This window comes from Rhinatrema bivittatum, chromosome 14, assembly GCF_901001135.1.
Source record: "Rhinatrema bivittatum chromosome 14, aRhiBiv1.1, whole genome shotgun sequence".
In the NCBI taxonomy this organism is placed as follows: domain Eukaryota; kingdom Metazoa; phylum Chordata; class Amphibia; order Gymnophiona; family Rhinatrematidae; genus Rhinatrema; species Rhinatrema bivittatum.
This window is the reverse complement of record NC_042628.1, coordinates 68,995,558-69,139,736: the sequence shown is the minus strand read 5'-3', so window position 1 is coordinate 69,139,736 and position 144,179 is coordinate 68,995,558. Positions and strand designations below refer to the sequence as shown.

The window sequence follows — 144,179 nt, the reverse complement described above, 5'->3', positions numbered from 1 at the left end:
TGGAGGCCGCAGTCCCCGGTCTTTCTTGCGGCTGGAGCCACTCCTCAGTCTGCCCTCTGTGGCTTGAGAGCTGCCGACAATCCTGGGCCTGTTCCTTAGTCCCGCCCTGCTCTTTGGTGTTAGCAGCAGCATGGTCCTTCACAACTTCCTGCTTCCTGTTCCTCAGGCGCGGGCCGCGTCTCTTCACTATATTTAAAGGGCTCATGGCTGGATATGCCTTTTTTTCAGTCCTGCCTTGCCTTGCATTGGAGTTACTTGGTCCTGGAAGTCTCGTCTTCCAGTGCTCCGTCAGGTCTTCGTTCTTCATTGGAGCTCCATGTCTCATCTTCTTCCTGTGTTCGTGGCTTCCTGATGTTCCATGCCTTCATGTCTTGAGGTTCCTAGTCCAGGCTTCCTGATGTTTTCTCCCTGATGTTCCAGGCTTCCTGATGTTTCACTTCCTGATGTTCTGAGGTTCCGCTCCTCCTTCGCTCATTCTGAGTCCTCCTGACCCTCCAGCTCCTTTGGTTCTCCAGATGACTCCTTGTTGGTAAATCCGTCTCATAGATTCCTGTTCTCGTCATTGGAGTTTTCGTCTAAGCTGCATTCCCTTCCTGTGCTTGTCCTGCTCTCCACGTGGTCCATGACCAGCCTTTCCAGGTTGTGTAGGGCGCGCAGTGGGACAGGTTGGCCCACGACCAGTCCCGTGGGTGGACTGTGTAGGGTGTCCTGAGAGACAGTGCCAATGTCCGAACCTTCCCAGCTATTCGTCTCATCCAAGAGCTTCCAAGTTCCTTGTCTCGTCGAGAGTCTTCCAAGATCCTCATCCGCTTCCAGGTTCTTCTTGTCTTGTCTTGAGTCTTCTGTGTCACAAGGCCTCCGTCTGCCCTCATCATCAGTCCGGCCTGCTGCTTCTAGCGGCAGGTCCAAAAGGGCTGGGAACGGTCGGAGGACTGTTCAAATACCAACATAGTGTTGTTGGCTTCCAGAAGCATGCAGGTCTGGCAGAGGGTCAGACTTAGTCTTCGCCCATGCTGGGACACACCTTGCCAACCCTCGGTGCTGTCTTGGATTCATCTGGGGTCATGCTGAGGCCCAAGGGCACACATTCCCCTCAAGTTGGGATCACTCTCCTAGTGGTTCCCTTCCATAACAATCAAGATGTGCCTGTTTGTCTGTTTCTGTACAAATATAAGTTAGACAGAAACAATGCAATAACTTAAACCCATAAGCAGGAGTCATGGATGAGCCAAGGCAAATCCATAGGTCAGAAGGACCCCCACCCTTGGGAAGCAGTCGGAGATGGAGAAAAACACTCTGGCACACAGCTTGATATACAGACGTGGCAGTTCTCCCCCAGAAGAAATGGGGAGAGGGAAGAAGACCTGCAATGCAGCAAAAGACTCTCCACCACCATGCGATTATGCATGGGCTTGTACATATTTATCAGATGGAAATTATAAGACAGGGGGGCCAAAGAAGAAGAAGGAGGCTAAGAAAAAAACCCTGGGAGCAAAATCCCGAGTGAGTCCCGAAAAAGCGAAGGCCCCCTGGGAAAGTGAACCCTGAGAGGAATCCTGAGAAAAAACCCTGAAACCAAAGCAGGGACCCCTGAAAGAAAAGAAAGCGGAACCTGAAGCAGACCAGCAGCCCTGCTATCGAGGAGGGAGAAGACCAGGTGTGGCCTTGAGACCAGGGCAGGAGACCAGAGAGAGGAGACACCCGTCTCAGATGCGGAGAGTGACACAGAGTCTGGAACAGTGAGGGGTAAGAGCAAACCCCGATAGCCCGGCAAGTATCAGAGCCAGAAGCCTACCCACTCTGCCAGTTCCAAGTCCAGAAAGCAAGCTTATCCCCTCCCCACATACTCCAGACCTCCATCCAGCATATACTTCAGAGGTGAACAGAGAGATATTGTCTGAAGCTGGGACCAAGGCTAAGTATGTTAGCCATAAATATTAATATATTAAGCAGGCTAAGGTTTATGGCATGTGTGAAATCACCCATGATACAGAACTTTCTTTAGGGAAAACTGGTGCTTAGTGGCCAGAATGTAAGAGACAGGAATTGTTGTTATTTTCTAAATGCTGAACCCTGCTGAATCTGATAAATAAAATCTGTTTCTGAGGAGAATACATGTTGTCTTTTCCTGACTTAGGATTGTGAAGTAAGGTGGGAGGGCAGCTAGCAGCATCCTGTAGCAGACAGGTTCCTGTACCCCTAAACTTACTTATATCATCATCAAGTGCCATGGGGTCTTTTCTGCCACTGGCCCTTTAAATTGAGGGAGGTCAAGCGTGTGTGCTTAGGCAGAGATGCATCAGCTGGGGCCGGCGGTGTCAGGCCACATGAGGAGTTGGCAGCATCTTGCCGCATCGGAGCATGACAGGCCATCGTGTGGAACCCGGGCAGCATGTCAGGAGCAGGCAGTAGGAGCTTGGCCAGGAAAGTGAGTGCAAAGGTCCATGAGAGTAGCCTGTGGACCACCAAATGTAACAGGCAGGAACCAGGCAGGTGATATCAGCAGCAGAAGTGGAAAGCTGCTGTTCCTTTAATTACAGGGAAGCAGTCCCTCTGCAAACCTGAGCTATGGGGAGCCTGAAAGTCCCTTTTAATGGATTTTATAGAAGAGGAAAGGAAGAAGGAAGTGGTAACAGATTGCCCCAGCATTGAATTTCATTTTCTTTCAATGTTTTAATTATAGCAAACAGTCATGTGGTTTTGACTAAGTGGCAGAGATCAGTTTATGCATCTGTTATTTGTACTCATTAAAAAATTAGGAGATTGGCATAGGGATACAGAGCCTATCACCTGCAGAACTGGAGAGCTCAGGAGATGGGTACAGAGATATAGAACCTATCATGTCTAGGAATGCAAGGATTAGGGAATAAGTACAGCGATAGAGAGCCTGTCACTTCTAGGACTGGAGGGCTCAAGGAATGTTAAATGTTTCTCACGCAAAGGCCAGGGGTTTTATTTAAGCATTAACAGAGCAGGAAGCTAGCATTTCCAATCTTCTAGGCAGCAATTGATAGCTGGCTGGAGGAGCCTGAGGACTCCAGGGGCAGGTGCCCAGGAGGGAAGGGTTAGGAAAGCCTTTATAGTTGGTGATTCAATTATTAGGAAGGTTGATAGCTGGGTGGCTGGTAAGCATGAGGATCGCCTGTTAACTTGCCTGGCTGGTATGAAGGTGGTGGATCTCACGCATCATATAGATAGGATTTTAGATAATGCTGGGGAGCATCTGGCTGTCTTGTTACAGGTAACAATGACATAAGAAAGTACAGGAGGGAGATTCTGGAAACCATATTTAGAGGGTAGCATTCCCGTTCCACGTGCAGGACCCCAGAAGCAGGCAGAGCTCCAGAGTCTCAATGTGTGGAAGATTTGTTAGGAATTAGACTTCATTTTGGGGAAGGGGTGGCCTTTCACGAAAGGACAAGCTCCACCTTAACCAGAGTGGAACCAGGCCGCTGGCACTAACCTTTAAAAAGGAGATAAGAGCAGCTTTTAAACTAGACGATGGGGGAAAGCCGACAGTCGCTCAGAAGCAGATGGTTCTGAATGATGCATCTTTGAAGGATACTAAAGAGAACAGGGAAAATAGGGTATCCCAGTAGAGAGGTTGCAATAAATGCCAAAATGGAACAGGTGTCTTTAAGCAAAGTGCAGAAGGATTCCAAATTACTCCGCCAACTGATGAGCAGGTTGTTAATACAAGCAGAAAACATACTTTGAAATGTCTGTATACAAATTTATGTATTTATTTATTTATTTGAAAGCTTTTATATTCCGCATACTCCATAGTTCATAGCGGAGTACAAACTGACAGACAGATCAGCAATCATATAAAAACATTAAAAAGTATAGACAGGAGGAAGTAAAAAACGATAAAAGCAATAAAAGCAATAAAATAAATGAAATAATAAAAGTTAAATATAATAGTAAAAATATAAGAAAGAATAAAGTAGAAATATGAACATTACAATGTTTACCTATCTTTAAACACAATTTTAAATAGGTAAGTTTTAAGTGCCTTTTTGAACGTCTTGCTGCAAGCTATTAAGCGTATATTTGCTGGGATCACATTCCAAATAGTGGGACCTGCAACTGAGAAGGCCCTTGCGCGGGTAATGCCAAGCCTGGCTACTTCAATAGAGGGAATTTGTAATAGGTTTTTGTCTTCAGATCTGAAAACATAAGTTGGTTTATAAAGGCAAAGGATAGCATCAGTCCATGGTGAAGATGTGTTTTGCAGAGTTTTGTATTTTGTGGATATTATTTTGTAATAAATTCTTTGTTGTACTGGAAGTGTGAAGGAGTAAGGCTTCCACACCAGCCCAGCAGACCACCAGAGGAAAACAGGAGAAGCTGTCAACCCTGGGTAGTATCAGGCAGCACTAGTTTAAAACAGAACTTAAAGGGATCCCAGGGCCCAGGCAAAGGGGGTGTATCTGTGGGGGAGGAACCAGCTAATTGGATAGGTCCTCCCCAGCCAGGAGGGACACCTTGGAACATCCAGTGGCAAGGAAGGGGGCGGGTCCCACCAGGAGGAGTCAGGACGAGAGCCAGAAGGGCCCACCCAGGGAGGGGAGGAGACGCCGGGGCACCGGAAGATGAAGAGGAGGAGACGGAGTTCAGTCCAGCAGGAGAGAGCCAGGAGGAGGAAGTTAGTGAGGAGGTAATGGAAACTGAGTGAGCCAAGGGAGTTATAAAGTGGAAAAGAAAAGAAACTGCGTTCAGGGGGAGAGGTATCTGCGGAAGGTTGTGGGAGAGCTGACCCCAGGTAAAGAATTCGCTTGGAGGTAGTCAAGCCCTACCACAGGTGGGAGGTGTTTAAACCTCCTCAGCTTAGGATTTTGTGTTCGTGGCTGTGCAAACCTGTGTGCTGAGCAGGGCTATAATCCAAAAGGAAAAAATTGTTTCATGCCTTGGAAGGATTGTAATTAACCATAAGGGTTTTGTGTTTGTTGCTTTGCAAACCTGTGTGCTGAGCAGGGCTATAGTCTAAAGAGAAGAGAAAAAAAACCCCGCACACACACAACGCAAGCAAAGGCTTCATTCCTCGTGGAGGAAGGCCTACCAGGAAGCAGGTCCTGAAAGAAAATTTACCTTATTTGTAGGAAGGGAGAAACCCTGTCAACTGCTCCAAGGAGAAGGATTGGGCATTCCCTGTCTTATCCGGGCTGCTTGTGGATAAAGAGGGTTTTTTTTAACCTCACACAGAGGCGCGTGGACTTTCATACACCTTTCCCTTCAAGTTTTATCAACGAGCGCACTGAAATCCTGCAGGGTGAGACAAGAGGCGGAAGCCCCAGCCGTGTTCCAACGGATCGGGGGTGTTGGGCGGCAGAGGACGTTCACAGGAAGCCAATATAGGGCTTCTACTATTGGTATAATATATTCACACATCTTCGTTCCTATAAGTAAGCATTCTGCCACATTCTGTACTATCTGTAGCGGTCTGAGAGTAGTATTAGGTAAACCAATCAAAACGGCATTACAGTAGCCTAATCCAGTTAACACCAAAGCGTGGAGGACTGTTCTAAAATCTTGGGGGTTCTAGTAAGGGTTTTAAATTTTTTAGCATATATAATTTGAAAATGAGTTTTTGACTAAATTACTGTGGTGTTTCAGTGTTAATGAGTTATCAATTATGACACCCAAGTTACGAGCTTGTTGTTTAATAGTTATTTCTTGACCTATGAAATTGTTGCATCCGTCGGTCGCAGATGGCTGCGACTGCTCTGGCTTACCTCTTTTCTACCCTTTTCCTCCTCCTTGGGCAAGATGGCTGCCTCCGGTGCTGAGTGCCGAAACTCTCGGCGTCTCCAACTCAGCATGGACGTCCCAGACCGTCATGCTCCGTCCCGTGGCCTCCTTTGGCGCTCGCACGCACGTTGCCTACGCTTAAGTTTACGTCATGGCAGGAACCTCGGGGGTGTCCCCACCGCATGACGTCAATACCTCCAGGTATTTAAGCCTCCACTACGCTATCTACGTTGAGTTAACAAGGACTTCGGTTTAGCTACTCTGACCGCTCTAAGCTGCTCACTTAGATGCCTCGCTACCCTCCGGGGAATCTCGCTCCTAACAAAGCTTTAGGCACCCGCTCCTTGGGGGCCTCTCGCTTCCACCAACCCTTCAGGGTTTCTACTAACTAGACAACCGCTCCTCGGAGGTCTCTCTCTATTTATTTCAGGATCTCCTGTGCTATCAGGTACTCGCTCCTCGAGGGCCTATCAGTCCAGTGTATCCTGCACCATGGACCTTCAGTCCCACCATCTTCTCCATTGCCAGGAAGATGCCCGCACTACGTTCCTGTGAGTACCTCTATGATCCGGTTCTCCAACTCCACCCACCAGGCTTGGCGTTTTCCGCACTGCGGGTTCCTATCTACCTTGAACATCTGGGTGAGACTTCTACATCTGAGACTGTCTGAGCATATTGGCACCTTGCCGGACTTCAGTGCCTTTCCTTCCTGCCTCATACCATCTACAGCAGTACAATAAAGCTTTCCACCTACAAGTGTCTGCTCTCTGAGTTTAGCCTATCGCTGTGGTTCCCCATGGGGCCTCTCCCTATGGGAGGAGTCATCTCCACTGCGACTAAGGGTCCACACGATGCCACAAACACAACAGAAATAAAAAGGTTTGGGGAAAGCTGTGTTATTTTTCTGAGCAGAGAGAACTATTATTTCCGTTCTATTTACATTTAGTTGCAGTTTGTTAAGAGAAAGCCAAATATAAATTGCGTTCAAGTACATTTCTAATAATTTCAGAGGAAATGACCATGATTCTTTATACACGAATAAAATCTGAATATCATCTGCGTAGATCTTATAGTTAACACAAAGGCCAGCAAGCAATTTGCATAAAGGGACCAAGTAGTAGGGGTGTGAATCGTGTGATCGATCGTCTTGACGATCGATTTTGGCTAAGGGGGGGGGGGTAAATCTGATCGTCGTGTTTTTTTGTTTTTTTTTAAATCGTTAAAAATCGTAAATCGGGGGAGGGCGGGAAAACCGGCACACCAAATCAACCCTAAAACCCACCCCGAACCTTTAAAACAAATCCCCCACCCTCCCGAACCCCCCCAAAATGTTTTAAATTACCTGGGGTCCAGTGGGGGGGTCCCGGCGCGATCTCCCGCTCTCTGGCCACTGCTGCGTTAAGAGAAATGGCGCCGGTGGCCCTTTGCCCTTATCATGTGACAGGGCAAAGGTAGCGCCGGCGCCATTTTGGTTCCTGGCTCCCGACGTCACGCGTGCAGGAGATCGCTCCCGGACCCCCGCTGGACCCCCAGGGACTTTTGGCCAGCTTGGGGGGGGCCTCCTGACCCCCACAAGACTTGCCAAACGTCCAGCGGGGGTCTGGGAGCGACCTCCTGCACGCAGGCCATATTGCCAATATTCAAAATGGCGCCGGCGCTACCTTTGCCCTGTCACATGATAAGGGCAAAGGGCCACCGGCGCCATTTCTCTTAACGCAGCCGTGGCCAGAGAGCGGGAGATCGCGCCGGGACCCCCCCACTGGACCCCAGGTAATTTAAAACATTTTGGGGGCGGTTCGGGAGGGTGGGGGATTTGTTTTAAAGGGTCGGGGTGGGTTTCAGGGTTGCTTTGGTGTGCCGGTTTTCCCGCGCCCTATTTAACGATACAATACAAATGCCCCTGACGATAAATCGGGGGCATTTGTATTGTATCGTGCACTCTAACGATTTTGGACGATTTTAAAATTATCTGACGATAATTTTAATCGTTCAAAAACGATTCACATCCCTACCAAGTAGACATTAAAAAGAGACACAAATAGGGCAGTGCCCTGGGGTACTCCAGTAAAATTATACCAATTTGAATGAGAGCTACCTACTCTGATCTGAAAGGTTGAACTATTTTAAAACAGTGCCTTGGATTCCTAATGCAGATAAATGGTGCAATAATAATTGTCAAATGCTGCAGAAATGTCGAGTAGTACTAGGACATAAGTAATCCCTTGATCAAATCCACAGATGATGGTATCAGTGGTAGAGATTAATAATGTTTCAATACTTACATTTTTTCTAAAGCCAAACTGATGTTGGTCAATTAACAGATGATAGTCAAAAAAATCTGATAATTGCTTTAACACAACTGATTCAATTAGTTTGTTAATGAAAGAAAGGGAGGATAATGGATATTGGTCTGTAATTTAGGAGATTAGAAAGGTCTGAAATCTGTTATGCCCGTTGGTTGCAGACTGCTGCGACCGCATGTACTTGCTTCCTGCACCGCTCTCTTGCCCTACCCGGGTCTGTTCGTGGCTCGGGCCAACCTTCACCGCCGCGTTCCTCGGGACTCCTCGTGGCAGCTCAGACGCCGCCGCCACCCACATCGACTTTGGGCCTTCTTAGGTGCGCGCATGTGCCACCAGGCCCTCCTTTGAAGCCTCTTCAGCGAGAACCTCAGGGGCATCTCTGTTTGATGGCATCGGACCTGTGTATTTAAGGTCCACCTAGCCCTCAGCAACAAGTTCCGTATGTCTCTTCATGTTCCGTACGTCTCTTCGTGTTCCAGTGACTTTGCTATTGGACATGTGGACTTGGACTCCGTCTGGTACAGTGTGCGCATCAGGGACTCGCTCTCCTTGCCTACCCCGCTCCTCGGGCTGGCTCCACGCCTCCTGAGTCCTACCCTGCAAGGTCTCCCGCTCCTCGGGTCTACTCCTGAAACACCTCTACAATCTGTGAGTTCTACAACAGGGCTTCCCCGCTCCTCTGGGTTCTTCCTGCGTCCAATACAGACTGTCTGCGCCCCCCCGCACCTCGGGGCTGTGCCCACATTTTACTAAAGTGACTGTCAGAGCCTCCCCGCTCCTCGGGGTAGCGTCCATACACTATTCTAAGACTGCCAGCACTCCTACGCTCGTTGGGGCTGCATACGTCACCAGTAGAGGCTTGGCTGGAGCTTCCCTGTACAGCGGATTGGCCTATGGCATTACATCACCATACTCTATGATGTGCAGCTTCCCCCCTCGCGGTTGCCTATGGCCAGAAGATGAGCTAGGGAAGGGCCAAAAACCCAACTAGTGCCTCTTCAAAATGTCAAAGATAAGGGACCAAGACACAGATGCAGCATCTCCCGCAGGAGAAGGGGCCCCATTGTGGTGTGGGCGGCTGGCTCAGTTACTTAACTTGGCTGCCACATGCGAACACCAGAGCTCATCCACTGCTCCGGCTGCTCACAGCACTCAGAGTGAGTCTATGTTCCCCCTGTCAAACTCAGCCCAGGGATAAGGCAGAAGCTTGAAGAGCTCAGACTGGGAAGATGAGGAGCTGCTGCTGGGTGCCCTGCAGGCTGCCCATTAATTCCCGCACTCCAGGGCTCATGCTGTGACTAGGAGAAGAGGCATGCAGGATTACATATGCGCTCAGAAAGGAATTCCTACAAGTTTGAAAGCCATCGCCCAGTGTCTCTTGTGCTGTAGGGCACTGAAAGCAGAGCCCGGGTGTTGGCCTGGATCGGAGCATCAGGCAGAGGTGGCTTTTCTGCGGCACTGCTGATCAGATCTGAAGGCACACTGCTTGGGAAACACTGTGGGAGGGATGGGTAACTAAGTCTGTATCCCAGTTACCCCTGTATATTCAGTTTATTAATTATAAATTCAGGAGAGAGGCGAAGGCTGTGCCTCAAATCTTTTTGGTTCCTAATATCGCCCCTGCTGGGCCCTCTTTTCTTCTCTCTATATATTCATTCCCTTGCTGCTCTGATTTCCTCTCATGGCTACTCTCCCAACCAAACCCTAAGTCCCTACTCTCCCTGCCCCTAATTCCTAAGTCCTCACTCCCCCTTCAGTCCCCCATTTTTCTACTATTACTCCCTCATTCCCGGCACCTCAATTCTCCACTAGCCACCCTTTCCTCCCCTCCAAAATCCTGGGAGGTGGGGGTTAAAAACAGCATTAGGTCTTGCTGACATGATGTCATTATGCCTTTAAAACTAGCAACGGTCGGGTGGTGCAGGGACTGGGGATGAGCGTGGAAAGAGGTCCCCGCCAGCAGGGCACCCTGGGTCAGCGACATCTGTAGCATGACCCCAGTTCACTGGGAGGCTGAATCCTGGGTGCTATGTAGACCCGAGGGTCTATCTCAAAGGAAAAACACCCAGCTGCTGGGGTTCCTCCGGTGGCGAGGAGGTCTACACCTCCAGGGCCCCTGGTGCAGAAATGGGACCACACACTCAGCCCAGTGCTCAAAAGTGTGGGTCTCTCTGTGGGAGCTCACAGGGACTGATCTGTTTGGAAGGACGACGCACTCCACCAATATTGGTTTTCAAATGAAAAAAACCTTTTACTGTAACTTAAACAGAATGATCCAGGAGAGTACAGCAAAAATCATGAATAACACAATAAAATTCATCAAAAGGAGAGCAGTGGTTTCTCTATCCATGGTGCATCTTCTAGCCATTCTCTTTCCTCCAACCGACCCAGCCTCCATTATCCCCTCCCCCATAGAGCAGGGGTGTGCAAACGGGAGACAGGCACGAACGAGCTTCCAGGGGGCCGCCAGCATCAGTGACTGACTGTTATAGTTAGTGAGGTTTAGATGGACCCTTGGACACTGTGGCAGCTGACCACGCCCATGGGGGGAAGTCCCATGAGGGACCACAGGTCAGGCTCAGCTCTTGGACACACAAACACAGATAGTTCTTTATTTAGTCAGTTTGAGAAGCCACCAGAGGTGGCAGTAGTGAATAGAAGATGTAGCCCGGCTGGGCTAGTATTCCCCAGGGTGCTGGAACAGCGGTTCCTCCAGTAGCATTGCTGTAGTGGAGAGAACTGAGAAAGTGAGCACAAGAGAACATTCACAGAGTCCCAAATATGGAGAAGCCCCGAGATAGGGAGAGCTGGCCCTTGAGGAGCGAGTACCAGATCCCTGGAAGCAGAGAGACTCCTTGGCAAAGTACTCACACAGCGGTTCCACGTTGGAGATGGCACTGGAGCTGGAACGGGGGCAGGCCCTCGAGGAGCAAGTACCTGGTTCCAGGGAGACAGCTCTGAGGAGTAGATGATAATAGTACTCACTGATGGTGTCTGTAGCGAATTCTTCTAAGTAGAAGAGGAGATAGATGCAGGCAGCAGGTCAGGGAACATGGGCCTTCGAGGAGCGAGTACCGGTTAACTGATAGCGACCTGAAAGTTTTGAAATATTTTATTGGTACTTGTGAAATTTTTTAAAATGTATATAACGCCGTGCCCTCATTCTTATTTCCTCATTGGCGTGTTCCTCAGGGGCGTTCCCCTGTGATGACGTCACGCTGCCCGGTTATTTAAGCCTACAGTTTATTGCTAGCCATTGAGTTAGCAAGGGTGATTCTTACGGATGGGATTCGCTCTCCGTACCCAGCTACTCAGCCTTTCCAATACCATAATAAATATCAAAACAAAATGAGAATGATATGCATGGTGGTAGGAAAGTAAGGGGAAGAGTTCACAAGCTCAACATTTCATAAATCAAGGCTGTTTAGCATAGAACCTGCATTACTTTCTATGTTATTGACTAGACAGTGGGGATGAGGTTGGGAGTTTCCTTTGTTCTAACAAATGTTTTAACTGTTCGGGTATAAAGAAACTTTTCTTTATATCCTATGCTGCTTCTTACTTCGGATTGACTACACAAACTTCGACTCTGCTTCGCCTGACCACGCCACTGACTCTCTCCAAGCCCGGACCTCTGCTTCACCCGACTACACCATTGACTCTCTCCAGACCCAGGCCTCTTCTTTGCCTGACTACGCTATTGCCTATCTCCAGACCCAGACCTCTGCTTTGCCTAACTACGCTATTGCCTATCTCCAGACCCAGACCTCTGCTTGCCTATCTCCAGACCCAGACCTCTGCTTCACTTGACTACGCAATTGCCTATTTCCAGACCCAGACCTCTGCTTCGTCTGACTATGCATACTACGTTTAACTTTCTCCGTGATCAGACCTCAGCCTTGCTTGCCACTGCCTCTGGATTGCCGCCAGCCCTGACTCAAGCCTGTTTCCCGACGCCTCTTCAGCTTACTTCCTGGACTTGGTCTATTCAGGCTTCGGCCTGCTCTTGCTCGGGCGCCCCCTGTCTGCCTTCGTTCCTTTGGTGCCCGAGTCTCTGGGACACTACCTTGTCCAGTGTAAGACTGTACCATCTCTCATCTGCTGTCTCTGGGCTGAACCCGACTTCTCCATCGACTACCTACAGAGGCCCACCTAAGTCCAGCGGGCCCCGGCACCCAAAGGCTCAACCCATGGGGAACGAGGGCTGGTATTGGTGAAGCTCCAGTTGGCCTCTGTCCATCAGCCCACTCTGCCTGCCGACAGTGGGGACCCATAGGTCTCCTACCTTCAGGTTGCGTCAACCCCACCTCGGCCCAAGGGTCCACCTCCGACGCATCAGAACCAAGCCAGCTCACACACCACACCATCTTCCTTCTCCTACAGGAGCTGGTGCATCATGATGGGTGGAGCTTTCATTGATTTCTTAGTTCTTTTGGCCATACAAGTCTTTTTCCTGTCCATACTGCCTGCACTGTGGAGGCTGGTGTGCCACACAACATTTTTGTTAATGTAGGTATGCCCTGGGCATGAAAAGATTGGGAAACACTGACCTAGCACAAAGAGCTCCTGGCTCCTAGAAAACAAGTCTTATCTCTGGAGGCTAGAGGGGAAGACCTGGAGGATCTGAGGTAGACCGACATATATAGAGGACACCTTCAGGGACATAGTAGCCAAGTCCCATAGCCAGTCTGGTAGCCCCTGTGCTGCCTTGGAGAAGGAAGGTCACCTGGATGGAGATCATCATGTTGGTGTAGCAGGAAGTGATCCTGTAGCTAGGATCTGCTCTCAAGATGTTGCATCATCACATTGAGGAAAAGTCTCCAAGGACTTCTGCCCAGGAAGAAAGGGTCAGGATGGCAGTCATAACTGGTGATTTGATCATTAGGAATGTGGATGGCTGGTGGATGTGAGGATCGCTTGGTAACTTGCCTGTCTGGTATGAATGTGATGGACTTCACACATCATCTAGATAGGATTTTAGACAGTGCTGAAGAGGATCCAGTTGGCATGGTACTTGTGGGAATCAACAACATAAGAAGGAGTGGGAGGGAGGTATCTGGAAGCCAAATTTAGGCTTTCAGATAGAAAGTTGAGATCCAAAACATCCAGGGTAACATTTTCTGAAATGCCCCCTGTTCCACACATGGGACCCCAGAAGCAGGCAGAGCTCCAGAGTCTCCAGAGAAGATGAGTTTACTATTGTTAGGAACTGAGCAATGTTTTGGGGAGGGGGGCCTGTTCTGAAAGGATGGCACCTCCTTAATCAGGATGGAATCAGGCTGCTGGCGCTAACCTTTAGAAAGGAGATAGAACATAAGAATTGTCATACTGAGTCGACTGAGGGTCCATCAGGTCAGTATCTTGTTTCCAACAGTGGCTAATCCAGGTTACGAGTACCTGGCAAGATTTCAAATAGTAAAGAGATCCCATGGTACTATTGCCTAATGATAGTCTATTCCCTAACAGGCTAATTTTGAAACAAACGAGAAAGCACCCATACATGCACATATTGGTGCACAAACAAAAGTATGATGGAATTTTAAATCGTGCATGCATTTGCACATGTATGTTATAAAATATATCAACTGCACCTATGTATGCTCCTAATTTTAAGAGGTTATTCGACCACAACTAGCACGCGTGCCTTCCATAGGTCTTTTACATGCATTTTAAGTGGATTTTAAAACATGCTCACGTGACGGACAACCCAAGTTTTCCAATTAGTCCACCAGATTGCACAGTTAAGGAGGTCTTCCAGGCCCCTCTGGTTCTTCATCCTGCACACTCCCCAGTTGACCCAGATCCCTCACCCTGTCCTGTAAACCCTAAAACTTGAAATCTACAGAATTGCTCCTCATCTGGAGCAGCAGTAGAGATAACGGATATCAAGTCAACGTGCCCTGCGGTCTCAAGTTTTAAAATACAGAGTTTTGCACGTAACTGTTGGTCTTGCCCCAGAATACCCATGCTCTGCCCATGCCCTCATGCCCTCATGCCCTCTTATATTTTATGCGTGCACTGGTATATATATGCACATATATTGCGGCTTTTTTAAATCGGCATTGCTTGTACACAGCCCACATACATGCATACGTAGACATTTTTGCATGATCAACAATTTAAAAATCTACCTCTAAAATTACTTACTTAAAAACAGTTTATAGACTTCTCCTCCAGGAAATTGTCCAAATCTTTTTTAAACCCAGCTATGCTAACTGCCTTACCACATCCTCTGACAATGAATTCCAGAGCTTAATTGTGCATTGAATGAAAAAGAATTTTCTCTGATTTGTTTTGAATGTGCTATTTACAAACTTTCTGGAGTGTCTCCTAGTCTTTGTATTTTTTGAAAAAGTAAATAACCGATTTACATTTTCCTGTTCTGTTCCACCCATGATTTTATAGACTTCTATCGTATCTCCCCTCAGCCGTCTCTTCTCCAAGCGGAACTGCCCCAACCTCTTGGTTTTCCTCATAGGGGAGCCATTCCATCCCCTTTATAATTTTGGTTGCCCTTCTCTGTACCTTTGCCTGTTTTTCTTAGGTTTTCTTTTTCATTATTAGTCATCAGCTCTTTTTCTATTTAGGTTCCCCCTGCTATTATACGTCAAATGTGATTATACTAATCTACTAATTATATTTGACTTATATTTTATTATTTTCTTTGTTTCTCATTGTAATAATTGGCTTTTCTTATCTCAAGTAGCTGTTATTTTTTAAAATATATAAATAAGAGCAAAAAATAAAAGAAGCCTCTTTGTTAATTGCCTGTGGACTGGTGGCTTATGTGAACCGGCTGGTGGAGGGGGGAGGGGGAGTTTAACCAAAAGTCCACTCGTGTCAACAGAGATGATAATTGGGGTGCGAAACACATCTGGCAGATTTCTCAATAGCAGTTAGTGTAGCTGGGTTTAAGAAAGGTGGAAAGAAGGCAAAATGATTACCGGCATGGTTAAAAGATCAAGTGAAAGAGGTTATTTTAGCCAAAAGATTTTAATTCAAAAATTGGAAGAAGGATCTAACAGAAGAAGTTAAGATAAAGCATAAGCACTGGCAAGTTAAATGTAAGACATTGATAAGACAGGCGAAGGGAGAATTTGAAAAGAAGTTGGCCGTAGAGGCAAAAACTCACAGTAAAAATGTTTTAAAATATATCCAAAGCAGAAAGCCTGTGAGGGAGTCATTTGGACTGTTAGATGATAAAGGAGTTAAAGGGGCACTTAGAGAAGATAAGGCCATCGTGGAAAAATTAAATAATTTTTTTGCTTTGGTGTTTACTGAGGAGGATGTTGGGGAGATACCGGAGAAAGTTTTCATGGGTAACACTGGTAAACAAATTTCTTGGAACATTTTGTTTCCTCCACAACCTTTGGTGTAACAAGTAGATTTTAACAAGCTGAACACAAATATGCATTTATTATGTCTGTATCACGTACCGTTTGCCAGAAAAGTGTGATATACATTAAGCATTGTTACATGTCTGTAGTGGCATAAGCTATAATGGCAATGCTGGCACCAGGAAACAGTCAATTATATGATCTTTCTGTTCCCTCTGTATCATTGGAATGGCAAACAGCAAGGATGGTCGCACGCCTTTCAGCCAAGCTCACAGACTACTGGTTCAAGATGCGCAACATATATGAGGAGCCCATGCTCTGTACTGGTCACCAATTTTGCACCCGAAGTATAACTCGAATGCCTTCTTAATGAGTGCAGTCATACTCTTTTTCTGTGCTTTCAGAGTAAACTCATCACAGATGTAACAAAACGTGTCACAGCTATTACGACATTGGCACGACATTTCATAAAGTATATGAGATTAAATCCACAAGCTTTAAACGCAACAGTTTTAGTGATACGGTTCGCTCATTCACACAGACGTTGCATAGGAGACTACTCATTGCTGCTGCTTATATAAGGCTGCGTCGTCATGGAAACAAGTTGGAAATGAGCTGGCGCTTTCCCGAGCAAGTTCTGGCATGATCAGGCAGAGTTTCTTGGTGTATTTTTAAAAAAGTTAGTCTCTGTTACATGTTACGTTGCTTATGGCCATCAAAAATATGACATGCATTTTAAAAATCATAAAAACGACTGTCCAGCAAGAAAATGTATGTACGTGAGATTATGTTTTAAAATTTCACAATTATTGGCCATTTCTCAAAAACCTTATGTGATGTACAAATCTAGAATTAATATCTGTGATCAGCACCAAAAAAACTATTTGGAACACCAAAAAGCCTGAAGGAAATAAAACCTTTGTTTACCAGTGTAATGATTCAGATGAACTGAACCAAATCATGGTGAACCTAGAAGATGTGGTAGGCCTGATTGACAAACTGAAGAGTAGTAAATCACCTGGACCATATTGTTTACACCCCAGGGTTCTGAAGGAACACAAAAATGAAATTTCAGATCTATTAGTTAAAATTTGTAACCTATCATTAAAATCATCCATTGCACCTGAAGACTGGACCCCACTCCTCCCTACTTGTCCAATTACAAGTTCGCCCTACACAAATGCCATATTGCTATACTTAAAACTAAAAAAGACTTCTATGCAATCAAAATATATGATTTACAATTCAATGCGAAAGCCCTCTTCTCCTATGTATCTGAGCTCACCAAAGCTCCCACTCCCTCCCCAACAACCGCAAACACACAAGCAAAATGCGATAAACTTGCCCACTACTTCAGGGAAAAAGTTGATAAACTCATACAACGCTTTCCCCCCAGAGCCCATCCATCCACACCCCTTACCACTACCTCACAAACTCCCTTTAACACTTTTGAACTGACCACATCCTCTGAAATTGAAACAACACTCAAAAAAATGAAACCAGCCCAACACCACTCTGACACTATACCTACCAAAGCTCTATTATCTATCCCCAGCACCATAGCAAAACATTTCACTGACATCATAAACTGCTCTCTGTCCTCAGGAATTATACCTGACTCCCTTAAGTAAGCCACCATCAAACCCCTACTTAAGAAGCCTAATCTCGACCCCAATGACCTCGCCAATTTCCGACCCATTTCCAACCTTCCACTTTTATCCAAAGTACTTGAAAAAGTAGTAAACTCTCAGCTCTCTGATCACCTTGAGACACACAACATCCTCTTCCCTTCTCAATTTGGCTTCCTTAAACTCTACAATACAGAAACCCTCCTACTCTCTCTCACCAACACCATTCTGCAAGGCTTCAACAAAGGTCACTCATACTTACTGGCATTACTTGATATCTCTGCAGCTTTTGACACAGTAAACCACAGCATACTCCTAACACGCCTCCAGGAAATTGGTATCTCTGACACCACCCTCCTATGGTTCAAGCCGTACCTTACCAACAGGCTCTACAAAGTGAAAATTGAAGACTACGAATCTAAACCCATCCTCCTCCACAGAGGCGTACCCCAAGGATCCTCTTTTTCCTCGACCCTCTTCAATATATACCTTCTTCCCCTCTGCCAACTCCTCTCTAACCTTGACCTCCCCCACTATCTCTATGCAGATGATGTACAGATACACATCCCCATCACAGATTCACTAGCCTTTACACTTCAAGGATGGGAAATTGCTCTTGCATCGATAAATAGCCTCCTCACCATCCTTAACCTAACCCTCAATTCCTCCAAAACTGAACTCCTCATGGTCTCACCAACTCACCACAACATTAGTACCCCCTCCCCCAATCACTCCTTCTCACAGCAGGCACGAGACCTAGGTGTAATAATCGATAATCGCCTCAACCTCCAAATATTCATTGGCTCAACTATGAAAGATTGTTACTTTAAACTTAACACCTTAAAAAAGCTCAGACCTCTACTCCACCTTTGCGACTTCCGGACAGTACTGCAAGCCACTATTCTTTCCAAAATAGACTATTGTAATTCCCTCCTACTTGGTCTACCCAAAGCCTCCATTAAACCCCTACAACTCCTTCAAATCACAACAGCCAGAATACTTACCAACACACTCAAATTCGACCACATCACCCCCATTCTCAAAGACCTACATTGGCTCCCCATCCACCACTGTATAACATACAAAGCACTCACCATCATACATAAAACACTCTACAACCAGAACATGCCCTGGATGACCGTATATACTTCCACACATCTAATAGACCCACCAGATCATCATCTAAAGGTACCCTCCACACCCTGTCTCCAAAACAACTGCACTTCCTCTCCACCAAAGACCGTGCCATATCCATCGCTGGTCCTTATGCCTGGAACTCCATGCCACCCGAACTCAGACTTGAGCAATGTGGACAGAAATTTAAAAAAAAAATTTCAAAACATGGCTATTCAAGAATGCCTACCCTTAAACCTTTGCATCTTTTCCCGTGCATCCCTTCCCCCGACCATCACCACCTACTACCTCTTGCCCACTCTTTCTCCCGCCCACCTACCTCAGCTAAGTTGCACAAATCTATTGAACGCCCTGTTCCCCCAGGCAGTCGCCGCAGATATTCGCTACGTAAGACACTGACGATTTACTTGTAAATAGTTTTCTTATGATACATTATGCTATATTCTCTGTTTAATTTTATTATGTCTTATTTATGCCTCTTTGCTTTGCTTTTACGCATATTACTTCATCTTCTCCCAGTTTTTCTGATCCTTGTTTATTGTAACTGCTTTCACCACTTAGTCTCTCCCTTGTTTGATGTAAACCGGCATGATGTCCCTGACAAATGTCGGTAAAGAAAAGCCTTAAATAAATAAATAAATAAATAGCTAATGTAACCCCAAAATTCAAAAAGGGCTCCAGGGGCGATCCAGGAAACTACAGACCAGTTAGCCTGGCTTCAGTGCCAGAAAAAAACAGTGGAAAGTGTTCTAAAGTTCAAAATCACAGAACATATAGAAAGACATGATTTAATGGAACAAAGTCAGCAAGGCTTTACCCAAGGCAAGTCTTGCCTCACAAATCTGCTTCACTTTTTGAAGGGGTTAATAAACATGTAGATAAAGGTGAACCGTTGGATGTAGTATATTTGGATTTCAGAAGGCATTTGACAAAGTTCCTCATGAGAAGCTTCTAAGAAAAGTAAAAAGTCATGGGATAGGTAACAATGTCCTTTCATGGATTACAAACTGGTTAAAAGACAGGAAACAGAGTAGGATTAAATGGACAATTTTCTCAGTGGAAAAGGATAAACAGTGGAGTACCTCAAGGATCTGTACTAGGACTCATGCTTTCCAATATATTTATAAATGATCTGGAAAGGAATACGACGAATGAGGTAATCAAATTTATCACGTAGAGACCACAATACTCCAACTCTTCAATATCTCCACTGGTTACCAATTTCATATCGAATCAAATACAAAATACCATAATTCACAATCTACTCTACAATCCATCATCAATATGGCTCTGCACTATCCTAAGGATCTATAAACCTACTCGCCAACTTCGATCATTGGACAAATGCATCCTTGAGGTTCTGACAATAAAAACTGCAAGACGTGACATAATCCACAAACGAGCTTTTTTAATCTCCAGCCCAACTCTTTGGAATTCCCTGCAAGAAGAGATCAGACTTATATCAAACACTAAAGAATTTAAAAAATATTTCAAAACTCATCTCTGTTCTGCCGCTTACAATATTGCTTAACTTTTTAACCACCCCGGTCCCCCTCTACTAATTTATTAATGAAATGCTTTATGTCCAAATAGTTGTTCTTTAATATCATATTATTTTATATTTTATCTGTATCTACTTTTGTCATATTGTTTTTAGTTTAATTCATTATGTGTGTATCATTGTGAACCGCCTAAATGGATTGTTACTAATTTTATTAGCGGTATATAAAAACTTTTAAATAAATAAAATAAATAAAAAATGATACAAAATTATTCGGAGTAGTTAACTCACAAGCGGATTGTGATAAATTGCAGGAGGACCTTGTAAGACTGGAAGATTGGGCATCCAAATGGCAGATGAAATTTAATGTGGATAAGTGCAAGGTGATGCATTAGGGAAAAATAATTGAAGAAAGGGGGAATCAATCAGCAGACTCAATCAAAAATAATGCTTACCCAAAAGCTAATCATATTTTGAAAAGTATTATGTTATTATTAGTATAACTATTTATTAAAACTGCAATGTCAATATTTCAACACTTAGTCTGGACACGCTGAGCGGATTTGTCAAGTTGTCAAGTTATTATAACATTTTAAGCATGGTCAACTGCAAAACGGAATTTCAACACTTAGGGGGTTATTTTCCAAGGACTTATCGCACACGATACGGCCGTATCGTGCACGATAAGCTCGGTTTGCGAATGCAAATTTTAAATTTAGTATTCAGGGGGCGGAGTTGGGGCGGGACAAAGTAAAGTAGGGAGGACTTACAGCAAACCGTGAAACGGCTGCGCTGTTAGCGCGGCCCCTAACGCGGCCAATAACTACACCTCTTTCAATTGTGATAGAATGTATCGCTGCGTGTAGCGCGCACCGCGATATTATCGCGGTGAGCGAAAATGAATAAAACCAATCCCCACACACCTACAAAGCTATTGCTACCCAATAAAAAGGCTTGTTCTTCGTAGGTCTATGTTCCCAACACCATCTACTCATTCCCAGTGTATGGGGCAGGCTCACTCCATGGCTGAGCAGGCCCAATGCAAACACCAGGACTTTGGTCGACGTCGCTGCAGGTACAGGCAGCGGATCTATCTTCCATGAACCTCATTGCTGGGTATGCCAGAGGATGTTGTGATCACCAGGTATCGCCTCAGCTCTCGTGCCATCCTGCAAATATATGAAGACATACGAGGTGCCCTTGAGCCTCGAACCCGAAAGAGCCGTGCTGTCCCCGGCCTCACCAAACTTTTGGCCGCCCTGCACTTCATAGCAAGTGGCTCCTTCCAATCCACAGTAGCTGTTGAAGGTGGGCTGTCACAGAGCACCTTTTCACGGTGTCTGGACCAGGTCATTGAAGCAATTATAGCCCATATGCCTCGATACATAGCTTTTCCGCGCAACAGACAGGACCTGATGGACCTCAAGCATGGTTTCTATGCCATTGCCCGCTTTCCGAATGTCATTGGAGCTATTGACTGCACTCATGTGGCCATCATTCCACCCTGTCAGATGGAGGCAGCCTACCGCAACAGAAAGCAGTTCCACTCCCTCAACGTGCAAGTGGTGTGTGATGCTGGAATGCGGATCCTCTCAGTGATGTCCAGCTTTCCGGGATCAGCGCACAATTCCTTCATACTCAGGCAATCATCTCTGTTTCGCAAATTCGAAGCTGGCATGTATGGTGATGGTTGGCTTGTAGGTAAGAAATACGTTTCCATACATCGACCATGTTTGCAATGTTTATCTCTGTAATGCCACACAAATGTGATGTATACGTATGTCCGGATGGAATGATATGTCCCCATCACAACAGGCCTCAGTGGCTCATAGTGTAACCTTAAGTGATGGAATGGCTCATGCACCCAACCAGTTGCCATGGGCTGCCAAGCACAAGGTACACAGCAGCCCCAGTATGGCCTGTATGTGGCATGGCTTGCTCACTTCACTTCGCTAGTGGACAGCCTATACATATTAGGTATTAGAGATGTGAATCGTGTCCTCGATCATCTTAACGATCGATTTCGGCTGGGAGGGGGAGGGAATCGTATTGTTGCCGTTTGGGTGTGTAAAGTATCGTGAAAATCGTTAAAATCGTGAGCCGGCACACTAAAACCCCCTAAAACCCACCCCCGACCCTTTAAATTAAATCCCCCACCCTCCCGAACCCCCCCCCAAATGCTTTAAATTACCCTGGGGTCCAGCGGCGGTCCGTAGCTAAATCGGGGGAGGGGGAGGGCAGGAAAACCGGCACACTAAAACCCCCTAAAACCCACCCCGACCCTTTAAATTAAATCCCCCCCCCAAATGCCTTAAATTACCCTGGGGTAGAGCGGCAGTCCAAAACGGCCTCCTGCTATTGAATCGTGTCGTCTTCAGCCGGCGCCATTTGCAAAATGGCCGCTGCAAAATGGCGGCGGCCATAGACCAACACGATTTGACTGCTGGAGGTCGTTCCGGACCCCCGCTGGACTTTTGGCAAGTCTTGTGGGGGTCAGGAGGCCCCCCCAAGCTGGCCAAAAGTTCCTGGGGGTCCAGCGGGGTCCGTGAGCGATTTCCTGCCGCGAATCGTTTTCCGTACGGATAATGGCGCCGGCAGGAGATCGACTGCAGGAGGTCGTTCAGCGAGGGTTCCTGACCCCCGCTGAACGACCTCCTGCAGTCGATCTCCTGCCGGCGCTATTTTCCGTACGGAAAACGATTCGCGGCAGGAAATCGCTCACGGACCCCCGCTGGACCCCCAGGAACTTTTGGCCAGTTTGGGGGGGCCTCCTGACCCCCACAAGACTTGCCAAAAGTCCAGCGGGGGTCCGGAACGACCTCCAGCAGTCGAATCGTGTTGGTCTATGGCCGCCGCCATTTTGCGGCGGCCATTTTGCAAAATGGCGCCGGCTGAAGACGACGCGATTCAATAGCAGGAGGCCGTTTCGGACCGCCGCTCTACCCCAGGGTAATTTAAGGCATTTGGGGGGGGGGGGTTCGGGAGGGTGGGGGATTTAATTTAAAGGGTCGGGGGTGGGTTTTAGGGGGTTTTATTGTGCCGGTTTTCCTGCCCTCCCCCTTCCCCCGATTTAGCTACGGACCGCCGCTGGACCCCAGGGTAATTTAAGGCATTTGGGGGGGGGGGTTCGGGAGGGTGGGGGATTTAATTTAAAGGGTCAGGGGTGGGTTTTAGGGGGTTTTAATGTGCCGGTTTTCCTGCCCTCCCCCTTCCCCCGATTTACGATTTTTTGACGATAAATCGGGGGAATTGGTATTGTATCGTGGCCCTAACGGTTTTTGACGATTTAAAATATATCGGACGATATTTTAAATCGTCAAAAAACGATTCACATCCCTATTAGGTATAGCCATGGTTAATGGCATTGTCAAAGGTGATTCTACAACTGTGATGTAAGGGCAACTCACTTCCACAGGTGTTCCTGAGGTCCAGACATTCATGATACTTCTCATGATCACTTCTAGTCAGTTGTGCACATTCAGGGGCAGGCAGATTACACCATGTCTGTTATTGGGAATGCATACCTACATAAAAGGTCAGGTTGAGTAGATATGTCCGTACACAATGACTAGAGTGCATGATGCATATGATCCCAACACAGGGATATAATCTTTAAGGACCGTGATGTTACGGACCTACCACATACACACCGCTGACATAAATGGCACTGTTTAGGGGCCCTCCACATGTTATACGTCCTAATAGCAGCACACCTGCTGTGGCACAAAGCAAGCATGGATCCCCACAAATAGGGTGTTAGGAAACAAGAATGGCCTGCCTCGTCCCATCCGGTTCTACTGCATGTATTGAGCACATACACACATGTGACTCAAGCATCATTATTTGTAAAGGCTTGCCTATTTCATTGCTACAGGAGACTCAGGGTATGGATGCAGGCCCTGGCTTATGACGCCAATCCTCCAGCCTGCCATGGTGCAACATATGGCCTATAATGAGGCCTTACATGCTACACGCTCAGTCATCGAACGTACCTTCGGCCTTCTGAAGAGCCGCTTCCGATGTTTGGACAAGACTAAGGGAGCGTTACTGTATGCTCCCCCCAAGGTTGCTAGGATAATCCTGCTTTGCTGTGTTTTCCATAATGTGGCTCTTCAGCATGGAATACCTATGGCTATAGATCCAGATCTCAGACCTAATCCCCCATGTGTGCATGCACGACTGTATGAGAACACAGTCAGTGGCAGCCAGCTTCGCCAACACCTTATACAGACACACTTTTAAGGAAGGCATGGGACAGAACCATGCCCCAGCAGGGCAGTTCGGCCACTGATGGCTTAGGACATAGTTTAATGTGCAGACCTCCTTTTCAGTCTGCTACTTGCCTGACTTGCTAAGTCTGTCCACCCAACAACTGTTTGGGGGTGGTGCTCTACATCTGAGGGTATAGCCCATAACAGGGTGCCTAAGGGCTGGCTCGAGGCACTGCTGAGGTGCTCTATGTGTGTTACTTAGTCAGTGGCATTGGATTAAGCACTTGTTACATACTGACGTGCCACCAAGGATGAGAGTACTGTACACACTTGTCCTCATGAGACACAACACACTCACAGGCCTCACCAGATATGCTAACACCTTACAACAATTGTACCTGTAATACCCTTACCTCTGTCAGTCCCTAATGCCATCACTGTGACATGCATATAGGTGCTTCATTTACGGCCATTAGGACCAATGTACCCTACATACATCACTCCTTCCTTATTTGCGAGCCCTCAATATTATTGTCATGTGCGTCTTGCAGCAACACTAACGACCCTTCAGTCTGCAAGTGGTATCAGTGAGGGCCTAGGCAGCAGAGCCTCAGTACACAGCAGGGAACACATACCAGCCATACAACATCCTGATGCCACATGAATGGGTGCGTGAGAAAAAAAAACATATGGCGCTGCACAGATGTATCTGAAGATCCCTTATCACTGTAGCATCCCATATCCACACACCTCTGGGGTCATTGCAGCTGGCCGGAAGGAGAGCCATCTATGTTGTTGCATGCACATGGTTGTGCCGGCTGTATGCCGCTAAAAGGAATCGTTGTGAAGGAAAGGAGATGCATGTACAGTTAGCTCTCCCACACTGCTAAGGCAGTATGTAGCCCACTGTGCTGTCATGGGGACAATAATACTGTATATCAGCCTCCATAACCACATGTAGTACAGACATGAAACATCGGCCACAGTTTGTACAGTGCCTGCTCCCATGAGTCGGTGGTTGTGTTCCACACACACCCCTCACTGGCCTCCCTCTAACTGAATATGTATGTACATGTGTTCAGGCCTACATATCCATGCATTACCACTTGACAATACTCGCTGCTCACAACATGTATTTGGCTGTGACTATGAAACCAGTGATGTGGAGGTCAATGGGCAGCCTGGCATAGCTGTCACAACAGGGCAGTTGGGGCTTCAAAGGCTGCAGCCACCATTTATCTTGTGTATGAATGTCAATCCTGAGGTGCACATGTGCACATTGTGATATGGTACATGTATATGGTATGTGAATATTAGTACAGTATGTTACGCCTTGGCCATCATGTCCCCACTAACAGTACGAACTGTTTAGTGACAGTACAACTACTGATGGAACAGCAGCAGAGCTCAGCCTTGGTGTCTACGTAACACCTTGCATCCAATGCTTACCAGATACCTGTTTCATGCCAGATATGGGACACATTATCTGATGGAGTTAGTGAACAACATAGTGCGCATGTGAAGCAAGGAAATAGCCACCTGGCCATGCATGCTCATGGTAAGAGCACACACACATAGGCCGTCTGACTGTTCATGATTTAGATGTCCCCTGTTGGGACACCCAGCCACCATTTCATGGAGGCCTTAAACGCTCCTGTCATCACATGTCACCTGTAGAAACTAGCAGCAGTGCTGTCTGCACGGAGCTGCCACAGGGGAGTACACACCCACATGTAACTTTTTCCACACAAAAGGTGATGGCCTGACTGTTGGCAGCCACCTCGCAGAAAGGCTTTCACCAGCAGCACAACTGATCGGCCAAATTGCCAAGGGGAGGATGCATGCATGTGTACAGTGCTGTATTGTGTGATAGATGAGCATTACTGAGGAGTGAGCCCTCTCAAGTGGACTGACAGGTGGATGTGACAGTGATGCAGTCCCCATCAATGTAGTGTCAGGTGCCCTTCAAATGTCTATAAGGGGCAGAAAGTAGCAGCCTGCAATCTAGACAAACATGGAGATCTGTGTACTGTCAGGACTGTAACAGAGTGCCTCTTCACCCAGGCCCTCGGCCTGTGCAACCGCACACAAATGGATCAGAGTGCCACAAGGCACAGATCTGGGTGTGGCTGGTGCCACGTTATCCACTGCAGATGGTTCAATAGCACAGAAAGCATGCTGTGTACTGTGGAAGCACCTCCAACCAGGCATTTGTACCCCTACAGCACACTTCTGGTGAGCCGACACACAGTCATTCACGCTCCTCCAAATGGAGTCCATTATAACCGTGTTGGCTCTACCAACGCCATCATCATAGCTGCCTTACTGCAGAGTATGATGACAAACTAATGTCCACGGGTAATCCACCAATAATGACAGATGATCACACAGCCTTCCAGCACTGGTCCTGACGTCCAAATAAAGGACTTCCATACTCAAATGTGAATGTGTCCCTGGAGCATAAGCCTTTTGCTGATCCCGCATTACCCATGTGTTGTCCATATGGAGGTGGCAGAACACAAGAGGAGGCTGCACAGGGTGGAATGTATGGATGAAGGGGGCCAGCTATACGGCTATGCAGGTGAAGAGGTACACTGGTGTACAGCCCACTCCCATTTCCTAAAATGTCTAGTATTCCTGTGTGGCAACAAACAAGGGGTGGTATAGGATGAATAGGTGATCAATGAGCGGGAACAATGAATGTGTGCTAGGTGTCTGGATAGAGGGTACCTGCCTCTCAGCACACAACATATGGACAACATATTCCAGAGCTCTTTGGAACACCTGCACGTGGATGGATGTCAGTGACAAACCACTAGCTGAGACACATAACTGTACAGCAACAGCTGCTTCCACGCTTGCTACTTGCAGTGATGAGGACCACAGGGGTTCAGACAGGGTGCCAAACTAATGTCTTGCACTATCACAATATTGGAACCATTTGTGGGTGATAAGGTATGTAGGATGTACAGCACTGTCACCCTCATACTGTACAGCACAATGGTACGCTGGCCTGGAAGGTGAACAGTTGGGATGATGTTAGGTCTGCACTCTGACCAGACCCCTATTTCCACCCAGTCCGCCCACAATATATCGAAGGCCATCCCACTCAGCTTCTGTAAATGCCACAGGTCGGTGTGTGTCTCTGCCATTATGAAAATGATGTTGCTGGCCACAGCACCAGCCAATACCAAGATGGCATATCGGGGTACAGGTGGTGCCTAGCCTCTGCGTAACACACCCTTCCTCTGCACCAACCGCTCTCAGGTTTGCCCCTCAACCATGATATCATGCCGATTTACACATAGAGCCTTCATGTACTGTACCGTATAAGGGTGCACCCTTCAGGCAGCAGGCCACATGCCTGCACCCGGAGATGTCCTCCACAAGGGGATATCAGGAGAGCCAAACTAGCCATGAGCCCCTGGCATTCTAGGCTACAGTGTGGTAATACCTGCTACTTGGCCAAGCACATGTGCATCCTTAGCAATTGTGCTCCATGCAGCGCCACAGTTATGTGGTCCAGGAGCTCCATTAGCTGGATGCGCAGACGTTAAACAGGCTGAACGCTACATGCTGTATTCTCGGACATGGCAACCTGTCCTTCATGAGGTGGAATGTGCCAGGGAAGCAAGCTGTGCCTAAGGGTGCTGACAAACAGCATTGCAGTGTTCAGTGTTGCACCTGTCCTGTGAACCACTATATACACAGGCCACACAGTGGGCTGGACATCTAGGCAACACCTTACAGCATGTATGGCAAGAGGTAGAAGGCTCTGAGATTCCCGATGTCCACTTACAGTGGCAGACCATCTGTCAAGGACTGTGTCCTCCACAGCCACACAAACCTACACATAAAGGAGTACAGAAGTGTGGGACACATGATGATACATATAGCTTCACAAGTTGGGACTATAGCAATGAGTGACAGCCTTTATTTATTTATTTATTTATTTATTTATTTATTTATTTATTTATTTATTTGGCGTTTCTTATATACCGATAGCCATTTGCACATCGTATCAGTTTACATACAAACTGATAACTTATGGGCATAGCCCTTACAATGAACAATAGCAAGATGTGAAAAAATATATACAAGAGATATATATGTAAATAGAATATATATGTAAAAATATACAAGAGATATATATGTAAATAATAACAGGGAGTATATAAAAGGGTATCTTAGCTATAAAACATTAATTATATCTTAAAGCGAAGAATTATTATACAGGGAGTCATGTGGACAAGACCCCTTTAGCTCGCTGCCCAACTATGTATTCCACAGGAGCTGCCGGACAGTGGTTATCCCAGTCAGTGCTAACTGAGCTGTGTGCAGCAATAGAGGGAATATGGGCCAGAATGATATAGCCCGACCCTGGCCGAGTTTCGCCATTTATAACGGCTGCCTCAGGGGCTTATATGTACAATCATGGACTCTTGGTGTTGGAACAAGTCATGTACTTGATTATTAATTGTGTTTGTGTCTGTTTGATCCGCAACAATATTAGATCTTATCGCTTGTACAGTCAATCATATTCTTGTAAATGCGATGTATCTAATAGCTCCCGGATTCAACAATTACATTGCTAGCGGAAATGGTTAATACTCCTCACAGTCCACTTCTGGATACGGGTCTCCACGACTTGTTCCAACACCAAGAGTCCATGATTGTACATATAAGCCCCTGAGGCAGCCGTTATAAACGGCGAAACTCGGCCAAAGTCGGGCTATATCATTCTTTTACGTCCCCACTTTAATAAAGGATTTGAAAAAGACCAAAGGCATCTATTTTTCTTGTATTTCCTAATGGCTTTCATAGATTGCCTACCTTTGTGTTTTTTGGGACCCACTGATATATCAGTATGCACAGGGTACATGCTTAGCATGTGCAGATGAGAATGGCTGCACACTATTGTATGCCAATAGCACCTGGAAATTTAGCATATGCATGATCCACCACTATAATGGATGTCCTGCATGGCACCAGAAGTTGGCAATCTGCCTGTCAGTCACCCAGAGTTGGTGGAAGGCATCTTCTGTTTACCAGCACATGTGAGAGACCAATATAGGAAGCAAACTCGGTTTGTACCCTAGCATCGGTTTGGCTCACATGCGTGGCGTTTGTCAGGCTGAGATAGCTATAATACTGAACACTGCTAAGAAATACGTGTTTTGAGTCATCACCACCAACAGTGGCTGAAATGAGCACTGCAATTTGAATAGACAGCTGCCCACCCCTTCCCCTTTCCTCACAGATCATAAGAGCATGCATACATCTCTCTACCTTAAATGTAGATGAATAGCCACCGTTAATTTTTATGGTCGCTTCTGGGTTACTGTAGAGTTGTATCCACCAGATAAAATTAGGGCCTAATTGATGTTGTTCTAATACCCAGAACAAAAAGGCCCAGTGAACCCAGTCGAATGCTTTTTCGGCATCGACTGTCATAAGAATGGAGGGTATTTGAGAAGTCCTCACAACCCAGATTAGGTTAAGCACCCTTCACACATTGTCTGATGCCATGCGACCTGGCATGAAGCCTGATTGGTCTGCATGGATCAATTTTGGCAGAAAAACTCCCAGACGGTAGCTAAAATCTTGGCTAGCAATTTAAGGTCTATATTAAGGAGGGAGATGGGAAGGTATGAGCAGCACTGGGTGGCATCCTTCCCTGGTTTCGGTAAAACAGAAATACCTGCCAGATTTGTGTGCAGGGCTAAAGAGGCTTCTTACAACAAAGCATTGAAAGCTTTAGTGAGAAGGAGCGCCACTTCATTAGTGAAAACCTATCAACATTTTCCCATAAAGCCATCAAGGCCCGGGGCTTTGCTTGGCTTTAGCTCTTTAATAGCTAGCATCACTTCTGCAGTCGCTATTGTTTTATTTAAAAATGCCTTCTGTTTTTCATCTGGGATGGGTAAAGTCATAGTGTATAGATAATTGTCAATCTCTGCTAAGGGGATTGATGTATCTGTCATATACAAGTCAGTGTAAAATTGTACATATTCGTTCTTTGATCTGATTGGATTTGTATAAAAAGTCTCCCATAGCATTCTTAACTTTAAGAATTTGGGCTGCCACCTGTTGTTTTTTTAAGGATTGTGCTAAGAGTTTCCCAGCTTTATTCCTGCCCTCAAAATGATGCTGCTTTACTAAATCCAATTGATACGAAATTTCTGACACATTTAAACTTTGTAGTTCTTGGTGAATAGTTTATAACTTTTGCAGATCAGCTAGTTGCTTGGAATGTTTGTTTAATTTCCAGCTTACTGATTCATATTTCGAGTTCACATCATTGCTGACTATTAATTTTTTATGTTCCACCAATGTTATCTAACTTGTTCAACTATTAAACTCTCTGTAGAAACCCTGATGTTACTTTGTCCTCATATTATTATTACTGTAAACCGTTATGATGGCGAAACCAAATGATGGTATACAAAACATGTTAAATAAATAAAATAAAAAAATAAAATGTGCAATCGCGTCCCCTTACCACCGCTTTGAGACCTTCCCAAAGTGATGCAGCTGAAACTTCACCATTATCATTCATCTTTATATATTCCTTGATTACTAACTGTAATTGATTTTTGTATGTTTTATCTTGGAATAAAGAGTCATTGCAACGCCAAAAGCGCTTTCCTGTGTCATCTGATGGTAGATTAAGATCACAAGTTATGGGTGCATGATCCTACAATAATGTAAGTTCTATAGAAACCTTTGAGATCTTGGGAACCAAGAATTTGTCTATGAGGAACATATCAATTCTAGAGTGTAGGTTATGGGGTAGAGATGTGAATCATGTGCCCGATCGTCTTAATGATCGGGTTCAGCTAGAGGGGGGAAAAAATCTGATCGTGGGTGATGTGGGTGATGTGAATCGGAATTGGTTCCGATTCACATCGTTTTGTTTTTTTTAGTGAGGCCCGACCCTTTAAAATTAACCCTTTACCTTCCCCCACCCTCCCGAATCCCCCCAAAGCTTTTTACGAGTACCTGGTGGTCCAGTGGGGGCGCGGGGACCGATCTTCCGCTCTCGGTCCATCGGCGCCATTTTGGCTGCCACTCAAAAATGGCGCCGATGGCCCGATAAAAAAAACCCCCACCCGACCCTTTAAAAACAACCCCTTAGCTTCCCCCACCCTCCCGAGCCCCCCAAAACATTTTAAAATTACCTGGTGGTCTAGTGGTGGTCCCGGGAGCGATCTCCCATTCTCGGGCCATCGGCTGCCACTCATAAAGATGGCGCCGATGGCCCTTTGCCCTTACCATGTGACAGGGTATCTGTGCCATTGGCCGGCTCCTGTCACATGGTAGGAGCACTGGATGGCCGGCGGCCATCTTTAAAGATGGCGGCGGCCATCTTTAAAGATGGCGCCAGCCAGCTAGTGCTCCTACCATGTGACAGGGGCCAGCCAATGGCAAGGATACCCTGTCATATGGTAAGGGCAAAGGGCCATCGGCGCCATCTTTATGAGTGGCAGCCGACGGCCTGAGAACGGGAGATCGCTTCCAGGACCACCACTAGACCACCAGGTAATTTTAAAATGTTTTGGGGGGATCGGGAGGGTGGGAGAAGCTAAGGGGTAATTTTTAAAGGGTCGGGTGGTTTGTTTTTTTTATCGGGCCATTGACGCCATTTTTAAGTGGCAGCCAAAATGGCGTCGATGGATCGAGAGCGGGAGATCGGTCCCCGTGCCCCCACTGGACCACCACGTAAAACCCCATGCCCCCACTGGACCACCACGTAAAAAGCTTTGGGGGGGTTTGGGAGGGTGGGGGAAGGTAAGGGATTAGTTTTATAGGGTCGGGGTGGGTTTAGGGGTTTTTTTGGTGTGCCGGTTTTCCCTGCCCTCCCCCCTCCCCCGATTTACGATTTTTCACGATAAATCGGGGGAATTTCTATTGTATCGCGACTCAACGATTTTTGACAATTTAAAATATATCTGACGATTGTTTTAAATCGTCAAAAAACGATTCACATCCCTATTATGGGGAGGAGAGTAAAATGGTATTAAAACGTCTCCAGATATCTACTACTCCTACATGATTTATTAATTCTTTTAATCCCTTGTGCTGGGCTTGGGTTAACCGAGCTCCTTCCCATAGATGTGTCCATAAGAAGATTCAAAGCTAAATTAAAATCTCCCCCCCTCCCCTCCATTATAAGATAGTATCCGCTTATTGTATCTAACCTAGTACTGAGTCCCTGATAAAATGCTGTTTGATTAGTGTTGGGGCCATATACATTCACTAAGATATATTTTCCCTGGGGTGTGCTCATTTGTACTACTAAGTATAGCCCCCCTTCTTCCTGATGAAGTATCTGGAAATCAGCGCATACTTTGTGAGAGATCATAATTCCTACTCCCCCCTCCCATATTTATTATTAAGAGAATTGGGGGGCAAGAAAAACTTGTGGGTAGTGACAATTGCCCCATAATTATCTCCCATCCCGGCTCCTCAAATGCATATCTTGTACGAATAATATATTGGCTTGGAGATGTCCTGCTTCTTTAAAGAGCAGGACATCTGCTCCCTTTCACTTATAGGGGGAATTCAGCCCCTTGATGTTGATGGAAGCTAATCTAAGTGTGGCCATATGTAATGTTGGGTAATCAATAGCTTATAAACAGAAACTTGAATACAAGAGTTCCCCTTTTGTTGGGCCTCCAGCGCCTGTGTAATATATTGTCCCACTCTCCAGTAATAATCCTCCTTTCTCCTTCCATGAAAGGTAAAGTTACTAAGATTATAGATTTGAATGATCAAAGACCCCCTCATATGTTGAGTCACCCCCCCCCCCCCCTTCCACTTCATCTATGTCCGGCAACTATTTTGCTGGATTAAAGCGAGTGGTGGAAATGACGCCACTCGTAGGCTTTCACTTCACCCCTACCCCATATTAATTTATATCTAACGTTTAGATATGATATATTTTAAGACCCATGAACAAATTAACAATCAACATTATCCTCTGTTGAGGTATCATAATTACCAGATATGAACCATATTTAACCAGTTTTAGACCTGCTTGAAAATCAAGACCAAGATCAAAATTAAAGAACTGCAGCTTACTGCTCATCCAAATAAGGTCAAAGTTGGAGTGTCCCACTTTTAATCGAAGTAGGTTATTACTATATGAATTGTATATGTTCATTCACTACAGTTACCAGCCGGAAAAAACTTCCCTTCCTCAGGATTCAGATAGTTTGGAAGACGAGGAGCCTCCAGATTGTCTCCACAGTCGTCTTCTTCCACCATCTACCCTTTGCCATCGTGGTGTATCTTTAGGTGGTTCATGCATTGCAATTTAGGAGTCTGATGGTGTAGATATTATCTCGGCAGCTTTGAGAATCTGTGTGGCTTCAGGATAAGCCTTGACCTTTGAGGTGAATCCCTTGATTGTGAAAGCCAATCCAAAAGGGAACAGCCATTTGTATTTTATGCCTTCCTGTCGCAAAGCTTCTTTGATCGAATGAAGACTTCTTCTTTTTTGTAGTGTCACCTGGGAAAGGTCCGAAAACACTGCAATTTTGTTATTCTGCCACTATATCAAGTTTTCTTTTCTTGCTATCTGAAAAATGTGTTCTTTCATTGGAAAGCTTCGATAGCAGGCAACAATATCTCTTGGCTGGTTGTTGCGCTTCAGGCCCAGAGTTCTATGGGCTCTTTCTATTTGTATGTCCTCCAGATTGATGTTTTCATTATTTTTCAATAGTAAAAATGTACTGAACTGCTGAATCACTGTTACTGCATCATGGTACTCTTCTTGTTCAGGGATCCCCCGAAATTGCAGGTTGTACCTCCGAGATTTATTCTCCAAATCTTCTACTTTGTCCTGAAGAGCCATCTGCTCTAGCTCCAAATCTGAGAATTGTTTTGTAAATTTATCATTGGAGACAAGCTTGTTATGAACCCTCCTGTAGCGGTGCTACAGGAGGCTCCTTACCTCTTCCTGGAGGCCGCTCCAAGCCAGGGTCTCGCCTGCGAACTCTCCAGGATTTGCTCCAGGGCCTGGGAGGCCTCGATGTCTGTGGGGCCTGCCTGAGGCTGCTTGTGTTTGCATGGACTTTCTGGTTTGAGCCACGCCCTTCCCTAGGGGCCGGCCCGCAGCACTTCTCTGTAGTTATAGGGCCAGCTAGGCGTGGGCCTGCCAAACTCCTCCCAGGGAGTCACCGGTCTGCAGCCCTATAAAAGGACTTCAGCTTCAGTCTGTCTTGGCCTTGCATCGTGGTGACTTCTCTCTGGAGGCTCCTGCCTGCCAAAGCCTTGTAAGGTTGTCTGTTCTTCGTGGAGCTCCTCGTCTCATCTGCTTTTATACTACATCTTCGTGTCTTGATGTCTTGCCTGAGGTCCCTGACCATGTCCTGATGTTCCGCCATGATCTTCCTTATCCTGATGTGTCTGCCTGCCAGGATGTTCTTCCCTGCATCTTCGTCTGCAGTGCTCTGGAGCCTTCCGGTACCTGTAAGGCCAGGGGTCCCTTGGATGAGGTTGAGCCCGAGTGGACCAGCCTACAGGTGGACTGTGTGTCCTGTGCTCCTGAGCCCCCGTTCCCGCCAGCCTTAGAGGAAGCTTCGGATGACACCGGCTTCGTCATTGGAGTTCCTCTTTGCTTAGACCTACCTTGCGTTTGTCCCGCTCTCCTCGTAGTCCGTGACCAGCCTGCAAGAGCTGTGTAGGGCGCGCAGTGGGACAGGGTGGTCCGCGACCAGCCCATTGGTTCCGCCCGTGAAGGTGGGCTGTGTAGGCCGCCCTGAGAGACAGTGCCAATGTTCCCCTGCCTTATGTCTTGCCCAGTTTGGATGTCAAGTTCCTCGTCATGTCCGTGATGCCGTCTGCATCAGCCCAAGTGTCTTCGTCAGTGATGCCGTCTGCATCCGTCATAGTCCTGTCTATGTGTCAAGGCCTCCGTCTGCCCTCAACCTCAGGCCAGGCCTGCTGCTCCAATGCCGATCAAGCGGCAGGTCCGAAAGGGCTCGGAACAGTCGGAGGACCGTTCCCCTACCAACATCCCATGTTGTTGGCTCTGGGAGCTTGCAGGCCTAGCAGAGGGTAAGACTGTGTTCAGCCATGTGGAGCCACCGTCAACCCTCAGCTCGGCCCTGAAGGTCTGGGCCCGGGCTGAGGCCCAAGGGCACACTAAACACCCCCGTTCTCAACAAAGCTGTTCTTCGAGCTGGTTTTCCAGATCATCCACTCGGTGGCCTATTTCTCCAACTTCCCGTCTCAATTCAGCCACAATTTGAGAGAATTTGTCTTTAATTCTGCCGATTTTGGTGTTGAAGTCTTCAAACCATTTGATGAAGTCTGCGTTTGTTATCGAATCATAAGTCTTTAAAGTCAGGTCTTCATTCTGCTTTTCCCTCTCCTTTTCACTCGCAACAGTATTTTGTTCCGCCACGGGTTGGACAGCCATTTTATCCAAATCTCTGCTGCCGTCCTCTGGTGTTGCAGCCTATGAGAATTGGCTTAAATCCACATGTCATTTTTTAGATGACATCGGAGTTAGTATTTGCAAGTCCGGCACATTTTATTTAAGAGATTTGGTGAATTTAATGGTCCTAGCGTCTCAGGAGGGGCCATGATGAAGCAGGAGCTCCGTGATTAGGCTGCCATCAAGGTTGGTGACATTACTTCCCCCCCCCCCGCCCCCCACCAAATACCATATCTTTATCCTGCTCAGTGCAGAATGATACTATTAGTTGCCCCATTAGAAATTATATCCAAGGATCTTCCAAAAAGGTTGAAACCCCTGGGCTACTCATAGAACAAGATTGATTATCTTAGCCAGAACTTTTCTGCCTAGGTAAATAAAATATGTTTGAAATGACTGGTAAACTATCTTCAGAAAAGGCTAGATTTTCTTTCAAATATTTTCTAAACATTTCATTTGCAGACAATAACTCTGTATACGGGAAATTAACAAAATGCTGATTCTTAAACCTAGCAGTATTTTCTAAAGCCTCTAAATTATTATGCAATATTAAACTATCATTAATATATGCAGATTCAGCATTTGACAATAGAGAAACCTGTGCAGATAAAGCAGAATTAGATTTTTCAAGGTCCTGCAGCCTCTTCTCTTGTAACTGTAAAGACGATCTGGACTTGGCCAAAGCAGAATTGAATTATGAAATGGATTGGGACACGTTGTTATCCAATTTTCCCAAGTCTTTAAGTGGCACATCAGAAGGTTCAAAAGAAGCTGGCTCCTTGTCTAATATATTATTTCCAAATTTTGAGTGAATATCAGAAACAGTATTAGGAACAGAAGGAACATTGACAGATTTAGATATTGTATCATTTTTAAAGCATTATTACCTGCTTGATGACCAGAACCTGCTAAGGCAACACCAACTTGTGGAAAAACCAATTGCTCAGCGAAGATCGTACAGGCTGAGGGTTGAGGAGGAAGTCTGAAAGTTTCTGGACTCAAGGAAGCTCCCGAAGGGGGGCTTCCAGTGCAGTCACTCAGGTACAACTCACCCACTCGCTGAAAATGGTTGTCCATCGGGCCTCACTCTGCTGGAGCTGGAGAAGAAGAGTGGATTTTAGATTTCCTTTTCCTTCCCATCTGAACAAAGCCATGAACCCCTTTGGAGCGAGTAGCTTTGGCAGCGTGCCGATGGCTCGCACCGTAGGCCAGAAGAATGTATTTGAAGGTCGGGCATTGCCCAATGACATCGGCGTTCCAAATGGGGATTACCAGCCAGGCCCTCGATCTTGCCAGGTACCTCTCTCTCAAAGACTCCCCCGGGATCAAACATTCTGCTTACTCTTCTACTCCAAAGTTCCTCCCCCTCACCCCATTTCCTTCAGGACCAGAGGGGAGAGATCATATTAGGGAGCATAATGACTTGCTCTTGACTGTCCCTGTCTCAGCCTCATCCTCACCTCTCTCCACCTGTTCCCTGGGAGGAGGATGAGCATTAATTAATTGTGGGAGGGGGTGGGGAGTGCTGAAACTGAAGGCTATGGAATCAGCTATGCAAGCACTCTGTCATTTCCTACAGATGACTGGAGTACGGGGATTAGCGTGTCCAAAATGAGCATCTGATAGAGTGTTGCCCGGTGCATTAGCCTGCGCGCACTATATTGCATAGCTAAATAGCGCTTATCACATGCAAATTTCATGTAGATGAGGCTATTAGCTATTACCCCCGCCATGCCAAAAATTGCTGCGCAGCCAAGAAGCCCATTTTAATGCAGACATTTAACGCCTGCCCGGGAGCTGGCATTATAGCATGCCACACTCAAGGGCTCACCGAAAAAAAAATCCTGCATTCTGTGATTCCTCTTAGTATCGTCGCAATACTAAGTAGGAGGAGCCACAGAAAATAGAATTATGCCTCACTCAAAGGCTCAACAAAAAAAAAAAATCCTGCTTTCTGTGATTCCTCTTAGTATCGTTGCAATACTAAGTAGGAGGAGCCACAGAAAATAGAATTATGCCGCACTCAAAGGCTCAACAAAAAAAAAAAAATCCTGCTTTCTGTAGTTCTTCATAAGGGGAACCACAGAAAGCACGCAGCATCCCCAAGACGGGCCCAGTTGGAACCCCTGGAAGCAGTAAATGAAGGAGTGAATAAATCAATATTAAGTATCGGGCACTTAATATTAATTTATTCATGTCTTCACTTACTGCTGATTGGTCCATTCACAGTCACATGTCAGTGAAAGTCTTCTGAAAGGGGATTGGTCCTGTCCTGAAAGGGGATTGATTCTTTCAATATCAAGTGTCAATGAAAAAGACCAATCAGGAACAGCCCTACTGGGGGTGGGAAGGGAGCTCTGGCCAGGCTATTGTGGGTGCACAGCCACATGGCCTGGGCACCGAATGCCCAGCGCGAGGGACACACAAATCACCCATGGCACGTCCCTTTTAGCACAGCATCTCATTTCCCTGTGGATGTGAGTGCATTCAAAAAGCGTGCACCCTGTTTGGACGCATGTTTTTTGCGTAATGATATTGTATCGGCCTGTTTGGCCTCTTGCCTTTACTGTGAAGAATGAAAAGGACTGTCAAAGCTCAATCTCTGTTTGGTGACATCAGATATCTGGTCATAGCCCTCCCCCTTCTATCTAATGCAGGTTTCTGGGGCGGGGTATCTGGCTGGAATCTGCATAGCCTTTGAATGCAAGCCCGACATAACAGAAAGAAAAACTGATTAACAGGCTGAGAAATCTGGAGCAGGGGAATTAGCTGCCTGTGAAATTGAGGTCAAGAGTTGCGAGAGAAAGAAAAGCCAGAGATGTTGGAATTAGACAAGGACTAGAGCAGTGGGAAAGGAGCAGTAAGATGATGACATGGATCCATTTGAGGCATTGCACGAGCAAGGCTGGGGAATGGAGCCCGCAGCTGGCTAATGCAGCCTGCTTTGCACTTGTTTTGTGAATAAACTGGCGGACACTGGCACCAAATTCCCAAGAAGGTTCTCTTTGTAAAAATGCTCATGAATAAAAAACCCTTGATAAAATTAGGTCCTCTGGCTCTGCTGAAGTCCTTTGCCTCCCCGATTGCCAGAGGGTGAAGCCAGAGAGGAATCTCGGTTTGTAACAAGCGCTGGCTGGAGAAGAAGCCAGGGGACAGCCAGACCTCCGCACCAAGAAGGCTGGAGAGAGACAAGCAGGCCACCTGACTCGATTGCTACAGAGCTGCATCCAGAACAGGAGGGTCCAGAAACCCACAAGACTTGCCAGGCTGTGAATTTTTCAATCATTTTTTCACTTAAGGGATTGAAGTTAGATCTCCTTGTGTCTTTCAATGTGGCCCTTAAATTACTCAGCTGTTGAATCCATTGTGGAAAACACTGGGGACTTCCTGAGAGAAATCTAACACCCTCTTCTACATACGCAGTACCTTCCCTTACACCAGCACTCCACACGGACATAAACAGTGCCACAGAAATACTCACTACACCCCCCCCCCCCACGCACTCCCAGTCCTCTCTCCCATACACTTACACATCTGCCCCTTCCAACTCTGCCTTTACATAACTAGATATGGGGCCAGCAACCTTTCATGGCCAACTTCCAAAACAGTGGCACGACATCTCTATTAGTGTGCCTTGCCGAAATCCTGTGTCTTCCAGGGAGAGGATCCCCCTCGCTGCCATCCAGTCATCTTGGTCCAGTTCAGCTCAGATCAGCCCAATTGCTTCCAGGTGTCATAGTGTTTTATGTGCCTGGGAATGGGAATGGGGCATCAGGCAGAGTGGTGACGGCATGCCAGCAGCAGCAGCAGCAGCAGTGACTCCGGCGCATTCAATGGCAGTTCCCGAGCCCTGGTCTATAACATTCTTTCATCCGTTCTATCAGGCCCATGCAATATGGATGCGTTAAGAATGTGCTTCCAAACTGGCTGCGTGTTGTTTTTTTTTTTTAATGCACGCACAATCACCTCTCCTGGGCGCCCGGGGCAATAAGCAAATGAGCTGCCGTGCTAAAAAGGACGCACTAGGGATACATTGTGCGTCCCTAGCATGTCCATGGCATCCGGCGCCCAGGAGACGTGGCTGTCTGCAGGTTAGTAAAACAGACGCTGAATTTACGAGCGTCCGTTTTTTTCCCGCAGCAGCTATTTTACCGGCACAATATGCACACACAATATACACGGCCTGAAGCATGCGTATTGTGGGGGTATATTCTGCACCCTGACATTTTTTTTTTTTAATGTCAACACATTTTTTGCAGGATGCTGCTTTCTGGGGGGTTCTTCCTACTTAGTTTTGCAATGATACTAAGGAGGAGGAGCCACAGAAAAGCAGGGGATTTTGTTTTTAAGCTAAGCCCTTAACGTGTGGGAAGACTTTACGCCTGCTCCAGGGCAGGCATAAAATTGTACGGGTTAATAAAAAGTATGCCTTGGGCACACGGGGATTTTTTTGCATTGTGGGGTAATAGCCTCATCTACATGGCATTTACATGTGATGAGCGCTATTCGCTACACCTTTGTTTGGACGCGCCTTTTCCACACGCTGATCCCCTTATTGCATCGGGGTTTATGGACCCGCGCGTCCAAACATGCGTCCCGCTGCTCATTAAGCTGTGCGCTAAGCTGCGTGCACTTCCTGACCAGAGTCCCAGCAATGTCACCCCCACGCTTCCTCTATAAACTGAACCAACCTAGTTAATCCCAAGAGAGAACAAAGCACCCGCTTGTGTACTGTACTGGGGTTGGGGAGGGCGTTCTTTCTATTTTGTGGTCACCAACACCACAGGGGCCTATTTACTAACGGTTTCTTCCATTTTGTGTCCACGGGGAAAATGCCTGGCATAGACCGGGGCGCCCAGTGAGCCTGGGACTGTTCTGAAGTCAGTCTCTTGTGAAATTGCACTCGATATTAAACTGCTGGCACCCGGGAGGGCTGAATGAAAAAGAGGAAGTGATGCTGTTCCTTCAAGGCCGAGCTGTCGATCTGACAACTTTCAGTGCCAGGGACGCTTAACCAGCCACAACCCAAGGCATTCAAAAGGGCCAAGCAAAGGCACTGGAAAGCACAAGGTAAGGATCTGCTCTTCACCTTCTTCTTAACAGCGCTGCCTTAGAAAGAACCAAACTGCATGGAAGTGGAACATTATCTCACGTTTTTTCCATTTTCTCCCTGTCAACCAAATATTCTAATGTGATCAAAGTGTGTTTTGTGGCTTGCAGCTTTGTTCTCTAAGATAGTGGTTAAGAAAATATAGTCCTGGAGTATATTTGGCTCACTCTGATCTGTCTGAATTGGCTGCTGTGAGGTAAGGGTTAAGCGTGCCGAGCGGTGCCTGCCGGCTGGTGTGGGAAGTAAAAGCCATGGATTATTGCACAGTGGGGCATCTTGGCAAAGCTCATCCCCTTGTGCTGGTTACTCACTACTGCTAGGCACTGCCGCAGCTTTCAGCCCCTTCCCTAATTCAGAAGAGCCTCCACGGCTGGACTCAGCAGGATGCCCCCTTCCCCAGCCCAGACCCACTATATTTTTTTGCTTCTCTCATCTCATCCTGATTGAAACAGGGGTCTGCATGGACTCTCTCTCTCTTGCTCTTCCCTTGCCGATCTTCTTTCTTTTCCCCCAATCTCCTTAAGTGATTGACTGCAAGTTGTACATCTTAAAATACAATGATTTCCCTACACAATATTCACTCCACTTCCTCATTCAGCCTGCTCTTATCTTTCTCCCAACATTCATCCCCTCTCATACCACCTCTCCCCCAAGAGTTCAGCCCCCTACTCACCTTTGCCCCTGCATTTACCCCTCCTCTCCGTCCCCAAGATTCATTTCCTCTCCAAACATTCACTCTTCTCACCTGCCTATCGGCATCACCCCTGTCCCAAGCATTCACCCCCTATCACCCTTCCAGCATGCATCACCTTGTCAGCATCCCCGGAAATCTCTCCCAGCTCACAGGACTTGGAATTAGCAGCTTGGAATCTCTCTACCCCTTGGGTTCGTGCCAGGTACTTGTGACTTGGATTGGCCACTGTGGGACACAGAATACTGGGCTTGATGGGCCCTTGTTCTGGCCCAGTATGGCAATTCTTATGTCTTGAACTGAGGGGTGGCTCGCTGGAGTCCCAGGAGCAAAGAAAGCATTTGCTGCTCAGCTCTAGGGAGGGACAACAGGAAGAGGGACTGGAGTGGGCTCTCCTCTGGTCTACCGTGCCCACATGCCTCATCTCCCATTTAATTCCATTTGTACATTTGGAGACTGCTTTATCTGCAAAAAAAATGTGCCTCAAAGCTGTTTACAGCAAAGCAGGAAAAACGACTTGTGCAATGTAGATTAGAAAGGAGTGAGCTTTTGTAATGGCAACCAATGACAAGAATGGCTCCCAAGCAGTCCCTAGAGGGTAAAGGTGCCCCGCCCCGGCTACGGAAAGCCTTTTCAGACCAGCCCACGATGACCTCCGTGGGAAAGGGGAGTGGGGGTACAGACAAGTTATAGCTGGAAGCCTGCAAGGCAACAGTGAAGGTCAAGAAGCAGGACCTCTCAGCATGGAGAAGGAGGATGTGAGCGAATCATCCACCTCCACTGCTGCTGTCCATGCAGGAGGCCAGGGGTAGGGGGAGATTTGGGGCACTGTCAGGTGAAGGCTGGGTGCCTGGACATTTCAGCTCTGTCTCCGTGGAGTCTGGCTGAAACCTAGAGAGTTCCCGGTCTGAGGTGCTTCCAGTTGGCTCCAGGTGCTCAGGGACCGGCTGAGCCGGTCCTGGTTTTGCTCTGTTGTAGTCCTGCTTTTCTTATAGTGGCTGGAAGTCCCAGAGATGCACGGGATTAAACCAGGCCTGGCTCAGCTGGTCCCTGAGGACCTGGAGCTATTGGGTAGCCCTACGGTGAGCCCTCATGTCACATCCCTCCAACCTCGCCAGAACTGCGGGGAAACCCATCTTCTTCATATTGTTATTGTTCCATGTTCTATGTAAAAAAACCCAGGTCTAACTTCCCAGACCAGGGCAACCTCTTTCGTTACTTGTAAACCGGACTGATTTGTATTGCATACAGGAATTCCGGTATATAAAAATTTAAAATAAATAATAAATAAATAATAAGAGCCATTGTTGAGAAATTAAGAATTGATTTACATAAAATTATTTCTGTCCAGCACAATCCGAGGTTCTTGGCAGGTGACAATAAAAACATTCTTTATAAATAAAACATAACATATCCAACACAACAGTTCGTGGTAAAACAATATGAAATCATCCAAAAGTAATTATATAATAAAAATCTCCTATAATAAAAAAATATTCCTGAGACTACAAACCTGTTGCTCATGTTCTTAACATAAAAGCCCTGCCAACACCACTGTTTGATCTGTACAAATGCCTCCTTAAAATAAAAGCCTTTAACTTGTTTTCTGAATGCTGTATAGCATTTTTATTGCCCTAATCTCATCAGGTAAATTGTTCCAACATATTGGTCCTGCCAGACCAAAGATTCTCTCTCTGATTTCATTCAACCACATCTGCCAAAAGGATGCTGGTACATCTATTAAACTACGTCCTGCAGATCTTAGAGTCCTCTCTAGTCTGTATGTTTTCAATAGTGCGGTGACACATGCCGGAGTTTCTTTACTTAAAGCACTAAGGATACAACTTAAAATAGAATTCTCCAGTAAATAGTAGTGAATATCACATGGGTGAGATGTGGTCTGATATCCTCAAAGCAGTCAAGAGTCTTGCTGCAGAGATTTGGACAGCTTGAAGACTTTTTAGCAAGTATTGGGGAAGTTCCACATGTAGGGCATTACAGTAATCTGATTTGGATAATACTAGAGCCTGCACGACTGTCCTAAAATCATTCTCTGATAGATATGGTTTTACATTTAGTAAGAAATGCATTTAATGCTTCCTGTGTATATTTGCTCTCTTAAAGATAGATCAGATTCCAGCAACACGCCCGATTCTGTATTGTTGATGAGATGTTAAAAAACCAAAGCCACAAACTTGGGAAGGTTGGATGACTAGCAATTGGACAGCAGCTTAGTATTACTAAGAATGTTTTTGCAATATTCAGAGCTAATTTATTATTTTCAGTCAGTCTTGGATGGAGCCTAAGCATCCTCTAAGGCAGTGGTTACAGAGGATGCAATGCTGGTGGTACACAGGTGTGCATTACCCAAAATCCACACACATCTTTGAAAGGCAGCCAGAGTCTTAAAAATACCAGCATTTAGCTCTGGGAACGTTCTTTGCCTTCAGTTTGATATGTGGAACAGAAACTCGTGCACTCAGTTTTTTTTTTTTGTTTTATTAAGCCAGTGTGCAGTACCAGATAGAGGAACCTAGGTTTCGATTTCCAGTTCAGCAAAACTCAAAAGCTCTAAGGGGAGGGGAGCCCAGTCCCCATGCAACAGCGACACCTGGTTTAGTTTATTGATTTGGTAGACTGCCTTCCCCTAAACGCACCAAGGCATTTGACGAAAGCAAAACTAGAAATACATATTAAAATGGCATAAGTGGCAGTACATAATAAGTAATAAGACAGGTCATGAGAAAGGCAATGGCACAAATGAAGCATCAGTCTCGTGGCCGGAGGTAGGGAACAGGAATGCAGGGTTTCCGGGAGGACCACTGAGACATAGACCCTGGCTGAGGACTGTGTCTGTGATGGCCAGGCTGGGAGAGTTGGAACTTGGAAGGGGGTATAAAAATGTTTGATTGTGAATGAAAGCTCAGGGCAACAGTTCACAGCCCTGGTTCTGATTGAGCTGGAGGTCCAAATAAACAGAAGGAAACTGCTGGGCCCCCCCCCCCCCCCCAACAAATAAACTGATGGGACATATCCATGCACAATGCTGGGTTTGTAAGGCGGGGCAGTAATTGGATTAAGTTGCCAGAGCCTCACGTGCATTGGGAACTGAATTCACTTTGGAGCTGGGATCTCAAACGAACCAGAACCTTTCCTGCTAAAGTTAAGTCCATTTTGGTTGTTATCTGTTGTTATCTGTGCTTAGAAGTAGGGCATTATATCTGCCAAAACTTGTGCACTGTCTTTTAAAAAAAAAAAAAAGCACAACTGAAATAGATATTTGGGAGGGCTGTTAGTCTGCTTTACCTGTTTAACACCCTCCTGCCCTACCCCTCTACCCACCCACCCCTAGGTTTGTGTTTCTTATATAACCTGCCTAGATTCATAAATGGCAACAAGGTAAATTAGTATTTCCATAATTGCTATTCATCAAATGTCAAAACTTACCAAAATGAGGATTATCCAATGTAACTGCTGTGGAGCCTTTATTCTGAGGGAAAGCATCTGGAAACTTAGAGCTTGCCCAATTTGTGCACAACTATCTTCCTTGAAAAAGGAGCTGAATGAGGTTAAAGCTCAATTAGCTTCAATTACAAGAATTACACCCACATTGCATTACTCAGAAAATAATTCCCCAACATCACAGAGAAACCAGAAGTCAAGAAAAAGAGATTCATTAGGCTCAGGTAGGCCCCACAGTCACCCATTCTTGACAGATGGGCAGCCAACAGGTACACCCTCCCACTCAAACAGGTCATTAAGAAATTATTTAAAATCCAGGAATACAGTGGGCTCTGGTAGAATTAGACCTGTGATGAGGAGACACACAATGTACCAAATGCAAAAAGAACAAAAAGCCTTCTCTATATTAGAAACTGAAGAAGTTCTTGAGAAAAACATTGAAGTGTTACCAGAAAAGAGAAAACAAACACAATGCATGCAGAATTTCAAGATCCATAACCAAAAGAAAAATCTAATTGAGATGGATAACTCTGTCAACAGTGGCACAACTGCAAAAGGAAAGAGTGAAGTGAATAACAAATCTCAAATAAAATCTCATAAGGAGTCCAGGAAAAGCAACAACCTTAAAGAGAGTACCTGGAAGGCTATGACCACAAATGCTCATAGTTTGGGAAATAAAATCCCAGATCTGCAGGCCCTAATGGCTGAGGCAGAATTGGACATTGTTGCTATCACAGAGACATGGTTCACAGAATCTCATGATTGGGATACAACAATACCAGGCTATAACTTGTTAAGGAAAGACAGAGAGGATAGAAAAGGGGGAGGTGTGGCTCTTTATATCAGAAACAACATCCAAGCATCTGAGCTGCAAGGAAGTTGGGGCAAGGAAGAAGCAATATGGGTCGACCTAAAAAAAGATGACGGAGCATCCATTTATATTGGAGTGGTTTACAGGCCTCCAAACCAAAAGGAAGAGCTGGACAGAGATCTGGTTGAAGACATCCATAAGATAGGTAAGAAGGGAGAAGTGGTGATCGTGGGTGACTTTAATATGCCAGATGTAGACTGGAAAATCCCATCTGCAGAAACTAAAAATAGTAGAGCAATAGTGGATGCCATGCAAGTATCTTTGTTCAAACAAATGGTGTTGGAACCCACGAGAGAAGGAACTATACTCGACTTAGTGCTCACTAATGGAGATAATGTCTCCGATGTCCAGGTGGGCACCCACCTCAGCACCAGTGATCATCAAACGGTATGGTTTAATATCACTAAAAGAATAGGGAAAAGAACCACAAAGACCCGAGTTTTACAGTTCAAAAACACGGACTTTGAGGAAATGGGTAAGTACCTGGAGGAAGAACTAAAAGGATGGGAGAACGAGAGAGATGTGGAGCAGCAGTGGACCAATCTAAAACGAGCAATCACCAAGGCAACTACTCTATATGTTAGAAATGTAAAGAAAAGCAAAAGAAAATTGAAACCTATCTGGTTCTCAAAGGAGGTGGCTGACAAAATTAAAGCTAAAAGAACAGCATTCAAGAAATATAAAAGATCCCAAAGGGAGGAACACAAAGAAGAATATTTGATTCAACTGAGGGAGACAAAGAAATTAATCAAGTTGGCAAAAAGTCAAGCGGAAGAGAGGATTGCCAAGGAGATAAAAAATGGTGACAAAACATTTTTCAGATACATCAGCGAAAAGAGAAAGGTCCAAAGTGGTATAGTGAAATTGAAAGGTGATAATGATCAATGTGTGGAGAGAGACGAAGAAATGGCAGAAATATTAAACGAATACTTCAGCTCTGTGTTCACTAAAGAAGACCCTGGAGAAGGACCATCTCTACACAACAAGAAACTGGAAGGAAATGGAATAGATGAAAATCCTTTTACAGTAGAAAATGTGTGGGAAGAGCTAAAGAACCTTAAAGTGGACAAAGCCATGGGGCCTGATGGGATTCATCCAAGGATATTGAGGGAGCTCAGAGATGTTCTGGCGGGTCCGCTGTGTGACCTGTTCAATAGATCCCTTGAAACGGGAGTGGTGCCGAGTGATTGGAGAAGAGCGGTGGTGGTCCCGCTTCACAAGAGTGGGAACAGGGAGGAGGCTGGCAACTACAGACCGGTTAGCCTCACTTCGGTGGTGGGAAAAGTAATGGAGTCACTGCTGAAAGAGAGAATAGTGAACTATCTACAGTCTGGAGAATTGATGGACCAGAGGCAACATGGATTCACCAGGGGAAGATCCTGTCAAACAAATCTGATTGACTTTTTTGACTGGGTAACCAAGGAATTGGATCGAGGAAGAGCACTCGATATCATATACTTGGATTTCAGCAAAGCTTTTGATACGGTTCCGCACAGGAGACTGGTCAATAAAACGAGAAGCTTGGGAGTGAGTGCCGAGGTGGTGACCTGGATTGCAAATTGGTTGACGGACAGAAGACAATGTGTGATGGTAAATGGAACCTTCTCTGAAGAGAGAGCGGTTTTAAGTGGTGTACCGCAAGGATCGGTATTGGGACCGGTCCTGTTCAATATCTTTGTGAGCGACATTGCGGACGGGATAGAAGGTAAGGTTTGTCTTTTTGCGGATGACACTAAGATCTGCAACAGAGTGGACACGCCGGAAGGAGTGGAGAGAATGAGACGGGATCTAAGGAAACTGGAAGAGTGGTCGAAGATATGGCAGCTGAGATTCAATGCCAAGAAGTGCAAAGTCATGCATATGGGGAGTGGAAATCCGAATGAACTGTATTCAATGGGGGGGGAAAGGCTGATGTGCACGGAGCAGGAGAGGGACCTTGGGGTGATAGTGTCTAATGATATGAAGTCTGCGAAACAATGCGACAAGGCGATAGCAAAAGCCAGAAGAATGCTGGGCTGCATAGAGAGAGGAATATCAAGTAAGAAAAGGGAAGTGATTATTCCCTTGTACAGGTCCTTGGTGAGGCCTCACCTGGAGTACTGTGTTCAGTTCTGGAGACCGTATCTACAAAAAGACAAAGACAAGATGGAAGCGGTACAGAGAAGGGCGACCAGGAAGGTGGAGGATCTTCATCGGATGACGTACGAGGAGAGATTGAAGAATCTAAATATGTACACCCTGGAGGAAAGGAGGAGCAGAGGAGATATGATACAGACTTTCAGATACTTGAAAGGTTTTAATGATCCAAAGGCAACGACAAACCTTTACCATAAGAAAAAAATCAGCAGAACCAGGGGTCACGATTTGAAGCTCCAGGGAGGAAGATTCAGAACCAATGTCAGGAAGTATTTCTTCATGGAGAGGGTGGTGGATGCCTGGAATGCCCTTCCGGAGGAAGTGGTGAAGACCAGAACTGTGAAGGACTTCAAAGGTGCGTGGGATAAACACTGTGGATCCATAAAGTCAAGAGGCCGCCAATGAAGAGTGGGTGACTCGCCAGAATGATGGCTACTGCCTGGACACAATACCCTTATTCAATAAACATACACATGGTTACTGTGACTCCAACATCACTCTAAGCTTCAACAGCAAGAGGAAATGTGGAAAAAAGGATTTGCACTCACAAAGCTGGGAGTAGCTGGCTTGTTACGGCGGTTACTACCCCAAACCAAATGTGCCTGATACTTCACTTTCGATGCACATCCAGCATAGCTCTCTGCTCCAACGGCAGGGGAGAAGAAAAACTGATACTTCACGCATACCCAGCATAGCTTCAACGGCAGGGGAGAAGAAAAAAGGATTCACACTCACAAAGCGGGGAGTAGCTGGCTTGTTACGGCGGTTACTACCCCAAACCAAATGTGCCTGATACTTCACTTTAGATGCATATCCAGCATAGCTCTCTGCTTCAACGGCAGGGGAGAAGAAAAACAACCAATAAGGGCTGTATAACATAGTCTGGGTTAAAACAAATAAGCATGGGTGTAGCTTGCTTATTGCGGCGGTTACTTTAGTACCCCTACTACCCCCTAACTAATCAAGCTTGATATTTCACTTGGATGCAGCTCCATCACTGCTCTCTACATTAATGGTGGGGGAGGAAGGGAAATAGAACCAAGAGCTAAAAGAAACAGATAAGTATGAGAGAAAAAATGTGTGAAGCTTGCTGGGCAGACTGGATGGGCCGTTTGGTCTTCTTCTGCCGTCATTTCTATGTTTCTATGTTTCTATGTTTCCCAAATAGTGCTACGCTGGGTCAGACCAAAGATCTATCAAGCCCAGTCTCCTGTCTCCGACACAGTCTGGATCTCTAGGAAGTACCCAGCAGATCTCAAAAGTGCAGATCCATTCCTTGTTGCTGACTCTAAGGGTGAGGCCGTGCTTTCCTCAAGTCTGCTTATGAACTTTTCCCTCCAGGAACTTGTCTAAACCCCCTTATAAACTTAGTCACTTTCAATGCATATCCAGCATAGCTCTCTGCTTCAACGGCAGGGGAGAAAGACTGATACTTCACGCATATCCAGTAGGGATGTGAATCGTTTTTTGACGATTTAAAATATCGTCCGATATATTTTAAATCGTCAAAAATCGTTAGAGGCGATATTTAATAGGAATTCCCCCGATTTATCGTCAAAAATCGTAAATCGGGGGAAGGGGGAGGGGAAGGGGGAGGGCGGGAAAACCGGCACACTAAAACAACCCTAAAACCTACCCCGACCCTTTAAAATAAATCCCCCACCCTCCCGAACCCCCCCTCAAATGACTTAAATTACCTGGGGTCCAGTGGGGGGGGTCCCGGTGTGATCTTTTACTCTTGGGCCTCCATTTTGGTTTTTGTCCCCCGACGTCAGGAGCGTAGGAGATCGTTCCGGACCCCCCTGGACTTTTGGCAAGTCTTGTGGGGGTCAGGAGGCCCCCCCCCAAGCTGGCCAAAAGTCCCTGGGGGTCCAGCGGGGGTCCGGGAGCGATCTCCTACGCTCCTGACGTCGGGGGACAAAAAACAAAATGGCTGGGGGTCCAGCGCCGGCTGGGGGTCCAGCGCCGGCGCCATTTCTACAACGCACCGGAGGCCCAAGAGTAAAAGATCACACCGGGACCCCCCCCCCCCCCACTGGACCCCAGGTAATTTAAGGCATTTGAGGGGGGGTTCGGGAGGGTGGGGGATTTATTTTAAAGGGTCAGGGTGGGTTTTAGGGATGTTTTAGTGTGCCGGTTTTCCCGCCCTCCCCCGATTTACGATTTTCACGATATTTAAAAAAACAAAACCGCGACGATCCGATTCCCTCCCCCCCCAGCCGAAATCGATCGTTAAGATGATCGATCACACGATTCACATCTCTAATATCCAGCATAGCTCTCTGCTTCAACGGCAGGGGGAATGAAGAAAAGAGGATCTATACAGACAACAACCAAGGACTGAATTACGTAATCTGAGTAAACAAATAAGCATGGGTGTAGCTTGCTTATTGCGGCGGTTAATATCCCTAACTAATTAAGCTAGATATTTCACTTAGATGCAGCTCCAACACTGCTCTCTACATTAATGGCGGGGGTGGAAGGGAAATAGAACAAAAATGTTACTAAGGGCCAAGAGTAACAGATAAGTATGAGGGAAAAAAAAGTGCGAAAGCTTGCTGGGCAGACTGGATGGACCGTTTGGTCTTTTTCTTTCGTCATTTCTCTGTTTCTGTGCTAACTACCTTCACCACATCCTCTGTCAGCAAATTCCACAGTTTAATTGTGCACTGCAGTTCTCCCATTTATTAATTTCATGAAGTGTCCCCTCATCCCAGTACTATTTGAAAAAGTAAATTGCCGGTCCCTATTTGCTAGGTATGTGTATTTGTCTGGTCCATTACGAAAGAAACAAACGGAAAATTGGCTCATCCAAAAATTTTGGAAATCTCCAGATGTTTTGTTTTCACTTCCCCGTCCCCCCCCCACTACCCAGTATAAAAACTCCCTGGAGTCTAGTGCTCCCACCCCTTCCACCTCTCCCAAAATGGCCCCCAAGGCTTACCGTATTATCCCTGGGGTCTAGTGGGGGCAGGAGCGATGCCAAACCTGTGCCAGCTGAACTTCGTATGCTACTTTGACCCACCGCACACAACAGGGATTTATCGCTTGATTAAAACTCACTACAGGTACTAAATATCAAAATAGCAAGGTTAGACTTTACCCGTAAACGCACTTTCTCTGTGGTAGGCCCCACACTGTGGAACTCATTACCAAATTCCATACGACTTCTCACAAACACAGAAGATTTTTAAAAGGCCATAAAAACTTACCTTTGTTCACTAGTTTTCACTGAACCTCAGCCATGACAGTCACTTTCTTCCTGTCTACCATCTAATTTCAAGTTGCATGTTATTGTATGTTTGTTTATTCATTTTATATAGTTTTACTAATTTTCTGTATTTTTTTATGCTCCTTTATGACTGTTTTTATATGTCAGAATCTATTTATGTACGGTAAATCTTGTAAACCGCTGAGACCTGCATACTGTATAGGCGGTATAGAAAAGCTTACATTTTTTTTTTTTTAAATGAAATAAATAACAGACCCCAACAGTAAATCCCAGTGTTGAGGTTATCCTGCAGTCCCTGGTGCACGCCTTCCCTTGATTTCTAAAATCCTGCAGTAATCTGAAAATAATCTATGGGTTCTGTTTAATTCTTTTCCCATTTAGGGAAATTCTTTTAGCAATTGAGCAGATCACAAGTGCAAACACACAGACAGTGGAAATCAATACAGCAACGGAGGTCCTCCTATTGATTGCAAACCATGAGCTTCACTTCAGGCTAAGATTTGCACCCCCAAAAGTCAGAATCTCACAGTTCTTTGGTTTTCCTTGGAAAGAATGCCAAATTTGGAGGTTTGCGTTTCGTGGACCGTCTCCAAGTGATAAAACGCCATTATCAAAAGTTTGAGCAGTTTACCCTGTCCCTTACCATGAATATCCTGCTACTGCCGAGTGAGAGTGGAAAGCAGAACTCAGAATATCTTCTTCTTTCCGTAGCTGATGCCCTCAGACAATTAGCTGACATGAGACATAGAGTCACTTCTCCAACCCCTGGGTTTGGTTCTGTCTCTGGTGGTTGCCTGTGCTGCATTCCATCCTCTGCTGTGTTTGCTGGTTCCTCCCAGGCCTTAATACATTGTCAGTTGTAGGAGCAGAATGCTGATGGTGCTATACACGCAGGCTGCCTATTGATCAACGTGAAAAACAAAGAGAACTGATCAATAATCTCCCCTCTACCTCCCCCACCCACAACATTGAAGTCCCTGAAGGCTACCAGATGCAGGTTAACCTTCTCAGCGTCCGCTGAGTCAGGGCTTATAAAGGGAACAGAGACAGACACAGAGAGAGAAAGAGAGATGGAGATTTTTTTTTTTTTATAAACCCCGCAATTCATTAACTACATTATACAATTTAATCCAATTTCTGTTTTCTTTCGATGTCCGCAATCTTCATCCCCCAAACTCTGCTTAATCACACTAAATATAAGGCTGAACCTCATCATAGCACCACTCACTATAAGAATCAGCCAAAACTGACGTACCCAAGCTTTTGAAACTGCCAATCCTTTTTCCAGGTGTGACCAGATGTTTGCCAGATGTGGCCAATGTTGTCTTGGAAGAAGGAACATATGCAGTCTCACAAGCATGTGCACCCAGGGGCGATTCTATAAATTAGGCAGGGTGAAATGGCTGCCTCAGGCAGCATAATTTTAGGGTGACAGCAATTGCCCCCTGAAACACCCCCGCAGCTGCCACATCACTGCCTTTTGGCCTGTATTGAAAAGCCAGACAAGCAGCAGGAGTTAGATAAAAAGCAATAGGCTCCCCGTGTTCTGTGTATCACACCCCACCAGCAAGAAGAGGGCTCGTGGCGATGCTCTATAAAGACCATGCGGTGGGCCCAATGGTGACTCGCTGGCGAGGTTCCCACACCCAGCGAGCAGGAAAAAGAAAACAATCCGGGGGTTGTGGAAATCAAATGGGAAGTTAGAAAAGGGGACAGAGGTGAAGAAAGGTGACAGTGAGGGATGGGAGGGAAGGGGAGTGAGTGAGTGAGAGGAAAGGGAAGTGAGTGGGAAGGGAAAGGGGTTATGATTGAGAGGGAAGGGAAGGGGATAATTGAGAAGAAAGAGGTAAGTGGGAAGGGGAGATGAGTGACTGGGAGGGAAGGGAGTGGAGATGGGAGGGAAGAGCTGTGAGTGAGGAAAGGGAGGTAACTGAGAGGAGAAGGAAGGGGTAGGAGGTGAGTGGTAGGGAAGGAGAAGATGTGAGTGAAAGGAAAGGGAAGTGATTGGGAGGGAGGGCGTGAGTGACAGAAAAGATGTTAGTGGGAAGGGAAGAGAGGTGAAGGACTGCAGGAGAAGGGGAAGGAAGGGGATGTGAGGTGGAAGTAGGGAAAGAAGAAAAGAGGGGAAAAGGGTAGGTGTGTGTGAGCATGTGTCTATATGTGTGTGTGTGTGTGTGAGCATGTGTCTATGTGCGTGTGTGTGTGTGTGTGTGTGTGTTTGAGAGAGAGAGGAGAAAGTTTGTGCACCCCCTCCTCCCCACCACCCTTCACTAATTCATGGCAATCTCAAGGTGACTGGAAATCAAAAGTTCCCAGGTATAAAGAGCTGGAAATGTTTTATCCTTATTAATTTTAATTACTGAGTATTATTTGATGTCTTGTTTTGAAAAATGTTATTGGATTTTGGGAAATTTTTAAAGTTTAAATTTTTTTATCCTTATTTTAATTATTTGATGTTATTTTATTCATCAGATGTTTTAAATATTTGTATTAGTATGGTTTACTATTGTGATTGATGTTTTATATTTCTTGATTTTATTTTATTTGGAGTTAATGCTTCTGTTTTTCAATTGTTGCACTGCATACAGGGTTTAACTTATATTTTATATATTTATATTTTTGCAATACTTTTATACCGCTTGCGGGTTCTAGTTCAGTTTTTGTCTGCACATTTATGGTCTCTTTATTCTGTATTTGGTGAGGATCTGCCTGTGTTCTGAATGTGTGACTGAGGTGAGATATTCTGCTAGCCTGTAGTTTCTATATAGGGGTCTATAGCTGCTTGGCTTGTTCTGTTTTCCTAATAGGAGGTGTATTGGTGTTTAAAGTCCTGGTGTGCAGTGTTGCCTTTTCATAGGTAGGCTTGTCACTGTTTGAGTCTTGGCAGCTAGTGCTGTTCTGGCATGGGAGGTTTACAGTATTGTTATTGTTATTCGGTATACTCATGGCTTTCGTTTTTCTTTTAATTTGTCTTTATTGGGTCATGTATTACAAAAGCAAGATGCGATAATGTCAAAAGCAATCGTGACAATCTTTTTAGCCACTAGCACAAACAGTATAACCCATTTTTTTTATAACATTTCCCCCAGTCCACAAAAAGAGGACATCCCCTGCAAACAAATCACTCGAACACACACACACTCAAAAATCCATAGACACACAGCAGCCAAGGCCAGCCCACCACTTGATATAGCACACGGAGCACAGGAATGCTCAAAACAAGGGATATATATCACTGGGCTAAGATTACTTTATCCCAAAGCAAAAGTAACCCTTCAGAAAAATGAACAATTTCTCATTGGCTATGTCTTTTTTCCGAAGTAATTCTATCTGCGCAGTGTGGAGCATCGGCTCTTTCCATTGAACAAATGAAGATACCTCTTTCAATTTCCAAGGTATTAAAATGACCTTTTTAGCAAGGAGGGTAGCCACAGCGAGAAATTTTCTAGCCCCTTGAGGGATCGAACACTCTTAGTCCCAGAAACAAAAGTATACAGAAATCCCCCGACCAGGAAACAGAACAACTCAACAACTTATCCGAGTAAGCCACAATCTGGCTCCAAAAAGATTGGAGTTTATGACAGCCTGTAAACATGTCACAGAAGTCTCCTGGGGCCGCTTTGCATTTCAGACGTGTATCAGAATCCCAGTTTCATCAGAACCCCCCCCCCCCCCCCCCCCGTACATTGGTGATATATGTTCTATGCAGGATCTTAAACTGAATTTCTCTCATGACAACAGCCAAATAGTGTTTAGGAATCACCAAGAATGCACGGGATAGCAAGTCCAGGGAGACTTCAATGCCAAAATCTGCACTCCATTTTTCAGCTAAACCGGTTGTGTGAGGAGTGGGTAAAGCAGAAATGAGCTGCCACGACCGGATAGCAATCTTGTTAAACTTGGGCAGGGTCTCTAAAAAGCTTTCCTCATCCTCTGTGGGGGCCAACGTGAGAGAGATTGCCCCAGAGAGAGTAAGGCAGAATTGACGGGCCTGTAAACAGGCAAAAAAATGATGCTTCGGTAAACCCCGATGCTCCCACAACTGCGCAAACAGGAAGAGTCAGAATCCACCAAATGAGCCAGATTACGAAGCCCTTTCACAGCCCAGGTCTGAAAAACAGAACTGCCCATACCAGGTGAAAAATCTGGACTGCCTGTGAATGTCAAGAATGGAGAGACAGATGCGCTTCGAGCTCCCAGTCTCCACCACCAGAGCCAGGCTTTGCGTAGGGCCATGAGCCAGAATGCAGAAACTTTTGAAAGATAGTAATTTACTAGGGCTAAAATGAACCAGGTTGACCAGCGAGTAGGGGGGCAGACCAATCGGACATGAGACTCTCCACATCAAATTTAGGACGCTGAGATGTCCATTCTTGCAAGTGACATGAAAGACAAGCAGCATTATAAAGCTGTAAATCTGGGAGGGTAACCCCATCAAACTTCCGATCTAGTTGCAACACATCAATACTCACCCGTGCCCGTTCATTGAGCCATATTAAAAAGTTCACTATCGAGCAGTAGGCCTGGCTAGACAAAGCCTTGAGCCATAATGGGAGCATTTGTACTCATGGCTTTCTGAGAGCCAAGCCTACACCCAATGGGGCTCATGTAGTAAGACCCGCGCCAAAAGAGGTGGTAGTTATGAGTGCGGGTTTTGACACAGCGTGCAGGTGAAGAAGCTGCTTCCGCGGGATGTAGAAAACATAAATTATTCAAATGATTTGCGTGCAGCAATCCGCACACATAAGGAGAAATGTGCATACCTAAGCGCGGTAAAGGCCTATGTAATAAGCGGCCGCATCTGTGCTCAAAACCCACGCTGATAATCCGCATATAAAAGCGAGCAAACGAACAGGTCCTCCCTATTAAGTGAAAGTATGACCCTGGAAAGTAGTTTAATATTTCAAATAACTGTGCTGAAGAAAACATGGCAAATATTTTCATGGATGCTAATACACACTGGCATGCTCAGTTGGGAACCAATCTGGATGCTCAGGTGCCATCATAGGCACTCAGCCGGGAGCGAATATGGATGCTCTGGCACCCAAAAAGGCATCTAGCAAATGTTGTCACTCAGGTGCTGAGCTAGGTGCTTTTCTGGCCGTGTATCTGGCTGTTCGGCTGCTGAGCTAGGCGCTGAGCTGGTCGCAAATCTGGCTGCTCCAATGCCGATAAAAGCTCCTAGCGATGCTGGCCGATCGGTCGCCCAGAACAGCACCTAGCTAACAGGTCATTCATCAATTTGTGATAGGCCATTATTGCATGCGTTATGACATTATCACACGCTGTAATGCCGTAACGTCTGCGATAAACAGCATATTGCAAATTGCGAATGCAAATTTCACATTAACATTAAAGTGGGCAGAGTGAGGGTGGGGATAAATGTAAAATAGGGCTGGTTAGTGCTTCCTGCGATCCCTTTCGCACCTTATCGTGAGTTTTTATCGTGGCAAATAACTACACCTTTTTTTCTTGGTGTTATGGGCAAATAAAGAATTATCGCACCCGGTATCGTGTAGCGCAGAATTATTGCGACGCGTATTGCATGCGAAAAAAACTCCAAACATGACACACACACCTACCATGCCTTTCTGGACCAATAAAAATGCCTGTTTTTACAAGGTCAACTCTACTAAAGCCATTTTGTTTGTGTCAAGTGTACTTGTAGAGGCATACATGATGCCTCGCCAGGCTCACCGCAGATGAGAACACTTGGAAGAAGAAGAACGTGAACAGCAGCCAAGGCCACTTCCAAGATGTTTCATGGAAGTACCAGCACCACAGGCAAAGGTTGTGGTACCGCCACCTCAGGGCCTGCTCAAGCGTCCGGCACGCAGGCAGCCACAGCACTGGAGATACAGGGAAGATATATTTCCACCATGCACTTTCTTGCTGGACATGCCAGAGGACTTTGGGGTTAGCAGGTATCGCCTCAGCTCTTGAGCAATCCAGGAATTATATGAACACATCTGAGGGGATCTGGATCCAGCACCCAAAGGTCCCACGCTGTCCCCAGCCTCACCAAACTCTTGGCTGCCCTCCAAGCAACTCCTTCCAAACCACAGTAGGGGTCGTGGGGGAGATGTACCAAACCACTTTCTCATGCTGTCTCGACCAGGTCATCGAAGCAGTCACTGACTGCATTAATCGCTACATCAAATTTCTTCGTGACCGTCAGGAGTTGATGGACTTGTAGAAAGATTTCTATGCCTTCGCACAGTTTCCAAATGTTGTTGTAGCTATCGACTGCATTCACGTAGCCATCATTTCACTCCATCAGAGGGAGGAGATGTACCGCAACAGAAAGCTCTTCCACTCCATCAACGTCCAAGTGGACTATGATGCTGGAATGTACATCCTGGTCGTGGTGGCCAGGTACCTGGGCGCCGAGCACGATTCCTTTATACTTAGGCAATTGGGCCTCTTTGACAATTTTGAGGCTGTGGCCTGTATGGTGATGGTTGGCTTGTAGGTAAGACACATTTTTCCTTGTAAGTTATGTCTGCCTTCGCAACGGAGTTCTCCATACAGTGTCAATTCCCTTCTTTGTGTTAGAGAAGGCCATGCACCCTATCGTTCTGGGGTTACCCTGGTTGCAGTCGCACCAACCCCAATTTGACTGGGCTTCCTTGGAACTCTCCCGCTGGGGCCCAGGTTGTCATGGAAAATGCCTTAAGGAGATTGCTCCTGTCAGCTGCATGCCTACAACTCCAGTGATGCCGGGACTGCCACCTCAATACGCATCTACTGAAACCCAATACTGAACCTCCTAAAGGATGTGTCTATCCACTCTCATTGATTGAGAACAAGGCTATGTCTGAATATATCGAGGAGAATTTACAGAAGGGGTTTAATTAGACCATCGAAGTCTCCAGCCAATGCAGGCTTCTTCTTTGTGGGGAAGAAGGACAGTACCTTACGTCCTTGTATCAACTACCGAGGTCTGAACGATTTAAATCGACTACCTTGTATCGACTACCGAGGTCTGATTTAAATAAGTCCAGAAATCCATCAATATCCTGCAAAATAGGATCCTTGCGTTCCCACAGTGTTGAGGCCCAAGACAAGGCCCTTCCATCAAGATAAGATAGAATGTAAGTAGTCTTGGCAAAAGCTGTGGGGAAGTGAGACGGCTGTAATGCAAAATGCATGCAGCACTGGTTTAGAAAGCCCCTGGTTCTCTGAATCTCTCCCGAGAAATGAACTGGAACAGCCAGCGGTACTGTAGTCTTTAAAATTACTTCAGGTAACTGACCTTCATTACTGGAAGTAACACCTTGAGTCTTCTGTGCGTGCAGCTGATGGAACGCTGAAGTGAATTTCTCCAATGTGTCTTGCTGTTCAGAATGCGCAGGGCCAGGCCCGGATTGGCCTGCAAGGCATTGAGCTGTGCCAGATCCATGGAGTTAGCAATCTGTTATTGTTTGTAAGGTTTTGGGTGGACCCTTGGACACTGTGTCATCCATGCTGCCTTATGCCTACTTCCAATACCAGATCCATGCCCCTCACAGTGGCCCCTCACGGGAAGTCCCGTGAGGGGCCACAGGTCAGGCTCAGCTTTGGGACACACAACACAGAGTTATATCTTTTATTAGACAGATTTGAGAAGCCATCAGAGGTGGCAGTAGTGAGTAGAGATGAAGCCCGGCTGGGCTTAGGGTTCCTCAGGATACTGGAACAGCGATTCCCTCTATGGCTGTGCTGTAGTGGAGAAAACTGAGATAGTGAGTACAGTGGAGCATACACAGAGTTCTGGTATAGAGCCTCGTTGGTAAAGTTACTCACACAGCGGTTTCTCCTGGAAGGTGACACAGAAGCTGGAATAGAGGCAGGCCCTCGAGGAGCGAGTACCTGGTTCCAGGGAACAGCTCTGAGGAAATAAAGCTGGTGTCTCACTGATGATGTAGGCAGTGGTTTCTTCCTTGCAGAAGCGATAAGCTCAGGCAGCGAGTCAGGGAACATGGGCCCTCGAGGAGCGAGTACCGGTTCCTGATAGCGACCTGCAAGAAATGAGAGAGGCTCCTGAGGAGCGGGTACCCCGTTAGGATAAAGTCCAAAAGTTGCAGAGGCAGAGTAGCTAGGTACAGAGAGTGAATCCCATCCGTAAGGATTCCCTTGCTAACTCGATTAACTAGCAAAACTTGTAGGCTTTTGTATCTGGGATGCGTGACATCATTTATTTATTTATTTAAAAGTCTTCTATACCGATGTTAGTCGAAACATCACCTCTTGTACATCATATCTTGTACATCATCACAGGGGGACGCCCCTGAGGTTCGCACCAAAGAGAGAATAAGAAGCAGGGCCGCATAGCGCGTGCCCTATGGTACCTGGACAACATGGTGGGATGCAGCGTCCAAGCCGGACCGGGGACGCCAGAGAGGACGGCAAGCAGACACCGTGGTAGCCAGACGTCCATCAACCGCGGGAGGAGTCGCAAAAAAGGTAAGGCGGGCAGAGTGGAGACGTCGGGCAGCAACAGTCGTAACACCCGGGGAATACTTCCTCCTGGTAGTTCTTGTGCAAGGTATTTCCGGTAGTGGTCTGCAGCGCGGGGTAGGCCGAAGGCTGGTATTGGAAGTAGGCATAAGGCAGTATGGATCCGGTAGTGGTCCACAGAGCAGGGTAACCTGAAGATCCACACAGCGTGAAGAAAGGAGGAGAGTAGAGCATATCTTGTACTCACTCCAAAGTGTAGCAGAAGAGCTACTGTTGTAGTCGTAGTGGAGACCTGATGCACGGGAACACTGGAGGGTCCGTTCGTAGTAGCAGCAAGAGGTGCTCACTTAGGCTGGAGAATGTGAGACTCACAGAGAAGGCTCTCCGAGGAGCGGAAAGCCCTGAGTGCAGCAAGGCACCCGAAGAGCGGGTACCTGAGTCACTCAGTCTGGAACGCAGGAACAGCGAGGCGAAGCATCTCTGAGTAGCAGAATTAAGCAAGACGGAAATCCTTGCTAACTCATAGGTAGGAAGGTCCGGAAGGTTTAAATACACGTAGGCAGGTGATGTCATGCGGAGGGGATGCCCCCGAGGTTCCCGCCATGATGTGGATAAGACAGGAGCAGGCGCGCGCACCTGCCCTAAGTCACACCAGATTCAAGATGGCGACCGGGATCGCTCACGCCAGGAAGGTCGGCTTGCAGAGGCAGTGGTGGCCATCTTTGTCAGAATCAGAGCTGCAGGGCAAAAAGAGGTGAGCAGCAAAGGTTGCAGCCGTCTGCGACCGACGGGCGCAACATTCCTAAACACTGTACGAACTTCACTTCTACAGTAACCAAACTTTCACTGCCACTATGTTGTGCACTTGATGACTCTTCAAAAACATTTCATCTGTTGTGTGACAAGTAGGAAGGAGGAGTGAGTAATAGTGTGTAGTACACAATGTGCACAGTTGCAGAGTACAGGGTGTAGAGAGGTGATGCTGGTGCAGTGGACCAGGAAGACTTCCACATTCCTGTAGTGTCCTGCCTTTGAGATCTGGGTGCTAGCTGTAAGCTCATCCTTACCTTACACGTATTAGCTATGCTAATACAGGTGTGGGAGCCAGAGTGTTGAAGTCAGCTTGGTCCCCAGCACCAGCAGCACCCCTCTAGGCCCTCTGGTGGTTGGCCGTGGACATTATAGAGCAGATGGTATTTCCTCACTCCTCATCCCTACTTGTGACCCAGCAACTGACATTGTGTAGCAACACTCAGCAAGTACACATTGTATTAGGTTAAATGTGTAAGCTACAAATGTATCTGGTCACACACACCACTGCACTCCTTACCAAAATAATTGTCCAGAAAATAAACTGTTGGATCATGATGACTCCAATTTCGGCTTCACAGCACCCACGCTGTACATGCACACTATATAATGTGTTGGCCATGAAAGTAGTGAGCGGGTAACATACAGGCACATCTAAGCAGGAGTAACCAACGGAATGCAGTCTGAAGAAGGCGACAAGAGGCAATAGTGAAGGGTCCCAGTAAGAAGCTTCTTCTTTACCTCTGCCTGCCTTCCTTACCAGCAGACATGCAGCTTTCATTCAGGGCGATTCTGTAAAGTGCGCTCGGCCGAGCATACTGTTTAAGTTGCCCTCGGATGCGCGCTTTCGACACGTGTCCACTTCCCCTTATACTGTAAGGGGTGTAGCGTGTTAAAAATGTACGGCCAACCACCCCTGCCCCAGAAACTAATAGCACTCATCACATGCAAATGCATGTTGATGAGGCTATTTGTTATTCACCCGAGGTACTGAAAGTAAAATGTGCAGCCAATCTGCATGGGCAGGCATTAATTTTTGAGCAGCCCTAAAAGGTGTACAGAAAAGCAGAAAAAACAGCTTTTCTGTAATCCTCTGACTTAATATCCTAGCGATATTAAGTCAGAAGAAACAAAAGGGTAAAAAAAAAAAAAAGTTTAAAAAAAACATTAATTAAAAAAATGTGCCGGCTGGTCAGGTTAGGAGAACAGACGCTCAATTTTAACGGCATCCATTTTCCTAACCGATGGCTGTTAGAGGGTTCAGAAAACTGATGCTCGGAAAATTGAGGGTCGATTTTTTTAACCCGCTGACAGCCACCTCTACTGGGTTTCCGCTAAAAAGGAGGCGCTAGGGAAGGACTATTGTCCCTAGCGCCTTCTTTTTAGCACCTGCTGTCGTTCCCTGTGGAACTCGCAGGTGAGCCGGTTCCAGTGCAGTTTCGAGGGCCCATCTCTCAAAGCGTTACCAGGTACTGGAGGGGACGACGCCATAGACCACCACCCTCCACCATGCCTTACCCAGAGCACCAGTGGTGCCGGGGATGCCGTCGTCACACTGTTCTCTCTGCTCCGCTGGAGTTACTGTGACATTGATGCACAGCTTGTGCAGTTGGGAAAGATCAGGTATCTCTTCCAAGTGCCTCGGATGCTGGCAGGTGGCATTCTCCCTGTCTGTGCAGTCGTCAGCCATACAAGGGTTCTGCTGTCTCCTGGGAGGGAGCTTGCCACTTCTATTCATCTGTGCAACATCCCAGCACAGGGAGAATCCTAGTGGGGGGGCCCACACCATGAAAAGCTCCTACCTGAGTCCAGTCTGAAGCCCACAGCCTGTGTCCCGATCCCTTGGGGTGGAAATCTGATTGGGAGTCTCCCAAGGCTTGATTGTACAACCTTGAAGGACCTCTCAGGGAGAGAGGCCAGATGTTCCAGTTCAGCTCACAGCGCTCTGTCTCCTTCACCAGGTTGTGCAGAGGGGTGGGGGAAAAAACTTCCACACACACAAAAAAAAAAAAATGGCAAAAATCCAAAATTTAACATCCAAAAAGTCTCATGCTAGATAGTGCTGTCACTGATCTTGCTTCCTCTAGGGAGTAGAGGGGGCTGCTCTCAGATCTCCAGCCCTTGCATTTCAGGATTGGTGGTGGTTACTCCTTTGCCAAGGCTCAGGGTGTTCCCCAGAGCGAGAAAACTTATCAAAAGCTACAGAAACCTTCACTCTGTACAAAAAGGAGGCAGCCAGGGAGTGACTGAGAAGTGATCTCCTCTAAACGCAAGAAAAACACCAAACTGGGTTAGTGGGTCCAGCTCATCAGGGAGAAAACAAAATGGCTCCTTACTCCTCAACCTCAAACTCAAACTCTCCACACTCTGTACTCCTCTAACTCCGCCTTATGCCCCTGGGATAGCCAATCACAGTCAGCTCAATGGAGAGACAGAAGGAGAATGGCAAATCCCATGCTGATACTAGTCCGAAGGGTTGGTCACGAATGCTTCAATGTGTTTGCCAGACAGAGAGAGAGAGGGAGCTTATATGAGGAGATTATGAGGGAGTAGGTATATGTGTGAGAGATTGGGAGCTGATGTGTGTGTGTGTGTGTGTGTGTCTGAGAGAGAGAGATAGGGAGCCTCTGTGAAGGTGTATGTTCAAGAGAAAGAGGGAACTTGTGCAAGGGAGTGAGTGCGCAAGAGAGAGACAGGGAGCCTTTATGAGGGGGTGTGTGATGGTATGTGTGTGAGAGATTGGGAGCTGATATATGTGTGTGAAAAAGACTGTGTGTGTGTGTGTGTCTGAGAGAGAGAGAGATAGGGAGCCTTTATGAGGGGCTGTGTGATGGTATGTGTGTGAGAGAAAGGGGCAAAGGGAGTCTGTGAGAGGGGGGTAGTACTGAAAGAGGGGTCAAACCTTGGGGCTGGAGATAATGAAAGGGCCTAGAGGGGGAGGGGAGATAAAGTGGAGAGTGGAGGAGTTGGGGCCTGAGTACAAAGTGAAAGGGGTCTGGCCAGCAGTGAAGGTGGAAGAGACATTCTTATAGTGAACACCTAGGGAAATTCTGCTGAAAAGATTGAATACTGCATCTTTAAGTAAGAGCTTTTTAAAGGATCACATTTTAAATTAATTACTTAAAGACTGTGATGTAGTTTGTGTGATTTTGACCAATATAAAGCATGCAGACTTGTGCAGAATTTTAAATTTTTGTGCACAGAATTCCCCCAGGAGTACTGTGTGCACCTCATCCCATTTATGAGAGCATGGGAAGGATCCAGATTTTGCCATCATGGTTGCTAGAACTTTTTACTAAATCTGATCCCCAAATATTAATTTAAATAACTCACTAGTTTAATCCTGTTCTTGGCTAGTTGGGCCAGTGTTGAGGGACCTTGTGTAAATGGGATACTATGAGGCACTAGCACCAGCCAGTCATCCAGCCTTAAAATTCTGCGCTGTGCCAACATGCTGTGTATGGGCATTGGCACCAGGAAGGGCTGTCATATTGTGGCTAGCAGCCCAGGCATAATTTCATGAGGAAGCCCACAGCTACAGAATGCCTCATCCCCAGCCTCCACAGCAGGAGGCCGCCATGGCTCGCCAGGGCTGGCCCAGAAAGGGTGTTATGGCTGCAGGTCGCCATGGTCCTTCAAGGCCGGAAGTTCTGGGATACCTCCGGTCATCCTGGAGGTCTTTCAGCGAGCAGCTTCCTCGCGGCAGTCACTGTTCTGCTATATCGTGACATGTCACAAGGCATCGCACTACCTTGCTGGCTTAGCACTCCTGCTGAGAGTGTGCATTCAGATTAGTTCTTTGTTAAAAATGCATGATTAAAAACGATTCTGCAGGCTACAGAAAACCTTAACGGGTGGTGACAAGAAGCAGCCCAGGAACTGCCAGGGTGGGTGAGCCCTCTCCGATACGCAGAGCCCGCGTAGAGTTGTCCCTGCCATGTCACACCCTCCTGGTTTCTAGGGATCTGCATTTCCCTGCAAAGTTTAATATTTCCCGTTTCGTTTCCATTTGTTTTTAAATGAAAGTGAAAGAAAAAAAAATGTAGTTTGTTTTCACTCATTTAATTTCATTAATTAATGCGTCACTGCCATCAAAAACATAAAAAAACAAAGCACTCCATCCTCTTTCCCGCCCCTACCTGGACCCTGTTACCTGATAGTTGGAAATGTCTTCACGGAGCAGCATCTGATAAATAAATGTTCGACTGCAGGCGTAGAGAGTCCGGGGTTGGGTAAGAGGAACAGGGAGTTCCTTCGTGGCTGCAGACTCAACTTTCTGTTTTATTTTGTGGGTTGTTTTTTTTAAAGAAAGAAAAAGAAATGAAACAACAAAATTTAAAATAAGAAATGAAAGAACCAATACATGTCTGTGTGCCTGTCATGGTGTAGGAATGCCCTGATCCCCCCCCCCCCCCCCCCCCCCCCCCCGGGTAATATGTTCTGCTTTCACCTTATCCCTTTTTATTCTAATTGCCTGCACCTTGGGTTTTGCAGGAATGTGAGAAACCATCCAGTGAAGGAGCAAGACTGCAGGAGCTGGGTAACAGTCATTTTTGGGAAGGCCCATCCAGAGGTGAGAGCATTCTCACGAATCTAAGGATTAAAATAGTAACCTAAAGGGAAAAGGGGGGCCAGGTTTCAGCAGCCATTCACGCCCTAGTTTTAGAGGTTGGCTGAAGCCCTGAATGACACATCAGGAAGAGCCTGCAGGATATCCTAACCACAGAATGAACCCTCGGCAGCCCACGTGTGAGCTAATGCAGGCGGTAAGATAAGGCCAGACCCAGGGAGAGAGCTGCCCGTACTCTCTGCAGAACATTTGTGCTCAGATACTGCCAGTCCTGGAGCTCTCTTGAGCTGCTCGGAGCCGTTGGCCTGCTTGGGCCCGGCGCTGGCTCCCGTGGGTCAGTCGCGTTTCAGCGCAGCTCCTGTGTGGGTTTTGTCATTAAGCATTGGCCTGAGCCTCAGCTGAGATGCAAACCCTGACTTGTAAAGACAAAAAAATAATGTATTCCTGCGGGAAGGGATTGCTTCTTTTTCTGTTTTAAGCTTCCTCAGCCAGATTTCTTTACCAGTCTTTTCTCAGGTGAAGAAGCTGCATCTGAAGTGATGATATGTCGATTGGATGCAGGGTTTTCCTCTTACACCTCTGCCTTCCGGGTATGGTACAAATATATTCATCTTCCACTTTATAAATAGGCCAATAACATCTCCCACTACCCCTCATCTTGTGTCTGAGTTCTCCTGAGACCCCTGACCCCAGCCCCTATACTGCTGGTCTCTGATTTCACTCAGAGCCCTACAAACTCAGTCCTCTTATGCTGGTCCCTTGAGTTCTCTCTGAGAACCCAACCCCAGACTCTGTACTGCTGGACCCCCGAACTGACTCTCAGACCTGAAGCCCAGCCCCCACACTACAGGTCCCCTGAGTTCTCTCAGTGACCTCTGATCCCAGACCCTGTACTACTGGTCCCCTGAGTTCTCTCAGTAACCTCTGACCCCAGACCCTGTATTACTGGTCCCCTGAACTCTCTCTGAGACCCCAATCCCAGACCCTGTACTACTGGTCCCCTGAGTTCTCTCAGTAACCTCTGACCCAGCCCCCATACTGCTGGTCCCCTGAGTTCTCTCAGTAACCTCTGACCCCAGACCCTGTATTACTGGTCCCCTGAACTCTCTCTGAGACCCCAATCTCAGACCCTGTACTACTGGTCCCCTGAGTTCTCTCAGTAACCTCTGACCCAGCCCCCATACTGCTGGTCCCCTGAGTTCTCTCAGTAACCTCTGATCCCAGACCCTGTACTACTGGTCCCCTGAGTTCTCTCAGTATCCTCTGACCCAGCCCCCATACTGCTGGTCCCCTGAGTTCTCTCAGTAACCTCTGATCCCAGACCCTGAACTACTGGTCCCCTGAGTTCTCTCAGTAACCTCTGACCCCAGACCCTGTATTACTGGTCCCCTGAACTCTCTCTGAGACCCCAATCCCAGACCCTGTACTGCTGGTCCCCTGAACTCTCTCTGAGACCCCAATCCCAGACCCTGTATTGCTGGTCCCCTGAACTCTCTCTGAGACCCCAGCCCCAGCCCCCATACTGCTGGTCCCCTGAGTTCTCTCAGTAACCTCTGACCCTAGACTACTGGTCCCCTGAACTCTCTCTGAGACCCCAATCCCAGACCTTGTACTGCTGGTCCCCTGAACTCTCTCTGAGACCCCAGCCCCAGCCCCAGCCCCCATACTGCTGGTCCCCTGAGTTCTCTCAGTAACCTCTGACCCTAGACCCTGTACTACTGGTCCCCTGAGTTCTCTCAGTAACCTCTGACCCCAGACCCTGTTTTACTGGTCCCCTGAACTCTCTCTGAGACCCCAATCCCAGACCCTGTATTGCTGGTCCCCTGAACTCTCTCTGAGACCCCAGCCCCAGCCCCCATACTGCTGGTCCCCTGAGTTCTCTCAGTAACCTCTGACCCTAGACTACTGGTCCCCTGAACTCTCTCTGAGACCCTAATCCCAGACCTTGTACTGCTGGTCCCCTGAACTCTCTCTGAGACCCCAGCCCCAGCCCCCATACTGCTGGTCCCCTGAGTTCTCTCAGTAACCTCTGACCCTAGACCCTGTACTACTGGTCCCCTGAACTCTTTCAGAGACCTCCAACCCCAGCCCCTTTACTGGTTTGCAGATGGAGCAAACACAGTCAGGCTTTGTTTTCTGGGATGTGAGAGATCCCCAGCAATAAGATGCTAATACACTGCCAATGTAATAACTGAGTGCTTGATTTTTTTTATCCACTGTATTTTTGCCTCCTCAGCTTTCCTCCCTGTCAATGCAGACTGGACAGTTAAAATGCCCAGAAGCCTGATAGCTCTGAAGCAGTCATGCCTGGTCATTCCTTGTGTGTTCAACTACCCCGGACAAAGAAGACCAGGGAGTGATATTACAGCCACCTGGTACCAGAATGATGATGTGGTGCTGTACAACAGTGCCAACTCACAGACCAAAGCCAGGGCAGACTTGGTTGGGGACTTGGGACTTAAAAACTGCTCCTTGTGGATCAAGAGCGTGAAGAACGAGGATGAGGCAGAATATAAATTCCGGGTGGAAATTCACAACTTCGACAAATACAGCTTCCATAACACTGCCCAGGTCACAGTCCAAGGTGAGGAACATCCCTGCTGCCAAAAGATACTTCCACGGTTGTATTGGCAAATTAGCATGGGATCCTTCCCCTGACTTCTCTTTGCCTCTCTTTCCTCCCTCAGAGACGCCCCCTGACCCGCAACTCTTGGGCTACAGAAAGAACATGAGTGAAGGGGACTTGATGACCGTCACGTGCAGGGCTACGCACACGTGCATCATGGATCCCCCCACCCTGGTGTGGAATCCGCAGCTTGACTTGGTGCGTGAGGAGCACAGGCCACTAGGAGAGGGGGAGTGGGAGGTAATCTCCAGGCAAGCATTCCTAGTGTCTGCTAGCCACCATGGGAAGGCTGTGAGCTGTGAGCTGCGGTACCCCGGTGGCCAAAGAGCCAGGACGACAGGAGAAAAACTGAGTATAATATGTGAGTGGCACGACTGTGCAGAGAATCATCCTTTCGTTCATAGCTTAGATCTGTCTGTGGTATCTTTGATAATTATCTCTATACTACAGGACCTAGCATCTCTATATTTAATATTTATCTGTTTATTTCTGACAGTATCATATCTATTTTTCTATCTTCTTCCAACAATGTCTGTCTTCCCTACAGTGTGTCCATCCAGCTGCCTATTTGTTAATAGCGAACGTACCCTGTTTGTGTGGACACACTTTTAGAACACTTCCTGTTGCTCCTCACACATAGTTGAGGTGTCTTTAGAAAGGTTAAAAGTCATAGTTTTGCCCAAAAAATAAACATGTGACATATGGATTCTTATGTATTACAAGTGTTAATTTTAATATCTTTGTTTAATGTGTGTTAATGTGGGTGTTAACTGACACCCATTTACTAGGTCTGATGACTTATGCATGCTGCTGGGTTCACAAGGGTAATGCTAACAGATATGCAAATTTATTCTTTTCCTTAGGAATTGTTTTTGTTCTATGTAGACAGCAGAGGGACATTGCTGGCAAGTGGTGACGTATATTACATTAAAAGAAGAGCAGATTAATGAACTCAGGATGTTGTAGTTGATGTTGTTGGGTCCTGTGATGATGTTGCCTGGGTTAGTATGTGGACAGAGTTGGCATCAGGGTTTCTGGCAGGGTTTGGTTCCTGAGCTGGTGACATTGTTGTACAATTTGTGGCTGCTGGTGAGTATCCATTTGAGGTTGGGGGGCCGTTGATAAGCCAGCCAAGGCCTGTGAGAGGATGGAATCATTGTCCAGGATGGGTTGTAGATGGTTTCAACTGGGAGTTATAAGTAACAACCATTTTTTGGGGGGGGATGATTCTGTAGCAGAATGCTCCTGGGCATTTGTCTGACTCTGTTGATCTGTTCTTACTTCATTGGGTGGATTTTATAATCCCAAACATATCTGTTGTAATTTCTTCAGATGGGAATGCCTCTCCAAGGATCAGACAGATGCGACTTACTATAGGATTTGGCTGTAGACAATAGGCTTGGTGGTATGGCTATCAGTGGGTTTCTGGTATAATGTCGTTCTTTTGTGTCCCTCATGAAATTGGACAGTGGCATTTAAAAAGTGGACTTGCTGTGTAGACTATTCTAAGCTCAGGTTGATGGTGGGGTGCAGTTTGTTAAATTCCACGTGGAATTCCTTAAGGGCTTCAAGTCCATGTGTCCAGATGATGAAGATGTCAACAATGTATTTCCCTAATCCCTAATTTCCCTTCCTAGCCAAAGAAAAGAAGAGGGGCTGCTGCAGTCCGAAGACAAACCTGAGGTGCTGTGGCAGAGCCCATCCTGCCGCGACCCAAAGAGATACCTGTGGGGCCATAGCAGAGCCCATCCTGCTGTAGCCCAAGACCTGCAAGGTCGCACAGTCCCCCCAACACACACACACATAGCAGGAGCAGCACAATAGAAGTGGCCTCCTTCCAGGAGCAGCGCGGCTAGAGACAAGGCCCAGAAGAAATTAGGAGGCCTGAAAGCTGTATGTGTGTATGCTTGTGTGTGAGAGAAAGAGACTGCATGTGTATGTGAGAAAGAGAGAACCTACATGTATGTAAGAGACTGCCTGTGTGCGTATGAGACAGGCTGCATGAGCGAGGGGAGAGAGCCTGCATGTGTGTGTCAGAGCCTGTGTGTGTATGAGAGCGAGAGCCTGTGTATGTGTGAGTCTGTATATGTTTGAGAGAGCCTGCATGTGTCTGTGAGAGCCTGTGAGAATGAGACTGCATGTGTGTGAGTGAGAGAGAGCCTGTGTGTGTGTGTGACAATGTGTGTGTGTGAGGGGGAGAGAGAGGATAAAAATTGTTAGGCCCCCCTCCCCCAATTCACAACAATCTGTGGGTGGCTGAAAATCAAAAGATTCCAGGTTTGGAAAGCTGGAGATTTTTAATCCTGTTATTTTAAATTTTGGGGTATTCTTTCATGTGTGTGCTGTTTGAAATATTTGGTGTTTGGGAAATATTAGAAAAAATGTATGAGTCATTTTAATTACTGGATACTCAATGGCTGTTGCCTGCTTGACATATTTATTCTTTTTATTAGTATGATTTTAATATTATGAATGATTTATATTTCTTGACTTTATTTCTTAATGTTTTATGAGGAATGATGATGTTTCCGTTTTTCCATTGTTGCACTGCTTAATACAGTAAGACTGCTATGGTTTCCAGAGCATGTGCTTGAGTGAGAGTAAGTGAGCTACTGAGTATGTGTGTAAGTGAGAGAGAACAAGTGAGATAATGAGCATATGTGTGAGCAAGAGGACTATTTAAATCAGTGAGCATGTGTGAGAGCCAGAGTTTGTGTGAGTGTGTTTATATATATGAGAGAGAGGAGGAAGTTTGTGCATACCTCCTATCCCTGACTAATCCATGACAATTTCAGGGTGACTGGAGTCTAAAGGTACCAGGTATGGGGAGCAGGGAATGTTTTAGCCTTTATTTTAATTATTGACTATTTGATGTGTCTGCTGTTTTAAAATATTTTACTGCTGTTTGAAAAATTTAAAAAAACAATGTTGTATGTTTATTCATGAGCTGCTTTGAAATATGTATTTTTTTTATGAGTATGGTTTTACTCTTATGATTGATGGTTTATATTTCTTGATTTTATTGTTTGATGTTTCATCAGGAATGGTGTTTCCATGTTTCAAGTTATATTTTATTGTCTCTTTATTCTGTATTTGGTGAGGGTCTGCCTGTGTTCTGCTTATGTAACTGAAGTGAAGTATTCTGCTAGCATACAGTTTCTGTGCAGGGACATATAACAGCTTGGCTTGTTCTATTTTCATAATATCAGGTTTATTGGTGTTTTAGGGCCTGGTGTAATATTTGCAGTGTTGTCTTTTTCTAGGTAGGGTTGTTACTGTTTGAGTGCTGGCAATTAATGCTGTTTTTGTATGGAAGGTTTACTATATTGTAATTCAGTTTGCTTAAAGTTTTCTGAGTGCTGACATGCTTTACAATTGTCCTAATACCATATGGCTGTAGGTGTCCTTTTTGCAAAGTTTTCAGGTTTATATACCGCAGCAGTGCATGTAAATAATGCACATGCTGTAAGTGATAGTTTTACCTTAGAACCCTGAACATTCTTTTTCATGTAAAATCTGTTACTATAAATGCATAATTTAATTGTTTGTGAGAAGGTGGGACCAGGAGTGTGTGCAAGGCTGTAAGATTCGCCTATGATGCCTAATAACCTTGCACCAGCCCTGGCTGGCTCCACAAGAGAAAGTGTGTGTGTCCGGATATCAATTCTCTGACACAGTCACATACACACACACACTCTCAATGTGTGGGTGTGTCTTTGTTTCTGAGGAAGAGTATGTGTCTTTGTGTGTGTCAGTGTGTATGTGTCAATAAAGTTTCTGCAATCTAAAAATCTATTTGTGACTGAGTATGTGTGTGTGTCTGACACTGGCTGGCAGTGTCATTGCTTGCAACTGGTTCAAGAGCCAGACCGGGAATACAGGATGTATCTCTATAAGAGATACAAGCAGATGTGTAGGGGACCCAACCAATTTGCATGGATGGAACAGGGGCTGCAACTCTGCTTACCCCTGGTCTAGAATGTGCTCGACTTCTTATTTATTTAGGAAAGATGGAATTTCTTTTGGAGATATTTTGGCTTGATTCTGCCATGTTCCAGGGTTGACTTGGCGTGCTTTTGGGAGCTGTTAACACATGTGCTGCAGGGAAAGTGCATGAGGGCATTCAATTCCCCATGGGACGGTTTTGAAAAACTCCCTGGGCCAATATTTTCCTGCAATCCATCCCTGCTAAGCTAAGACGATAACTTTGAAACAGGCACACATATATGCATGTACGTCAGTGCGAGCCAAGGGATGCGGCGATTTTATAACATACGTGCACATTGACATGTCAGTATTTGCGTGCACATCTCGTGGCCCTGCCCTGGAATGCCCATGCCCCCCCCCCCAAAACCATGCCCTTTTTCAATTGGAGTGAGATATTTGCCCCTCGAGAAATGCCTGTACATGTAGGAGCCTTTTAAAATCCGGTGGACGTGTGCCTGTCCTACATGCGCTCACATCTCCCGACTTTGGCGTGCACATCCCTTTAAAATTCACCTTTAAGTTTACACACATATATATATATATATCTTATCTTATACTTTTACAGCTTCCAGATCTTAATCAGGTTCTTAAATATTCTCTCTGCAAACAATTTGTTGTCTGTACTCACATCCTTTCACAAAGTTCTTCAGGTTTTACCCCAGAATGCTGTGGTCCATGGGTGCCCCCCCATGGGTGCCCCAAGGTTCTATCTAGGAGCCCAATGATGGCATGCTCACTTCCTTCTTGGCAGGGCCATGCTGGGTAAAACCAGCAGGCGCACCAGAAACCACTCTTCCAAGTCTCATTGCAGAGAATAGCAAGTGAGAAATCACAGAGCAAATCATATACGCCCACTCTGAGCACAAGCACAACTTGCCTGGGCGTCCACTCTCACATACAGTGCACTCCGGCAGAGCGCACTGTTAACCCTCGATTGGACGCGCGTTTTCGACGCGCTAGCGTTACCCCTTATTCAGTAAGGGGTCGAAAACGCGCGTCCGACCCCCCCCCGAACTTAATAGCACCTGCAACATGCAAATACACGTTGCAGGTGCTATTAGGTATTCCCGCGCGATTCAGAAAGTAAAATGTGCAGCCAGGCCGCACATTTTACTTTCAGAAATTAGCGCCTGCCCAAAGGTAGGCAGTGGCACTAATTTCTCCGGGCACCGGGAAAGTGCACAGAAAAGCAGTAAAAACTGCTTTTCTGTGCACCCTCCGACTTAATGTCATGGTGATATTATGTTGGAGGAACCAAAAGTAAAAAAAAAAAAAAGTAAAAAAAAAATAAATTTGAAGTTGGCCCGCGGGTTGAAAACCAGACGCTCAATTTTGCCGGCGTCCGGTTTCCGAACCCATGGCTGTCAGCGGGTTTGAGATCTGATGCCGGCAAAATTGAGCGTCGGCTGTCAAACCCACTGACAGCCACCGCTCCTGTCCAAAAAGAGGCGCTAGGGACGCGCTAGTATCCCTAGCGCTTCTTTTTACCTATTTTTACCGCCGACCCTAATTTGAATACTGAATCACGTGCACAGGAAAGTGGCCGGTGCGCGCGCCGGGAGAGTGGGCGTTCACCCACTCTCCCGCAGACTTTACTGTATCGGCCCGATAGTTATTTAGAGGCCTCTGAGAGACACTGACAAACTCTTGTGTAATAGGAAAACCTTAACATAACCAAAGGAAGAGGTTAAGTGACAACATTTAGAGCCCAAATAAAGGGCATTAGGCCAGATTTAGGAGCTGGGCTCACTGACAAACCAGTGCTAATCCTCTCTGAGGTAGCAGATGAAATCACTGTCTCTTGTCTTCTAATAAGTGCAGACAACTCAGGAATGGTGCTCCCAAAATTGGTCTGGCTTTATTTACATGAAGCAATGAAAAAGAACAGGAACAATTTCCACAAAATCCAAAAATATCAAAAAAAGGAAATGTTATATTCAATAACACTCTTGTTGCAATGCCACTTCCCAAAATAATTCTTCAATTTAGATATTTGGCCGCATCATCAAGCCTGACAGCGTGATCTCTGTGTATTCAAAGGAGAACCGCCCAGACCTCTAATCATCTGATTAGATGTATAAGAAGCTTCTTATACATCATTTTATAAAAAACGATCATTATAAATCATCAGTTAAAAATCGAAAAAATTGAAAACAAAAAGAAAAAGTATAAAGACTGTTTGCCGCATATGATTAGAGGTCCGGGCGGTTCTCCTTTGAATACACAGAGATCACGCTGTCAGGCTTGATGATGCGGCCAAATATCTAAATTGAAGAATTATTTTGGGAAGTGGCATTGCAACAAGAGAGTTATTGAATATAACATTGAATATAACATTTCCTTTTTTTGATATTTTATTTACATGAAAACATAATTAAACAGAAAACAATGAATTGCCACAGTTCTCAGTTTCTGGGTTGAACATTTGAACTATGATACAAACATTCTGGATTGATACCCACCTGCAGAAGTGTTCTAATTTCTACATTACTCCTGTGGTCTTCAAGATAAGGTGGTCCAGCTTTCCTATTTCTTCTGGACAACGAGTAACAACATTGGGACGCCCTCCTTAGGACAAGCTGTATCAGCCTCCTGTGCTCTCCGGGCTGCTGACTTGGCTTCTATTCCACTCCTTTACGCTCCCATAGTTCTCACACCCCTGAGAGTAGCAATGATGGAGTTTCCAAATGTGTTATTCAGCATAAACCTCCCCAAAACATCACTCTGCCCAATTCGGAGACTTGATCAGATTCCCCTGTTCCACGTTGGCTGTACCCCCCTCTGTCTCTACAGCCCCTTTGTTTCATTCCTTTCTCTGGATCTGTTTTCCCTCTGAGCTATGCAGAGAGTGCTTAGCTGGGTCTAACCCCCAGGGTCTTGACCCGGAGAGTTTATCTGCAGTATTCCATCACTTCGGAACACCAGTAAGGTACAATTACATTCCCGTCCAAGGGGAATCACTGGGCCGGTGACCGCGAAACACGCTCACAGACTCCTGTGGCACAGTCCAAAGAGGCACAGTCCCTCCTCTCCTTAGAAAACATAAGGGGGGGGGGGGAAATCCACAGTTAGCTGCTTTACAATGCCTGCAGAAGGCAAACTCCTTAATGTATTGCAATACCTGCAAAAAGAGTGCAAAAGAAAAGTTATTTACACTACGTACAGAAATGCAGGCAGGAACCTTTTTGAAAATTGTAGATATTTTTGTACTTTTTGTACTTCAATATTTTCATATGTGGGCCCCATCCTGATGAGGGCCATGGACCATGCAAGGCCCTGATGACCGTCCTGGGGTAGCTGCACAGGGGGGGAAAGTTCACTTTTCAAGGCTGATAGGGTTTTGTACATACAGGGGCTCTTCCTGCCCACCAGGCAAGCACTCCAAACAGACCATGTCCTTACCAGCGCTGTTATTCAAAATCAAAATAAGGACATAAGAAGTGCCCTGCTGGGTCAGACCAAAGTCTACCGAGCCCAGCATCCTGTCTCCAACGGTGGCCAGTCCGGGTCACAGGTACCCGGCAGATCCCCAATAGTTGATTTATTTCTCTCCTAGAATAAAATGCTGGCTTTCCCAAGCCTATTTGGCTAATAATGGTTTATGGACTTTTCCTTCAGGGACTTGTCCAATCCTCTTTTGAACCTCACTATCTTAGTTGCCTTGACCTCATCCTCTGGCAACAGATTCCATAGCCTGATTGTGCGCTGAGTGTTGCGAAGGCCGGCCATGAATCCCGTGGCCAGCTCACCCCTCCGCTGCGGTCTGGGCAATCCTCTGCCGCTACGCGGCATGGCGGGGACGCCGTCGCCACCCACCTCCGGGCCTTCGCACGTGGCTCCTCCGCTGCTGAGCCCCGTTCTGGCCAGGGACTTCCCTAGCGTGCGCGCCTCTCCCCGAGACTTAAAGGGGCCGCAACGCGCTAGGGCTGCCGGGCCTCCCTTGATGACATCAGTTCCACAAATCTATTTAAGACAAGCTCTGACAACCAGAGCTTGCCTTTGCAACTGGTCCCCTCCCTAGTTGTCTTGGCTTCTTGCTAATTTGCCTTTTTCAGTATTGCCTGACCGCTGCCGGAATCTGACCTCTACCTGTCCAACGACTTCACCTGACCACTGCCGGCACCTGACCTCTGCCTGTCCAACGACCTCGCCTGATTGCTGCTGGAACCTGATCTCTGCCTGTTCCATGACCACATCTGACCTCCGGAACTTGACCTTTGCCTTGGTGACACTCTCCGAACTGACTTCCGAATCATGACCCCTGCCTGATTGACCACATCTCCTGATTCTGGCTCTGTTCCTTGCCTTGATAAAACAGGGAGGTAGGCGATCTAAAAAAGCCGTGAGGGCAACACACACAATAGATGCCAGATAATTCATCTGGCATAGAGAAGGAGGCCAGCACGCAGTCTGACAAAACGCTTGATTTGATATTGGCAGCCTTGAGTGCTAGACAGCTTCGGTGTGCACAACTGCGCATAGACAAATTCTGTCTCTATAAAACTACGGGCAGAAGTCCGGAATAAAATCACTGTTTTTTAATTACAATTCATAATCTTTCAGAAAAATTGATTGGCAATAAGATCATCCTCATGCGTACATAAGATTATCCTACACAGCCCATGAAGCAGCCCCCATGAGGGGGGCGAAACTTGGCCTGAGTCGGGCAGTTTTTATATTGGATCAAGAAGTCTCCTAATAAAATATTTTAACGGACATTATCTGTCATCTGTTCCTTGCCTTGTCATCGCCTATGCTGTTCTGGTCTTCCTAGCTCCATCTGACCTCCAGCCTCGTACCCAATCGCGCTCCTTTCCAGTCTGTGGGCATGCCTGTCTACCATCTCTCCAGGAGACCCTGCAAGGCCCACGTAAGTCCAAGCGGTCCGGGTCCCTACGGGCTCCACCTGGGGGGACCGTGGGCTTCCAGTGGTGAAGCTCTTCCTAGCCTCTGTCTCCTCAAGTGCTCCGCCCCCTGGGGCAGGTACTTCCTGGTCCCTACCAGGGAGTCGTTCTTTACTGCTCCAGGACAAGGGTCGACCCCCGAGCACAACACTGAGTGAACAAATACTTCCTAAGATTTGTTTTAAATGTGCTGGTTGTTAGTTTCATGGAGCGTCCCCTAGTCCTAGTGTAATTGTTTGAAAGGGTAAATCACCGTTCCCCATTTACTCGTTCCTCTCCACTCATGATTTTATAAATCTCAATCATATCCCCTCTCAGACGTCTCTTGTCTAAGCTGAAGAGCCCTAATCTGTTTAGCCTTTCTCCATAAGGGAGCTTTTCCATCCCCTTTATCATTCTTGTCACGCTTCTCTGCACCTTTCTATCTCCCCTATGTCTTATTTGAGATGGGGGAACCAGAACTGCACACAGTACTCAAGGTGAGGTCACACCATGGATCTATACAAAGGCATTATGATATTCTCAGTTTTGTTCTCTTGTTGTCTACTCCTTTCCAATCTTTACTGACAGCAAGTAAAATACTGTAACACAATCCAAAAAAAGTCACAAAAAATAAACACAGTCTCTTTCACCTTCCCCAGAACAGGTCAGCTGTTGGGAGCTCTCCCAGTAGCTATTGAAAGCTGTAACTTTTTCCTCCAAGGTCCATTGCTCTTTCTCTCTTTCTCTTTGGCATCTCGCACTGATTGTAGCTGTCAGTCTCTGACTCTGGTGAATTTTCTCAGTTAGACAGTCCTTCCATCAACTCTCCTAGGAAATGCATACTTTTCCAGGCAGGCTGCCCTGCCTATTGACACCTTCCAGTACACTTGTCCCCCGTTTCTAGAACCCACTGCATCAACTTCAGGACTACCAGGAACGCCTCTCCTCGAATCCTCCTCTTCCACTCCCGCAGGACCCCCTTCATGCCTAGATTTGTTAGTAGGAAGGCACACTAGGCCTGTGCCTGGGGTCCGTGGTGATGCCTTCCAGCTCATTCAGCAGAGAACAGCCTTGTGCTTCTGTTCCAGGTCCTCTCCTCCCGTGCAGAAAACAGGAGGGGAGGGGTTGCGGCTGGAAAGGACAGAGCAAAAAAAAAAACCTGCTCTGCTCCCTGTTTCAGCTCCTGTTCTGTGCAGGGAGGGGTGAGGCCACAGCACACAGCAGGGAGCAAAGAAAAGGGATATGAGAAGAGGAGGTGAGACTGAAGCAGATAGATCACATAAAAAAAGACTGTGCCAGACCTTATGTTCTCCATTGCCTGTGGGAGGGGCAGGGGTGGAGGAGGTCGACGGGGTAGAGTTAACAACACCAAGTGCTTGGGGGCGGAAAATGCTAAATCTGCCATTGACTCCAGCACTTAGAATCCTTTCCTTACTGTCTCCAGCCCTTCCCTGTGGAGAGACAAGTCCCTCAATGCTCTCTGCCAAGAGAGACACCAGCTCGTGAGCTCTGAGTGAAGGCTGATTCTCGACTCCCTACGGTGTCACATGGGCACAGGAGTTTTGTGAGATATCAAACCTCTCCCATTAGGGGGTGGCACCCTCCACCATCACACCTATAATACAAGGACCTCGCACACAGGGGCAGGGTCTGGATGGAGACCTTTGACCTGCAGTACTGGCAGGGTGACCTGTTGAGGCCACAATCGTCATTCCACTAAAGGGCAAAAACAGCTATAGGAGGCAGAATTTCACACCAGGTTACATCTAGAGCAAAGGCGATCAAGCAAAGTTAACATATTTGTTATGATCCTGCTCGCGGACCCCATCCCGCGAGCAGGCCTCCACTATTTACCTCCAGCACTGCCACCCTGGACCGCTGCTGTCTTCGCGGCCTAGTTCCACCACCAAAACACCACTTCCTGCGGCCCTGAGCCGCCGCCATGTCATCCCGAGCGGGGGAGGCCGCGGTGCCATCACCTCGTCACGGCCTGGTGCCACCGGGCCCTGCTCCTTTCTTTGCTGCATGGAGCCTCCGCTGTTGGCCTGTTTTCCATCTATGTGGCAGGAAGCCGCCATTGAATCCTTCTTCGCAGCCTACTGCTGCTGCCGGGTCCTGCTTCCATCTCTGCGGCAGTGAGTCGCCGCCGTCTCTCCTTCTTCATGGCCTGGTGGCCACCTTCAGGGATCCTCTTTGCAGCCTGTGCCACTCGGGAAGCCTACCTGGACCGCTGCTGTCTTTGCGGCCTAGTGCCGCCGTTGGGGCCTGCTCCTCTGTCTGCACTGCAGGGACGCCGCTGTCCATGATCCTGCTCCTTCCTGGGCCATCCTCTAGGTGCCGACACGCACCTCTTCAATCTATTTAATGGGCCAGCGGCGGAAAAAACCCGGAGCCCCACCGGTAGCCAGCCTTCAACCAACTTCCTGCTTCAGCCCTATAAAAGGGCTCAGTTCCTGTTCCTCAGGGCCTTCGGATCAGATGTCATGGTTGTCCATGTTCTTCCTTGCCGGTTCAGGAACTCCGTGCTCTTCACTTGTCTAGATGGCTCTTCGTTCCGTGTTCCTGTTCTCCTTGTCCTGATGTTCCTCATTGGAGCTCCTTCGTCTCCTGTTCCATGTCCTGATGTTCCTTGGTCCTGATGTCTAGAAGTTCCATGGTTCCATTCCTGAGTCCTGGTGTTCCAGATGTTCCATGTTCCTAATGTCTTCATCCTGATGCCTTCGTCTTCGCCTCTGCAACCAGTTCCCAGTTTCCCGCGTCCACTTTTTCTGGCGTGCCACTGTCGTGGTCCGTGACCAGCCCATGGGTGTTGCGTCCGTCGGTCCTAGACAGCTTCACCCCATATGCCTCACCTTGTTCACGGCTCCTCCCACTTACCTTGGGAATATGGCTACCGCCACGTCTGCAAGCTGCCCTCTCCGGCGTCCCCGGAATGGCTATGGTGCTGCCTCCTGCCATGTTCCTCCCAACGGCCTACTAGGGTGCGTGCGCATGCGCCACCCACATCTTTATTCCAGCATTGGCACGAACCTCGGGGCGTCCCCCTCTAGTGACATCACACCATCCGGGTATATAGCCTGTACTTGATTGCTAGCTCACTGAGTTAGCAAAGACTTGGATACATCCGTTTAGCGTGGTCCACGACCAGCCATGGGTGGCTGTGTAGGATGTGCTGCGATGCAGTTCTTACCCAGTACTTTCGCCTGTCTTGAAACCTTGCCTGAGACCGTCTGAGTAACCTGAATTCTTATTCAAGTCTTCTGAGTAACCTGAATCCTTGTCCGAGTCTTTTCAAGTTCCAAGTCTTTGTCTGAGTCTTCCGAGTAACCTGAGTCCTCGTCTGAGTCTTTCCAAGTTCCAAGTCTTCGTCTGATTCCTTCCAAGTTCCAAGTCTTCATCATGTTCCTGCCCTCAGCCTCCGTCTGGCCTCAGGCACTCATTGTTCCCAAGCAGAGGGTCTAAAAGGGCTTTCAAGTGACTGGAGGGCTACTCTTGAGACCAGTATTGCATTGCTGGGTCTCATTGGTGCGTGAAGGTCCAGCAGAGGGCTGATCCTGCTTGGTTCCTGTTCCTAGTTCCTTGCCTTAGTTCCACTCCTGCTTTGTTCCTGCTCCACCCATGTTTGCATGTTCTCACCTCCCACGGTGTGGCTCGGGGATCCTCTCTGAGTCGTAGAGATGTACATTCGTTTCATTCATTTAATTCGTTTCATTCTACATGCTTGTATAGGAAACGAAAGAAACGAATGAAATGAATGCACATCCCTAGTGAGTCGTGCCGTGGTTCATGGGCTCATGCTCTCTCATTAGCTAGCAGCTGTGCCCATATCAGGACCTGTTGGTCGTGGTCGCAACAATATTACTTCACTGTAATTGCAATCTTGCATTGTAAACCTGTATCACATTCCTTTTTCCACTAGGAATGGATAATTTTAATTACATGCAGGCCGAATCAATAAAAGTCACGCGCGATTCAGGGGGGAAGAACATGCAAATTAGGGCCCGCAGTAAATAGAGGCGCTAGGGACACTAGTGCATCCATAGAAACATAGAAACATAGAAACATAGAAATGACGGCAGAAGAAGACCAAACGGCCCATCCAGTCTGCCCAGCAAGCTTCACACATTTTTTCTCTCATACTTATCTGTTTCTTTTAGCTCTTGGTTCTATTTTCCTTCCTCCCCCACCATTAATGTAGAGAGCAGTGATGGAGCTGCATCCAAGTGAAATATCAAGCTTGATTAGTTAGGGGGTAGTAGGGGTAGTAACCGCTGCAATAAGCAAGCTACACCCATGCTTATTTGTTTTAACCCAGACTATGTTATACAGCCCTTATTGGTTGTTTTTCTTCTCCCCTGCCGTTGAAGCAGAGAGCTATGCTGGATATGCATCTAAAGTGAAGTATCAGGCACATTTGGTTTGGGGTAGTAACCGCCGTAACAAGCCAGCTACTCCCCGCTTTGTGAGTGTGAATCCTTTTTCTTCTCCCCTGCCGTTGAAGCTATGCTGGGTATGCGTGAAGTATCAGTTTTTCTTCTCCCCTGCCGTTGGAGCAGAGAGCTATGCTGGATGTGCATCGAAAGTGAAGTATCAGGCACATTTGGTTTGGGGTAGTAACCGCCGTAACAAGCCAGCTACTCCCAGCTTTGTGAGTGCAAATCCTTTTTTCCACATTTCCTCTTGCTGTTTAAGCTTAGAGTGATGTTGGAGTCACAGTAACCATGTGTATGTTATTGAATAAGGGTATTGTGTCCAGGCAGTAGCCATCATTCTGGCGAGTCACCCACTCTTCATTGGCGGCCTCTTGACTTTATGGATCCACAGTGTTTATCCACCAGCACCTTTGAAGTCCTTCACAGTTCCCTAGCGCCTCCTTTTTGACAGGAGCAGCGGCTGTCAGCGGGTTTGACAGCCGACGCTCAATTTTTCCGGCGTCGGTTCTCAAGTCCGCTGACAGCTACGGGTTCGGAAAACGGACGCCGGCTAAATTGAGCATCCATCTTCCAACCCATGAGCTGCCGGCCGATTTAAATTTTTTTAAATTTTTTTTTTAATTTTGGGGCCACCGACTTAATATCGCTATGATATTAAGTTGGAGGTTGTACAGAAAAGCAGTTTTTTCTGCTTTTCTGTACACTTCCCCAGTGCTGGCCGAAATTAACGCCAGCCAAAGGCTGGCGTTAATTTCTGAAAGTAAAATGTACGGCTTGGCTGCATATTTTACTTTTATGTATCGCGCGGGAATAACTAATAGGGCCATCAACATGCATTTGCATGTTGCGAGCGCTATTAGTTTCGGGGGGGGGGTTGGACGCATGTTTTTGACAGCTAGCTTTACCCCTTTACCCACCTGAGTGCACTATACTCTATCGGCCCGTTGTTTATGTAACCCTCCTTTTCTCAGGGATTACCATCAGAGATGCAGAAGGATGTAAGGGCCACTGTTGCAGCTCTGGGAACAGGAAAAGTCCATCAAGGATTACAAATTGGGGACCATATAGTCCCTGGGAGGCCCATGGGAAAACTTACCAAAATACAAAGTCCAAAGTCCACACCAGTTCTTGGTTCCAAAGCTTGAAGTTTATTAGAAAAATCCGAAAAAGCAGATAGCAAAACAAAAGAATCCAGCCATAAGGGTCAGGATAGAGTTCTACAAGAAAATTTCACTTTTCTTTAGCAGGAGGAATCGCACTCACCTAAAGTGTCAGCCCCGAAATCCACAGGGCAGTCTCATTCCAAAAATAGTTCAAAGTACGGGAGCTTTCTCAGACAAGGATTTTACCCCCTTTTATTGGATCTGGTGTCCTCCCTCTAGCAGGCCACCAAAACTCCTTTTCCTCAGCATGGAATATTTTCCTAATCCTGGCTTCAGAAATCTGTGGATGCCTCATAGTTTACCTTTACCAGGTTTTCCTTGCTTCACCCAAACAGCTGCATCATAACCATCTTCCAAGAGATCTAGACTGAAGATCTTCTGAGCTGGATGGTCACCTCCATCCTATTAGTCCCTGATATATTTCCTTCTCTGGGGACTATAGTAAGCAGATTTCATCACAGTATCTGACCAGTTCAGGATATTTTCTGTATCTTCAAATGCTCTCATTGTTTTAACATTGGTTACTGGTTAATCTCTTCCAATGCCCTTACAGATACCTGCAGGTAGGACCTGCTTCAAGTGCTGCACCACATCCTGCAGAGCAGGATCAGGCATTGCCAGCTGTAACAGCAGCAGTAACAGTGCATCGAATGGGAGAAGACTTCCTCATTAGATGGTGATTTCGAATCTGTACATGCCTCAGAGCTTGGGTCGGTTTTTGGGAATACTCCCATAGCTTTTCCTGTTTCTTCTGGTATTGGTTACTGCAAGGGATAAATGTGATCCTGCCAGCCTCAGTGACTTTATATCTCCCTTATAAATACTTACCAACTCAGGCGTGGATTTCAGAAACCCTGAATTCACCAGACTAATATCATCTGCTGCTTTGTCCTCAGCGTGATTCTTCACTGTCACTGGACCCACCTGCCCCTGGCTCCTTGCTGGGAAGTGAACTTGTCATCAGGACCCCACTTCCTTTTGCTCCCCAAAGTGTTTTCCCAAAACTCTGCTAATGACCTGGCACAAGTTAGGGTGCAGCACGTTGCCAGGAAATAAAGGGTGAGTGGCTGCTCTTTCTTTCTCATTTCAGAACTCCTTCCCACATCTGTTGGAAAGATTCCTGCTCTCCACCTTTCATGCATCAAAATGCATTCATGTGCTTTTTAACAGTGCAGCTTCTCAGAGATCTTTTTGGTCTAAGGGCCATCCCATCATCTGGGTTACCTCTTCAGGCCAGTATCTTTGGGTGCAGCCAAATTCTCTCCTGACCCCTCAGTCCAAGTCTCAGCAATGCTGGTAAGGACTTCTGTTACGAGGATGATCACTGCTCTTCTGCTCCATCAACCTCCTGCAGCTTCCAGGTCTACACTGGGGGTTAAATACTTCAGCAAAGGATGGTGGTGGTATTTCAGCTATGGGACACAAAGGAGACTGTTGGCCATGACCGCAGCCACTTCATCACCAGCCCTCTGCTCTGATCTCAGAGAATCATCTATAGCCTGGAAGCATGGTATTTGACATTGGACTTTGGTCAAATCCACTAAAATGAGATGTCTACAGGCTTTACAACACAGATACTCCATTCACATATATGCTCACCCTCTTTCAAGGATAAACATCATCTTCTCTGGTAATGGACTGCTCCATTTTCTGTGGTAACAGTTCCAATTGGAAACTCAAATTTTTTGGCACATGTCTTGCTCTTCTCTCTCTCTCTACACGGCACTAGGAACCCCTGCACTTGATCCCATTCTTAACATTAGACTTCCGTTTCTAACACTGCAGTTTGTTAACACACATTCCTGTGGTGATGTCATCCTTCTCTACTAGCTCCAGAACCTTCTTGGCCTTAAAGCATGCCAGGATGGTGTTCTCTTTGGAGCACCTTCGAGCTTGCTCTGAATGACAGGAACTACAACCACCTTACATGAAACTTGAAATGGGTGCCAAAACATGCACAGGTCAAGATTCAAATGTGCCCAAATTCCATCCTGTCACAATCTGGCAGGCTGGAATCAGGGAGCACCATCACAGAAGTGGTACATGGCTGCAGGGCAGGACTGGAGCTAGTCTTCTGCCTAACCATCCCATTCCCCTGCAGGTTGAGCCTTTGGATTCTGGGATTTGATAGGACTTGTCTTCTGCAGAACATCATGGTGATGATATAGGCAGGTCTGAAAGTATTGGCTGGAATCAGGGACCATGCTAGGGTTGGATACATGCTGGGACTGGAGCAGATACAAGGCAAGCTGGACTGGAGTCTGGAAACAAGCACAGACTATGACCTGATACAGACAGGGCTGAATGCAAGACTGGTACTGAAGATAGGCAGGGACTGGATACTGGCACATGCTGGGAGCTGGATACAGGTACTGGCTGGGAGTGGGTCCAGGCAGGGCTGAGGGTATGGCTGGTACTGAGGGCAGACATGGGCTGAACTGGACTAGGTAGGACAAGGGCTGGATAAGGACAGGACTGGACAAGGACTAGACAAGGACTGTACTAGACAGGCGACAGGAAACAAGAAAGTCCAAACAGGGCATAGGACAGTCTAGGCAATCTGGAAGGCCTGAAGGTCACAAGGTAGAGCAGGAAAGCCCAAGAGGGCATAGAGTATGGTAAATAAGTCTGAAAGGCCACAGAATAAGGCCAGGAATCCTGGAAGGGCCCATAGCAAGACGGGAGGCTAAGGTAGGCCGTAAGGCAAAGCAGAAGGCCAGGGTAGGACACAAGGAAAGTTAGAAGGCCAAGGTAGACCACAAGGCAAGGCAAAAGGCTTAGGTAGGCTGAAAGGCAAGGCAGAAGGCCTGGTTAGACCACAAGACAAGGTAGAATAGCAAGATGGTGGAGCTGGACAGGATGGGTTAAATAGGGCTGGGGCTGAGGCATCAGGTGATCAGGGAAGTGGTGATTTGTGCAGCTGGGCATGAGACTCACTGAGGACCCCTGGTGGAGGGGAGGCTGTGCAGCTGGGTAAACCATAACGGATCCAACCCTTGCCTAAGTACAGTTTTATGTAACTAGTAGTATCTGGAGAACATTCCTGATTAGTTTCAGGATTCATAGATTACATGGTCTAACGGTGCAGTGGACTGCTGGCGATATGAACTCCTTGTGAAAGTGGTAATAAGGCTAATCCTCTCTGTGGCAGCAGATGAAATCCAAAATTGATCCAAAAGAAAATAAAAGCCTTCCTGTTCGAGCAAGCATTTGGATCTATTCCCTAATTATTTGCTCCTGAGGCACTCACCTGAGTTAGGCTGCTCCACTGTGTTTACTGTCATTTGTTTGTTGTAGTCTTTAGTTATTTAGATTTATAGTCCACTTTTCACAGCGCTTCAAAGTGGATTACATTCAGGTACTGTAGGTATTTCCCTATCTCCAGAGGGCTTACAATCTAACAGGCCGATTCAGTAAAGGTCACGGGAGAGCGGGCGAGCGCCCGCTCTCCCGGCGCGTACACAGGCCACTCTCCTGTGCGCACAATTCAGTATTTAAATGAGGGCCCGCTGTAAAAAGAGGCGCTAGGGACACTAGCGCGTCCCTAGCGCCTCTTTTTTGTCAGGAGCGGCGGCTGTCAGCGGGTTTGACAGCCGACGCTCAATTTTGCCGGCGTCGGTTCTCAAACCCGCTGACAGCCACGGGTTCGGAAAACGGACGCCAGCAAAATTGAGCATCTGGTTTTCAACCCACGAGCTGCGGGCCGATTTTAAATTTTTATTTTTTTTTATTTTTAATTATTTTTTACTTTGGGACCTCCGACTTAATATCGCCATGATATTAAGTCAGAGGGTGCACAGAAAAGCAGTTTTTACTGCTTTTCTGTGCACTTTCCCGGTGCTGGCAGAAAATAGTGCCTACCTTTGGGTAGGCGCTAATTTCTGAAAGTAAAACGTGCAGCTTGGCTGACATTTTACTTTCTGTATCGCGCGGGAATAACTAATAGGGCCATCAACATGCATTTGCATATTGCGGGCTCTGCCAGAGCTCACTGTACTGTATCAGCCTGTAAGTTTGTACCTGAGGCAATGGAGGGCAAAGTGACTTGCCCAAGATGCAACAGCAGGACTCGAATCCTGGTCTCTTGATGTAAAACCCACTGCTCTAACCACTAGGCTATTCCTCCACTCCAGCACGAGGGGGAATGGTGCCCCACAATCCCCCAATCGATTGGAGCAAATCCTGGGTGACAGGTCACATACTCACACCTATGCCAGCTCCTTAGCTTGTCGCAGGTCGCATCCTCCCCCTGACTCTATCCTCTCCTCTGTTCTCGCAGCCCATGTCCCCTTTTTCAATCCGTCTCATCCCCTCAGTTTCTCTCCTCCTCTCCTAGCCGGAATTCCTTCTTATACTTTTTACTTCTCTCCTCATCACTCGTATTCTCACATGGATTATTTTTTAACTGATAAATTTCTGCAGAATCGAGTAATGTGTGCTGACATTGGTTTTATTATGTGGTCAGATCATGCTCCTCTGTGTGGGTTGATGTTCTTCTTCAGGATATAGATAATGCCCTAAAGTTTTGGCGGATGATGAGAACTTGTTGAAAGACAACTCCTTTCATAGTTCTCTGCAGAAACAGTTGCAAGAATATAGTCTTGCATTTGCTTATCTGTTTTGTGCGCATCTCAATGGTTTGATGTTACAGTGCTGAGAAAAAACTTGCAAACCCCAAGTATAAAAATGAGAATCATAAGTTCTTACCATGATTCCCTTGTCTAATTAAAACAAGTCTTCTCTTGTACAATAGAAGGATATAAATTAAACAATTCTTTCTTGAGATAAAATAATCTACAAACAACAATAAGACTAATTCATAATCAGTGTGTGAAACAGTAAGTGAACCCCTAGTTTCTTTAGCACAATCAATTGGCTAATTAGAATCAGGTGCTTAAATAATTGGGTAACGAGTAAATCTGCATGACTGAGTATGGGCATCCTGTCCTATACAAAGGTCAAAGCAGTTCTGAGTTTGGTCTTCACCATAAAAGTTAGTGAGAACTCAGCATGCCATCATCAAACCAGATTTCAGAGGACCTACAAAAAAGGAGTAATTGATGCTTATCTGTCTGGACAAGGTTACGTTTTTCTAAACAGCTGGGGCTCTATCCATGAAGTCATAAAGAATCTCTGACTAACATCTAAAGGTCTGCAGACCTCTCTTGCTGCAGGTAATGTGAAGGTTCATGTGTCATCCATCAGGAAAAAACTGACTGGGAATGGCATTCATGGGAGGATAAGTAGGAAGACTTTTCTGGGATAATATTTGTCGGACAGATGAATCAAAAAATGAACTTTTTAACTATAACAAATGCAAACACTACTTTCCAAAGTAAGAACTTTATTCTGACTGCCAAACATTGCAGTGGAGATATCATGGAGTGGAACTGCTTTGCTGCATCAGGACCTGGACGGCTTGCCATCATTAATGGAACCATGAATTCTGCTTTACATCAGAAAATTCTAGAGGAGAATGTCAGGCCATCCATCCGTGAGCTGACGCTGAGCCAAAAGTGTGTCATGCAGCAAGACAACAACCCTAAATATTCAAGGACATCTACTACTGAATGGCTGAAGAAGAAAGTCAAAGTCCCAGTCTAAACACTACTGAAATGTTGTGGCAATACCTAAGGCGAGCTGTTCATACTGTTGCGCTGGAGGTGGACCCTTGGCCTGGTGCAGGATTGGTATGGCCCTCTGGCCGAACCCAGAGAGCGCCTGCCACCAGGAGGCGGAGCACAGGAGGAGACAGAGGCTTAAGAACATAAGAATATGCCATACTGGGTCAGACCAAGGGTCCATCAAGCCTAGCATCCTGTCTCCAACAGTGGCCAATCCAGGCCATAAGAACCTGGCAAGTACCCAAAAACTAAGTCTATTCCATGTAACCATTGCTAATGGCAGTGGCTATTCTCTAAGTGAACTTAATAGCAGGTAATGGACTTCTCCTCCAAGAACTTATCCAATCCTTTTTTAAACACAGCTATACTAACTGCACTAACCACATCCTCTGGCAATAAATTCCAGAGTTTAATTGTGCGTTGAGTAAAAAAGAACTTTCTCCGATTAGTTTTAAATGTGCCACATGCTAACTTCATGGAGTGCCCCCTAGTCTTTCTATTATCCAAAAGAGTAAATAACCAATTCACATCTACCCGTTCTAGACCTCTCATGATTTTAAACACCTCTATCATATCCCCCCTCAGCCGTCTCTTCTCCAAGCTGAAAAGTCCTAACCTCTTTAGTCTTTCCTCTAGGGGAGCTGTTCCGTTCCCTTTATCATTTTGGTAGCCCTTCTCTGTACCTTCTCCATCGCAATTATATCTTTTTTGAGATGCGGCGACCAGAATTGTACACAGTATTTAAGGTGCGGTCTCACCATGGAGCGATACAGAGGCATTATGACATTTTCCATTTTATTCACCATTCCCTTTCTAATAAGTCCCAACATTCTGTTTGCTTTTTTGACTGCCGCAGCCCACTGAGCCGACGATTTCAATGCGTTATCCACTATGACGCCAATAGCAACCCGAGGTTTCCATAGGTTGAGCCCTTGGGTACCCGGGCTGCCTGGTCTTAGGTGGGCCTCGCAGGGTCTCCTAGAGAGGAAGCGCGGAGGAGTGCCCACCACGAACAAGGGTGCACGGTCAATGTCCAAGCAAGAATGTCCAGAGGTCACAGGAGGCCAGAACAGAGAGTCCGAGTGGATAGCGAAGATCAAGGCCAGAATATCAGTCCAGAATGGTCAGCCGAAGTAGGGGTCAGTACCTCTAGACAGTCCAGGAGTAGTCAGGTCAGGCAGAGGTCAAATTACAGGCAGCGATCAGGAGTAGTCGGTGAACAGGCAAAGGTCGGATCCAGGCAGCAGTCAAATGAGGTCAGGAGCAAGCAAAAGTCAGTACCGTGAGATCAGTCTGAAGGGTACTACCAGGAATGGAGAGACGCTGGAACAGGAGACACTGGAACAGGAGACGCTGGGACAGGCAAACTAGAGACACAGGAGTGTACGACCCGATTGCCAAGGCAATCCTGTTGTCAATCAGGGCGCGCCGTGGAGCTAGGAGCCACCCTTGACCCTTTAAGAGGCCGGGCGGTCCGCGCGCACGTACGCCTAAGGGTAGGGCCGACCCCATGGAGGTTGCAGAGCCCCGCCGTGAGGCCTGGAGGGAGAGATGCGAGCGGGGGAGCCGGGGACGCCGCGAACTGGCTGCGGCTGTGAAAGAGGAGAGCCCGGAGCTCGTGGATGGGAGAGCAAGGTGAGCAGGGCTGGCCGCGGAGCGGACACAGCCAAGACGCGCAACACAAACAAGGAAGCCCTCAAATGTCAGAGCTGAAACTGTTTTGTTTGGAAGAGTGGGTAGTCTGACACTGGTCAGCAGTTACAGGAAATATTTAGTTAAAGTTCACAAGGATATTACACAAGGATATTCATTGTCGAGTCTTTTTATTGAATAAATAATCAAAATATATCCATTTAGTTTGTTATTTATTTAGTTAGGTTCTCTTTCTCTATGATCAGGGTTTAGATTAAGATCTAATTATGTTTTTGAGTATAAATTATGCATTCTGAGGACAGTGTCACAAACTTTTTCTCTGTACTGTATTAGCTATAATCCACCTAGAACAATTTGGTTTGTATTTGGCAGGAAAGAAGAATCTTAAATAAATAAGATAAGATACATGGGCAAATAATTAAACAGGGTGCTTTTCCACAGGAAGCAATGATTTGCAGCAGTTCTTAAATTCTGTGTTGAGTATTTGAATTATGGCTCAAAAATTTGGCTCTTAAAGAGTTGAACTAGCTTCTTTTGCGATGCTGCTCATGGGCCTTGCCGCGAGCAACCTCTCACCTCTGCAGCCCACTGCCCGATGCCGTCTTTTGCAGCCTGGAGGCCACTGTCCGTTTTCCGCAGAGGTCGGAGCCGCCGCCATTCAGCCTTGTGGCCCGGAGGCCATCCACGCCTTCCTCCTGCATGGCGGCCTGTGCCGCCGTGCTTCCACGCGTCCTGAAGGCCACCAACGGCAACCTCTTCCTCTTTGCGGCCCAGTGGCTGTCGCCGTCGTTCCCTCAGCGGCCTGGGAGCCGCCGACGCCAGGCCCTGCCTTGTGGGCCTAGTGATGCCTCCTGCACCTTCTTTGCGGCAGGGATGCCACTCTCCGTGGTCCTGCCTCCTAGGCGCGCAGCTGCGCCTCGCCCTGCCTTCTTAAAGGGCCTGCGGTGGGAGAAGCCCTGTGGCCCCTCTTCATGATGTCATTCGAGTGTCTCCTCTTCAGCCTATAAAAGGACCCTTTGCCAGTCCTCTCTGGTGCCTTTGCAAGTAGCTGCCTGCTCCTGGATTGTCTGCTGTTCCAGCTCTTCGTCCAGGAGGCTCGGAAGTCCATCCTCACTTCTTCAAGGGTTTCTTCATGAGTATTCCCATGTCCTCTTCTGTGGTTCCTGATCCTTCTGTCCTTCATCTTTGTTCCATGTCCTGGTCTCTCATCGGGATCCTGCGTCCTCATCTGTCCTGTTCTCTAGATGTTCCTGTCTTCAGACGCTCCAGTCCTTCAGATGTTCCTAGTTCTGATGTTCCCGGTCCAGATGAACCTCATGTTTCCATGCATCATGATGCTGATGTTCCGAGTTCCAAGTTCCAAGTCCTGATCCTGATGTTTCCAAGTTCCAAGTCCTGATCCTGATATCCTATGTTCCAGTCCTGATCTTGATGTATCTGCTAGTTCCTAGCTCCGGGTTCAAGCCTTGCCTCACCCACGAACCTCGCCTCCAGCCAACCTTCCTGGGAGTAAATCCATATCTGATCTGGAGTCCTTTTCCGGCTGGGATCCTTCTTCGAGCGCTGCCCGGATTCCTCCTGTCGTCCTGTGTCTCAATCTTGCACATGTTTCCATTCTCCTTCTTCCGCGTGGACCATGACCAGGCTCTTCATGTTGTGTAGGGTGTGCAGTGGGACAGGGTGGTCCTGACCAGCCCACAAGGGGCTTTGTAGGGCGCCCTGAGGGGCAGTGTCATGCCTAAGTCTCCAAGCATCCTTGTCTTGTCCAAGTTCCAAGTATTCTCGTCTCGTCCAATGTTCCTAGTATCCTCGCCTTGTCCAAGTCTCCAAGTTTCCTTGTCTTGTTCCAAGTTCCAGTTCCATTGGCTGTCCTCGACCTCTGTCCGTCCTGTCGCTTCTGCCGTTTCCAGGCGGCAGATCCAAAAGTGCTATTTAGTGGCTGGAGGGCTACCCCAGAGACCAGCATTACGTTGTTGGGTTTCTTCTGGGTGCGTTCAGGTTCAGCAGTGTTAGGATTTGTGGATATGTGTGGCCCTGGGCCGAGGTGAGAGATGGTACCACCCATGGGGAGGAACCCCGTGAGCCTCCCCATCGGGGAGGCGAGGTCTCAGCTGTGATATGCACAGGACAACAGGTGGTGGAGAGAGAGAGAGAGCAGAGATGAAGGACAGAGGTAACCAGAGAGAGTGACCCCTGGTGGTGGAGCCACAGAATGTCAGCCCAGGAACTGACGTCGGGTCAAGCTTGGAAGTCCTTAATCTTTATTAAAGATGTAGAGTGGCACCACCCTTGTAGTGGGGAGTGATAGAAACACACACATATGCTAAGGTGTCTCAAAGTCTATGAGGTGGGGTATGCCCACGGAGGAGTCCTCTGTAGTGAAGATACAGCAGAGGTCCGCAGAGCGGGGTACACCATTGCGGATCCTTGGTAGCGATGTACGGCAATGGTCCGCTGTGCAGGGGTACACCGAAGAGGATCCTTTGTAGCGATGGCACGGCAATGGTCCGCAGAGCGGGGTACACCGAAGAGGGTTCCTCTTGTAGCAATAGTACGGTAATGGTCCGCAGAGCGGGGTACACCGGAGAGGGTCCTCTTGTAGCAATTGTATAGCAATGGTCCACTGAGTGGAGTACTCACAGAAGTAGAGTGATGGTTCCAGAGAAAGCCCCGGGGAACGAGGCAGGCAGCGGTCCTAGGCAGAAGGCCTTCTATGGAGCAGATAGCCAGAGACGAAAAGGGCCCCCAAGGAGCGGGTACATGGAGCATCTCAACTCAGGAAGCAGGAGCTGGAACAATGTCTGAAGTGAAGCGGAATTAGCAATGATGGAACTCGTTGCCAAGTTGTAGGTAGGCAGGGCCAGCCCGCTTAAAAGTCCTTGAGGAATGACGTCATCTGAGGAAGACGCCCCCGAGGTTCCTGCCATGATGTGCATAAGACTGGCCTGATGGCGCGTGCACGCGCCTAGGGGACTCCAAGGGCAAGATGGCGGTCGGCAGTGTCCACGTCGTGCAGGGAGGCATGGGAACCAGAGCATGCAGGCCGGCGGTAGCTGGCAGAGACCGCAAGTCGGCCCAAAGGAGTCAAGAAGGAGGTGAGCAACTGACGGGCATAACAGGCAGAGGTCAGAGTTCCTGGTCTCCGGTCTGTCTACCCGAGCTTGGACATGTCTTGCCTGCCTTGGCGCTTCCTCGGAGCTCCTCTGCAGTTGTGCCGTGGTCCAAGGTCACACTAACCTCCCCAGAATTAGCACCGCTCCCTAGCGCTCCCGCAACAGCTTCCACTTTAGTCTTTGTGTGTTTTAGGACAAGCTGGACTAACATTCCTGTTTCTTAAGTTCTACACTATCAGTAACAACCTAGAATAAGCTGTGCCAGCCTCCTGTAATTTCCTGTCTTCTCCTTTTACTACTGACTTGACTTCATACCATACTGGAAGAGTGTAGAGGTTCACTTAGCTCCTCCAGAGATTCCAAATGTGTTCATCAGCAGGAGCATCATTTTGTCCAGCATGGGAGCTAGATTGGTTCTCCTGTTCCATGTTGGCTGCAGGATCTAGCACCTTCCTATGTCTCTAAAACTTCTCTCTTTTACTCCTCACTCATCTGGATCTCTTCTCCTCCTAAGCTATGTAAGGAATAACCAGACACCGGCTTTCTTAGGCTATACTGCAGGGGCTACAACATTTGACTACTGTGCCTCTGTCATTTCTGCCTGTTTCTAGCCATCTCTCCTATACTGCCTTTCTTTCCATTTTTATTTGCATAGTGCCACTAGGTGAAAATAGTCCCTGCTTCTTGAAGCTCTTAATATGATAAAGACAAGACAGACAAGAAACACAGCTAAAACATTTGGGGGTAGATTTTCAAATGTACACGCGCTACCCGGCACGCGCACATGTACGCCCGATTTTATAACATGTGCGCGCATGTTATAAAATCGGGGGTCAGCACATGCCGAGCCGCGCTGCCTTCCCCCATTCCCTACCCCCACCCCACCTTCCCTTCCCTTACCTCCCCCGCCCTTTCCCCCCTACCTTTTTTTATTGGTTTTTTTTTTCCAAACCAGGGCTGAAGTAAGTTGTGCGTGACGGCCAACTGCCGGCGCATGATCCCCGGCACAGCAGCAAATAGCCGCTGTGCCGGGAACCTCTGACCCCACCCCCGCCCCACCCCCGGACAGCCCGTCGCCGGGCCTCTATAAAATAGGCCAGGCGTGCATAACCCCGCCAGAGGATTTACATGTGTAGGACTTTTAAAATCCGGACCATTGTTGGGGGGATTGAATTGAAACAGTGGGGCCATCTGCACGGAGTGAGGCCTCTTGACAGTCTATCGGGTGAATTTCCAATGGAATTAAAATATGTAAATGTAACATACTATAGTAGCAATTTCCAAAAGCCATTTACCCGTGTTAAGTGCTTTTAACCTGGGTAAAACCTATTGACAATTCAATGGCATATATTATAGCAATTTTCAAAAGCCCACTTAAAACCCAGTTATAAGCATGAAAAAGCTTTTGGAAATCAGACCCATTATGAGGAAGCAGCTTATGCATGAGGTAAGATGATCCAATACGTCATCTGTATTGATCTGTCTCCATATGTCCATTTGTCCTACATCTGTCTGTCTCTGTGTGTCCATTCATCCTACACTATCTGTTTGGCTTTGCAGCAGTTCATTTGACATGAGCACAGAATGCCGTTTATGATATAGTCGTGTTTTTCCTTGGTTCAGATGCTCCCAAGAACACATCTGTGAGGACAGCAGATGGTAACACAAGTTTACAGGAAGGCAGCAGTGTCTCCCTGAAGTGCTCCAGTGACAGCAACCCACCAGCAACCAACTTCACCTGGTACAGAGTGCACAGGCAGAGCCCGCTCACCATATTGCCTGAGAGTGGCCATATCCTTCAGGCCACAAACATATCAAGAAACCATCCGACATACTTCTGCACAGCGAGGAATGAGCTCGGTGCCCAGAATTCCACTCTGCTGCACTTGGACGTCCTGTGTAAGGGTTCCTTTAGCCAACAAATAATTCTGAAACATGATGTCATGGTATGAGGCAGAAAGAAAATAGACTCAGGAGTAAAAAGCATTTTCTTCACTGAAAGAGTTCTGAGTGTATGGAACTGCTGCCCAGGGATCTGGTAGAGGCAAATCCAGTAACAAAATTTAAGAAAACCCGAGACAGTCACAGAGGATTCTCAGTGGATGGGGAAGTGAGTGGTAAAACCTGAGACATCAGGGATGGCCCTCAGTGGTTGGTGGAGCGAGTAGAAAAACCTGGGGCAGGCACAGAGGATCCTCAGCGGTTGGGGGAGCGTGTGGTGAAACCTGGAGCAGGCACAGAAGATCCTCAGCGGTTGGGGGAGTGTATGGTGAAACCTGGAGCAGGCACAGAGGATCCTCAGCGGTTGGGGGAGCGTGTGGTGAAACCTGGGGAAGGCACAGAGGATCCTCAGCGGTTGGGGGAGCGTGTGGTGAAACCTGGGGCAGGCACAGAGGATCCTCAGCGGTTGGGGGAGCGTTTGGTGAAACCTGGGGCAGGCACAGAGGATCCTCAGCGGTTGGGGGAGTGTGTGGTGAAACCTGGGCAGGCACAGAGGATCCTCAGCGGTTGGGGGAGCGTGTGGTGAAACCTGGGGAAGGCACAGAGGATTCTCAGCGGTTGGGGGAGCGTGTGGTGAAACCTGGAGCAGGCACAGAGGATCCTCAGTGATTGGGGGAGCGTGTGGTGAAACCTGGGCAGGCACAGAGGATCCTCAGCGGTTGGGGGAGTGTGTGGTGAAACCTGGGCAGGCACAGAGGATCCTCAGCGGTTGGAGGAGGGTGTGGTGAAACCTGGGCAGGCACAGAGGATCCTCAGCGGTTGGGGGAGCGTGTGGTGAAACCTGGGCAGGCACAGAGGATCCTCAGCGGTTGGGGGAGTGTGTGGTGAAACTTGGGGCAGGCACAGAAGATCCTCAGCAGTTGGGGGAGCGTTTGGTGAAACCTGGGGCAGGCACAGAGGATCCTCAGCGGTTGGGGGAGCATGTGGTGAAACCTGGAGCAGGCATAGAGGATCCTCAGCGGTTGAGGGAGCTTGTGGTGAAACCTGGAGCAGGCATAGAGGATCCTCAGCGGTTGGGGGAGCATGTGGTGAAACTTGGGGCAGGCACAGAGGATCCTCAGCGGTTGGGGGAGCGTGTGGTGAAACCTGGGCAGGCACAGAGGATCCTCAGCGGTTGGGGGAGCGTGTGGTGAAACCTGGGCAGGCACAGAGGATCCTCAGCGATTGAGGGAGCTTGTGGTGAAACCTGGAGCAGGCATAGAGGATCCTCAGCGGTTGGGGGAGCATGTGGTGAAACTTGGGGCAGGCACAGAGGATCCTCAGCGGTTGGGGGAGTGTGTGGTGAAACTTGGGCAGGCACAGAGGATCCTCAGCGGTTGGGGGAGCGTGTGGTGAAACCTGGGCAGGCACAGAGGATCCTCAGCGGTTGGGGGAGCGTGTGGTGAAACCTGGGCAGGCACAGAGGATCCTCAGCGATTGGGGGAGCGTGTGGTGAAACCTGGGCAGGCACAGAGGATCCTCAGCGGTTGGGGGAGCGTGTGGTGAAACCTGGGCAGGCACAGAGGATCCTCAGCGGTTGGGGGAGCTTGTGGTGAAACCTGGAGCAGGCATAGAGGATCCTCAGCGGTTGGGGGAGCATGTGGTGAAACTTGGGGCAGGCACAGAGGATCCTCAGCGGTTGGGGGAGCGTGTGGTGAAACCTGGGCAGGCACAGAGGATCCTCAGCGGTTGGGGGAGCGTGTGGTGAAACCTGGGCAGGCACAGAGGATCCTCAGCGATTGGGGGAGCGTGTGGTGAAACCTGGGCAGGCACAGAGGATCCTCAGCGGTTGGGGGAGCGTGTGGTGAAACCTGGGCAGGCACAGAGGATCCTCAGCGGTTGGGGGAGCGTGTGGTGAAACCTGGGCAGGCACAGAGGATCCTCAGCGGTTGGGGGAGCGTGTGGTGAAACCTGGAGCAGGCACAGAGGATCCACAGCTGTTGGGGGAGCGTGTGGTGAAACCTGGAGCAGGCACAGAGGATCCACAGCGGTTGGGGGAGCGTGTGGTGAAACCTGGGCAGGCACAGAGGATCCTCAGCGGTTGGGGGAGCGTGTGTGGTGAAACCTGGGCAGGCACAGAGGATCCTCAGCGGTTGGGGGAGCGTGTGGTGAAACCTGGGGCACGCACAGAGGATCTTCAGTGGTCGGGGGAGTGAGTGGTGATAGGGGCAGGCACAAAGGATCCCCAGTGGTGCTGGGGAAATTGGTAAAGCCTGAGAAAGGCATAGGGCAGTGATGGCAAACTTCAGTCTTCGAGTGCCACAAACAGGCCAGATTTTCAGAATATCTACAATGAATATGCATGAGAAAGATTTGCATGTACTGCCTCCATTGTATGCAAATCCATCTCATGCATATTCATTGTGGATATCATAAACCTGGCCTGTTTGTGGCACTCGAAGACTGGAGTTCACCATCACTAGCATAGAAGATCCTCAACAGTAAGGGTAGTGAAGGACAAAGTCCGGGATGGATGCAGGTTTTGGTGGAGTTGGGATTTGGATTTTGGAATTGATTACTTACCTTTCCAAACCTGAGCTGAAAGCAAGTAACACTCAGATACAGTAGATATTTCCCTTCCCCAGTGGGCTTTCAATCTCTCAATGGTGGGGGAGTGAGGGATAAGGCCAGAGATCAGTTAGTGTCATATTTGGAAGGGACAATGTGCAGGAACTAGATGGGTGTAGGGCAGTGGTTCTCAACCCTGTCCTGGGGAACCCCCAGCCAGTCGGGGTTTCAGGATATCCAAAATGAATATGCATGAGAGAAAATGTGCATGTTATGGAGGCAGTGTATGCAAATTTTCTTTCATGCATATTCATTGTGGATATCCTGAAAACCCGACTGGCTGGGGGGGTCCCAGGACAGGGTTGAGAACCACTGGTCTAGGGTCTTTATCTGGCATCATAGTCTGTGTGTCTGTGAGAGCTGAGAAACACTGACTCATCTCAATCTGCTTTACAGACAGGCCAGAGATCCTGCCGGTATCTAGCTGCAAGCGTGAGTACGGTCAGTTTGAATGTCAATGCGTGGTACAGTCCAACCCCCCGGCACTCATCACTTGGCACCTCTCGGACAGGAATGTGAACCAGACTGATTCATTCTTCAATGTTAATGTTTCCATGAATGGTAACGTGGTCAGGAGTCTTCTGGTAGGGTCGGCATCACTGGAATCTGGCATCGTCTGTTCTGCGAGCAATGAGTTGGGAGTGATGCAGCTCGATTTACCTGTTCATGGTAGGAGCTATGTTTCTTCTAGGGTTGGAAAGATCATGGAGAGATTGAGCTGGCTAGGACCTCCATCCATCCCCCTCCCGGCCTCTAGGCAGGCTCTGTTCTTTAGTCCCAGAGAGATGTGTGTGTCTGATCTGCTCTTGGGAGCATCCAGTGATAGAGGTTCTCCCAGCTGCCTGGGTAACTACTCTAACAGAGAGTTCTTCCTGATGACTTCGGTGTCTAACTACTCTAACAGAGAGTTCTTCCTGATGACTTCGGTGTCTAACTACTCTAACAGAGAGTTCTTCCTGATGACTTCGGTGTCTAACTACTCTAACAGAGAGTTCTTCTTGATGACTCTGGTGTCTAACTACTCTAACAGAGAGTTCTTCCTGATGACTTCGGTGTCTAACTACTCTAACAGAGAGTTCTTCTTGATGACTCTGGTGTCTAACTACTCTAACAGAGAGTTCTTTTTGATGACTCCGGTGTCTAACTACTCTAACAGAGAGTTCTTCCTGATGGCTTCGGTGTCTAACCTCTCTAACAGGGAGTTCTTCCTGATGACTTCGGTGTCTAACCTCTTTAACAGGGAGTTCTTCCTGATGACTTCGGTGTCTAACTACTCTAACAGGGAGTTCTTCCTGATGGCTTCGGTGTCTAACCTCTCTAACAGGGAGTTCTTCCTGATGGCTTCGGTGTCTAACCTCTCTAACAGGGAGTTCTTCCTGATGACTTCGGTGTCTAACTACTCTAACAGGGAGTTCTTCCTGATGACTAACAGAAATCTCCCCCTGCTGCAAATGAAATCCACGTGATTGCCATCATGTCACCTCATAATCTCCTCTTTCCATGTTGAACAAGCCCGAGCCCTTCACTCTGTCTAGGCCTCTGATCTATTTTTTAAGCTCTGTGAAAGGGTGTGGATATCCACTCTTCTGGTCAGGGTTTCCACCTCTCCTGCTTGAGCTGGGAAAGGCAAAGGACAGGGAGGGTAGAATGGGATACCCCATTAACTATAGAGGAAAGCTGAAAGACAAGCTGCAATTTCTGTTACTGGTTCCTGTTGTTTAAAAAATATGTTCTTTGTGGCGTAAAGTGAACACAATATGCTTTGTCTGGACAGTTTGCTGGGGTGGCTGAGTGATGCTGTTTCACCACATCCTTCTTGAAGTGTAAAGCCCAGAATTGGTCACTCATCCAAGAATGACCTTACTAGTGGTGGGCAGAGTGGAAATTCCAGACTATGTGTCTTTTTATTGAATAACTAGCAGTACCCGGCCATGCGTTGCAGTGACAGAGTCAGGTTCTTTACCCTCCCTCCCCCTTCTCCTTGCTCATGTACCTCAGTCACTCATCCTCCTCCCCCTTGGTCACTCACCCCCCCTTCCCTCCCCTGTCCCCACTCCAACTCTCTCCCCTCACACTCACCTCTCCCCTCATTCTCCCTCCCCTGACACTCAGCTCCCCCCATTCTCCCTCTCCTCACTGTTACCTCCCCCCGCCTACTGCCTACCCTTCAGATCAGAAAACCTTTGTCTTTCTATTTCTGTGGGACCCCCCCCCCCCACCCCCCAAAAAACCCCCCAATCCCAACCCTTTAAATCAAATAATAACCCCCACCCTCCTGCCCCCTCCCAAGACCTGGGAAATTAAAATTGTTGGTGCTACGTGTGGTCTGTCCCTGGGCGTCTGTGCGTGTTATGTAGCCAAATAGGGGAGTACCTAACCAAATTTGCACTTCCAAATTTGTTTTGTGGTCTGGGGAGGGCTATTTTGGTGCGTTCCCAAGATCGTGCAAGTTTAGTGTATGTATTTGTGTGTGAACCTCCCCCTTCCCCCAAAAAACAACCCTATGAGAAAAGTTCTCTTAAACTAACCACCCCACACTCTCCTGCCCCCCTTCCCCCAGCCCTGCAAAAAACAGTAGCCCCCCCCCCCCCCCCCCCCCAGAGTTGCTGAATGAATGAAACCTGCCCCCCCTCGTGACCCCTCCCCAAGATGTTCGCAATAAATTCATCACCACCCCCCACCCTCCAGACCCCCCGAGACCTGATAAAAATGTCAGTCGGTGGAGCGAGCGTTCAGGAGCGGTCCGGGAGCGATGTATTGGCGTTGGCCTGTCGGCTGCGAGCACTGAAACGGGTTCCGACGGCCCTTTGCCCTTACTATGTCAATGGGGTGGAGCAATGGCAGCGGTAGGTCCTCTGACATAGTAACCGCCGGCTGCCCGTCCTGAAAATGGCGCCGAGGGGCCCTCGCCCTTATTATGTCACATGGGCTACTGCCGCCATTGGTGTCCCCGAGTGGCATAGTAAGGGAAAGTGCCGTCGGCACCATGTTGATTTCTGGCAGCCAATGGCCATAGTGCAGGAGATGTATCCCGGACCGGTCCTGGCCCCCCGCTGGAGCCTCCCGGACTTCTATCAGGTTTTGTGTGTGTTGTGAGGGCCTGGGAAGTAAATAAATTTGGCATGTGTGTGGGGGTTGTGAGGAGGGTGGTTTTGTGTGTGTGTTGGGAGGCTGTGGGAAGTAAATCAATTTGCTATGTGTGTGGGGGGTGTGAGGAGGGTGGTGGGTGTATTTTATTTGTAAAGGAAATAGTTATCTTCTGGCGAAAAAAGTACGCGAATGTGTTAAAATGGAAGTGAAACGTGGACCTGTACTGGCGAAATGATTAGTGTAGCTTGTGTTAGTGTAAGGTGTAACAGATGGCGCTTACGTCCAGCAGATGTCGCTGTTTTCTCGAAATATTTTTAAACCTATTTTACCTGTCACAGGTATGACATATGTGTAATGTAAGTACAGAAGAACCTTCCTGTATGCGAAATGAAGGTTGTGTCCAAATTTGAAAGCAATCGGTTCAGTGGTTTCTGAGATTAGCGATTTTGTCCAAACTATTCAACATTTTTATTTATATAGATATGTAAACTTTGAAGGCCATGTCAGATACCTGGAAAAGGGACCTTTGTGTTTTTTAATCTGAGTGGAATGGGAGAATGACTTCACATCTCAAACACTCAGATATTCCTGTTAGCAAATCACGGGACAGGGTGGGGTCATTTTTCATAAGGGCACTGCTTCTTTCCCATTTGAAGTGTCACCACTCCAAATCAATTCACGAGAGCTGATGCAATCTCTTCTCTCAAAGCAACGGGAGGGGAGACCCCTAGTGTTTGCAGACCCCCAGTGACCATGTGGCTCCTGCTCTTTCAGGGTCCCAGTCATGGATCATCCCCACAGTGGCTGTGTCTGGAGCGATGTTGGTCCTTCTCCTTGCTGTGGCTCTGATCAAGCATCTATGGAAGAGGTGAGTTCCAGGCTGCCTCTCTCTGCCCTGACCCCTGTCTCTCTCTCTCTCTCTCTCTCTCACACTTCACTGCCAGCTTCTCTTCCTCCTCCCTTTGCTTTGCTTTCTTTTTTCTGTCTTCCTTCCTTTACATCCTCATATTTTCGCCTTTCTTTTCACCTCTCATTCTTTCCTACGCACACACATGCTCTCTCTCTCTCTCTGCTTTATAGGAAAAAGGAAGGCCAGTGTGAGAAGCACCCAGGTATAGCTGGGCCTCCCACGGTCAGGAAGGAAAGCCCATACAGCAACGAGATTTTCTCAAAGGCAAATTTCATGGAAGTGTACGCCAACGTGGATTTTATGGAACCCGGTGAAGTAAGTGTGCCCATCCCCGAGGTGCAACCCCACTGCCTCCACACCATGATCCACCGTGAGCTGTACTCCCCTAATGGTGACAGGGCAGAATTGGGGGACAAGGTCTTCATGCTTGCATCTGGTTTCCTACTCTACCGCCTTCCATATCATGGTGTGAGAGTGCAAGCGTTTGACACAGTCTCTGGATTCTAACCTGTAAGAGTTTTCATCTCAGAGATGCCTTCAGCAGAGCAGGAAAGCTTTAGGTCAGTCCTGATTTGGACATGTCCATCCCAAAGCATTGTGGAATTTGTAGTTGCTGTGTCTTTCATTTGAAACAGTACTCTGGGGTACCATAGCTCATCAGGAGGGGGAGGAATAGAAAATCAGGCCTGGCCTAGGGTCTCCCGCCAGGAACTGGGTCACTGCTTCGGATACCTCTTAGAGGCTATGGCTAACATAAGAACCTAAGAAGTGCCCTGCTGGGTCGACCAAGGTCCATTAAGCCCAGCATCCTGTCTCTGGCAGTGTCCAGTCTGGGTCATAAGTACCCAGCAGATCCCAAAAAGTACATCTATTCCTTGTTCATTCCCAGGGGCTTTCTCTGGTCTCCCTGGTTAATAATGCTTTATGGACTTTTCCCCAAGAACTTGTCCAAACCTCTTTTAAACCCCGCTGTGCTAAGCACCGTAACCACATTTTCTTGCATCAGATTCCACAGCTTGATTGTGCGCAGAATGATTTATTTACATCTGCTGGTTGTTAGATTCATGGAGTGTCCTCTTGTTTTAGAATTTGTAAGTATAAATGTTTAACCGTCCTTTATTTACCCATTCTACCCCATCATGATTTATAACTTCATGTCCCTTTTTAGCCATCCCTTTTCCAAGCTGAAGAGTCCCAGCCTACATAGCCTCTCATCATGGGAGAGATGTTCCACCCCTTTTATCGTTTTTGTCGTCCTCTGTACCTTTTCTAATTCCGCTGTAGCTTTCTTGAGATGGGGCGACCAGTATTACACACAGTACTCAAGATAAGGATGCACCATGGGATCTATATAGAGGCAATATGATATTCTCCGTATAACCCCCCCCAATACGAGGCCATAAAATGTAAGAGGGTCTGGCACTCATAAAGCTAAGGGCCAATCTCTTGAAAGGGTTCAAAAGGAAAATGGTCAGACAGAGGCAGTAAAAAGAGTAAGGCACGTTCTTGAGCTGTAGTAGCGAACCCTACACTGGAGTGGCATTCACGGAGCGGGATGCTAATGGTATACCACCTTCACGGAGCGGAAGGATGGAGGGCTGCCGTCTCCAAAAAAAACCCAGAGGGGTGGGTAAGAGTATGTAAATTTACTGGTTAGGACATAGGCTATAGGTATTGCCAATTATTAGGCTTGTTCAATATTTGTTGATTGTTAATGTGGCTCGCGAGAATGAGGGCTACTACCTGGAGATAATGCCCTTGTTCAATGTACATGCACACGGTTGGTGAGACTCCAGCGTTGCTCTGGGCTTCAACAGCAAGAGGAAATGTGGAAGAAAAAAAGAAAAAAAGGTTTTGCATTCACAAAAAAGCGAGATGTAGCTTGCTTGTTACGGCGGTTACTTCCCCAAAACCAAATAAGCCGATACTTGGATTTCAATACATATCCAGCATAGCTCTCTGATACAACAGCAGGGGGAATGTAGAAAAGAGGATCTGTATATGGACAACAACCAACAAGGATCCGAATTGCATAGTCTGGGTGGACAGAGGCATGGGTGTAGCTTGCTTATTGCGGCGGTTACTACCCCTAATTAAGCTAGATATTCACTTGGATGCAGTTCCAGCAGTGCTCTCTGCATTAATGGTGGGGTGGAAGGGAAATAGAACTGAAAGGTACTAAAAGCCAAGAGTAACAAGTATGTGAAAAGAAAAAAAAAAAAGTACATAGCTTGCTGGGCAGACTGGATGGGCCGTTTGGTCTTCTGCCGTCATTTCTATGTTTCTATGTTACACCTGGAGGATACCTTCTGTAGACTCTGTCCCTGCTATTTCTGATTTGGGCTGGAAATCTCAGTATCCCAAAGAAAAAGCACTCAGAGTATCAACAACAATTAATCATTTATTTTTCTGGTGTAACGAGCAAACTATGTAGAAGATAGTAAAAGGGTTAACAAACTAGTTAAGATGGTTATATTCTACAGATATGGACAGCTTAGATACAGCTTTACATTTGACCAAGAAAAATACTCAGCCAGAGTGTTTGACTCCTTTTAGGAATATCTTCAATATCTCAAACAATTTCAAAATACTCTTCCTTCCCATCACCATGGAGACGTGTTTATCAAATCATCCAGAATAAGTGTTCCACCTAACACCTCACCATAGGTAAGATAGCTCTCTTTGTTTCCAATTTCCATGTCCAACTACCCCCAAATTCAAGCTTCAGATACTCATAGATGAACCACCAAGCACCTCCATCACTGGCTCCTGGACCTCCCCAGCATCCTTACTCCATGTTTTCTTGGATACTTTTCTCTTTTCCAGCACCCTGTCCCCTGGCAAGGACCACAGAAAACCTTCACCGGGCCCCTTGGGAAGGAGTTCCCTACAACCCTGGGCTGCTGGGCTCTTGCCAGCCAATTGTGTCCACTATGGTGGATTCTTCTCCCCATCAAACATTAGCCCACAATCGATAACCTCACAACATTCTCCACAGAAGGCCTGCCTTCCTGTCCTCTTAAAGGATCAAACAAATTACAATCCAATATAATAACCTCTTCCAGAAACTTCCCCTGTAAACTTCAGGGGATATCATACAACTTGCCCTCTTGATGATGCAGACTGCCATCTAATGGCAGCTCACTATAATTGCACACTTCATTAATTTTTCCAAACCCTCCAAACCTTCGTAAGGTAACCTTCCCCAATCACCACCATTTGGTGGGAATCCATCACTTTTGCTTTATTCTCCATTCCTTATTGGGCCTTTCCTAGCATTCTATTTGTTTTAGGTTGGTTTTTTTTTTTGTCCTCTGCCGCACACTGAGCTGAGGATTTTAATGTATTATCCATAAGGAGTAACTGAGTTCTGACTTTTCTACCATATGGCCATCAGTAAACCTTGTGTGCTGAAGGCACAATTTCCGACCTTGCTAGCGATAGATCCAATGAGAAGGGGGTCCATGCTGCAGTATCCTATCCAACCCAGGTCAGCATCCCCTTCCTCTTTCTCCTTGGCTCGCTACCCTGTACCCAACAGTTGTACATTTTGATTAAAAGGAAAACTGGCTTATTTTATTTCACTGTCCTTTTAACCAGTATATACTAAGGAAAGGGTCCTGTTTGGTTTTAGGGGTTTTATTCTGTGGAGTATTGGAGGGCATAGTGGACCGCAGGTAAAATAACCTTACTGCAAAGGCAGAAATCCTCTTGTGTCACACAAGCAAATCCTGTCCCTGATTTCCAAATAAATACAGACATACCCAGCTAGCGTGCTTCCCAAACTGGCCTGATTTTTATTTAGAAGAGAAAATTGATTGACCAGGTGGCTCTTCCCCAGCAAGCAGCGAGTTCAACAGTTCTCAGTTTCTGTTTCAAGCAATGAACTATAATACAGTAAGTTCCAGTGCAATCTCCTCCTGCATCAGCCGCACTAGCATCCATGTGCTCTCATAGAACAGTTAAGGGACTTGCTACTGGTGAGCGAGGTCTCATCTCTTAGAACAGATTGTCCCTTTCTCCATCATTTCGAAGGTTTTATTTGGCACCCAGCTTTCTTTCTTGTGTTCCCAATGAATTTCAAGGAGTATCTGAGTTACATAGGCCCACATTTAGTGTGCTGGAGTCGCTTCAGATAACATCTCTAAAGGTGAGGGAATTCTGCAAGGCTATGCTCCATAAACTTCCCCAGGAGGACTGTCTGGTCCAGTTTGGGACCTGGACAGGCTTTACCCACTTCATGCTGGCTGCTTAACTCCTGTGCTTCTCTCTTTGCTCTCTGAAGCATCTCCATCCCATGTAGGATGCGTGTTCTCCTGCATCTGCTCCCGCCATTCCTTGAGCATGCTCAGATGTACCCTAGGCCAGTGATGGCGAACTCCAGTCCTCGAGTGCCACAAACAGGCCAGGTTTTCAGGATATCCACAATGAATGTGCATGAGAAAGATGTGCCTGTACTGCCTCCATTGTATGCAAATCGATCTCACGCATATTCATTGTGGATATTCTGAAAACCTGGCCTGCTTGTGGCATTCGAGGACTGGAGTTTGCCATCACTGCCCTAGGCTTTTACCACAAAGAGTTTGCTCATATCCTCAGAGTCTCCTCAGCTTCACTACTGGGACCTTTAACAAAGAAGTGACCCCCAACCTCTATGTATGGGCTATTTTTGCAAGAAAACTTCATTCAGCTCAAACCGGATTCCTTATTTGCACTCAGCCCTAAAATGTCCCTCCAAACAGGCGCCAACTCCATGGTGTTGTGGGTCTCTCAGTGTCTCTAGTGTTGACAGCTGTCACCTCTTCAGTCTCCTGGACCTGTGGCACTTGAGAGGAGCCATGCTGCGGGTTTAGCAGGAGCAAGAGCTGAAGAGTGCACCTGCGTTGCCAGATCTGAGGTACAAAATAGTTGAGTGCAAAACTCTAAATGATTGTGTTAACCCTTTATTCCAGGCCTTCCCTTAGGAAAGGGGTACAATTTCAGGTGCTGGTGAGGCCGGGCAAAACTCACTACAGTGCCAGTGATACATTCAAATAGTGGGGAAGCAATGGCTTCCGGGCCAAGTGACAGTGCAGTAAATAATACTCTCCACACACTGATGCAAATGGTAATAAAATCTGTTCTTCCAAAGTTACAGTCAAACAAGAATAATAGTCTAGCAAAACACACAAAACAAATCAACAATAAAACTTTTGGCCTCCTTTGCCTCCAAGACGTTTCCCCAAATCAATGTAGATTCCTCTGTTGCTATTATCGACTCTCCCTTGGTGTCTGTAATGTCTGCAGGCCCTCAGAATGAATCTGCTTTCCTGCAAAGGTTGAAATCAGAAATTTCTCAAAGAATGAAGATATCAGATGTTTTTTCTGGGTCCCTGAACAGGCAGACCCCCCCTCCACTCCATGAAAATGAAAGCAGATTCAAAATAAATTCAAGAAAATATATATTTTTTTCAGTTTACATAGAATTGAGCTCTAGAATTTGCTGTCAGAGGACATTAATTTATTTTTATTTATTTATTTATTTATTTATTTATTTAAATGATTTTATATACCGACAACCGTTTGCACATCGTGTCGGTTTACAAGTAACTTACAACCAAAGTATATATAGGCATTGCCTTTACAAGGAACAGTATGCAAGAGAACGTAGTAACAGAGCAAATAACTAGATAAATTGAATAGGGAGGGATTCAGGTTGGGAGTGACAAAGGGGGGGGGGGGCGGGGGGAGGGTGAAACAATGACACAAAGGGATAAGTTATGTACAGGGTTTAGAGAAACATTCGTTATGTACACTGGTTATATACAAAGTTATATGACCGCGAATATAGCACTCGTTGAGGGGAGGTTATATATGAGGTTATATAACATAACATTCTTTATATACAAAGGTTAAGAGAAACATTTGTAATTCCTTACTGATTTTCTGAGTGGGAGGGAGAGGACGGGGGGGAGGGCTAGAGGGGGAAAGTATTAGATGTAGGTCCTGAGATGGGGTGTTGGTAAGAGATGATGATAGGGTTAGAGTGTTAGTAAGTGATGATGATTGGGGGTATGCTTGGAGGAAAAGCCAGGTTTTGAGTTTCTTTTTGAAAGTGGGTGTGGAGGTTTCGGTGCGTAGGTCAAGAGGCATAGAGTTCCAAAGGGAGGGGCCTGCGAGGGAAAGGGCTCTGTTGGTAGTGGAGATAAGTCTGGTAGATTTTATGAAAGGAGAAATTAGAGTTCCACGGAGTGAGGAGCGGGTAGGTCTTGTGGAGGTGCGAGGGAGGAAAGGAGGGTTTAACCAGTTGTAATGTTCATTAGTAATACTTTTGTGAAATAGGGTAAGGGTCTTGTAGATAATTCGTGAGTGAATGGGGAGCCAATGGAGATCAATGAGGGTGGGAGTGATGTGGTCTTTCTTATTAACATTAGCGAGGATGCGTGCAGTGGCATTTTGAAGGAGTTGTAAAGGTTTGATGTGGGTAGCAGGGAGTCCAAGGAGGAGAGCGTTGCAGTAATCAATCTTCGAAAAAATTATAGATTGGAGTACAGTACGGAAATCAGAGAAATAGAGAAGGGGTTTGAGTTTTTTGAGGGTTTGTAATTTGAAATAGCAGCTGCTGAGGATAGATTTGATATATGGTTTGAAAGTGAGTTGGTTATCGAGTATAACACCCAGGTTTCGTGTGTCGGAGGGAAAGTTGGTGGAATAGAGGGTAGAGGGAATAGGTATTGACGCATGTCTAGAGGAGATGAGAAGGAGTTCAGTTTTTTGAGGATTGAGGGCTAGGTGCATGTCAGTGAGGAGCTGGTTGATGGAGGCAAGAATAGTGTCCCAGTTTTGTAGTGCGGTGAGAATGGAGTTTGTGAAGGGGATGAGGATTTGCACATCATCCGCATAGATGAAGTGTGTAACACCAAGGTTGGAGAGGAGGTTGGTAAGGGGGAGCATATAAATGTTAAATAGGGTGGAAGAGAGGGAGGATCCTTGGGGGACGCCACAGTCGAGATTAACAGGGGGGGATGTGAAGTTGTCGGTGAGGACTGTGTAACTACGGTTTTGGAGGTAAGACTTAATCCAAGAAAGAGCAGTGCCTGAGATTCCTATACTGATGAGAGTGTTGATGAGGATGTTATGATTTACGGTATCGAATGCGGCGGAGATATCTAGCATGGCAATGAGATAGGAGTTACCAGCATCCATTCCTTTGATAATGGTATCTGTAAGGGAGAGGAGTAGGGATTCCGTACTGAGATGTTTTCGGAAACCATATTGTGTTGGTAGGAGTATGTTGGATTGTTCTAGGTGGTCAGAGAGGCGGGAGTTTACTAATTTCTCAATGACTTTGGAGAGAAAAGGGAGATTGGAGATGGGACGGAGGTTAGATAGGTTGGAGGGATCAAGGGAGGGTTTTTTTAGGATGGGCTTGACCACAGCTTGTTTTAAGGAGTTAGGGACCAGGACGTGTTCAAGGGAACAGTTCACGATATTGGAGAGTGAAGTGGCTATGGTTTTGGGAATAGCGAGTAGGAGTTTGGTGGGAATAGTTTCTGAGGGATGGGAAGAAGGTCTCATCTTTTTTAAGATGTTCTCTATTTCCAGAGTTGAGGAGGGTTCAAACGAGGAGAGGCTGGTGGTGTGAGTGGGGTGGATGGGGTTATGCTGTTGGTATTGGGGGAATTTTTGGTATTGGGGGTGAATTTAGCAGTGATGTTGGAGATTTTGTTCTTAAAGAAAAGGGCAATTTCATTGCATCTGGTCTGTGTGGAGGGAACTTGATGTGGAGACACGTTGGGTTTGGTGAGATTTGAGACCAAGGTAAATAGGGACATGGTCAAAGCAAATAATATAAGTGGATTGAAAACAGTGTGGACATGTTTCTGGAGGATGGGTCCCTTAACACTTAGTTAGGCAGACAGAAATGAGCAACAAAGAGGTGATCCTCCCATTAAGATCATAAGAACATAAGAAATTGCCATGCTGGGACAGACCAAGGGTCCATCAAGCCCAGCATCCTGTTTCCAACAGAGGCCAAAAACCAGGCCACAAGAACCTGGCAATTACCCAAACACTAAGAAGAACCCATGCTACTGATGCAATTAATAGCAGTGGCTATTCCCTAAGTATAATTGATTAATAGCCATTAATGGACTTCTCCTCCAAGAACTTATCCAAACCTTTTTTGAACCCAGCTACACTAACTGCACTAACTACCTTCTCTGGCAACAAATTCCAGAGCTTTATTGTGCGTTGAGTGAAAAAGAATTTTCTCCGATTAGTCTTAAATGTGTTACTTGCTAACTTCATGGAATGCCCCCTAGTCCTTCTATTATTCGAAAGTGTAAATAACCGAGTCACATCTACTCGTTCAAGACCTCTCATGAACTTAAAGACCTCTATCATATCCCCCCTCAGCCGTCTCTTCTCCAAGCTGAACAGCCCTAACCTCTTCAGCCTTTCCTCATAGGGGAGCTGTTCCATCCCCTTTATCATTTTGGTTGCCCTTCTAGTCACTACTAAGTGACCCAGATTGGCCATTGTGCAACTCAATGGACTATTGGTCTGACCCAACACAGCACTTCTTATGTTCTCCTCTAATTGAAACACTCCGCAGAAAGCTTCCTTTCCTAACCTTTCTCACATAAGTCCATAAGAACATTATAACATACGATTTGCCATACTGGGTCAGACCAAAGGTCCATCAAGCCCAATATCCAACAGTGGCCAATCCAGGTCACAAATATCTGGCAGGATCCCAAGGAGTAGATAGATTCCAAGCTGCTTATCCCAAGAATAAGCAGTAGATTTCTGCAACTCCACCTTAATAATGGTTAATGAACTTTTCCTCCAGGAAACTTGTCCAAATCTTTTCTAAACACAGCCACACGAATAGCCTCTGGCAACAAATTCCAGAGCTTAATTATGCATTGAGTAAAAAGTATTTTCTCGTATTAGTTTTAAATGTATTATCTAGTACCTTCATTGTATCCCCTGGTCTTTGTACTTTTTGAAAGAGTAAACAACTGATTGACGTTTACTAGTTCCATTCCACTCATTCTATTATAGACCTCTTATCATATCTTCTCTCAGTTGTCTCTTCTCTAAGTTGAAGAGTCCTAACCTCTTTAGCCTTTCTTCATAGGGGAATTGTTCCCTCCTCTTTATCATCTTGGTCGCCCATCTCTCTACATTTTCTAATTCTGCTGTATCTTTCTTGAAATGTGGTAACCAGAATTGCACACAATACTCAAGATTAGGTAGCACCGTGGAGCGATACAGAGGCATTATAATATTCTCTGTTTTATTCTCCATTTTTTCCTAATAATCCCTAACATTCTAATTCATTTCTTGGCTGCTGCACACTGAGCAGAAGATTTCAATGTATTTTCAGTGATGACATCTAGATCCTTTTCCTGAGTGGTGACTCCTAATGTGGAACCTTGCATCATGTAGCTATAATTTGGGTTACTCTTCCCTAAGTGCATCACTTTGCACTTGTCTCTGTTACATTTCATTTGCATGCCCAGTCTCCCAGTTTTGCAAGGTCCTCTTGCATTTTCTCACAATCTTCTTGTGATTTAGCAACTTTGATTCATTTTGTATCAACAGAAAATTTGATCAACTCACTTGCTGTTCCCATTTCCAGGTCATTTATAAATAAAACACAGTGATCCCAGAACAGATCCCTGGGGCACTCCACTATTCACCTTTCTCCATTGGGAAAGTTTACCATTTGGCCTAACTCTATGTTTTCTATCCTTTAACCAGTTGGCATTTCACAATAGGACACTGACCCCTATCCCATGAATTTGTAATTTCCTAAGAAGTCTCTCATGAGGAAAATACAAAGCCATGGGATGGGGTCAGTGTCTTTTTGTGTATTGAGCACTGGTTAAAAGATAGAAAATGGAGAGTATGTATGTATGTATGTATTTATTTATTTATTTATTTACGCTTTTTCTTTTTTTTTTTTATACCGAGGTATAGCTAGTTGCCTTCACTCCGGTTTACATCATCAACAACCATTACATAGAACAGTGTGTAAACTCGAAAAACGTGAGAAAGACACGCATAATCATTGTTACAAATAAAACCACCAAAATATAACATCTAACAGAATCTGATCTGATGAAAAAAGAAAAATAACAAGAAAAGAAGGGGACATTTTTTTTAAATTAAATTAACTCAAACGACTAAACAAAATTCCTCTATATTATTGAAAGATGTGATCAACATTACACATTATCCAGGGTAGGTTCGTTAAACATTAGGGATGTGAATCGTGTGATCGATCGTCTTAACGATCGATTTTGGCTTGGGGGGAGGGAAATCTGATCGTCATGTTTGGTTTTTTTTAAAAATCGTTAAAAATCGTAAATCGGGGGAGGGCGGGAAAACTGGCACACCAAAACAACCCTAAAACCCACCCGACCCTTTAAAACAAATCCGCCACCCTCCCGAACCCCCCCCAAAATGTTTTAATTACCTGGGGTCCAGTGGGGGGGTCTCGGCGCGATCTCCCGTGATCTCCCGCTCTCGGGCCACGGCTGCATTAATAGAAATGGCGCCGGTGACCCTTTGCCCTTACCATATGACAGGGCAAAGGTAGCGCCGGTGCCATTTTGGTTCCTGACACCCGACGTCACAAGTGCAGGAGGTCACTCCTGGATCCCCGCTGGATCCCCAGGGACTTTTGGCCAGCTTGGGGGGGGCCTCCTGACCCCCACAATACTTGCCAAAAGTCCAGCGGGGGTCCAGGAGCGACCTCCTGCACTTGTGCCGTATTGCCAATATTCAAAATGGCGCTGGCGCTACTTTTGCCCTCACTATGTCATGACCTTAGAGACTGGTGAACCTGTCTTACATAGAAACATAGAAGTGACGGCAGAAGAAGACCAAACGGCCATCCAGTCTGCCCAGCAAGCTTTCACACCTATTTGTTTTCATAATCTGTTACTCTGACCGCTGAGGTCAGGGCCCTTATTGGTTCCAATTCCCTTCCACCCCCACCATCGATGCAGACAGCAGTGCTGGAGCTGCATCTAAGTGAAGTATCTAGCTAATTGGTTTGGGGTAGTAACCGCCGTAATAAGCAAGCTACTCCCGTTTGTTTACCCTGCATGTGCAATTCAGCCATTGTTGGTTGTCTGAATAAAAATCCTCTTTACTTAATTCCCTCTGTTGCTGAAGCAGTGAGCTGCGCTGGATACTTATTCCAAGTCAAGTATCATGCTTAATTGATTTGGGGTAGTAGCCACCGTAACAAGCAAGCTACGCCCATGCTTATTTGTTTACCCAGACTATGTAATTCATTCCTTGTTGGTTGATGCTGGATATAAATCATCTTTTCTTCATTTTCCCTGCCGTTGAAGGAGAGAGCTATGCTGGATATGCATTGCAAGTGAAGTATCAGGCTGATTTGATTTGGGGTAGTAACCGCCGTAACAAGCCAGCTATTCCCATGCTTATTTGTTTATTCCCTACAGGGGCCTAACCCACAAGCAATCTTTAAAAGTGTTGTGTATTGCATCTCAACACTGGCTGCCCATTCTGTCGTGTGATGAACATCAGTTGTACCTACACTAGCCCTTACAGTAAAGTTAGCTCTTTTGAGTGGGAGTTTTCCTCCAAAGACATCATATTCTCCATTGTTTTACCCTAATTAGATTATTCATGCACAGATCTGGGTCACTACACTGTCCATTCCCCTAGGTACTGAAATGTCTGCTGCAGCCTCCAGTTTACAAAGCCTGAGCCTTAATAAACCCATAAGCATCACTTGCTACACATGTTTGTGTGGGGATGCCTTTTGTCTCCCATAATTTGACCTTGCAATGTTTTTAACTGTGTTAAAGAAAAAAACCTTCCATAGATCCTTAAAACTCATGTGACACAGTTATTAGTTCAAATATATATTTATTTATTTTATTTTATTTATTTATTTAAAGTCTTTTATATACCGAAGTATAGCTATCTGCCTTCACTCCGGTTTACAGTATAACAACTTGATACAGACAACGAACAATATAAATGGGTAACATGTTAACTAGACGTTACGGAAACTTTGTAGAAAATATTGAGGTTAAACAATATTTTCTACAAAGTTTCCGTAACGTCTAGTTAACATGTTACCCATTTATATTTGTGACCAGTTACTGTTTTTCTGTCTGGGATTGTGTTCGCGCATGACCGCTATCACATGTTAGCAAACATATGTTTATTTCAGTCAGGCATGTCTATATGATCTACAAAACAACCTAGCCTATATTTTCTCAGAATTTTAAAACAGTTTTTGCACTGTGTAGGTGCTATAGACGTATTTGTAAAACACAGTGGCCTGTATTTTAAAAAACTCAAGGCTTGTTTTATTCACTTTTTGCTTATCTGAGTTTCTAGCCCCCACACACCCTGCTATTAATCATTTTTTTGTATACTACAAAAGATCAGCCAAATTGCGCATTGAATGTCTGCTAGGCAGGTTCATTCTGCCTGCAGGTTCACACTGTCGCCTTCTGAGGGGAGGAAAGAAGGGGGAATTGTCCCTTCCACTGTGGACAGAATGAGAGAGCTTCCTGCTATGTCACAGCTAGTAACTTTTAAATCCAGGTCAGAAAGTCTGTCATCACCCCGGTAGCAGTTATTTGGGCTTCCGGTGTGGTAAAAAAAAGCGAACAGGGTCCATTAATTCCATTGTAATCAAAAGCGTAATGATGTTGTAGGGGGTGTATTTTTGGTGGGTGGGGTTGGGTATGACATCTGGTGATGTCATCAAAAGACAGTCAGGTGTCATTTCCAGTGATAACATAAGGGATGTGGTTTGGGGCTGGAGGTGTGTTTTTGGGAGGGCATGGCTCAGTGGAAGGGAGTGGGCAGTGGAGTGCCTCAGGGATCTGTATTTGGACCCTTACTTTTCAATCTAACTAGATAAATGAAGCTTGACCGACGTGCCCGCAAATGCGCAGTAGAGAGCAGCTCTACTGCGCATGTGCGGGCGAGCACGTCAGTCTTAGGCAGCGTCAAAAAAAACCAAAAAACATGGCGGCAGCGGTGGTAGCAGCGGCAGCGGGCAGCGGTAGCGGGCGGCAGCGGCGGCGGTAGCGGCAGCGGTGGTGGGCGGTGGCGGTAGCGGTAGCGGGCGGCGGCGGTAGCGGCAGCGGGGGCGGGCGGGCGGCGGCGGTAGCGGGCGGCAGCGGAGGCGGTAGCGGCGGGCGGCAGTGGCGGCGGTAGCGGGCGGCGGTGGCGGGCGGCGGCGGTAGCGGCAGCGGCAGCGGCCAGTAGCGAGGGAGGGAGGAGAGAGAGAGAGGGAGGGAGGGACGGACGGACTAAGTGGGAGGGACGAAGAGAGAGAGTGGGAGGGAGTGACTGAGTGAGAGGGAGGGATTGAGTGAGGGGGAGGGACTGAGGGAGAGGGAGGGAGTGAGTGGGACTGAGGGAGAGGGAGGGAGAGTGAGTGGGACTGAGTGTGAGTGAGAGGGAGAGAGGGGGAGGGAGTGAGTGAGACTGAGTGGGAGGGAGGGACTGAGTGAGAGGAGAGGGAGGCTGGGGAGGAGTGGGTGAGTGGGTGGGAGGGAGGTAGGGGAGAGAGAATGAGGGAGGTAGGGGAGAGAGAATGAGGGGGAGGTGAGAGACAGAGGGATGTAGCCCGTTTTAACGGGCTTAACGGCTTGTATATTTATAAATGATCTGGAAAGAAATACGACAAGTGAGGTAATCAAATTTGCAGATGATACAAAATTGTTCAGAGTAGTTAAATCCAAGCAGATTGTGATAAATTGCAGGAAGACCTTGTGAGGCTGGAAAATTGGGCATCAAAATGGCAGATGAAATTTAATGTGGACAAGTGCAAGGTGATGCATATAGGGAAACATAACCCATGCTATAGTTACACAATGTTAGATTCCATATTAGGTGCTACTACCCAAGAAAGAGATCTAAGCATCATAGTGGATAACACATTGAAATCATCAGTTCAGTATGCTATGGCAGTCAAAAAAGTAAACAGAATGCTGGGAATTATTAGAAAGGGAATGGTGAATAAAATGGAAAATGTCATAATGCCTCTGTATCGCTCCATGGTGAGACCGCACCTTGAATACTGTGTACAATTCTGGTCGCCGCATCTCAAAAAAGATATAATTGCAATGGAGAAGGTACAGAGAAGGGCGACCAAAATGATAAAGGGAATGGAACAGCTCCCCTATGAGGAAAGACTAAAGAGGTTAGGACTTTTCAGCTTGGAGAAGAAACGGCCGAGGGGGGATATGATAGAGGTATTTAAAATCATGAGAGGTCTAGAATGGGTAGATGTGAATCGGTTTTTTACTCTTTCGGTTAATAGAAAGACTAAGGGGCACTCCATGAAGTTAGCATGTGGCACATTTAAAACTAATCGGAGAAAGTTCTTTTTCACTCAATGCACAATTAAACTCTGGAATTTGTTAGTATAGCTGTGTTTAAAAAAGGATTGGATAAGTTCTTGGAGGAGAAGTCCATTACCTGCTATTAATTAACTTGACTTAAATAATAACCACCGCTATTACTAGCAACAGTAACATGGAATAGACTTAGTTTTTGGGTACTTGCCAGGTTCATATGGCCTGGATTGGCCACTGTTGGAAATAGGATGCTGGGCTTGATGGACCCTTGGTCTGACCCAGTATGGCATGTACTTATGTTCTTATGTTCTTATGAGTAAAGCATGGGAGGGGCAACTCCATTCACTTCTATGGGAGTGGGAGAGACATGGGCAGAATTATGGGTGGGTGTGGGCAGGGCCAGGTATAGAAGTGATGGCTGATGTCATCCTTATCTCACCTGTCAATCAGTTTGACAGGTAATATACCCATGATACTACTGAAGTCAGCCACCACTGCCATTGACTTCCCCTCAACTACTGCAGGGGGAACCAGCACCTATCTTCTGGCACTTGCACTGGGAGACCAAGCCAGAGCAATGGAGTTCCAAGCTGGGGATGATGAACTCACCAGCCCTGGCATGAAATGGTTGGGGGAGGGGGGAATTTATAAGAGACCATGGGAAGGAGCAGGAAATAATCTGGGAACCAAGGAAAGCACTGATCGCAAACAAGATAAAAGAAAAATTATCCCTCTGAAACTGAAAATAAGTGCTCGCAAACCAAATTCTAGAGGATGCTAAAGAATACATTTCTTGCATGGTCCAGGAAAGTCTTCAACTTTGCAGAGGGGACTGTAGCTGGCACAAGATGAAAGCAACTTACTTTCTATGCCAAGCCATGACAGCAAAGACCAAGCTTGCATGGCCAGGACATCCAGTTCCAGGCACCCACTTCTGCTTATTCTACTTGGAAGAAATCATCTTCAAAAAAGGTCTCCATCTACCTGCTCCATGATGAGGAGTACACACAAGGAACCAGAAAGTACTGTGGGAAAATAATGGAGCCTCGCACCATTGCCATCACCTCTCCCCACAACCTTGCTTACCCTCAGCACAGTGCATGAGTCACAGAGGGTAACTGAGGCTACAAGGAGGTGATGATGGTGGAGGGAGAAAGCATTTTCTCTGTGCATTCCCAAGGATACCCGTGCATGGCTCCAGCTGCTTGTCTCTTCCTTTTCCTTAGAAACAAAATGCATACAGTTTACAGCGCTAAAGAGTACGAATTGAAACAAAGCAAAGCCTGATGGAAACCGAAGAGAAAGGGATGAAGCCATTCCTTTCCTGAGATGGAAAGAAAGCAATGTAAAATCATTTTTGCAAAATGCAATTGTAGGGACCTCTATGGTCTCCTACATAAAAATATCTGCATAATCAATCCCATGTAGGAGGGGTTTTCAAGAGTAGATAGGGGAGCATTAGCCTTGAGGACAGATGTGAGGCCCTCCACTATTCACCTTTCTTCATTGGATAAATTTACCATTTAGCCTACCAGAACAGCAAGTAAAGTAAATCTAGTCATTCCTTCACTCCCAGTCGCCAGATTATCCACTACAAGAAACAGAGCGATATCTATTGCTGGGCCAAAATTATGGAACTCTCTACCAACACCTGAGCTCTCAAAGCAACTTTAAATCCTTCAAAAAGAGCGCAAAACATGGTTATTCACGCAAACACGCAAGGATGGCATTGGCTAACATCAATCAACAAATATAATATAATTACATACCTTCATCGGGTATGCAATTAGCCATCTTAAAGATAGAACTACAAACATGTTAATAGAATCTTGTAGAATACATAAAACACACTGAGCCCTACCCAGATTCGATCCCACCCATTTTCCCCCTATTTACATGATATGTTTAATAGGGATGTGAATCATTTTTTGACGATTTAAAACAATCGTCAGATATATTTAAAATCGTCAAAAATCGTTAGAGCCGCGATACAATAACAATTCCCCCGATTTATCGTCAAAAAATCGTAAATCGGGGGAGGGGGGAGGGCGGGAAAACCGGCACACCAAAACAACCCTAAAACCCACCCGACCCTTTAAAACAAATCTCCCACCCTCCCGAACCCCCCCAAAATGTTTTAATTACCTGGGGTCCAGTGGGGGGGGGGGGGGGGGGGTCCCAGCACGATCTCCCATGATCTCCCCCTCTCGGGCCACGGTTGCATTAATAGAAATGGCGCTGGTGGCCCTTTGCCCTTACCATATGACAGGGCAAAGGTAGCGCCGGCGCCATTTTGGTTCCTGACACCCGACGTCACGAGTGCAGGAGATCGCTTCCGGACCCCTGCTGGACCCCCAGGGACTTTTGGCCAGCTTGGGGGGGCCTCCTGACCCCCACAAGACTTGCCAAAAGTCCAGCGGGGGTCCAGGAGCGACCTCCTGCACTCGTGCCATATTGCCAATATTCAAAATGGCGCCGGCGCTACTTTTGCCCTCACTATGTCACTATGTCATGGCAGTTACTACCCCAAATCAATTAGCTAGATACTTCACTTAGATGCAGCTCCAGCACTGCTGTCTGCATCGATGGTGGGGGTGGAAGGGAATTGGAACCAATAAGGGCCCTGACCTCAGCGGTCAGAGTAACAGATTATGAAACAAATAGGTGTGAAAGCTTGCTGGGCAGACTGGATGGGCCGTTTGGTCTTCTTCTGCTGTCACTTCTATGTTTCTATGTAAGACAGGTTCACCAGTCTGTAAGGTCATGACATAGTGAGGGCAAAAGTAGCGCCGGCGCCATTTTGAATATTGGCAATACGGCACAAGTACAGGAGGTCGCTCCCGGACCCCCGCTGGACTTTTGGCAAGTCTTGTGGGGGTCAGGAGGCCCCCCCAAGCTGGCCAAAAGTCCCTGGGGGTCCAGCGGGGGTCCAGGAGCAATCTCCTGCACTCGTGACGTCGGGTGTCGTCACTTCTATGTTTCTATGTAAGACAGGTTCACCAGTCTGTAAGGTCTGAAGAGGCTGAAACAAAAATGGATTCTTATAAATAAGATGTCACTTACTAAATGGTGGCAAAGAGGAAATTAAAATGTAAAGAATGGTTTTGTTGTAGCTTTTGTTTTTACATAAGTGTTAGAACTATTATAAAAGGTAAACTTGTGCAGCTATCTGTGTTTTTTTTATGACAGACCAGCTTCTGTTATGTAGTGAAAAGTTGAGACTTTGGATCATAGAAATGTAATGGCTTGCTTTATTAAGAGGAATATCATTTTATTAATATGGAGAGTATAACCTCATTCAGAGATACGCAAGATCCCATGTGACAAGGGATACAGCAGTGCGTAGGTTCATTTACCTACAGTGAAACTCTGTTGCTTTTCTCATCTAGAACTTACTCACAGACTGGGCACAGCAGTGTCTAAATGTACATTGTCAAACTGGCTAGCAGACTGCATCACACACTGCTATGCCAGATCTGTAAATAATAGGGATGTGAATCGTTTTAGGACGATTAAAATTATCGTCCGATAATTTTAATATCGTCTTAAACCGTTATGGAACACAATACAATAGAGATTCTAACGATTTATCGTTATAAATCGTTAGAATCGTGAGCCGGCACACTAAAACCCCCTAAAACCCACCCCCGACCCTTTAAATTAAATCCCCCACCCTCCCGAACCCCCCCCCCAAATGACTTAAATAACCTGCGGGTCCAGCGGCGGTCCGGAACGGCAGCGGTCCGGAACGGGCTCCTGCTACTGAATCTTGTTGTCTTCAGCCGGTGCCATTTTCCAAAATGGCGCCGAAAAATGGCGGCGGCCATAGACGAACACGATTGGACGGCAGGAGGTCCTTCCGGACCCCCGCTGGACTTTTGGCAAGTCTTGTGGGGGTCAGGAGGCCCCCCCCAAGCTGGCCAAAAGTTCCTGGAGGTCCAGCGGGGGTCAGGGAGCGATTTCCCGCCGCGAATCGTTTTCGTACGGAAAATGGCGCCGGCAGGAGATCGACTGCAGGAGGTCGTTCAGCGAGGCGCCGGAACCCTCGCTGAACGCCGCCATTTTTCGGCGCCATTTTGGAAAATGGCGCCGGCTGAAGACAACAAGATTCAGTAGCAGGAGCCCGTTCCGGACCGCTGCCGTTCCGGACCGCCACTGGATCCGCAGGTTATTTAAGTCATTTGGAGGGGGTTCGGGAGGGTGGGGGATTTAATTTAAAGGGTCGGGGGTGGGTTTTAGGGGGTTTTAATGTGCCGGTTTTGCGATTTTACGTTTTTTCGATTTTTCACGATTTTTCACGATATTTTACCCCCCCAAACGGCAACAATACGATTCCCTCCCCCTCCCAGCCGAAATCGATCGTTAAGACGATCGAGGACACGATTCACATCTCTAGTAAATAAGTTCTAGATGAGATAAGCAACAGAGTTTCACTGCAGGTAAATAAACCTACGCACTGCTGTATGCCTTGTCGCACGGTTTCTTGTGTGGAGCATGAGAGGGGCAACTCCATTCACTTTTATGGGAATGGGAGAGGCATGGGCAGAGTTATGGGTGGTGTGGGCAGGGCCTGGTCAGAAGTGAATTCTGATTGGCTGATGTCATCCTTATCTCACCTATCAGTTTGGCAGATAGTGTACCCATTGTACTATTGACTTTCAATTCTTCCTCCTTATTTCAATTTCCTCTGATGACTTTACTTGGCTGGGGAGTTTACTTCCTTCTGGAGCTCAGCGTAGGGAGAACATGCAGCTCCCTACCACCTCTGTTTTGCTTTTGCCCAGATGCTGTCTAACAGATGGACTGATGGGATCCAAATCCAGCTTCCAACTTACTTGAGTGTCACCCTCTGGGGTGTTTTCTGGTTCCTCATGGCTTCTGTTGAGGTTTTCCTACTTGTGTGTTTATGTTTTGTGTGTGTGTGTGTGTGTGTGTGTGTGTGTGTGTGTGTGTGAAAGTAAAACTATTTACATATCCTTCTTTGCAAAGCAAGTGGTGTATGGAGGACAGGGGGAGTTGAATAGAGTGAGGCTATGAATCATGTATGTAAGGGAGCCTGTACTGTGTGTGTTTGAAGTTGTGCTTGTGTAAGGTTGGATCACTGAGGAAAGACGTGTGTCTATGACTTAAAAAGGCAGAAATGTGAAGAGAGGATAAATGTTACAGCAGGAGGAAAGCCACCACTATGGAATGGTGGAAAAATAAGCATTAATAAAAGAAAAGTTTGAAAACCTTTTTCAGTTTGAACAATTGAGGTATGTCCCTCCAAATAACAGCTGAGGGCCGGATTTTAAAAGGGTTACGCGCATAAGGTACGGGCGTAACCCTTCTAAAACGGCCCTGCACGCGCCGAGCCTATATTGCATAGGCTTCCGGCGCGCACAAAGCCCCGGGACGCGCGTATGTCCCGGGGCTTTCTTGGGGTGGGCGTGTTGGGGGGCGTGACGCGGTCGGCGCGTCATCCGGGGGTCGGTGCCGTGGGTGTGGTTTCGGCCCAGGGGCATTCCGGGGGCATGGCCACGGCCTCCGGACCAGCCCCCGGACCGGAACATGGTGCGCGGCAGCCGGCCTGGCACGCGCAAAGTTACGCCTGCCTCTAGCAGGCGTAACTTGTGCGATAGAGGTAAGGGGGGTTTAGATAGAGCCGGGGGGGTGGGTTAGGTAGGGGAAGGGAGGGGAAGGTGGGGGGGAAGGTGGGGGGAGGCGGAAGGAAAGTTCCCTCCGAGACCGCTCCGATTTCGGAGTGGCCTCGGAGGGAACGGGCAGCGCGCGCAGGGCTCGGCGTGCGCAAGTTGCACAAATGTGCACCCCCTTGTGCGCGCCGACCCCGGATTTTATAAGATAGGCACGGCTATGCGCGTATCTTATAAAATCCAGCGTACTTTTGTTCGCGCGTGCGCTGTGTTTTAAAATATACCCCAGCGTGTACAGGCTATGAAGGGGTTAAGAGCAAAACTCAGCTATGTGTTAAGAGAATTGTTTTACTGCCCCTTTCTCTACAGCACAAAGACTGTGCCCTGGACTGCAATGTGGAGAGCTCAGAAGCAAGTTATCAGATGGTGTTTCCCGCTGGATGCAGCCATGCTATATACCAGAACAACTGGAGGGGTGGAGACCAATAGCAAGGCAGGATCAATGAATCTCACATGAGCCCCGCGTTGGAAGTTGGGTTGTTTGGGCATTTCTGACTCTTTAATTTCCAGCCATGAGTGCATCAGGACCCGCATTAGCCTTCCAATGCTCCTAGGGAAAGTTAACTGCAACTCTTAAGTTGTGGCAAATTTTTATTAAAATAACATGGCATATATATAAATATATAAAGGAACCCTACAGACCCCACCTACAAAAGCCACACGCCTCATCTCAACTAAAGACCGATCCTTTTCTACAGCAGGCCCAACTATCTGGAACAACATCCCAGCTGACCTCAGAATGGAACCCTGCCTACCAACATTCAAGAAAAAACTTAAGACCTGGCTTTTCCGCCAAGCCTTCTCAGATACCCATGACACACAATAGTCGACAGAACTTCCTTTAGGAGCAATGGATTTCCATATTACCCCTAAGCCCAGAATAAGAGCCTCCTGACTGCTCTGTTTATACTAATAATTTCTCCGCTATCTCTAGCCTTTCCTTCCTTCCAGCAGTCTATGCCTCCAAGTTTAATTTCCCTGTTAAATGTAACTTTGCTTTTTCATGTTCAACCTTTTGTTTTGGTTACTGTTCTTGGTTCAGTTCCCCTATTCGATGTGAACCGACCTGATATGGTCTCTACCATGAAGGTCGGTATAGAAAAGTGTTAAATAAATATGATTTTTCAGGCAAACTGAACTTGCCTAGTAATGAACTGCTTTGTATACATATGCATGCAAAGCAGCTCATTACCATACCAGCATTACTGTGGGTAAAATGATGGGTGGTATTTAAAATAATACATGTTATCACTTCTATAAGGCATTTACCCCATGCTATATGCTGTTTACTACATAGTAAAAACCTAGCACAGCTTGGTGAATGATTCCCTTAGACTGTGAGCCCTCTGGGGATAGGGAAATACCTACAGTACCTGAATATAATCTGCTTTGAAGTGTCACAAAAAGTGGAATATAAATTTAAAAAGTAGTGTTATGCTGTCTCTCCTTGTAATTTCTGCTAAAAATGAATATGAAATTAAAGAAAATTAAAAGGGAATTTACTTGGTATAAGTTTTTCTTTTCATTTTTAAACTGACCAAAACAAACCAGCTTGTTTCATTGGTGTTTGTATGCCATTTGAAAAGAAAAGCACATCCCTAGAGTAGAAATGAAGAGCAGGAAACATGCTGCTGGTGTGTAGCGTGTTACTGCACTTGTTACATATTCGGGAGGCCTTCGAAAGGCCTTGCATTCTGTTACATAATGGGCGGCCTAGGAAGGCCTTGCATTCTGTTACATAACGGGCGGCCTAGGAAGGCCTTGCATTCTGTTACATATCGGGAACACTTGGGAGCGATCTCAGCTGAGGGGTTTTAGTGTGCCCTTGGGCCTTGGCCTGAGCCCAGGCGAATCCAGGACCGAACCGAGGGTTGGCGGCGTGTCCCAGCATGGGCGAAGACAAGGTCTGACCCTCTGCCAGACCTGTATGCTTCCGGAGCCAACAAGCTGATGTTGGTATATGAACAGTCCTCCGACTGTTCCCAGCCCTTTCGGACCTGCCGCTTAGGATTGGCATGAAGCAACAACCGGACTGAGGATGAGAGCAGATGGAGGCCTTGTAACACAGAAGACTCACGACGTGAAGACATTGGAAATGGTTGAGGATCTTGGAAGACTCTCGACGAGACAGGGAACTTGGAAGATTCTTGGACGAGACAAGAAGTTGGGAAGGTTAGACATTGGCACTGTCTCTCAGGGCACCCTACGCACCAGTCCGCGACCAGTCCCACACCCGCGGGACTGGCCGCGGACCACCCTGTCCCACTGCGCGCCCTACACAACCTGAAGAGGTTGGTCACGGACCACGGGAGAGTGGAACAAGCACAGGAAGAGAATCCAGCCGGGATGAGACTCCAATGATGAAGCCAGTGTCATCCGGAGAACCACAGGAGCTGGCAAGTCCAGGAAGACTCGGGAACACAGGAAATGGATCTGGCTGTGACGAGACTCCAGTGACGGAACAAGGTGTCATCTGGAGGACCACAAGAGCTGGCGGATAATGAGGACTTGAAATGGCGAAGGAGGGCGGAACCTCGGAGACATCAGGAAGAGTGAAATGTCAGGAAGCAAGACATCAGGAGGCGAGACATCAGGAAGCCTGGACGAGGAACCTCAGGCCACGAGGACAGGGAACACAGGAAGAGATGAGACATGGAGCTCCAACAATGAACAGAGACCTGACGGAGTGCTGGAAGACAGGAACTTCCAGGAGCGAAGTAACTCCGATGCAAGGCGAAGCTGAAATGCAGGAGAAACCCTTATATAGGGCTGACACAGGAAACAGTCCTTAGGAGGGGCCCAGGGCATATCTGGCCGTGGGCCCTTTAAATCTTTTAAGGAGGCGCGGCTGCACGCTTAGGGGCAGGAACAGAAAGCTGTGCAGGACCATGGTCAGCGGCCCTGCACAGACGCCGACGAGGACAAAGCAGGTCTGGGCCGAGGAGCAGGCCCCGACGTTGGCAGCGGCTCCTGCCGCTGCAGGAGGAAGCAGAGGCCGCCAGGCAAGCCCGAGGATTGCAGCCTCCAGCTGCGAAGATGATGCTGGGGTCGGCGGCGGCTCCAGCCACGAAGAAGCAATGCAGCAGGCCCGTCATGCCGGAGAGGCAGGCCAAAGTCCGCGGCTCCTGCCATGGTGAAGAAGGAGAGCTGACTGTGGCACCGGCTGCGAAGAATGGCAGCGGCTCCGTGCCGCGATGGGGAAGGCAGCAGCATGGAGGTGAGGAGCCTGCTCGCGGGGGATAGCTCCGCGGGCAGGATTCATGACAGCACTGATCCGATCCATATGTGAGGAACTCTGGAGCTTTGTACATCTTCCGTTTGTTGTGTCGGAAGTGGACCCTTGGGCACAGGTGGGATTTACGCAACCCGTAGATAAGAACCTACAGGTCCCCACCGTCGGCAGGCTGAGAGGACTGATGAACAGAGGCCAACTGGAGCTTCACCAATACCAGCCCTCGTTCCCCGCGGGTTGAGCCTTTGGGTGCCGGGGCCAGCTGGACTTAGGTGGGCCTCTGTATGTAGTCAATGAGGAGATCAAGTTCAGCCCAGAGACAGCAGGAGAGAGATGGTACAGTCTTACACTGGACAAGGTAGTGTCCTGGAAACTCAGGCATCTAAGGAACGAAGGCAGACAGGGGGCGCCCGAGCAAGAGCAGGCTGAAGCCTGAATTGACCAAGTCCAGGAGGTAAGCAGAAGCGGCATCGAGGAACAGGCTTGAGTCAAGGCTGGCGGCAATCTGGAAGCAGTGGCAAGCAAGGATGAGGTCTGATCAAGGAGATAGTCTGGAAGTGTAGTCAGGCAATGCAGAGGTCAGGATCTGGAGAGAGGCAATGACGTAGTCAGGCGAAGCAGAGATCCGGGCTCGGAGAGAGTCAATGGCGTGGTCAGGTGAAGCAGAGGTCGGGGCTTGGAGAAAGTCAATGGCATGGTCAGGTGAAGCAGAGGTCCGGGCTTGGAGAAAATCAATGGCTTGATCAGGAGAAGCAGAGGTCCGGGCTTGGAGAGAGTCAACGGCGTGGTCAGGCGAAGCAGAGGTCCGGGCTTGGAGAAAGTCAATAGCGTGGTCCGGCGAAGCAAAGTCAAAGTCCGTGTAGGCAATCCATAGAAAGTTGCAAGGCAGGAACGTAGGAACAAGGAGACAGGAACCAGGATCAAACGAGGAACAGGAACAAAGGAACGAGACGAATCGCTAAGGAGGCAATGAGTTCTCGACCAGCGAGGAGACCTGTTGCAAAGGCAAAGCTAGGGAGCGGAGCCTGGGCTTAAGTACCAGTGCTCCGCTGATGTCATCATCCGGGGACGCGGCTAATTTCCCACCGCGTTCCCTACTTAAGCCTTGAGGATGCGCGGCTCCAAGTAGCAGAGTCTCTCTGCGGGCCACGCGGAGACACCCGACGTGAAGCAATGGACGTGGTGGCTGGACTGGGAATACCAGGGACAGCAGCTAAGCTGGAGGCACCAGGGGAGGCCTGAGGATGGAGCTGGCAGCCCGCCGCCGCCAGAGAGGAGGAACCAGGAGCTGGAGTTACTACAGAGAGGTGAGAGAGCCGTGCCGCGGGTCTGCTGCAGACGGCACGCATAACACCGTTAACAGGAGAAGAGGTGTCAGCTGCAAGCTGGTACTGACCAAGCATCACAGAATGCTTTTTTATTTGATAAGTAAATATCAAAATATAAGAAAGTTCGATAAAAGAAAAGTAGCAAAAGCCCAGAGGCAGCAAACTCAATAGATTCGAAAACAAGGTTAACATGAAAACATGATGAAACATCTTTCAGTTCCTATGTTTACCCACATAGGAAGAATTACAGCTGGACAGACTAGATTGCTCAATTTGGTCTTTTTCTACATGTAGAGGTAACAGAAGTCAGATTCAAGTACTGATATGCTTTTAACATTCCCATGTATAAATTATGATATACTGGCAAGTTTCCCTGAGGTTGATATTCAGCACCATTTAGCTGGATAAACTCGGGCTTATCCAGCTAAGTGTCACTGAATATTCAGCCACGTTCAGTGGTCACCACTTAGCCAGATAGGGGCGGATTTTCAGAGCCCTGATCGCGTAAATCCGCCCAAAACCGGGCGGATTTACGCGAGCAGGGCCCTGCGCGCCGGGAAGCCTATTTTACATAGGCCTCCCGGCGCGCGCAGAGCCCCGGGACTCGCGTAAGTCCCGGGGTTCTCCGAGGGGGGCGTGTCAGGGGCGTGTCGGGGGGGCGGGCCCGGTCGTCGCAGCGTTGCGGGGGCGTGTCGGCAGCGTTTTGGGGGCGGGTACGGGGGCGTGGCTACGGCCTGGGGCGGTCCGGGGGCGTGGCCGCGCCCTCCGTACCCGCCCCCAGGTCGCGGCCCGGCGCGCAGGAGTCCCGCTCGCGCGCGGGGATTTACGTCTCCCTCTGGGAGGCGTAAATCCCCCAACAAAGGTAGGATGGGGGTTTAGACAGGGCCGGGCGGGTGGGTTAGGTAGGGGAAGGGAGGGGAAGGTGAGGGGAGGGCAAAGGAAAGTTCCCTTCTAGGCCGCTCCGATTTCGGAGCGGCCTAGGAGGGAACGGGGGTAGGCTGCGCGGCTCGGCGCGCGCAGGCTATACGAAATCGATAGCCTTGCGCGCGCCGATCCAGGATTTTAGCCGATACGCGCGACTACGCGCGTATCTACTAAAATCCAGCGTACTTTTGTTTGCGCCTGGAGCGCAAACAAAAGTAGGCTATTCGCGCTCGTCTGAAAATCTACCCCATAGTGATTTATTTAGCTAAATAGTTATCTAAGTGGTGGGCGGGACTGGATGTTGCTGGGCATGGCTACTGGCTAACTTTGCTCTGCTGATATTCATCCGGATAAATTATTGAGCAGGTCTAAAGATAGCTGAATAAACTTATCCAGCTAACTTGTAGATAGCTGGGTATATTCAGAGATGCACTGAATATCCCAGCTATGGCTGAATATCTACCTCTCCATGTACTAGAAACATTGAAAGATATGCAATATCTTGTAGGTTATGAATGCTAACCTTTTCTCTCTTACTATTTCAGCTACTTTAGAAAACCATAGCAGCTTCTTTTTCCTCTTTCCTTTAGTTATTTTCCCTTTCCCTTATAATATTGCCTTATAGTTTTGCCCACTGCTCTTCTGCTTCCCCTAGATTTTCCCATCCAGCTAACGACTTCTTGAGGTACTCCCCCATTTTAAGGAAGTTTGAGCTTCATTTTGAAGTGTTGAACAGGACTAATGTACTGCCATGTAAGTTAACTTTACTTTGTTTGGTAATGAAGGTGGATATTTTTGTATCTCTGTAAAATACTTGTGAATAGGAGCAATTTCCCATTATCATAAATACAAGGAAGTGCTGACAGCTTTAAGCTAGCATCTGCTGATTTTGTAAAGGCAGTTTTGCTTATAGCCAGCAGATGGCAGTCTAAGACAGGGAATGAGCAGTGTTCTTGCTACCTTACAAAACTGTGCCAGAGCGGTACCTGCTCCCTCAGAAGTGCCCCTGCCCCTGACATTTGTGGGGTACCATGGGTCTTCGGCAACCAGGAACCAATGCTTCCATTTGCACCTGCCCAACTGCTCCCCTCTTCCCCCCATCCATCCTTCTTGTAGCAATATTTTAAGTTACAGAAAATCACAATAATACAAATATAAAAGGGAACTTTAAGAATGTTCCACTTTTGGCCTTTTAAGAAAAAAAACCCCTAAAAACATTTTTATCTGAATTTTTCCATGTTTTTCCTGGGCCGTCACATGTCACTGTGGCCTCATTCCATTCACACTGCCCACCTCCTCATTTAGAAAAGATGAGTTGATGCATGGGGGGGCCATACAGATACACAGTGGGTGGCAGCGGCAAGAGCCACATTGACCATGGGAGCCATTCAGGGGAACGAGGTCCTGTTTTTTGGCCAACTGCTGCAGGGAGAAACCAGAGGCACGGCTGAAAGTTGCAAGTGGTGAGCTGCAGCGTGAAAGGGACCCAGGGAAGACTGGAGTGCAGGGCACAGTGGTTGAGGAGGGCTCAGAAGAGAAAGGATGAGGTTGCATCGATGGCACTGAGAGCTGTAAGGGGGAGGGGAAGCAGTGTCACTGCAGATCCACAGCTTTCCTCTCTCTCACTTCATCCCTGTGAGTGACTCCCACACTGTCTCTCTATGTCTTCCCCACCTCCATAGATGATCCCAGCACTCTCCCTTCTATCCCCAAGCCTTATGCAGCTGTATACCGGTGAACCGGTAGATGTAGTATACTTGGATCTTCAGAAGGCGTTTGACAAAGTTCCTCATGAGAGGCTTCTAGGAAAAGTAAAAAGTCATGGGATAGGTGGCGATGTCCTTTCGTGGATTGCAAACTGGCTAAAAGACAGGAAACAGAGAGTAGGATTAAATGGGCAATTTTCTCAGTGGAAGGGAGTGGGCAGTGGAGTGCCTCATGGATCTGTATTGGGACCCTTACTTTTCAATATATTTATAAATGATCTGGAAAGAAATATGACAAGTGAGGTAATCAAATTTGCAGATGATACAAAAATGTTCAGAGTAGTTAAATCACAAGCAGATTGTGATAAATTGCAGGAAGACCTTGTGAGACTGGAAAATTGGGCATCCAAATGGCAGAAGAAATTTAATGTGGATAAGTGCAAGGTGATGCATATAGGGAAAAATAACCCATGCTATAATTACACAATGTTAGGTTCCATATTAGGTGCTACAACCCAAGAAAGAGATCTAGGTGTCATAGTGGATAACACATTGAAATAGTCGGTGCAGTGTGCTGCAGCAGTCAAAAAAGCAAACAGAATGTTGGGAATTATTAGAAAAGGAATGGTGAATAAAACGGAAAATGTCATAATGCCTCTGTATCACTCCATGGTGAGACCGCACCTTGAATACTGTGTACAATTCTGGTTGCCGCATCTCAAAAAAGATATAATTGCGATGGAGAAGGTACAGAGAAGGGCTACCAAAATGATAAGGGGAATGGAACAACTCCCCTATGAGGAAAGACTAAAGAGGTTAGGACTTTTCAACTTGGAGAAGAGACGACTGAGGGGGGATATGATAGAGGTGTTTAAAATCATGAGAGGTCTAGAACGGGTAGATGTGAATCGGTTATTTACTCTTTCGGATAGTAGAAAGACTAGGGAGCACTCCATGAAGTTAGCATGGGGCACATTTAAAACTAATCGGAGAAAGTTCTTTTTTACTCAACGCACAATTAAACTCTGGAATTTGTTGCCAGAGAATGTGGTTCGTGCAGTTAGTATAGCTGTGTTTAAAAAAGGATTGGATAAGTTCTTGGAGGAGAAGTCCATTACCTGCTATTAAGTTCACTTAGAGAATAGCCACTGCCATTAGCAATGGTAACATGGAATAGACTTAGTTTTTGGGTACTTGCCAGGTTCTTATGGCCTGGATTGGCCACTGTTGGAAACAGGATGCTGGGCTTGATGGACCCTTGGTCTGACCCAGTATGGCATTTTCTTATGTTCTTATGTTCTTATGCCCCTCCTGGAACAGACTCTCAGCCACCCCTGTGGAATTGTTGCTATTTTGTAACCTAAAAAATCTCAACACTGTCTCAAATTTTTTTTTTTTTGTAACCATTTTATTTATCCATTTTCAGGCATACATAGACATATAACAGGTCATATTACCAGGTGTTACAAGTACCCAACATACCCGGACCAACAATGCGGTACATAGTTACAAAGCAATTACATTGGTGAAAAAGCAAAGCGTGCTCCAATATAGTAATGGTACAAAATTTGCATCCTTGCCCTCAATTTACCCCTCACACATGATCAATATTATAGTGAGTAAGGTAGGACCCCCATATCTGACGGAACTTAAAACCTTTATTAAGTACATCATATCTAAGTTTTTCTAAATCCATAATGCTTTGTCCCTGAGCTTAAGATCTGGGTTAGATTTCCATTTTGCTGCAATTGTGAACCTGGCCACCAACAACAGTTGTCCCACTAATGGCCGAAATTTAAGCGGGATCCTGGAGTCTGGCCAGATCCCTAGCAAACCCAGTTTGGGAAGGAGGTGAAACTTAGTGTTGATAATGTTTGCGATCTCTTTTGCCACCTCCCCTCAAAACCATGTAATCCCAGGACAATGCCACAATTGATATATGAGCCTAATTCCCCACAGCCCCTCCAACAGTAGGTATCATAGTTAGGGAACAACGCTTTACAGTACATTGGGGTTTGGTATGTTTTGTGAAGTAATCGCACCCCCAGTCCAACTCTTCTGCAACAAATAGAAAGCTTGTGAGTGGAGGCCCATATATGTTTCCATGCGGGCCCTTTCAAGGACAGCCCCAGGTCAGTGATCTATATGGGACTGAGAGGTACAAACCCCCATTTTGTGCACTAGGGCCCCCCAATAGATATTTGTCACTGTTGCGACCGTCGGTCTTCGACAGCTTCGCCCCGCCTACCTCTCACTACTTGCGGTTCCTCCCGCTCACCTCGGACTACTGGCTGCCACGGCGTCTGTTTGCCATCCTCTCCGGCATCCTCGGAGTGGCTTTGGTGCTGCCTCCCATCATGCTCCTCCAAGGTACCTTAGGGCACGCGTGCGCATGCCGCCCTCATCTTTATTTCCACGTTGGCGCGAATCTCCCTCCTGATATGACGTCACGCTGCCCGGATATTTAAGCCTACAGTATTTGCTAGCTCATCGAGTTAGCAATGGTATCTCTACGGATGGGATTCGCTCTCCGTACCAAAGCTGCTCTGCCACTCCAGCGCTATCTGGAACTCTTACACCCTTCGGGGTTGCTAATGGGGTACCCGCTCCTCAGGGGCCTCTTCTGCTTCTTTCAGGTGCTATCAGGAAACCGGTACTCGCTCCTCGAGGGCCCATGTTCCCTGTGTCGCTGCCTGCATCTTCAAACCCTTCTACTTGGAAGACTTCACTAACAGTTTCCATCTTTGAGTACAACTATTATCTATTCCACAGTACTGCTTCACTGGAACCAGGTACTCGCTCCTCAAGGGCCTGCCCTCTGTTCCGGTGCCAGACCTCTCGTCCAGTGGAATCGCTGTGTGAGTACAATACAACTGAGTCTCTCTGCTCTAAGGGATCAGGTACTCGCTCCTCGAGGGCCTGCTCTCCCTGTCTCGGAGCTTCTCCTAATTCTACCTGGGACTCTGAATGCTTCTTACTGTGGACTCATTAGAGATGTGAATCGGAACCGGAACCGGTTCCGATTCCGGTTCCGATTCACACCATTAATTTTTTTTTTGTGCGGCCCGATCGCGGTTTGGTTTATCGGCTGCGCCCGAGCCGATAAACAAAAAAACCCACCCGACCCTTTAAAACTGTTCCTTTAGCTTTCCCCACCCTCCTGGCCCCTGTCACATGGTAGGAGTAATGGACGGCCGGCGCCATCTTTAAAAATGGCGCGGGCCATCCAGTGCTCCTACCATGTGACAGGGGCCGGCCAATGGCACGGATACCCTGTCACATGGTAAGGGCAAAGGGCCATCGGCGCCATTTTGATTAGTGGCAACCGACGGCCCGAGAGCGGGAGATGGCTCCCGGGACCCCCACTGGACCACCAGGTACTTGTAAACGTTTTGGGGGGGTTTGAGAGGGTGGGGGAAGCTAAGGGAACAGTTTTAAGGGTCGGGGTGGGTTTAGGGATTGTTTTGGTGTGCCGTTTTTCCCGCCCTCCCCCAAAATGATAAGAGAACCCCAGGAACAAAATCGTGGGGTTCTCTTATCGGGAGCCCCCAATTTCTGACGATTTTGAAAATATCGTCCGATATTTTCAATAATCCGAAGCCCGATTCACATCCCTAGTACTCATAACTCTCAGTCTCTTTCCACTACAGCACAGCCTAGCAGAGGATTCGTTGTTCCAGTGTTCTGTGGGAGACCTGCCCAGCCGCGCTCAACATCCACTACTCACTACTGCCACCTTTGTTGGTTTCCAAAACTGTTTAATAAAAGATTCAAATCTGTGTCTGTGTGCCCAGAGTCTAGCCTGACACTGTGGTCCCTCACGGGACTGCCCCCCATGGGTGTAGTCAGCTGCCACAGTGTCCAAGGATCCACCCAAACATCAATAACCATAATAGATTGCTAACTCCATGGATCCCGCTCAGCTCAATGCCTTGCAGGCCATTCCAGGCCTGGCCCGGCACATTGCTGAACAACAAGACGCATTGGAAAAACTAACTACTGCGTTTCATCAGCTGCACGCACAGAAGAATCAAGACTCTACTTCTAGGAATGAAGGTCAGTTACCTGAAGTCTGTAAAGACTACTGTGCCTCTTGCTGCTCCAGTATGTTTCTCTGGGGAGATTCGGAGAACCAGTGTTGCATGCATTTTGCATTACAACCTTCTCACTTCCCTATAGCCTACGCCAAGACTACTTTCATTCTATCTTATCTTGGTGGAAGGGACTTGTCTTGGGTTTCCTCGCTGTGGGAACGCAAAGACCCTATACTTCAGGATATTGAAGGATTTATGGACTTGTTCAAATCCATTTTTGATGATCCTGCCCGACACACTGTTGCTGGTTCCGCTTTGGTGGACCTGAAGCAAGGCAACCGACCACTAGCTGATTTCGCTATAGAGTTCAAGACTCTTGCAATTGAGTTTCTTTGGGACCCTAGATGCCTGAAAACTCTCTTCTTCAGAGGTTTAGATTCCCACTTGAATGACGAGCTGGCCACTCATGAGACATCTGACTTGCTGGATGAGCTAGTGGCCTTAGCTACTAGAATTGATCACCGGCTTCGTGATAAGGTGCAAGAACTCAAGCCTGGTAAAGGACCTGTTCAGAAAGAAGTTCATGCTAAGCCTGCACTCAGGATGGTTCCTGTAATGCCTGTTGCCAGTGATGAAGAACCGATGTAACTTGGTCGCAGTCACCTGACATCCAAAGAGAGAAGACTTTGGAAGAAGAATGGTTTGTGCATGTACTGTGGACAAGCTGGTCATGCAGTCCAAACATGCCCCATATGTCCGGGAAATGGACGGGCCTAAGTCCTGCGGGAGGACTTTTCTTAGGCCTTACTACGCTCTCTCCTCCACTCTCTCTTCCTGTCTCTCTGATCTGCGGACCTTTGGAATTCCAGACCCTTGCTCTGGTGGACTCAGGGGCAGGAGGTAATTTTATTCTATGACGATTAGTGGAACATATGAGGATTCCCCTCACCACTTTGAAGACTCCACTACTCTTATCGTCTATACATGGAGAGCCATTACTGGGTGATGTTACCTGTTGTACCGAACCAGTATCTCTCCACACCGGAGCCCTCCATAAAGAGTCAATTTCCTTCTTTGTGTTAGATAAGGCCATGCACCCTATTGTTCTGGGGTTACCCTGGTTGCAGCTGCACATGCCACAATTCAACTGGGCTACATTAGAACTCTCCCGTTGGGGCCCAGAATGTCATGGCAAATGCTTAAAGGAGGTCTCTCCTATTCTCTGCATGCCTACAACTCCAGTGATGCCAGGACTGCCGTCTCAGTATGCATCATTTCATGATGTTTTCTCCAAAGAAGAAATCCTTCCACCACATAGATCTTATGACTGCGCAATACGACTGAAACCTAATGCTGAACCTCCTAAGGGACGTGTTTACCCGCTGTCAGTGGTAGAGAACAAGGCCATGTCCGAGTACATTGAGGAAAACCTGCAAAAAGGTTTCATTAGACCATCTAAATCTCTGTTATAATTAGTGAGGTTGGGGTGAAACCCTTGGACACTGTGGCAGCTGACCATGCCCACGGGGGGGGAGTCCCGTGGGAGGCCATAGGTCAGGCTCAGCTTAGGACACACAAACACAGAGATTGATCTTTTATTAGACAATGTGATGAAGCCACCAAAGGTGGCAGTAGTGAGCAGTAGAAGTAGCCCGGCTGGGCTAGTATCCCTCAGGCGCTGGAACAGCGACTCCTCCAGTAGCAGTGCTATAGTGGAAGCAACTGAGAATAATGAGTACAGTGGAATATGCACAAAGTGTTATGCTCAGGCTTGTGGATCCTTGGGCCGACGGGAGGATGGTATACCTTAGGAGGAAGATCCGTAGGTTCTCCCGTCGGGTGGCGAGGCAGAACAGAAGATGCGACCAGCTGACCCTCGGCACTGGAGACTGAGGCGACTTGTGGAAGCAGACAGAGTCATGACGTCAAGGAGAAGAACGGAGTCTTTGCCACTGGAAGTCCGCGGTCCCCCCAGGAGGAGTCTGTAGGGACCCGGACCGCTGGGACTTAGGTGGACCTTTGAGAGGTCAAGGAGTCGAGAGTTCGGTGCAAGGGCTAACTGGAGCTTCACCCCTGGAAGCCCGCGGTCTCCCCTGGAGGAGCCCGTAGGGAACCGGGCCGCTGGGACTTAGGTGGGCCCTTGGAGACGATGGTCCAGAAGAAGACCGAGGTCACGTGCCGGAGGGTCGCCACTTGCCAGTCCGAAGTCACACACCAGGAATCATTGCTAGCCGATCCGAAGTCAGGAACCAGGAACACCAAGACAAGACAGGAACAAGGATCCGAAGTACAAGAACTCACCAAGGCAAGCAGACCTCAATACGTGGGACGTTGCTAAGTTGAAGAATGGGCAGAGGAAGCTTCCCTTTATACTTCCTCTACTCTGGCCCATTAGAGACAGCTGTGAGTAGTTAAGGGGCCTGGCCCCTTTAAATCTGTGGAGGAGACGCGGCCTCGTGCCTAAAGATGGTGGCGGCCATCTTGGATTTCTTCCGCGGAGGAAAGACTGCAGAACGCCGCGAGGGGGGAGCAGGGACGGCTCCCCACCCGGCGGCCAGGCTGGGAACTTGCGCCAGAACGACGGGCACCGGCCCAGGGGAATTGCTAGGGGAAGGTAGGGGATCACGCCCTTGGCCGTCCATGGGCACGGAACATAACACAAAGCCCCAGTATGGAGAACCCCAGGATAGGGAGAGCAGGCCCTCGAGGAGCAAGTACCTGATCCCTGAATGCTGGGAGGCTTGAAAGTAATGTACTCACACAGCGGTTCCACGTAGGAGATGGCACTAGGACTGGTACGGAGGCAGGCCTCCAGGAGTGAGTTCCTGGTTCCAGGGAACAGCTCTGAGGTGAAGATGGTAGTACTCACTGGTGTTAAAGATAGCGAATCCTTCCAGGCAGAAGAGAAGGAAGGAGCAGGCAGCGAGTCAGGGAACATGGGCCCTCGAGGAGCGAGTACCGGTTTCCTGATAGCAACCTGAAAAGCAAGTGAGGCCCCTGAGAAGCGGGTACCCCATTAGCGTTAAGATTCCAATGGAAAACTGGAGAGGCAGAGTAGCTGGGTATGGAGAGCGAATCCCATCCATAAGATTCCCCTTGCTAACTCAAAGCTAGCAAACATCGTAGGCTTTAAATATCCAGGCAGCATGACGTCATCACAGGGGGACGCCCCTGAGGTTCATGCCAAGTAGGAAAAAAGAGTGAGGGCCGCGTGGCATGCGCGCCCTAAGGTACCAGCGGAGCATGGCGGGAGGCAGCGCCCAAGCTGGTCCAGAAACGCCAGAGAGGACGGCAGGCAGACGCTGCAGCAGCCAGGCGTCCATCCATAGCGAGAGGAGGTGCATAGAAAGAAAGGTAGGCGGAGTGAAGCCATCGGGAAGGGACGGTTGCAACAGTACCCCCTTCAAAGGGCGATCTCCTCTGTGGGTACCAGGTTTTGGTTTCCAAGGATGCGACAGATGAAAGTGATGGAGCATCTCTTTGTTAAGGATATTAGCCAGAGGCTCCCAAGAATTTTCTTCGGGGCCAAAACCTTCCCATGAGAGAAGCCTCATTTGCGGACATCAAGAATGGTTTCTACCTTGTATTCTAGGTCATCTTCTGCATTGATAGGAGTTGGTTCCTTAGATTTGGAAGAGAATTCACTGATGATGAGTTTTTCAGAAGTGAAACATGAAAAGCGTTATGGATGTTCAATCCAGGTGGTAACTTCAGACTGTAGGTAACATTGCCAAGATGTCGGAGGATTGGAAATGGTCCAATGTAGCGAGGAGCAAATCGAGAGGAGGGTGACTTTAGTCTAAGGTGCTTAGTGGATAGCCAGACTTTGTCACCAGGTTGAAAGACAGGCGCTTTGGAATGATGAGCGTCATAGAACCTTTTGGCTCTATCACTCGCTTTAAGTAGCATTGCTTTCGTCTGAGTCCATAATTGATGGATTTCTTCAGCAGTGGATTGAACTTCTGGGGACGTCACTGAGAGCTTCAGTGGAAGTGGCAGTGATGGGGAACGTCCATATACCACTTCAAATGGTGTTGATCCAGTTGATGTTGCTGGATGAGAATTAATGGTGAATTCAGCCTATGGTAACAGTTCGGCCCAGTTATTCTGATGCAACTCACATAGGCCCGAATGAACTGTTTCAGGGTCCTATTCATCCATTCTGTTTGGCCATTAGATTGAGGATGATAGGCAGATGTATAATCTAGAGAGATGTCGAAGAGTTTGCACAGGGTCTTCAAGAATCTTGCCGTGAACTGTGATCCTCAATCCAAGACTATGTGCTTCGGTAGGCCATGGAGGCAAAAGATATGGACTATGAAGAGCTTCGCAAGTTCCGAGGCTGAGGGTAAGCCAGGTAGTGCCACGAAGTCGGCCATCTTGCTGAAGTGGTCGACTGTGACCCAGATGGTATTCATACCTCCAGAAAGGGGTAGATCAACAACAAAATCAGTAGCGATATGCATCCAGGGCTGTTCCGGAGCTGGAAGTGGTTGCAGCAATCCCCATGGTTGGCCAGAAGTAGGTTTGTGCTTGGCACAGTTGGCACAAGATGCCACAAATGACGGGATTACATTGGTCACCCTCCAGGTGCAATGGACAATTTAAATGACAGGTTAAAATGACTAGTAATAGATCTGAAATTTCATATTTGAGTTCCTTCAGTACCCTGGGATGCATACCATCCGGTCCAGGTATTTGCTACTCTTTAGTTTCTCAATCTGGCCTACCACATCTTCCAGGTTCACAGTGATTTGGTTAAGTTCATCTGATTTCTCATCCTGGAAAACCGTCTCCAGAACCGGTATCTCCCCAACATCTTCATTAGTAAACACAGAATTAAAGAATTCATTTAGTCTTTCCGCGATGGCCATATCTTTTCTAAGTGCCACTGTAACTCCTAGGTCATCTAATGGTCCAATCGACTCCCTCACAGGTTTCTTGCTTCAGATATATTTTAAAAAGTTTTTATTATGAGTTTTTGCCTCTGCGGCCAACTTCATTTCAAATTCTCTCTTTGCCTGTCTTATCAATGTTTTATACTTAACTTGACAGTGCTTATGCTTTCTCCTATTTTCTTCAGATGGATCCTTCTTCCAATTTTTGAAGGAAGTTTTTTGGCTAAAACAGCCTTTTTCATTTTAATTTTTAACCAAGCCAGCAAGCATTTGGCCTTCCTTCTACCTTTCTTAATGCGTGGAATACATCTGGACTGCACTTCTAAGATGTTTTTTTTAAACAATGTCCACACCTATTGCATACTCTTAACCTTTGTAGCTGCTTTGGGATCGTCATCCCACCCTTTCTGATGCTTTGACCCTCTATCGGTGCCACGTTTGGTGCTTCATTCCCTCTTCATGGTGCCTTGATCTCTTCATGCCACTGTTGGTGCCCTTTGCCCCTCTTTGGAGCCTTGGGTTATTCTGGCCACTGTTTCAGCTGCTTTGACTTGGAGAGTGCCTGCCACTGCTGGCATTGTTTTGCCCCTTTACTGTTCCTTGGGCTATTCCTGCCATGTTTGATACCACATACTGTTGACACAGTCTTAGTGCACTTGAGTTCTCTTCACCCTTGTGATGATGTCTACTCACAAGTTGCATTAGAAATGATTGGAAAACCCCAATTTGGCAGAACAAAATAGGCTGCATTGCTTCCCCCATTGACTTTAAAGGGAAATGAATGAATGAGTAGAATGAATATACAATATTTTTGTCTGAAACAAATCCAATGAATAACTCTGACCTATAAAATGAATACATGAACCAAAATAACGTTTTTTGCCTGTGCGCATCCCTATTACATGATGCGCACTGGAGAATAAGGTCTTGTTCATATTTTTAGAGTTAGCAGCATGAGAATGGCTACTATGGCTGGTCCAGTGGGACACGATCTGTTATGCTCCTGGATTCTTGTGCCCTGATGGCAGGAAGCCAGGCAGTGATGGTGTTGGACCAGGTTTACATTGTACCAGGAACTTGCAGACAGATTCTGTACTGGATGGGATAAGATATATTGTGAGCATGACGGATTATTTTGTGAATATAGATAGCAAAATGTGTGTCAGTTCCAGGTTTGAAAGGGGATGTTCTGCTACTGTGACTAATGGGTGGAAGGATTAGGTAACTGTTCCTTGCTGGTTTTCCTGCTCAAGCATGTTTCACAAGACTTTCTGCAAGCATCCTGGTTTCTATTATGAAATATGTGATGTGGCCATGCTCTGTGTGTAATTCCAGAAAATACTGATGATGGACGTGTCTGAAGGTTTCCTGGTGAGAATTCAAAATTCAGGACCAATTAGGCTCTAGGGAGGGATTCACTGAGTGTAGATAGGATGTGTTTTGTGAGATATGGCATGGTGGTACAGACTGTAGAGGATGTTTCATTTTGATTTTTGAATTTTTATTTGATTTTATTGTGATTATATATTTGTTATTGATTATATGTATTTTTTATGATTTTCTCATGTACATAGCTTTGGGGATTTTATAGTAAAATCTGGAAAGTGAGTCATAAATTGAATTAAACAAATAAGTAAATAAACAAATAAATGAGAGCTGGATAGGAAGGCATTTGAAGGGAGGTGGTGTATGATGGCTCCATGATGAGAGCCAGATGAGAGGGCATGAGGAGGTTTGTATTTATGCTGCCTCATTAATGAGACATTTTACTTTATATATGCCTATAATAGTAAGGAGAGAGGCTGTGCCTGATGGTTCCCTGATGAGAGCTGGCTGGGGCATAAGGAGAAAGCCAACAGCTCCTTCAAGCATAAGGACTTCATAAATAATTGCACTTGCCAAAAAAAACTCACGTATTATGATCCTTCTTCCTTTTTCCCACTGGATTTTATCTCATGATTAAGGAGACACATAGGTAAGTTGGTGACAATTTGTGAAATTTTCTCTTAACTACATATTAGGGATGTGCAGAGGGCACGAATTCGTCCGATTCAGTATTCGTATTCGTCGGCAGCCAAATACGTTGCATTCATTCAATGGCGCCCCCAATACGTTGATACGTGCATTTGTTTTCCGGTTCCCATTAAAGTCAATGGGGGAAGTACTTGCAGCCTATTTTTGGCTGCAGAATTGGGGTTTTATTATTAATTTTGATGAAACTTCTGTGGAGCAATCATCAGAACAACAAAACAGCTCCAAGGGACTTAGACTGTGGCAAAGTGGCACCAAAGTGGTATGAATAGCCTAAGGTACTTTAAAGGGGTAAAGGGGTACCAGGAGTGGCAAGAAGAGTGCTTTAATAGAGGTGCAAAGCAGCAGCGAGAGAGTCAAAAACACACCACAGCTTCAAAAGAGAGCACCGCCAACAGATACATGAACCCTCGAAGGCAGCATGACAGGCAAAGTGGCAAGACAAGTGGCATCAACATTCTACAGCACAATGAAGGGGGAACATAGCAAGCAGAAAGACTAGCACCAACACACTGAGCAACCATGATAGTGGCCAGAACACCACAAGGAGTTGAGTGAGTCATCTGGTGTATGGCAGCAAGGCACAGATGCAGAGGGTAGATACAGGCTGGCTACACCCGGGGAGAGTTCCCTTTCCTTTGTGCAGGAAAGGGCTCCCTAGAATGGGTTCGCCCCTAGAGTGGGGTGTTTCCATTCGCCGTCTAGTGAGCTCTCGTTGGTCTTTTAAAATCTGGTGGAGTTAGCAGATATACAAACGAGAATTTTCAAGGCCGAGGCAGAGGAGGTTACCATGTAAACAGTGGTTCAACATGGGTCAGAGGGTAGATACAGGCTGGCTACACCCGGGAAGAGTTCCCTTTCCTTTGAGCTGGGAAGGGCTCCCCGGAATGGGTTGGCCCCTAGAGTGGAGCACGAGCCTTCAAAGCGTGGTGATGTGGAGCAGGGTCTCACTGTGAGCATGGTCTCACTGTGTTTGCCACAGTCTAAGTACCTTGGAGATCTTTTCTCGTTCTGAACATGGGTCAACAGGTGCTAAGAGACAGGCTGCAACACACTGGGGAGAGTTCCTGTTCCTTTGAGCAGAAAAGGGCTCCCTGGAATGGGTTGGCTCCTAGAGTGTATAGTGGTACAAATTGTTAGGATTTAAGCATTTGCAAACAAATCATGACTTCATAAAGCAAGACGGAGGAAGTTCTCTTCTCTGACCTGAAACTAAAGAAAACTGTTTTATTTAAGGATCCATGCTGTGAAGGATTACTAGTTTTAATTGCCAGAGACTGAGGTTTCCCTTTGCAATAAGGGTTCAGTCGTTAGGACTGGACATAATGCCTGGACGAACAGGCACAGCATTCAAGGACAGAGGTCAAACCCTTGTAGAGACATAAGGCCTGGACGAACAGGCACAGCAGTTGAGGACAGAGGTCAATCGACCTAGGGACATAAGGCCTGGAATGTCAGGCACAGCAGTCGAGGACAGAGGTCAATCCCACCTAGGGACATAAGGCCTGGACAAACAGGCACAGCAATCGAGGTCAAACCCTTTAAGGACGTAAGGCCTGGACGAACAGGCACAGCAGTCGAGGACAGAGGTCAATCCTAACTAGGGTAGTTTAGCAGACTGAACTTTATTATTGGGACAGTATGTGCAGTGAAATCCCCAGTCTGCCTCTTTTGTGCTTACAAGCAAGCCTTGTGTGTGCACACACACACACATTACATTAGTGCATAGCAAGGCTATGTGTGTGTTATTGCTGATATATTGCATTCTGGTGTCCGTGCCAACCTGTCTGACCCACTCTGAGAGGGCTGTGAGGTCACTGATGACTCACAGGAAAGGGCTGGTTTTTGGCTCTGGATACACCCAAATGGCGTCCTCCGATTGCAAATGGCAGCGAAGAAAAGCGTGCGCTGCCAAGCGTATGAAATGGATGATACATTATATTCGTGAGGAATCGCGATACGTTTCGCTTCCCCACGAATACAACAAATAGGGACATATACGTTGCGGATTGCCAATACGTCGAAAACGAATGCACACCCCTACTACATATATTGTTATGCATCTGTGTAAGTAAATCAGGAGAGCTGCCCTGCTTTGTGTCATCGGAAAGCCCCCCATGCATCACCACACTGATACCTGAATTGCAGAACAGATTATGGACAGGCAAATGATTACGATGCAGTCTCTCCTGCCCCTGTGGGTTGTAACGGAGCCTTTTGCAGGCTTCTCATTTTTTCCCCAGCAATAACGTTCTGAGTCTTTGATCCCGTTTACACGTGCAGTGGGGTCAGAGTGAAGCGACCAGACCTCTGGTGGGGGAAACTGGCACACTTGTTTTTTTGTAATGCCAGTAGTGAGCAAGCAGTTCATTTCGGGGGGAGGAGGACAGGGTGGTGCTGTCTGTTGGCCTATCTCCATGGGAAGTTGTAATAATCTACTCCTAAACTATACTGAAAAGCATCTGCTTTAAATTTTGTTACCTCTAAATATTGCAAAACCAATACAAAGCCTCAGGGCTGGCAGGTATGTCCTACATATAAGAGAACTAAAATCACCCTACAAAATCCAGCTGTTCCCAATCTGTAAATTCTGTGCGGGAGATACATTCAGGTCCGACTTTGAGTTGGAGCCCGGGATATTCTGTACTGAAGATCTTAATACTCTCTATCAGATCATAAAATAGTTTCCAACCTTTGGCATTTCTGGCTTCACTTTCTGGCTCAGGGTGGCTCTTTTTTCCTTTCTTTGCCTTTTTCCTCTGTTTCATTTTTATTTTAATCTCTCTCTCTCTCTGGTGTCTTCCCTTTTTCTTTTCTATTTCAGTTCTTTCTCTCCCTTTTTTGTCTCTTTCCTTTGGTGGATACTTTAATACTTTCTTACCTTCCCTCTTTCTCATCTCTTCTCCTCTTCTCTTCTTTTCCTCCTTGTCTCTTTATCTTATATTTCCTCTTCTCATCCTTTCTTTATTCCGCTATTCTTTCTTCTCCTTTCCTTATCCACTTTCTCCTACATTATCTTCCTGAATTCCTCCCCTTCTCTTCTTGCCAAAAAATCTAAGGTTGTCTCTCTTTCTTATCATTCCTAGTCCCCTCGCCTTCTCTCTCTCTCTCTCTCCCGCCCATCAAAGGCCCTTTCTCCTGTTTCCACCAAATAACCAACCCCCTTTTCCATTTCTTGCTCCCTCACCATCACCTCTATCCAGGGCACTATCTCCCCACTCCCTGACCTTTGCCCTGTATTCCTGGTGCTCTCTTTCTCCCTGTACCCCTTCTTCTCCATCCTGGGTCCTCTCCTCTCCTATTTCCTCCCCTTCATTCCCTGTTCCTCTCAGCCCTTCAACCCAAGTTTGATCTTCCCTCTCCTCAATCCTAAGAAGCTCTCCCTAAATCCCCCTTTTCATCCCTGGAAGGCTCTATCCACATCTCCTCCATAAATTGTTCACCGCTTTCCCTCCACCATGAGGTTTGTCCCCATCCCCTTTCCCACTCCTGGCAGGCTCTACCCCTAAACCCCAGAAAGATTTCCCAGCATTCAAGGTCTCTCTCCACATCCCACTCCTGGAAGGTTCTCCACACATCCTCTTCTCCCCCCCACCCCCAAAGCTATCCCAAAATTCTTCTCCCTCCCCTCTCAAAAGCACTCATCATCCCACTCCCCACGAAATCTCTTGCCAGACCAACTCTCCAACTCACCCTGCTCCTCTGTGCCCCCAAATCCCCAACGCAGCTTGACTTCCTCCTCATACTCGCTGTCTAGAAGGAGAAGTGATTGACATTTAACACAGTGTCGGCTTCCTATGCACAGGACCAGTCACATGGTATGAGCTGAGTACGTTCCATAGATCTCATGACTCACACTATGAGGTTGGACCCATGTCTAGAAAGCTGATGCTATGTTTAGCATCACCTGCTCCTCCTGCTGCTGAGGGTAAGGAGTGAAGAATAAGTCGGTGTCTGTGCAGATGCTCCCTGTCCAGCTCAGCTGTGTGGCACCATCCCCATTTGCGCAGTAGGTTGGTTCAGCCCTGAAAGAGGATCTTTATTAGAGCACCATGCAGGCATCACACTGATACACCTAATGCACGAATACTCCATCGGTAGTTGTTGTGCAGATCTTTGTTAGGACACTGAATACAGGTAAAGCAGGAATACAGTGCAGACAGCTGAAGCCCCAGGCAGGCATCCCACTGATAATATGTGTAAAGCATCAATACAGCATCAACAACTGAACAGTAATCTTTGGTGTGGGAGATTTCTAAAAACAAGGGACTGTATGAGGGGCACATATTTCTGCCCCCCCCCCCCCCCAAAAAAAGAACAAATAGTAATAAAGAAATTGAATATATTGGGAGAGAAAAAAAGACCTAGGAATTAAACCATGAAGCTGCAAACAATGTCAGCCCAGCTAGCACTTCTGCCTCAGAGTTCAAGCTTCTTTCTTTCTTTCTTTTACTTTATATTTATTGACATTTTCAAGTTTTTACAAGCACATAACTTGTGGAAATAATGCAAGAGACTAGGATGTCAATACAAATATCATCAAAGGAAACATAAACAGTAGAAATCCAAAATATTGACAGACCAGAATCCAACATATATAATAAGCATACAGGAGATTCTGGAAAATAAAAGCAAAATCATAAGCAAAATGTTATCCCTTAGAAAAAGCCATATCTAAGAGAGGCATAACACTGAGCAAAGTACACTACATCCCATCGCCATTATATAATGCTAAACAGAAGGAGCAGAGGTGTGAGAATCAAGATATACATGTAGCTGGGCAGGATCTAAATAACATATCTAACTCCGTGATGTAAGATTAAACATTTACATGGAAATCATAACATAAATGCCCCAAGTGCCATAATTTCAGAATGCACCGCTAGAAATCTTTTACGTCTTTTTTAATACGAGTAATGTCCGGATATACCCAGACATGCTGGCCATAAAAAAGGGAAAGCCTGTGTTGGAAAAATTGTCTCAGAACAAGATCTCTGTCCTGGGAGAAAACAAAAGAAATGAAAAGAGTTCCACGCTGAGAAATAGTCGCTTCCATGGAAGATTCCATCACCTGATTCAGATTTGAATCTGACTCTTTGTCCTGAGTCCAAAGTTTTTATCATATAAGCTTTAGCAACAGGAGGAATGACTTCAGTAGGAATCTTGAGGATCTCAGATGAATATTTTTTAAACATATCTAATACAGATATATAATTAGATTTAGGAAAATTCAAAATCCTAAGATTCAAATGTCAAAGAGGATTTTCAATATTTTTCATCTTCCTCAGTTGAGACACGTAGATTGTCATCG

At 47.0% G+C, this 144,179-nt stretch overlaps 1 protein-coding gene across 3 annotated transcripts; it reads left to right on the top strand.

Annotated features, from left to right (window-relative positions):
- The first annotated feature begins 40,142 nt into the window (after positions 1-40,142).
- Positions 40,143-121,425, top strand: LOC115076179 (myelin-associated glycoprotein-like). Of its 3 annotated transcripts, none has more exons than XM_029577329.1 (10): positions 40,143-40,381; positions 64,557-64,635; positions 65,149-65,222; positions 66,869-67,216; positions 67,320-67,619; positions 93,741-94,016; positions 97,062-97,334; positions 100,530-100,623; positions 100,836-100,980; positions 121,025-121,425. In XM_029577329.1, the coding sequence occupies exons 3-10, from the start codon at positions 65,177-65,179 to the stop codon at positions 121,142-121,144; spliced, it is 1,602 nt and encodes a 533-aa protein (XP_029433189.1). In that variant the 5' UTR covers positions 40,143-40,381; positions 64,557-64,635; positions 65,149-65,176; the 3' UTR covers positions 121,145-121,425. The 3 variants fall into 3 exon arrangements, with proteins under 3 accessions (XP_029433189.1, XP_029433190.1, XP_029433188.1); XM_029577330.1 differs by having other exon boundaries at positions 65,138-65,222; positions 97,062-97,097; XM_029577328.1 differs by having other exon boundaries at positions 65,138-65,222.
- The last annotated feature ends 22,754 nt before the right edge of the window (positions 121,426-144,179 follow it).

Coding starts and splice junctions, on each gene's coding strand:
- LOC115076179 (XM_029577329.1), top strand. CDS start 65,177: ATGTCGATTGGATGCAGGGTTTTCCTCTTACACCTCTGCCTTCCGG. Junction 67,620..93,740: donor AGAAAAACTGAGTATAATAT/GTGAGTGGCACG, acceptor TCCTTGGTTCAG/ATGCTCCCAAGAACACATCT. Junction 100,981..121,024: donor ATTTTATGGAACCCGGTGAA/GTAAGTGTGCCC, acceptor CTTTCTCTACAG/CACAAAGACTGTGCCCTGGA.